This window comes from Nymphaea colorata, chromosome 7, assembly GCF_008831285.2.
Source record: "Nymphaea colorata isolate Beijing-Zhang1983 chromosome 7, ASM883128v2, whole genome shotgun sequence".
NCBI classification, from domain to species: domain Eukaryota; kingdom Viridiplantae; phylum Streptophyta; class Magnoliopsida; order Nymphaeales; family Nymphaeaceae; genus Nymphaea; species Nymphaea colorata.
The window spans coordinates 2,397,886-2,516,228 of record NC_045144.1 but is presented as its reverse complement, the minus strand read 5'-3'; the positions used below and the strand labels follow the sequence as shown (position 1 = coordinate 2,516,228).

The 118,343-nt window shown below is 37.7% G+C and overlaps 3 protein-coding genes across 5 annotated transcripts; all 3 read right to left on the bottom strand.

Annotated features, from left to right (window-relative positions):
• Positions 1 to 16,594: 16,594 nt before the first annotated feature.
• LOC116257435 (uncharacterized) lies at positions 16,595 to 64,281 on the bottom strand. 3 transcript variants are annotated; one of them, XM_031634177.2, is made up of 14 exons: positions 63,927 to 64,277; positions 61,876 to 62,116; positions 61,124 to 61,240; positions 60,194 to 60,258; positions 59,116 to 59,221; positions 45,067 to 45,138; positions 41,575 to 41,625; positions 41,214 to 41,343; positions 40,940 to 41,127; positions 40,637 to 40,821; positions 28,479 to 28,606; positions 19,677 to 19,954; positions 18,207 to 18,447; positions 16,595 to 17,664 (listed from the first exon to the last, which is right to left on the bottom strand). In XM_031634177.2, exons 2-14 carry the CDS (start codon positions 62,113 to 62,115, stop codon positions 16,853 to 16,855), a joined length of 2,613 nt encoding a protein of 870 aa, XP_031490037.1. In that variant the 5' UTR covers position 62,116; positions 63,927 to 64,277; the 3' UTR covers positions 16,595 to 16,852. The 3 variants fall into 3 exon arrangements, with proteins under 3 accessions (XP_031490037.1, XP_031490039.1, XP_031490040.1); XM_031634180.2 differs by having other exon boundaries at positions 17,524 to 18,119; positions 63,927 to 64,281; XM_031634179.2 differs by lacking the exon at positions 63,927 to 64,277 and having other exon boundaries at positions 61,124 to 61,236; positions 61,876 to 62,052.
• Positions 64,282 to 75,975: 11,694 nt separating this feature from the next.
• LOC116257745 (pentatricopeptide repeat-containing protein At1g62350) lies at positions 75,976 to 78,224 on the bottom strand. Its single transcript, XM_031634716.2, has 2 exons — positions 77,709 to 78,224; positions 75,976 to 76,392 (listed from the first exon to the last, which is right to left on the bottom strand). Exons 1-2 carry the CDS (start codon positions 77,982 to 77,984, stop codon positions 76,006 to 76,008), a joined length of 663 nt encoding a protein of 220 aa, XP_031490576.1. The 5' UTR covers positions 77,985 to 78,224; the 3' UTR covers positions 75,976 to 76,005.
• Positions 78,225 to 95,910: 17,686 nt separating this feature from the next.
• Positions 95,911 to 105,500, bottom strand: LOC116257259 (inactive TPR repeat-containing thioredoxin TTL3-like). The gene is made up of 7 exons (XM_031633867.2): positions 103,988 to 105,500; positions 103,017 to 103,212; positions 102,029 to 102,201; positions 99,313 to 99,646; positions 98,312 to 98,522; positions 97,158 to 97,264; positions 95,911 to 96,432 (listed from the first exon to the last, which is right to left on the bottom strand). The coding sequence occupies exons 1-7, from the start codon at positions 104,899 to 104,901 to the stop codon at positions 96,277 to 96,279; spliced, it is 2,091 nt and encodes a 696-aa protein (XP_031489727.1). The 5' UTR covers positions 104,902 to 105,500; the 3' UTR covers positions 95,911 to 96,276.
• Between the last annotated feature and the right edge of the window lie 12,843 nt (positions 105,501 to 118,343).

The following is a 118,343-nucleotide window of genomic DNA, read 5'->3' as shown; positions in this document are numbered from 1 at the left end:
GTAAGTTAAAATTAAGAAAAAAAAATTTCTTAAGGGAGAGCGAGAGGCAACCCTAGTGCCTGATGAAAGCCAAAGCCACCCCCTATCAGCGCCTAGAAGGAGTGAGTGTATCTTCATATATATTAGTACTGCATTTTATCCTATAAAACATACATAATTAGCGTCATGGGAATTGAAATTAATAATTGAAAAAGTAACAATGCAATTAATTTTTTTTTATTTCTAAAGTGTAGATAAGTTCAAAATGTAAACCTTAAGTAGTTTCAAATTTGGTCATGAAGCCATTTTTAAATCCAATTTTTAAATTCAAAAAACTTAACTTTGATATAAAAATAATTTTAAATATGGCATGGTATTTTTCTCCAATTAAAGTTACATAGTAACTGAATGTGCTCTAAGTATTATATCCTAATTTGACAATAAAAAATTTTTCAAAACTTTCATTTGTTTTTTATGAACGACATTAAGTTTTTGACCAAATAGAAAAATATATGTGCTTTTTAGTTAAATGTACAATTATACTAAACCAAATTTGTAATTTACAGATAACTTTAAATTCCAAAATTTTATGACTAGGTTTGGAAGAAGTCGTAGATTAAAAATAAGAGTGTTTTTTTAGATGTTCAAAAATTCTTAATAACATGATGCAAAATTACCATCCAATGTGATTTTTTAGTACAAATATTAAAAAGTTGAGTATGTTAATCACTACTTTTTCTTATTAAATTCTAATTAGGATCAAAGTTGTTCTAAATGGCTCATGTTTGGGTTCAAAGCTGACCCATGGACTAAAGTCGTAAAAGGCGACAAGGCAAGGCGAGACATTAAGCCGCTCGTAAGGCGAGGCAAGGTATTGATTGAAGAGTAAACTTGCTGGACAAATTTGTGAATTATATAATATTTTATAAAAATAATGACAAAATTAAAACAAATAACTTAAATACTAAGCATATCAATAAAGAATAATACACAACATATACAGACTACAGTAATTTGTAAAACCAAACATATGCAAGGTTTGCCTACTTAATTGGCGTATGGTTCGACCTGTCCTAATGTGAGCAGTGTAAAAAATGTTTCCTTAGTTGGTGCATAACACGACCTCTCCTACTAATGAAATATATGAACAAAGAAAATTGATTGTGCACTACTAACATTCACAAATAAATAATAACCAAAACTACAAAAAACAAGGTTAAGATGATAATATCAATCAAGAGAACAAGTAAATAACAAGTATTGGTGAACAATAATATAAGCATATTGAAATATGTATATGTACAAAAATTACAAAAAGTAATATAAGTTTTGCAATTACCAAACGATTTTTAACAAAGTTCAAATGTCTTTTGAGAACTATTGTTCAATTATATCTTCATCATTATCATCTTTTTTAATGGAGGACAACTGATCTTCATTTAAATAATCCATATATTAGATAGGTTCATCTTTTTCTTTAGTTTCTTTATCATCAAACTCTCATGTTTTCAATCTTCTAGAATTGCTTTACTTTTACACAAATAACAAAAATATAACATTTCGTAAAGAAGGGCAGTTTTTTTTTAAAACCTTACAAATATATAGCACACCTTTGTCAACACTTTTTTCTTTAAGAAGTTATTTTTTTTTACGCTTTTTTATAGACCTTGATATATCTTCAAAAGGATGAACATTAATGTCTTTTATGTCGAAAGAAGAATGCAGCCGAGAATCATTTAACAAAAGTGGTAATGCAAAATCTTCTTGTTTGACAACTCCTGCATCATCTTAGTCAATAGTATCAACACACAAATGGATCTTGAGCACTTTTTTTCTCATCATTTCTCTTTTATTTAACTTTATATTATACATGATAAAAACCAAATAGTTAAATTTTTACTTATCAAGGCAATTTCTTCTTATTGTGTGTACCTTTCAATAATTGTATAAACTAATCATCTAACAATTATAAAAAACATTTGAATGGCAACCCAATAAATGATTTGAAAGTTCCAATTATTTACCAGAGAGAATGCGCTCCAATTATTTCACATCATGATGTACTAAATGTAAGATTAAGAATTCTTACCGCAAAATTTTTTAGTTATTTTGTATCATCACAAAATGTATTTCACAGTCAACTAACAAATGTAAATAAAAAGAATAGTTTAATGACCTGATTTGATCCAATCATAACTTTATCATATTTATCAAAACAATGAAGAAAAAGTGTATCAATATGATTTCTTTCTTGTTTCAATTGCCAATGATCCACCAAGCTAGAATATCAAGTTAAACTAGAATATCATATCATTCTTCTACAATAGACACCATCGTTTCCAAATATTACATTAACCATGCCTTTGTTCTTTTATCTTTAAGGTATCATCATCGTAATGAAAGTGTGAGTTCAAATTATACCTTGCAGCATATAGATGATGATGCTTTTGATTATCTCACTTGTTATCAATTATTTTTCAATTTTATATGTATTTTTTCTAATCATTGTCTTCATTATAAACTAATTCTTCTTTTGCCACTTATATCTGATTATACAAAAATCTCATAATTGTTTTTTCATCTGAAACAACAACTCTCAATACCTTCAACAAATGTAATGTGAATTTAATAATACATGAAATTGGCTTCCAAAACCTCTCGTTTTGAGTAACAATACACATTATCTCTTCACTTTTAGGATTTTTAGCATAATGATCACTACCTTGAAATTTTGAAGATAAAAACATATTTTTCAATGCCTTTTTGTTTGTGTGAATACTCTGCATAAGAAGATAAGAAGTAACAAAACGTGTAACAGCAAGTCGTAGAAGTTCATTACCATTTGTACAACATTTGTTTTTTCAATCACTGGTAAGGAACTTCACTTGCTGCTACACATTTTGCTATTTCTTATTCTACTAGGGAGAGTATTCACATAAACAGAATCGCATTGAAGAATATGTTTTCACTAGTAAGAAACTTCTACGACCTGCTATTACACATTTTGCTACTTCTTATCCTATTATGCAGAGTACACATATAAACAAATGAGCATTGAAAAATATGTTTTTATTTACAGAATTTCAAGGTAGTTGTTATTATACTAAAAAACCTAAAGGTAAAGAGGTAATGTGTATTGTTACTCAAGCTGAAATATTTTTTAAGACAATTTCATATATTTTTCACATCATGCTACCTTCAGAGAAAGCATTGAGAGTTGTTGATTCAAATGAAAAATCAATTATGGCATTTATGCATAATTATATGAAGAAAACAGAAGAAGAAATAGCTTACAATATGGACAATGATGTCCTCAAAGATGATGTCCACATTTTCATTATGATAATGATGATGTCCTTAAAGATATAAGAATAAAGGTTGAGTTAATGAAGTGCTTGGAAACTATAGTGTCTACTATAAAAGAATGATGCAATATTCTAATTCAACTTGATTCATATGATAATGAAGTTAGTGAGTTTGGCAAATCATTAGCAATTGAAACAAAAAAAGAGAAAATATCATCATACACTATTTTTTCATTGTTCTGAATTATGAATTTATGATTGGATCAAATGATATAATATAAATTATTCTTTTTACGTACTTTTGTCAATTGAGTGGTGGAATATATTTGGCAATGATACAAAATAATTGAAGAATTTTGCTGTGAGAATTATCAATCTTACATTTATTACATCATGATGTGAAAGTAATTGGAGCTCATTCTCTTTGGTAAATAAATAAAACTTTCAAATCATTTATTGTGTTACCATTCACATGTTTTTTATACTTGTTAAATGATTAACTTATGCAATTGCATGATAGATACATATAAAAAGAAGAAATCACCTTGAGGGGAAAATTTAACTTTTTAGTTTTTGTCATGTATAATATGAAGTTGAATAAAAGAGAAGTGAGAAAGAAAAATGCTTAAGATCCATTGTGTTGATACTATTGATTCATATGATGAATGCATTGTCAAACAAGAAGAGTCTGCTTTACCATCTTTCATTAGATTCTGCTTTATCCTTATTGCACTCATATGCTTATATTATTGTTCACCAATACTTGCTATTTGCTTTTTCTCTTGGTTGATATTATCATCTCAATCTTGTTATTCATAGTTTTGGTTATTCATTTTTGAATGTTAGTAGTGTGCACCAATTATGCAAGCATTTTTATATTGCTAACACTGTGATAGGTCGAGCCATATGCCAATTATGTAGGCAAACATTGTATCTATTTGGATTTACACGATTTACATGTGTTGTGTATTGTTCCTTATTGATATGGTTATTATTTTAGTTATTTTTTTCAAACATGTCATCATTTTATAAATATTATATAATTCAAAAAATTGTTTATAAAGCTTACACTTCAATTAGCACCTTGTCTTGCCTCACCTCACTAGAGGATGAACATCTTGCCTTGCCTTATCACATTTGACAACTTTGTGTTAATCTCCTGCTCATCCAAAAGTGAAAGCTTTATTTTATTGTTTAAAAACCGGAAGGCACTAGCCAATTGCCTTTAGGAAATGAAAAAAATAAAAAATTTATAATTGAAAACTTTTCGTAAGTATAAAAATTTATTATTTTTAAACAACTAAACAAAATAATATGCAAAAAACCATACATGGATGTATATTCATATTTATACCAAACATAATTTCACTAAGACATAACCTAAAATGAGCCAGAAATGATACCAAACTTTCATAGGGCCACTAATGTGACACCCCACTTTAAAAATTTAGTCCTATAACTAAGATTGTGAAGAATCTTGGGAGATTTATAAAGTTGGTTGTTAAGTGATTACTTGTACTGATTCTTAACATTTTTTGGTTGGAACCAAAACTGCTAGGGAACGGGGTAGGATCCATCAGATCAAGAGCCCGAGCCCATTATGAAAGTGAGAAATAGTGATATCATAAGTACACTGGGACCTAAGGTCTCACATGCACGAACACATGTGAATTAAGGGGGGTGGATTGTAGCACCTTGCTTTCAAAGTTTAGTTTTATATCTAAGATTGTGAAAAATCTTGTGGGACTTATAAATGAAATTAATTATTAAGTAATTGGTTGTCATGGTTCCTAATGTTTTTTAGGCTAGAAGGAAAACTGCTAGGGGATGGGTTCAGATCTATCGAATCAGGAGCTTCTGCATGGTGTAGGAGTGAGTTGGGTCATTGCACGAACACATGTACATTAAGGAATGTGTATTATTACAACATACTTTCGAAGTTTAGTTTTGTATCTAAGATTGTGAAAAATGTTTGGACGGATAAAGGGAGTTGTTAAGTGATTGGTTGTCTAGTTCCTAGCATTTTTTGGAGCTAAAATTGAAAGTACTAAGGGGCTGGTTAGGACTCGTCAAACTAGAAGTCTAAGCTTAGTGTGGGAATGGGCTGAGTTGTTACAACTAACAATACATATATGATTCCTACATCTAATAAAATGCCTTATTAGGTAATTTATACTCTAAACAAGTATCAAAATAAAAACCAAAATAAGTAAAAAAGTGAAGGTGGTGCCACTTGGTCCAAGGGAACTCGATCTTGGGTCTTCACTTGCAAAGTTAATGCAAGGGGAGACCTAGCCCCTTTCCTACTTAAGCATGAGACACACACAACAAAGAAAGCAATTTAGCTATTTCTAGAATATACAATATGAAGAATCTAGTATAGAGTTTAAAGGTATGAAAAATTACAAAATACTACCAAGATTTGTGGGATTTACAAAATATTATGCTCAATTTTTGAAGAATAAAAATACATTGCTTAGTTAGCAAATTAGTTCACAAATAATCATTTTGGACAGAAAACGTTAATGGCCTATATAGCGAAGTAAATGGCTTTGACCTATAACATAAAATAAAAAAATTTCATCCTCCAATTTTGAAATTAACTGACATGTTTTTTCTTTGTTTTTTTGTCCACGCGGTGCTTGTCTCTTTGAATCTAGTTTTTCAGAACTATCTTTCTTACTCCTTGAATTGGCTCTGCAAAACATCACATTTGCTTTCTCGAAAATACACTATACAGCAAGAAATAATTTTCAAAAGTTTGAAATCCATCCTAGTTCATCAAACAGAGGAAGGAAAAAGGGACATTGCTAAAAACTTCAGAATTCGTCGTCCCACCCCGAGGTGTGAGACAAGAATCCAATGGTGAAAAATTTGCCCATTAGAGAGACAGTGCATCAAACGACACCACTATCAGCTCCTCCCACACCTCTCCGCTAGTGGCTGCTCCTCTAGCAGCACAAGCCTATCATTGTCATGAAGTGTTCACTTTTAACTATGGCTATTCCTCTCCTCTCTTTTTCATATTTTTTCCTACATAAAAAATTGAATTTCAGAATAACAAAGTGTTAAAGAAAATATGAAGAAGAAGAAAAGGAAAGGAAGGGAAAAAATAGAGAAAGAAGAAGAAGGAAAAACCAAGGAAGGAGGGGAGAAAAATGGGGAAAAACTAAATGATGGGGAATGAAGAATAAGGAGAAAGAAGCAAAAAAGAAATGTAGAAGGATGAAGAGGAGGAGGAAGAGAAAGAAAAATGACCTTTCAACCAACCCATGGTGAATGGCCTTCCGGAAAACCCACTTGCATTTGCACGACTAACATACCAACTGCACCATTGTCTTCTCTACCCCACTAGAAACTCACATGCTCTATGATTGGGTCTTCTCCTCTAACCTAAAGTAATGGTTGCTGCCTATGTTTCCTTGCTCTGACATGTCCTTGTGGCCGAATAGGCCACAAAGATGAAGGGTATGATAAAACGCTCAAATCATTGAGCAAAGAGTGAAAAATTCACTTTTCAAATCAAAAAATGTGATGAAACAACAATGGTGATTCTGTCACCACAATTTTCGGAACTCAAAACATATTTGTCAACACTAGAACATTGGTTGAAAAGAATAATTAAAGGAATCAACTGAAAAAACGAACATCAATAGAGACAAAGAGAGAGAAAAAGACAAAATTAAGAAAACGAGCGATCACATGATGTTTATGTGGTTTATTGAAAGCACCCTACAATTTTCAAGAAATTTCAAAAAAACTCAAAATACTTTTAAAACAACTACATTGTTGCCACATGAATTTTTATAAAAGTAAAAAAGGATATTACATTCGAACATTTCCAAATTCTCTCCATGCAGATCCATGAAGCAGTAGGTCTTGATTTTGGAAAAGCTCGTCCACTCAAAACATACATGGTCTTATTTCAATAAATGACATTCTCTTCTCAATTCAAGTAATTCTAGATTCATGATCCTGTAATTTACATGCCAGAAACTTGATTCTAGGGGAGCAAACTATACTTGGAGTTCCATTGACCCCACCTCCTCAAGCCATGTGAATCCCACTGAAACTTCAATATGCCTTCTTGGCTTCTCACTGCATGATGCTGACCCTACTCACCTACCAGCCTCATGCCCATCAACAAGATCCTATTACAAAGCCACTCTTTCTTGACTTTCTAAATGTTATTGTCATCAATAGTATAAGCATCAATCACATATGCCCTTTTACCTCTAGGAGAATGAGTGTTGTCAATGCCAGCAGACCCTGTCCCTCTATCTTTCGTGTGGAGGAGGACGATGAAGTAACCACTTCGTGGGAACTTTGTCATCAACAAATATACATACTATATTTTTGAAGTCTTAATGGGGCCAATGATTTGTTGCATTGTTTCCTTTTATGCTTCGATTTACTCCATCAATGATTTGGAATTGAATTACTCAGTGAAGAAGGTTTTAGTTTTTTTGTCTTTTGGGGGATCAATCGCTTGCTATGTCATTGATGTGGAGCACTTATGCATTTTGATTGTGGAGCAAAGATCAGTTGCTATGTTGTTTGTCTATGTACCACCAACACCATATTATTGTTCCTTTTCCTCACAGCAAATGCAGCAACATGATGACAATAATTCCACCCTTATGACATTATAGGTGGAAGCAATGGAGGCACTTTTGGAGGTGGTAGATTGTAGTCTCAGCTGCCTTTCCAATGACTAAGAGAACACCCACTTTAAGAACCAATTGAAGTTTCCCCTATTTTTGAAGTAGGAGTTCCTTGAACTTTTGTTTACCTACTACTTTTTTGTTCACCCTCTTTCTTTGTGTAACAAGATTTTACTATAACCAAAGTTAGTTCATCTATAAACACAAATTTATGGTCTTTGATACAAGAAAAAGAACGGGTGAGATAGAGAGGGAATATTTTATTCAACATTTCAAAGCTGAACCATATGTTGGATAAGAGTTCAAAACAGGGTGACAAGATTAAAACCAAATGTGATGAAGTAAAAATCAATCCAAATCCCTGTCAAACCAACAACAAGCTAACCAACATAGAGAAGATATCTAAGTGTTAAGTTTGTAAGGTTCCCCCTTCAATATAAGACCTAAACATCAAATATTATATCCATCCCAAGCCCACCGACATTCAATGAGTCTCCTCTGAATTATTTTTTCCCAGTCTATTGCCTAAACGTAGCCTAGGCAGCTTGACTAGCATTGGCCCTACGTTCTACCCCCTTGCTAGCATCCCAAGACCAACCCTAGACCCATAGAGCCATTGTCTCTAGTCATGGTGGCCTAAATGTTGCGAAGGCTCCGAACTCTTTAACTCATGTTATGGACCATGGTCACCCTTGGTGCTGCACGAGAGGTGGAGGTGAAGCCACTCCTTTCAACCCACCCCCAGGGTCCAAGGCTGCTTATTCCAACTTGAGTGTCGTATATGCCACCGTTTGCAGTTTAGAGGAGTAGAAACTACGGGAATCCAACTGGGAATACACCATCTTTGCAAAGCTGGTCACCCTTGGCATTCATTTTATCATGCTTACGTTGCCAACCCATGGCCCCAACCACGTCTTCCCCTGAGGGCATGCCCACACACAGATTTCCTTGGCCCACATGATGGGCATCTGCTCAACGCACGACCAACCAAGGCTAAATTAAGTCCAACCACTAGTCAATCTACGAACCCCAGAGCTCCTAAGCACTACAAACCATATCAAGGGCATTTAAACCCTTGGGACCCACCTAGTTTGTCCAACATTCAGCTGCCAAACCCCAACTCTCCTCAAGTCCAACTATTGCAACTTTTGGCCTATGCTAAGAGTATCTTCTTTCTTCTCCTTATTTTAAATTTCCTACCTCTCCTGTTTAGTTTGGATGCCATGAATCATTCACATGCATGTTCTTTCATACCTATCCTCTAGACTGTGTTGGGTATTATTTGATCCAAGTTTGACTAGATAGACATTTGTAATCTCCCATATGAGTGGGGTTATCCAACCATTGGATCATTGGGAGTACGAGGTCTAAGCACTAACGTTATGTTAAGGAGAGGAAAGCCCACATGACAATGATAAAAGAAAACTTTTTGGCATAAAGCTATGAGAGATCTCTAAACTTAACATATTCCTGATCTATAACACACTTATAGAGGTGAGAGACACAAATAATAGAAAGAACATGATTCAATATTAAAAAATTAACCATGAAATGAGATCACCACCACTCAGCTGGCTCCTAAAAGCATAGATGATATGGCAACATAATTGTTCAAGATAGAAATTGATTTCAAAGGATAATCAAATATGGACCGATGCATAAGCTGACCCTAGAAGCATCTCTATATGACATATGTTCATCCCAAACAACATAGCAAAGGTGGAAAAATGAAGTTTTGATTGAAGAAAGTAAATTTAAAAGGGTGTACCTTCCAATCAAATTGCTAGTAATTATACTCCTAATATACTCCTTGGGATTGAATGCCTAATACTAAGATGGAAAAAACCAGTAAAATAAAGACGACTCATATGAACCAAACCTTTGTTAGCTGGAAAGAAAAAGAAACTTGTTTTTGTGAAGAATCCAGCCAACAAGTGACTGGATCTATCTTTCCCGTCAGTTGGATACATAGGCCATTGGCCATGAGATTCTTAAATTATGAGTAAATTAACCAATGGAAATCTGCCCCAATACATGCACATATGACATGAAACATGTAGGAACCAAAAGCAAATATGCCTACCTAACTACAATGCAAAAACCCTAGGTGGGGTGGATGCAAGTCCTATAATCCAAACAAGAAGGATATTTCAGAATTGGTTGAAAAGACTGATGCTCTCCAATCTTGATCAATAGAAAAACCTTCTCTTTACAAATTCAAGGAAGAAATCTTCCATATTTTCAACCTCTAAGGTCCATGGATCGTAGTCAAGGAAAAAAAAAAGAATAGAGAGAAGATGTTTTCCTTCTCTAAGGAATGATGCAAAGGATATTCTTGAAAGACCTGCAAGATCAAGGGTTTTGAGTTTCCTCTCAAGGTGGACATGAGTTGTACAACCACCTAAACATCTATTACAGTGAAAAATCAAGCCCTAGTTCTGCCTCTTAAAATCATAGGTTTTGCTAAAACTATTTTCTATAAGATTTTAAGACATAATCATAAATGGCACATTTGGGATATTGGCTTGACTCCTCAGGATATGGATCCAAGTCTAGGATAGAATTTGGGGACAAAATTGAAGTGTTTTCTGTAAAAAAATGATGATTTTGCCCCTAAAGGCCCTGTTCTCACATATTTTCCTTTGATTTGTCTATTTACTCCATGTTTTTTCTCAAATTCAAATCCAAGCTTCACGAAACCTCCCTCAGTGCAATCATGGCCACTGAGGGGGAAGTTCTATAATAAAAGACATTAAAAACACATGAAAATGTGTTTAAAAATAGTATGTCTCATCTATCATCAAAATCCATTATACTTAGTTGTCATTAGTCCTCAAGAAATACTAAGACTATGCAAAACAAAAAGAAACTAATTAAACAAACTAGAAGCACTGCAAAACCTACTTTACAACATCTTAATTAGCCTAAATCACTTTCTCAAAATCACAATTTAAGCATATTCAACATGTTCTTAAACTATTGGGTTTCTCATTAGTGGACAAGCAAGATCCCATCAAGGATTTTAGAGATGACACTCACAAACATCAATCTCTATAATCTTTTTAGAAAATCATTAGACAATTCATAGATACAAGTCCATTTGATTTTATGCGATTGTATTCATTAATTGTACCAAAAATCTATATATCTATGGCACACAATTTTTTTTATATGTTTTTAAAATTTGCAATAATTTACACTTCATTCTTAGGAAATCAAGTACAATATCATTTTTCTCCTTCAATTTGTGCTTATATAATTCTGCACAGATTTTTAACTTCACATTCTAAATAGAGAATTTTTTCTTTTCAGTAATTCATTTTCACTTTTGGGCACCCTTCACCTTTAAACTAAACATGACTTCAACTTGACTTACGAAGCTTAAATAATACTATAGAGTCTAGACAATATAATATTTCAACTTCAGCTACTACGCTTATAAACAACTGTAGGGTCCACTTCATTCTCTTTCACAATGCTATCGGTCCTGAAAAATTTGTGGTTATGTATAGTCTTATTGTGTTAAACCTCATTCCACTACTCGAGAATACCTAATATATGCTTTGAGCATGAAGCATATGCATCAACACTTTTTTTTTTCACTAAAACACCTTAAGTTGGAAGGTGAGGTGCTCCTATCCACAGGTGTATGCTTCCTTGAATTGATGCCTAGAGTTTACATCTCGTGCATATTTTTTTTTAAAATAAATATAATTAATTTTCCTTTATATTTTCACCATAAAAATAAAAACTCTTTTGCCCCTTGGACCCCAAAACCCTCTTTCTCTCTCATTCACATTGTTGGTGATTCAGTTGTTATGGCTATCTGTTTCTTCTCTATTCTTATCGTCATGATTTGTCTCTCCCCTCACCTCCCTTCTATCTCTCTCTCTCTCTCTCTCTCTCTCAATTAACAATGTTCTATTTTGCCACCAATTTTCCCTATTTTGTCTCTATGTGTTTCATGGCCTGAGTGTCAAAACAAGCTCAACATAAATTTGCAACTGAACATTGAGAATCCCACAGTTGCATGGGCAAGCTTGCTAAAATTAAGGTACATTGATTTGGGGAAGTAGTTGGTTCTTTTGTACGTCATTTTCTTCAAGTACTTATGGATGTCATTTTTAACTTCATAACTAAAGGAAACAAGAGTGGACCCATTTTATTATTTAAGGGCTTGGGTGATAGTATCTATAAGATGCTCACATTAGAGGTATGTAAAGTCTATTAAGTTAAATACCCTTTATTTCATACACTTTTCAGGTTTTTGAGAGTGGAAGACATTTTTTGTCCTATACATATATCATTTTGATCAATTTATACCTTGCTTGTTGTCAGTAACTTAGTAAAAGCAGAACCTTTGGTTGTTTACTTGTGTGGAAATACATTTATTGCAACCATCTTATTGTACACTAGTTTACTGAGGATATGAGGTATAATGATCTTAAGGTCATAATTCTCATGTCCAAAATTGTAGAGATATATTATCATCATACTTCATACTATTGAATAGCCCAAACAGTTGGGTCCATAAGCAAGCAAGCAATTGTTAAAAACTTTCTACAACTAAAAAGGGCTAGGACATTGCAAGGCTTTCATGTAATGCAAGTTTAGACATGTAAGAATACATTCATTATTATTTCACACTTGAATGTGAGATCCAGGCTTATGTGAAGGTTTTTAATGGGTTTAGTTGTATCATCGTTTTCTTGTCCAACAAAACATGACTTGGAAGATGAATGTTAATAGTTTTTTATTTTTCATGTTTTTGTTTATTGGTATACTTGTTATTTCTGCTTTTCTATTTTTTTTCATCCATAATATATACCGTACAATTTTGATCCTATAGCTTATGCTCTCATTTCATGATAGGTTCAATGCCTTGCTTCATCTAATTGCATTTGAAAACGTTGAAAACAATGATATACCACGAGCTCTCTTCTTCACATGTATCTACTCCTTTTTTTTGAGTGTTACAATGCCAAACAAACACATTTATTCATATTTAAGCATATGCTCTCATCCCTTTGAGTTTCACGTAAAGAATCATGTGTTGTGTATTAGTTTTAAAAAATTTCCACACGAGACTTCAAAGTTTTTAAAAACATGTTGAATCCTACACACTCCGTACCAAGTTAAAATTGATCTTTTCATTTAGTGGATTTTTAAGAAAATAAAAATCAGACCATAGTTTTTGAGGAGATTTTGTCTCCTCCCCCATATTTAAAATATTATTGTCATCAGCTATACCCCTATGTTTAGGCCTAACTACATATTATGCATGCTAGAAGCAATAAAGATAAAGAAAAAGATAGACACAACTAGACATATGCACCTTGAAGTCTTGACGAACTCATAACATCTCCATCGTTGCTCCATGATCTGATTGCATGTTGCTACCATAATACCTCGGATTGCATGTTGCTAACGTAAGATCCTCAATTGGTTTGTATAGCTAAAATACACTTGCTCTAAAATAGAGAAAAAGATTGTGCATATCTAAGTTGTTAGTAAGATCCTCAATTTGTTTGTATAACTAGAATACATATGCTCTAAAATAGAGAAAAAGATTGTGCATGTCTAAGTTGTTAACAATAAGAAAATCAACTAAAAGAGTAGTTCCATGTCAAAGATTGTGCATATCTTCACAAGCAAGTGGCATGTCTTCCGAAATACCAATGGCTGGATGACATGTCAATAGAAGTTTTCAACATGGTCATGCCCAGAGTGTAACATCTACTCATACAAAGAAATTCCTACAATTTGGTCTCATCATCATATTTAAAATGAATTCAGTCCCACCATTAGAAATCTTAACTTGCCTACTTGTTTATGGGCGATATAAGGTGGATATGTTCTGATGTACGTACCAGTTCTTAAGTAAAGAAGGAACATGCTAATTTCTTGAAGTGCTTCCCTCATCCAAAACAATGGTGTTCCATTTAAAACCTGATGAAATATTGATCTTAATAAACTTCAGCACGACCTTATGGTCATTCATCCTAATGGACTTGGCCTCCACCCATTTGGACACATAGTCCACCACAACAAAAATATATGCATTTAGGAGAATGTGCAAATTATCCCATAAAATATACTCTCCAGGCATAAGAGAATGTCATAACAAATAGCATGAGGGTTAATAACATCATCTATCCCTTTCCAACAACACTAGTCTTCTAGCACCGAGTGCATGACTTGTAAAATTCATAAGCATTAAATCCAGACTATGGCAACTTCGCACTATCTTAAGATCAAATAAGTGGTCTCACATGCAAGTTGGCAAAAATAACACAAAATGGACATATTTTCTTCCTCTAGAATGTACCATCATCTTGATCTTTGGTTTCTTCCAAATTGTAAAGTAATATCTAGTCTACAAGCTAAGATGATCCTTCTTTGCTTTGCTTTACTGCTCAGATGCTCCCAATCACCAAGTTGTTAATGACATTTACACACTGGGAGCAATCCAAAGACCTATTCATCCAAATAATGTTTGTCGATTTATCCCTCCTCACATGATATCTCAATGGTCAAACTGAACATGTGATCTGCTATAGTGTTTTTTGAATTATAATTGTCTCAAATCTTGATATTAACTCATAATAGCATGATCCAATGAAATGGTTTGGACTTAATGTCCTTTTTACTCACCAAATGCTGCAAAGTAACATGATTTAAGTAAGCTATAACCACACTGCCAAGCAAATATGACCTAAATGCCTTCAAGGCAGGGACCACAATGAGTGGCTCCTTCTTCATGGTGGTGTAGTTTCGTTGAGCATAAAAAAAAAACTTTTACTCACATAGTAGATGACATACATTTATGAATGCCGCATCTCTACTCTAGAATGGCTCTGACAACATGATCAAATGCATTGCAAGCAAGTGCTATGTCCATCGGAAACAAGTCCACGCTCCTTTGAATTAGAGACAGACCACATGCTTATATGTAATTCATGCATTGAGAAGAGATGGAGAGCGAGATGTATGCACAACTCAGTTAGGAGCATTCTACAGTAGACAGCCTAACATAGACGAAGAGACGCCATGCAATAGAGATGATGAAGCAGGAGCTATGTTTGTTAGACACGAGACGGTAACCCAAAATAGATTGAAGCCAACATCATCAACATATTGCCATCTTTTCATGGTTGGGATCTTATATATAAGCATGTGGATGAGTTCTTTGACTTGTGTGATATGGTTGGGATAAATAACTTGGGGAATTATGCACTGAGTCTTAACTATTACTATTCTCTCTAGAGAATAAAGCGGAGCACATGCTCAAATCCTTGTATTCAACAGTTAGGATCACAACATGGAATCGACTACAACAAGAGCTTTTGCAGCAATCTTTTTCCATTGGCAAGACAAATCAATTCAGGTGCACCATCACCAGGTAATTTCATGAATTCAGAGCATATGAAGGAACTTTTGAGGAAGTGACTGCACCACCAAGTTGCCACTTGAAAAGTGCTCCAATTAGAGAGGAATAGGCATCTCATGGCTAGACCCCGACAACGTCTTCATAAGCAATTTTTTTCCTAGCCTAGTTCCCAGTTCGTTTTAGCACCTCCACCAAAGCTACAACATCAGCTACCATTTGGAGAGAAACTTCAATGCTAACCAACCACAGGGGCACTAAAGTATTCAAAATTGATTTGATTTCTCATATTATGGCCTTTAAACTTTGAGTTTTGTCCTCCATAACATGATCTGTAAATGAAGCTGTTTGAAGCTAATGCACAAGGTCCTCAAAAAAGAATCATCAACACCATCTATGTTTGTGATGTTTGAGACAAATTATTCCACCACATTGCCTTCCGTTCTCCAGTTAAAAGGAAAAAGATTCCAGCTTTAGTCGTGAGTGGTTGGTGCTGTTTCTCCAACCCCATTCAACTACGCCTTCAGCCAGCTAACCATCGTGCATCATCATCAAGGGCCTCTATACGATAGCCCATGCTTACTGCATTTTCTCCTAAAATGATCTTTCAATAAAAATCATATAATTCTTCGAGCTTGGTATCATGACCCTCAATTGTTTTGCTCAAACTCTAGGCATTTTACCAATGGCCGGCAAAAAATTTATTAGTTTTATCACTATGATTAACGGGGAAAGCATTGAAGGAAAACTTGGTCAAAGAGTTAGCAGTTGAAACTCCTTTGCCAACCATTCAAATGCTATAAATAAATTTATAGTATCTTTGCAATTTATTCTTAACAGAACCTTGTGAAACTCACGAGCGAGCCAAACCTCAAAAACAAAAGCCAGAGGCTTAAAAGCTTCTAGCCGAACTATTTTACAAACGAAATCGTTACTGTTCAGTAATTCCTATCACAGTCCTTACCCTTACCCACCATCAAAGTTTTCATTTTATTTTAGGCTCATGAAAAAACATAAAGAAAAAGGTTTCCTTTAAGCAAGAGAACAGTACACTTGACCAAAAGTGTACACTTGATCAGATGATCGAAGAAACAAGCTGAGAACAAGCGTGTCTGCCTTCATAAGCAAATCTTAAACTAGTTCACGAGTATGAAGTAAAGGTTCCGTCGGCTTGTGTACAAGCACTTGAAGAAAATTTTAAAGGAAAATACAAAAGCCATCCGTTTCATGTTATCAAGCTCATTCATTCGTACAATAACTAGCTCCCAAATTAACTGTATAAAAGGTATGCTAACATCTACGAAAAGAGTCAATAACTTTCATATACAATAAAAATTAAGAATTAAGACTTCTATTCATAAAATGAATATTTTATATTTCGATTGACTACAAGTAGTTGTGTCTTCCTCGGCTCTCTTTTGCTTTTCTCAAGTGAACGTACCCCTACCTGAAAGAATTCAAAACTGAAAACATACACATGATACAGACGGCTGAACTGCATAACTGCACATGTGCTTTTAGTCTGAATCCGGATCACCATCTACAATATCCGGAAGGCTCTCTGAGTCTGATGACTGCTTCGCAAATTCTTCGCTGTTATATGAAGAAAATCTGTTAAAAAATAGGTCTTCAGAAACAATATCCGAAACTCCAGCTGACACCACAGCTTCTTTTGATGGTGAAGATACTGGCTTTAGCGGCTCCATGCCCTTCGACTCAGCACCTTCAGTTTCACCTGAATTGCCTTCTTTCATATGAACTGGTGGTTGCAGACCATGGCCCTCTAGCTCCTCAACTGCACTCTTATCCGCAGCTGTGGCATTTATAGCCACTTGTGTTTGTGGCACTACAATTAAGCTAGTGTTTCTGGTGTTTTCCTTCAAAATGCCCTCTGCATCCACAACCAAACAGCATTGTGTTTTTTCTACTGTGTTGAGTTTAAACGTTGTAGATTCAGTCTGACAATCAACTTGGACTTCTTCGCTGTTATAAAGGGTGTCAGTGTCATTTTCTTCCATATCTGCCAACCAACCCATACATAACTTGTCATCTGGATAAATATCAGCCGCGTCAATTGGGAGATTCCGCTTATCAGGTTTTTGCATGCTTGGACAGTTCATTCCGGGAAATTTTGATTTTTGTTCTTGGGAAAAGGGAACATGAGATTTCCTATTTTCATTAACTAGCAAATCAAACCTCTGACTAAAGTCACCATTGCCACCAAGAGGAGGTGAAATTAACTGAAGAGAACGTGGATGAATAAGAGAGTCCAAAGCCAGAAGAGCGTGTGCACAGAAATCTGCAATCTGGGTCCCTGCTTCCTGCTTACCTGCAACCATCAAGCTGTCAGTACTGTCTAAGACTTATGTTAAATGAATATGGCAAAACATGCTCCAGCACTTCCATTTAGTTGGCTCACACCAACTGTTAATAAGGAAATCCTGAATAACATGCATTGTTCCCTTCTAATAAATGCAACCAAATGCTGCACGCCTGCACCTTCTCAACTGGTTTGAAAACCACTAAGTTATTTGGAGGTGAACAGGAGTTTAGTTTTGGTTGTCCCATAATGCAAAACCTGTATTCACTTCTCTTGCCACTAGGAAAGTCTTCGCCTGCTTCAACTTCAAAAGAGGGGTATGCACCCCATAGACTGAACTCCACATCTCCAATTTGGAGGCCTTAGACCAAACCCAAACGGCCAGACTGGAGCCCTTGGGTCACTGGTCAGAAGCTGTACTTGTGTACTAAAATTTTCCATAGTATTCTCAAATATTTGAGTCTCTGTGTGAGAAAGAGAGAGGACAAAGTAGATGATTCATCTGATTATCATATATCAAGAAAAAATGGTTGAAGTTGCAAAAGAATAACCTTTACGGAAAAGTGCAAGGCCGTATGACAAATATGGTGGCCTATGAGTGCATGGAGAAAGCAAAGATGCCAACAGTGCTTTAAGTGCAGCAAGCTGAAAATCTGCCCAGCTAAAACTTCTATCTTCCATAATAATGTCAGAATCCACATATGACCAGCCTTCCTCACAAGCTCTGGAAGCCACACGCATCAAGAGAAGATCAACATCTGGCCTCCAGCTCTGGGAACGTAAAGAGCCACCCTTGTATAATCATAGAAAAATGTTGATTTCAGTGAAATCAGTATCAACCTCAAAGAGAAACACTAGTAAACAAGAAAAGAAAAACCCACCTAAGGCTGATGTATATGCAATATCAAGAATTTTCGTCACATTTTCAGATTTACACAGTATGAAATTGTGCCTCCACAAATATGAATGGAGCAAGCAACACAGGCCTTGGCTCTCCACGATTTAAACTAAACAATTTAATTTAGATGGTCGTCACAAGACAATTACCTGTCCTAAGAGGCATGTAGAAATAACAAAAGGTGTAAACATTGTACTCAAAATGAGTATATGAAAGGTAAAACCATCAGGAAACGTGAAATAAGCCAGCTGTTAACTTAAAAAAAAATGTGTATTTACAAAAACATGCGCCAGGAAAAGACAATGGCTCTAGCATTACATGGTAGAGTAATGCACAAAACAAAAGCCCTTTTTTTGCAGTAACCAAAATTATGCATGATTTTAACCACGGTGGATATACTGGAAAACAAGTTTCGAATGGTCACAAAAATCAGACAGCTGAAACTACACACACAGTGAAACTGAAACTTTGACAATCTGTATTGTGAGAAGCACCAAGGTATGGTAGGCAGTACTCATTGCTTAGGCTGAAGGCGTCTAGCTAAGTCACAGGGGTTGCGGGTACGGCACACCAGTTTTGAGAATTATGGGTACAAGGGTACGACAGAGCATATACATAAATATATACATTATATATATAATAATCCACAAAAGTTCTCAAAATTAAAGGAAAGGGAGAGAAAAATTATAGAATCTATGTGGTCCCCTACATGTGTCATCGTACCCGTGTACAGACACGGGTACTTGGCCAAATCATATGTGCCCGTGTGACATAGCTCTTTTGTTGTCATTTACAAAAGGATATTCATTTTATAATTTTTTTTCACCGTCTTACTTTTAAAAATCTCTTTTTATTACAATAAGAGGCTCTAAAATATATGCATATATGATGTAACACGTGTCACTATCTTGTTGAGTCTTTACCATGACGTGGAGCTACTTTAGTAGAAGAATTTGACCCTACATTGAGATAATGCAATTGGACTCGTGCATCCTTTCACTTGCAGCTGAATTTTATGACCAACAGGCATGCTTCGCTCAATCCACGACAAATCTACAACCACTAACAGGTGATCAACGGTTCAAAAACCGCAACCACTTCAAAGTATAAAATATTTGCATACCACCATAAGAAGAGCTTCTATTGCCTGAAGAGCAGATATCAGCACTGAGAAAGGAACATTTGGCTGGTCACTGAAAACTTCAGCTTGCAGTGGATTGGAGTTATCCTCTGGGCCTCCAGAAGCAAGCTTCCTCTTTCGTTTCTTAGTCACATTTGAAGCTTCAGTTACATGTTTTGAAGAAAGCATTGGGAAAGAGATAAACCCACGCCCTTGAATGCCATGATTTAGATCCCTAGATGCGTTATCAATTATATCACTGGCAAAATATAGAGCCATTCCTGGTCAAGCAAAAAAAATTCCAATTCAGTTATTCCAGATCTCTCTTCTGTTAAACATAATTGAGGTTAATACATACAAGGCTACAATCCCCTCGCCAACAAAGGAATTAGAGAATATGAACTGTTTGCATAAAAAAAAAAGTTTCCAAGACTAAAAGAAACTTCCGATACAACTTTCGCATCTGATTCACCAATGAGATCACATAATCTCAAATCATAAGGCTTAATTTCAACAGATTAATTATGAGTAGAATATGAGTCCACATAAGAAAGCATAGCATAATCAAATCCAAGATTAGACAAAAACAGGCTCGCAAGAGAAAATCCATTGTCGAATAAAAGTGGGTGTGGTTGCAAAATGAATGTGCTGGTGCTTGCACCATTTCTCCAAAAGGAATGCAGGCGCAAACACAAACTCTCTCCCTTTTTCTCTCAGACACACACACCCCCAATACAAATGAAGTGAAACTGAGACCATGGTTACAAACTTCAAAATTTTCGAGAAGTTTTCTTCCAGAAGCATTTTTCTTCATATTTTGCATTTCTTAGAAAAATTTCAGGGACTCAAAAAAATATATAACAAATAATAACAAATGAGAGCTAATGAGTTTTCCACGAATTTTGCAACATAATCATCAAAAAAATTCAGCCGTAGTTTTCAAATTCTAAAGAAACAGAAGGAAAATGCACACTGAAGGTACATAATTAAAAAAAAATCTTTTCAAAAAGAACCACAACCTTTTATTTTGACAACATTTTCAAAATATAGTGGTATTTTCCTGTTAATTGTCAGGATAAAAACACATTGTTTTCAAAATAATGCCCTTGTGTGCCACATGGTGCAGGTGCGCGGACACAGGTGCAAAGTGTAGAAACACGAGCACAGAGAAAGAGAATACGAGGAACACGATGTAACATGGAAAAACCCTCAACAAGAGGAAAAAAAACCACGGATGAGGAGGAGTTGGTTGCCCACTAGCCGCCAGACTCTCTCTCTCTTAAGATTTCATTACTTTTAAGGATTAGGGTTACACGACTTAAGTAATGCCCAACAAGGGCTACAAGATGGATCGGGTATGGATCCGGACCCGGTCCCGAGACCCGTCTAACATACTTCAACACTCCCCCTCAAGTTGGGCATACATATCAAACATGCCCAACTTGGATACATTTCTCTCAAACGAAGTAGAGGATAGAGCCATCGTCAGAACATCGGCGGTTTGGTCTTCGGTCTTCATGTAAGGTAGGATTAATTCCTTAGCATCAATCCTTTCACGAATGAAGTGACGGTCAATCTCAACATGCTTTGTTCTGTCGTGTAGAACAGAGTTGTTGGCTAAATTGATTGCAGACTTATTATCATAGTACATCTTCATAGGTCCTTCAATCTTTATTCCAATATCAGTCAGCAATATTTTCAACCATAATAACTCTGACACTCCCATAGCAACGGCTCTATATTCTGCTTCTGCACTAGATCGAGAACATACATCCTGTCTCTTCCTCCTCCATACGACAAGGTTTCCTCCCAAGTAGATACAATACCCTGTAGTAGACCGTCTGGTATCAGCACAACCTGCCCAGTCTGCATCTGAATACCCCTCGATCTCTATAGTCTCTTGTTTCACGTACAAGAGTCCCTTGCCAGGATTTCTCTTCAAGTAACATAATACTCTGTCCACAGTCCAAATGTGCATCAGTAGGAGCATGCATGAATTGACTCAATACATTCACCGCAAAAGTGATATCTGGTCTCGTGAGGGTAAGATAAATCAACTTCCCAACCAGACGTTGATATCTTCCCTTAGCTTCTTCATAAAGGAAGACATTCTTAACGTCAAGTTAGTACATCTTCCACTCCTTCATCACAGCTAGGGACATAACAACTCTAACTGTCTTCATTTTTGCAACGGGAGCAAAGATCTCCAAGTAATCAATCCCATATTTTTGGATAAACCCCTTAGCCACAAGACGAGCTTTGTATCTTTCAACACTTCCATCTGGTTTGTACTTGATAGTATACACCCACTTGGATCCAACCAAGTGAGCCGCCTCAGGAATCTTCACAACTTCCCATGTCATGTTTCTTCTCAAGGCTTCCATTTCTTCTTTCATAGCATCAGCCCACTTGGAATCACTTTGAGCTTCAGCAACAGACCTAGGAATCACAACAAAAAAAAGAGAAGATACAAAACACTTGTAATCCTTGCCAAGTCTGGAATAAGATACAAAATTACTAATCGGGTGTTGAGTACATGACCTGACACCCTTTCTCAGGGCAATGGGAAGATCTTCATTTTTCTTTTCAACCTCATCTTGAGTCTTCGAGGTAGGACTTGGTTCATCCAGAGAAGGAATGGCATTGAGATTGAAAGTAGATCTCGCACCACAAGTCACCTCCTCTGTCCGAGAACCTCGTCTGGAGTAGACCTGTCCAAACAACCGCTGGCCTTCCTTCTCAGTTCCAGGGTCACACCCTTTCTCCCTCTCATGCTCATAATCAACTGTAAGAGGTTCAGCTTTCCTGTAGTCCAAAAAATCTGTAAATTGAATCTCCTGACCCTGAGAATACTCTTCTCCAACCACAGACTTCTCCCCCTGAAGAGGATTCTCACCAAAGTAAGAGGCATGTTCCAAGAAGGTAACATCCCATGTAACATAAACTCGACCAGTGGTGGGATCAAAACATCTGTATCCTTTCTGAGTAGGGGAATACCCAACAAACACACCTTTGATAGACCGGGGATCAAGTTTCTTAACATTGGGACTCTGATTATGAATAAAACACACACAACCAAAAACACGAGGAGGTAGAAGAAACGGTTGACGACTTCCAAGCAGTAACAAATGGGGAGTCCGACCATTCAGCACACGACTGGGCATGCGGTTGATGAGATACGCACTAGTAAGAACTGCATCACCCCAATAGTGTTTGGGAAGATTTCTTTGAAACAGAAGGGCCCTGGTGACATTAAGGAGTTGGCGATTTTTCCTTTCAGCCCCCCATTTTGTGGGGGAGTATAACTACAGGACGTCTCATATACAATCCCCCTTTTTCGAAGAAAATCCTCAACAGACTGACACATATACTCACGGGCATTACCGGACCGGAAGGTTTTAATAGTTCCACCATATTGAGTATGCACAAGGAGAATGAAGGTTTCTATGACATGAGGAACCTCACTGCAATCTTTTAACAAGTACACAAAGGTGGTCCGAGAGAAATCATCAATAAAGGTTATAAAATATTAAAAACCTTGACGGGTAGGAATTCTCGAAGGCCTCCACACATCCGAGTGAACCAAGGAAAAAGCTTCATTAACACAACTAGTTGAAATGGGGTACGAAGCCCTCACATGTTTGGCAAACTGACAAACATCACAAGAAATCAAAGACAAATTCAGAGAGGAACACAAATCTGGAAACAACTGTTTCAAAATCCCAAAAGGTAAATGCCCAAGGCGTTCATGCCAGTACAAGAAGGACTGAAGACAATCTTCTCTTCGCTTTTCTGTCTTGCTGATCGCTGTCATCAGAGCCGTGGCCACACGTATGGGAAGACGATATAGGCCATCAGACGCCAAACCAATCCCAATCCTCTTCCCTGTCACCAAGTCCTGCAAAACACAACGATTGGCAGAAAAAATGAGTTCACAATTCAGCTCTTTAGTAAGTTTACTAACTGACAAAAGATTTAAGGGAAATTGGGGCACATGTAATGCTCCCCGCACATGAAATTTGTCCAACAAGGACAGAGTCCATTCGCCTGCCACAGAGGTAGAGGAACCATCTGCGAGAGATACTCATTCCCTTCCTGAAGATAACTTATACTCATGCAACAACTTAGGGTTACCTGTCATGTGGTGAGTAGCACCACTATCCACAATCCATTCCCCCACAGAAGAGTTACCTGTATCACCAACAACTGCAAGTGCATGATTAGCCTTTGTCTCATCAGATGTCTCGACCTGGTTGACATCGATCCGGCCCAAGTAAGCCCTCAGTTCATGAAGCTGATCAGTAGAAATGGAGACATTTTCTCCACTAGATTTAGGCACCTTAGACACAAGCGTCTTCCTAATAGAAGACCTCCCTTTGTTCCTCTTCTTTTTTGGATGAAGATCCCAACAATAATCCACGGTATGACCAGTCTTCTTGCAGTGAGTGCATCTGCGAAGAGATCTAATATTGCCTCCAGGACCACGACTCACAAGAGCGGATCTCTCATGACAGGGCATGAGATCCCTCTTGCCCTCAGTAGTAACCAGCCTCCTTTGTTCTTCAGTTTCAATACAGGAGTACACATCTTCCATACTGGGCACCTCTTCAGAATTCAGAATCTGGCTTCTAACACATTCAAACTCATCATTCAAACCGGCCAAAACAAGAAACACCCTGTTTTCCCATTCCTTAGCAACATAAAGTGCCTGATCCTGGAGACAATGCCAAGAAATATCAGAATGATAGTCAAGCTCGTCCCACTTGGCTTTCAAAGCTCCATAGTAATCTGCGACAGAAGAGTTCCCTTGTCGAAGTCCATAGACAGTCTTCATTACGTGGTAAGTTCGAATAGCAGTTTTCTTCTGGCCATACATTTGCTCTAAAATCACCCACATGTCTCTTGCAGTCTTCTTCCGAAGAATAAGGGGTTGAAGATCAGCGAAAACAGAGTTGACAATCCAAGTTTTCACTTGATTATCCTCAAGAAACCAAGTGTCCCACATACCCACCTGTCCTTGCCGGTTCAGGGTTCCTGCCATCGATATAGGCAATCCGACCACGGCCAGCAATCCCCATAGTCATAGCGGCCGACCACGTGAAATAGTTCTCCTTTGTGAGACGAAGAGTAATGACCTGAACGGAACATTCTTAGATCTATAAGCCCCGATTTCAGTTTGATTGGTGTTGACGGTCGACGAGGAAGAAGATGCCATAATCTCAGACCAGGCCGACAAAGGGCACGAGCGACGGTAAAACAAGAGAAGCACCAGCGACAACAAAGGGATGAGAGCAGCGTAGACCCAGAGGGCGATGGTGCAGAAGACGACAGCAGGGAGCAGAGCGCGACATCAGGGAGCAGGTCGACGGTGCGGCAGCAAGGGCAGTGACGCCGACGGCGGTGACAGCAGCGTCGTCGGACGACGCAGCAGAAAGGTAACGGCGTCGGCGGAAACGACGACGGTGACAGCAGCGGCGGCGGGTGAAGAAAACTCCACGATCACCAAAAAAGTCTCAATCTCGTGGGCTCTGATACCATGTAGAAACACGAGCACAGAGAAAGAGAATACGAGGAACACGATGTAACGTGGAAAAACCCTCAACAAGAGGAAAAAAAACCACGGATGAGAAGGAGCTGGTTGCCCAATAGCCGCCAGACTCTCTCTCTCTTAAGATTTCATTACTGTTAAGGATTAGGGTTACACGACTTAAGTAATGCCCAACAAGGGCTACAAGATGGATCGGGTATGGATCCGGACCCGAGACCCGTCTAACATACTTCAACACAAAGCATTTTCAAAAACTTGGATGCATGACACGGACACACACACACACACACACACACACACACACACACACATATATATATATATATATATATATATATATATATATATATATATAGATATATAGAGAGAGAGAGAGTAATATAAGATTTGAGCATAGTTACCAATATCATTAATGGGTTTTAAACAGTGGGTTTTTCTTGGGCATTTTTCAGCAAAGCTGAAAAGTCTTGAGTAAAGTTTGGCAATTTATTTAGAAAAGCAAAAAATCCTAAAAAATTACGAAAAAGTAACAAGAATAAAAAACTAACAAGAAAAGATTAAAAATAACTTCATAAAATGATAAAATTGATGTTTTAGTAATGATAAAAATGAAAATAAATAATTTGTCTTAAGCTTTAAACTGTAGCAAAAAATAACATCAAATTAAAGCGAAAAAACCGTGAGAAAACAAGAAAAAACTATCTTGAAGTTTTTTAAATTTGGAAATATGATTTTTTTTTTGTTTCATTGTTTTAGCGTTTTTATCGAATATTTTTTTAAAATAACAGGTTTCTTGTGACTATGATTTTAAGCAAACAAACACATTTATTCATTTTTTATATTCATAAAATACAAATTATTATACAAAAATAGTACCAAAACATACCAAGAATATTACAGAAATGAGTCAGCTGTGTCCCATACCCACACACGTGTCAACATAGGTATGGCACTCTTCCCATAGTGTCCATGTGATAGAGCTGCCCATAGTTGTGACTGAAAAATTCATCCTCTCTTCACATCCAATGAGGAAGTAGTCATCTATCCCAAATTTGAAGGTTTAAAATTTTACTTTTTGAAAACATGTGTCAATCTCCTTCTGCAGAGCACAGGTTGACAATATTTGCTGATGGCTGGTTGCAGGAAGACCTTAAAAGGATTTCTCAATTGAAGGCCAGCCGATCATCTTACTCTGTCTCCATCATCACTTCTTTGATGAAATTCAGCGTTCCATGTTATGCCTCACTTGTTTGATGTAATGTGCAAGAGAAAAGCATCTCAATCAAATATTTATGATAACCTCAACATGAAATATGATAATTCTCTTCCATATGTTCACATCTCAAGTATATGCAGCAGGTGTAGAGTCTCATATTGGGCAACATCGCATCTATATGTTGCCGCAACATGGTTGGACGATATGGTTGAATTAATCCATTGTTGAGGCGAGTTCATTGCATATTTCGGATTGTCAATCTTATCCCTTTTTAGTTTTTGCATTCCTAACTTGGTGGCCCTTGCTTGTTCATCTTTAGATGATGGATAATGTGTCAATACTTCAAATAGACATAGTGTAGTGTTATTTTGCCAGATAAAATAGTTTTTCTGGGACAACAATAAAAAATGTATTCTTCAATACATACTGTATATTTAGGGGTTTCTTGGATATACCAAAAAAGAAGAGCTGGATGTTACAAGTAAGGATAAAACAGGTTAGATGTAGCCATTGACTGCCTAGAAGCAGATCTAGATCTGGATTCCCATAAAAAGAAGCTACTATCAAACTGACAAACTATAGTGCAACAAAAATATAACATCTATGATCCTGGGATGGAATATACAACACATCTCATTTGATTATGGCATACCTTGATCATTTCTTCTTAATTTAGGTATAAATGCTTAGTTAGATGCAACATATCCTTTTTTGACTTCCGTGAAAGAGAATAAGCATTTCTCAATTTGAAAACCCAACAGGAAAGAAAACAGATTCTTTAAGCTTTCAAACTAACAGCAGTTAACCCTCCAAAGGCCACTGTTTTCTAGTTGTCAGCAGCAGCATAGCATATACAAGGAAATTCTGAAAACATTAGATACATTTGTAAATCATTGCAAAATAGGAGCTTTTAATGGACACCCCCAGAACTACGGACATTAAGAAAAATATATATTTAGCTATTTGGGTAGCGATGGGCCCATATGGACACCTAATGCTTAGTACATCGAACATCAACCTTTCATGCTAAAAGGTTAGCATTTGCATACTGTTGAACACGAACACTTCGTGTTCATTTCATTGGATTGGTAGTTAGATCAGCCAAAGATGTTTACTATTTCAGTTCTAAAATCTGAACCATTTAGTATCCAATGGCATCAAGTTTCTTATGCTGAAGATCCAATTTCATAGTTCATTAAGCAATAAGGGTCTCACCCAATTTTCAAATATATATAGTGTTTTTACTTATATTTTTGTGTGCTTTGTGCCACTGCCTCTTAATCTGGGGCATAGTTGTACTATTTCTTGATATCAAAGAAGGCAAAAGTGAGAAACATTACATACCAAAAGCATAAGGTGTAAACTGTCTATGAGGTTAAGCTCGTGAATCTGTCAGTTTGTATCGTGCAATAAACACCCAAATGGAGTCAAAGGAAAGTATCATGTGCACAAGTGTGGGTGGCTACTGATTGAATTTGGTGAATCAGTGTAGCATTCCTCTGCCAGGACTTGTGATGGTTGCATAACATCTGTTGAGAAGAGTTAATAATTAGGAAAGAGGGTTTCAGAATATAATAGAATTATCGCAGTATTGTTTATTTATTTTGTTTATTTGATGGATTTTTTTTGTAAGTTACCTGTGTACCCTAATTCCTTTTATTAAGGAAGGTTTAGGCTCTCTCTCTCTCTCTCTCTCTCTCTCTCTCTCGTTTTCTTCCTCTCCCTCTCTCTAAAATCCAATTCAACAATCAGAGCTCAGAGTCTTGGGAGCTTCTCACAAAATTATGCTGAATTGCTTCCAAGCTCACAAAAGCTGGTCAAGTTCAAGAGAGTCAATGCACGGCAAGCCAGTAAATCCTTCAAAAAAATATGAAAATGCATAACTGTTCATGTTCAGCGTTAAAGCAATCAAACTCGATGCTTGCTCACAATCAGATATGTGTTCCATAAAAATGTTCAGAAAGTTCCTACACTCAAGAAACTGAACTTTCATAATCTACGATACCAACCTCCAGGAATCAAAGTCATGTTAGAGCCTTACCCGCATTCATGGACATAAGTAAAGCTTTTGAAATTTTATAAAGCTTTGCTCTGATGGAAGGTAATGAAAATCTTTGGAAATAGCTCTGCAGAAGTCGCACAATCTTCCCAGTAGCAGGTAGCAACTGACTGCACAAAAACTAATTGTAAGAAAGAATATTTGTACACGTGCAACTGAAAAAAAATATTTTCACATGAACACACGTGTACAAACATGCACAAATTAAGAAAGAAAGTGGCGTCAATCAAAATATAGTCTGACAGAATCAGCATGAACTAGAAATTTGAAGATGAACCACTGAGAAGAACTGGCGTAGGGCATTCACTACAGGCATAGATACACATACACATATGCAACAAAATTCAAAAAATAAATTACATAATTGCCCATCAGGAACAGAGGGAGGTGAGGCTGGTGATGCCTGATGTCCTTTTCTCTAAACTAAGATGCTCGGCCTTGGGAACGACTTCCTCAGCCAGATTACTAACAAACACGCCCAACCGATGTAAAAGCCATTTAGCCTACTAGCCACACAAATTTCAGAAAAGCTAATCAATTAGAAGCCAATGTATTATCATCACGCATCCAAAGCTGACATATTGCCATTTTATTCTTGATCCTAGAAATATTCTTGTTCCGTGAAATTCTCTTACACTTTAGTTCACCTTCCTGCTCTACATTCTTCAAGTTTCCAATGCTCCCAATGGTTGGTCAAGGATACATATCAGTCCATCCTTTTCTTATGCAGTGTATCATTGCAACCAATACTTGTCCAGTTGTCCTGGAACAAGATAAAATAGACCACCATGTCCTGTTTTAATGAAGCTCTTACTAACTCCCCCAGTCCCATATTACCAGGTAATGATTGATTGATTGTAAAGAAACTCAATCACATAAAACCAAGTCCATAAAGATGGACTTGTTTAATCTCACAATAATCACAAGAAAAAACAAATGCACCAAGGCACTAGGAATCCCTCACAAAAACAAGTGCACTGAGGCATGTACACGCACACACACATGCAAAATGTCAATACTACTGAAGGCCAATGCTTGGAAAAGCATAGCCAGAATGAAAGAGAAAGTCCCTTACATACATGAAGAGCTCACTAGGCTAGCTCCAACAGCTCTCAATGGAGCTATTGGAGCTAGCCCATAGCTAGCTCAGTCTAGTCAAAAACCATTCTCGACCAGAAAACAGAGCAGCCGGAAAAAATCACAAGAGAAATATACACACACACACTGTAATGTTTGGTGAGTGGGGCAGGTTGGGCTGGATAAGGGTCCACACCCGCGTGAAGAGGAGGCCTGATGCCGGCTCTCCCTCTTCGTCTCTCTCACTGGTTTGTGCACGACGCAGAGAAGCAGAAGGCGAAAGAAAGTGCAGCGGCTTCGGAGATGAAGGGCAGAGGTAAGCCCTCTCGATCTCTCTCTATCTCTTCTGTTTTCTCCTTTTTCCTCGCCCACTATCGCATCTCTGTCCCTCTCCCTTTCGTTGATCTCTGTCCATCTCCCCCTCTATCCCAAGTTCTCTTTGCTCATTCTCCCCCTCTCTCCCACCAGCTCTCACCCCCTCGTTTGTTTCTCTCGCATTCTCTCTGCTCATCCCCCTCTCTCTTGCACTCTCTTCCTCCTTCGCTACTCTCTCGTCCCTCTGCTTGCACTCTCTCTCTCCCACCAGCCTCTTCTCACTCTCACCGTCTCTCACCCTCAACCAAGCACACTCTCTGCACTCTTCCCCTCACCTGTCTCTTTTTCTCTTGCCTGAACTCTCACCCTTTGTTTTTATCTTCGTCTCTCCATTGCTGTCTCTCCACGCACCCGTGCGTGTGTCTCCCTCAGCTGAACCACCTCCCCCACAACCGGATGCCATCTTCTGATGGCACCCCTATCTCTTGATCTCTTCTTCGCTCATTCTCACTCTATTTGATGCTATTGGGTTGGATTGCAGCTTGAGGATCACGTCCTTCCCCTCATACCAGTGAATAGAAGGCGTTGGAGGCGACAACAACATAAAACCCTAGCCGCTTGGGGATCAGTCGAGCACTTGAGGTGGCTGTCATGGACACTACAGCAGCTAAGACGCTAAAAGAGGAGTGAGTATGGCTAAACAAGCCTAATTCTATTGGATTCTTGCCCTAACAGTGTATATAATATCTTTGTAGCACGATGGGTTAATATTTGAAGCGGTTAGGAAACATGGTAGAGGTTTTGATGTTGTTGAGAATGTCTAGAACCGTTTTAGCGAACTCGTAACGTATGCTACTGTTGAGGTGCATGTTACATTGTTTGTTGGGATAGAGTATGTATGTTGGAAAACATAATTGCTGGATGATGCCTCAACTTAGAAAACAAGTGAGAAACGTATTGGTGATACGTTGAATCGAAGTTTCGGAATTTAATCGTTTGGTCACAACCTCAAAGAGTTGGGAAGAAATCAATTGGAGAGCTTTATGGGCCGATACTAACGGTCGGCACACTCTTGAGGCGATGACCCACGCCTCAAAGATCTTATTTTTTTCTTGTCTAAATTTTAAAGCGAAACAAAACGAATAGAAAACTTCTCGCTTGAATATTTTTGTAGGTACATCAGGCACATCGAGTAGACCTTGAGCGACAAGATTCGAAGCACGAGGCAATTTTTGGTATTTTTGACAACGCGCGACAGGTATCGCGGCATTCCAAGTAAATCCCTGCTTGGGGCCAAATTTAGAGTGTGTGTTTTTTAGGGTCGTTGGATCCTATGATTGTTTTGTGTTGAATGAATGTATGCATGTGATTGAATGATTATAAGATTGGTTGATGGTCTTTGAAATTACTAAGCGATAGCATATGCATGTTAGCAAATATAACTACTTAGGACAGATTAGGCAGGGTATCGAGTCGAGTATCTCCTCGACCTTGATTGTGTATTACTGAGCATCCTAACATGATAATTGCATAGGATAGCTACAAGCCAATCACAGATCGATATTACTCTTTGTGGTTTGGCTAAGTTTTTGTATGATGTGTTTGTTATGTTTGATTGATGTGAATGCTATAATATTTTTGTATGCAGTGTCATGGGCAGTGCTGCAATTGGATGAATTTGAAGGGTAGATGTACCCGTAAAATTATGATGGCTAGCCTTTGTGTGTAGCCCTTGTATGGAGGTGTCTTGAAGTATGAATGCACTTGTGAAGTGAACCCACCTCATATGCTAGTCGGTTATTTTGTGAATGTGTTCTCATAATGATAAGTTAAGAATAAATGATGGGAGGCCAGTGGGTTATGACAATATGTTTGGGATATGTCCCGCTCTCACCACTGGCCTCGCCTACTCGGAGCGCAGGCTATGCAAGACCCCAGGATATCGTTGACTGATGTGCTTGGAGCATTGGGTGCCCACCTTCCCAACCTAGATGTCCAAGGGAAGGCTGAGCAACTCTCCTTGGAATTCACAGATCCATAAATGATTGCTCTACCGCTGCAGCATGAACGGATCTGTATCGTTTCGGGCCACCACGGGGGTTGTCTCTCGACTGTAGGTCGCCCGTGGTGTGCACGCGTTTGTGTTTGCACTCACTAGAGCTGTAAATTTACTAAAGCAAATGTAAATGAAATGATTATAAATGGAACAAATATGAATGAAGTGAATATGCATAAAGTGAATATGATTATTAAGTGTACTAATTGTGATCATTGAGTGGTCCCTACATATTGTGATATATGTGAGGGGCTATCATGACAAATTATGTGACTGCAAGCTCCTATTATGATAGTATTTATGGTTCCATATATGTTATATTCCAAATTTGAGCCCTCACTTTAGATGATTAAGGATTTATATAGTTTGTTGTCATACTGCGAAGGCTAAGTCTTATGTTGTTTACTTTTTTAGGTTTTAGCGGAGCCGGGGCAACAGGTAGATCAAATGGCTCCGCTCACATCCTGTTGGGGAGATTTTGGGTCTATTGTAATGTCAGCGTGTCATGATTTGAGTCTCATTGATGCCTTGTTTTTGTTAGACATCTATGTTGTTGTTTTGGCCTTTGGGGCATTTCTGTCATATGGGTTATTGAGAAATATTAAGTGACCTTGTATAAACTGAATTTACTACATAATGAAATGTTTGCTCCATTGTTTTTTGATATGCATAACTCCTTTTGAATTGTTGTGTCGTCGCACCTCAACGTTTTATGTTTTTAACAAAAAAAATTGGGTTTGAAAAGAGAAAGAGGTTGGGGTGACACACACACACACACACACACATATATATATATTTGCATATCTATTTGAGAGGACGTTTTCTTAGGTTGAGCTATTAGATCTGGGTCCCCAGATATTTTGTTCTTTTATTATTCCATGTGTAAACACGGGCTGTTAGTTCTGCATTTTATCCTGCATTGTTTAGTCATGTAAAACATATGTTATACTTTATGTGAATTAGGGTGTGACTATAGTTCTTGAGGCTGCCATACTGCTGTTGAAAAAACTCCTCTGGTGGTCATCTCTTTCTCTTCATGTTCAACAATTTTGGACATCCGAAAATAACATGGTATGAGAGCTAGGTTGGATTCAGGGACTACCTGTTGCTAAAAGGACAGACTTTGTGATAGAAATCTAGTATGAGAATTCACCATGTTCTGCACTGTGCTGAAAACAGAGAGTAAGGAAGAGGAAAGCACACAGTAGGTGGGTGGCAGAACTTAGGGCACGCCTACTGCCCCTAAACTTATATTAAAAATAACGAATCACACTAATGACTAAAACATAATAACACAAGAAGAAGCTAGAATATACGCCATTAATAAGTGATGGGTTAAAAAGGCATGTGTTTTGGATCTGACCCAGATCCAAACACATCTATTTTAACACTCTCCCTCAAGTTGTACATGGATTTTCAGCATGTACAACTTGTTCTTCAATAACCAGAATTCTCGCTTATCAGTCCTTTTGCGAATAAATCTGTTGTTTGATCTTCCATGTTCACATGATAGGGTTCTACCTCCTTTAGTTCAACCTTCTGATGAACAAAATGCTTATCAATTTCAATATGTTTCATTTTGCTTTGTTGAATAGGATTAAAGGCAGTATTTATTGCACTTTGGCTGTCACATAGGAGTACAAACTGTGTTATAGCTTCTCCTAAATCACTCAATAGATGTCTAATCCAAGTTACTTCTGCTGTCCCTGCTGCCATTGACCTATAATCTGCCTCTGTACTTGACCATGCAACTCCCTTTTGCTTCCTACTACTTCATAATACTAAATCATTTCCAACAAAAACGCAATAACCAGATATAGATTGTCTCCCATCTGGATCTCCAACCCAATCTGCATCTGTATAAGGAGTTGATGGCCTTGATCAAAACATTAGCTCTTCTAATAGACAAGTCCATCACCTATGGTTTCTTTTAAATAATGTAAATATGCTTCACAACCTCAATGTGACCCTCTCTTGGAGCATGCATAAACTGAGAGACTTCATTGACAGTACAAACAATATCAGGTCTAGTGAAAGTTAAATGCTGCAACATGCCTACCATACTTCGCTATCATGTAGGTTTGATACAAAGCTTTCCATCTTCACAACTCAACCTCATCCAATATGCTCAGGGTGTTAACCGGTTTACAATTTGACATTCTCGTTTTCTCTAAGAGGTCCAGAGTGTACTTTTGTTTCACATGAGTCAATGTCTACCCCTTGTCTATCAACTTCCACACAGAGCAAATACCTCAAGTTTCCTAGATCCTTCATTTTGAAAGTATTCATTAAGAACTGCTTAACTTAAAGCACATGGTCTTCAGAACTCCCAGTGACCATGATATCATCCATATATATATAAGAAGAATAGTAATAACATTTGCCTCTTGAAAAACGAAAAGAGAATAATCTAGAGAGCACCTTCTAAAACCGTAATTCTAAACTTGTAAGGAGAAACTCCCAAACCAAGAACGGGATGCCTGTTTTAACCCATAGAATGACTTTCTCAGGTTGCATACCCAGGCACTAGGATCTTTTCCAACATTTCCATGTAACTAAGTTTCCATCCCCAATCAACTGCCAAATATATGATCACACGAAGAGCAGCCATCTTCACCACTTGGTTGAAAGTTTCATCATAGTCTTCACCATATTGTTGTGTGAATCTGCGAGCCACAAGACGAGCCTAATATCTATCAATACAGCAGTTAGGTTTATACTTTATTTATAAACCCACTTAGAACCAACAACATTCTTCCCTTCTAGGCGTGGAACTACTTCCCAAGTGCCACATTCATGAAGGGTTCCTATTTCATCATTCAGCGCATCAATCCAATAGTGGGATTGAGCAGCTTGATTGAAGCAAGTGGGCTCACTCTGCTTTGTGAGTTGAGACATGAATAGCTGGAAGTCAAGAGAGAACACATCATAACTCACCCACCGTTGAATAGGTTGTTTGACTTGTGCTGATCTCTGAGTAGAATCACTAGTTATAGTCTATTTACCTGTCTTGCATCCCTGCCCCTCCTAGTGTATACCTGTCCAAAAAAGTGTTCTATTTGGTGTAATGGTGTATTTGATCAATAGTCACCTTCATCCATGTTATCATTCAAGTCATCACGAGTCTTATGACATTCTTCTCCGATATCAACAAAAAAAATATCAGCACTCATCCATGGGTGATACAACAGTGTTCTCCAGAAGACAACTACTCGGATGCACTCATTTCAAAATTATTCTCATCAAAAACATTTCTTGAAGTCTTGATGCACTTGGCAACCGATCATAGCATTTGTATCCTTCAGTCCTTCTATAATCATCAACATATCCCACAAACTTACATTGTGTGGCCTTATCCTAAAATTTGTTCTTCAATGATGAATCAATATGCACATAATTAACACAACCAAAAACATGCAGTTCATCATAAGATGAATGGTGTCTGAATAAAGCATAATAAGGATTTTATGGTCTAAAATTGACATAGGCAAAAGATTTATAGCATGAACTGATGTATGAAAGCCTCTGTCCAAAGACTCAAAGATACCTGGCTTAGTGTTTAAAAACTTGCCGAGTCAACTCATTGACTCGGTTTGACTCGGCCCTCCATTGGGTCAACCCACTAAGGGAACTCAGTTTTTATTACAACTCAGCCTAATTCAGCAGTGTCATCCTCACTCGGCCGAAACTCGGTTGGCTCGGCCAAAACTCGTTTGACTCGATGTAGTCCAATAATAAATTTTGTATTTTGTAATTAACAAGGTCATTTGTCTATTAATTACTTAATTGCATAATTTTTTACATGAATCTTCGAACATATTGAAATATAAGAATTTAGAAATTATTGTTCATTTATCAAATTTACATATTACAAATGACAAGGTAAAACTAATTAGGCTTAACTTTTTGTACAATGTATTTATTTCAAGTTTTAGGATATTGGACTCTTTACTTTTGGATTTTTAGTTTTTTATAATATTAACATACATGTCGAATTTGTTAACCATTATAGTTGTAAATGTTGAATATATTGATCTTAGTGTTTGATTTTTTATTTTGATAGACTTGTTTTTCATTGATATATTGTGCCACAGTTTTTTTCTTTTTGAAATGTGCAATTATAGATCTTGTCATCAATTTTTTGTTCTATCAAAAGAGATAAAATAACTTAGTTATTACTTAATGATATGAATTATACATGTGTTCAAATCATTTTACAACTTTTTTATGTTTAAATGACAAATTATATATTATTTTAATTTAAAAAAAAAATAGTCAAGAAAACCCAGCCTAAGTCACCAAGTTGACCCGCGGGGTAACAAGTCCAGAATGAACGAGTCAAGCCTCGAGTCACTGGTTTTTAAAACATTGACATGGCTATCATGTAACATGCTCATAGCACTCCCTAAAATATGTTTATGCTTCCTCTCTACAACCCCATGTTGTCATGGAGTATACGGGACATCTCTACTTACCCCATTATCCCGAAGAAAGGAAATAAAGTCATTTGAAAAGAACTCTCTACCACCATCACATTTCAAGTGCATAATATTACAAGAAAATTTGGTCTTCACCATAAAATAGAAAGCTTGAAAAAGCTGGAACACCTCATGCTTATGATGCTTCATGAAATATATCTAGGTGTATCGAGAATAAGAATCAATGAAAACAACATAGCACCGACACTTAGTTAAAGAGGAAATGGGACAATTTGGCCCAGGTATGAATGGTTCATAGAGATGCGAGAACCCTTGTTAGAACTAGAAGTTGCACAGACAGAAGAGTTTATCAAAGTATATAAAGACCATTGGAAGAAATATGGATGTTTAATTATGTCAAATGGACGGACAGACACCAGATGTAGAACACTTATTAACTTCTTCGCCCATTGCCCCATGATGCGTCTGACCAAGTTAAAGATGCAAACTTGCATTTCAAGATATTAAGAGATGTTATCAAGGAAGTACGTGAAAAAAATGTGGTTCAATTATAACAAACAATGCATCAAATTATATGAAGGCAGGGAAGATGCTAGTGGATGAACCAGAGTTACCACATTTGTTTTGGACCCCTTGTGCAGCTCATTGTTTAGAACTGATGTTAGAAGATATTGGAGAAGTTTCACAGCTCAAACATATATTTTTTAAGGCAAAACAGTTAGTTGTTTTTATATATGCACATGGCCAAGTATTGCATGTGATAAAGTTTGCAACACAAAAAGACCTTTATAGGCTAGTTGTGACCAAGTCTGTAACAAGATTTTTTACTGTGAAAAGCTTGTACAGCTGCAAAAAGGGTTTAAGAATCATGTTTATGTTGAAAGAATGGTCAGAAAACAATTTATCCAAATCTATCGCTAGAACAAAGTCTAAGCGATGTGTTCAAAAATACTTTTTGACTGGCATCACTAATGTTTTTAGAGTTATGCATCCATTAGTTGAAGTACCTCGCATGGTTGACAGTGATGAAAAGTCATCAATGAGTTATATATACGAAGCAATGAATCATGTGAAATAACAAATAAAGGCAAGTTAGTTTATGCATTGTAAGGTTCTTCTTCAGTTACTAGTTATTACTCTACAAGCTATTATTTTTTAATACTGTAATAGGTGAATTTGAAGAAAGATGAGTCTTTATATCAGCCTATATGAGAAACTATTGACAAAAGATGGTAGGCTCGATTGCATCAACCTCTACATTCAGTTGGGTTATACTTAAACTCATCAATCTTCTATAACTATGCTGATATTGAGTACAATTACGAAAACAATCTAGGACTATTAAAGTGCATTTCTTGTCTAGTTAACACTTAACAGTCCATTAAAGCAGAGTAACGTATGTAACCAAATAGTTGCATATCGTAAAGCAGAATGACTATTTGGGATGGACATGGCAATTCAGAAGACCAAAGCACTTTTGACAAGTAAGTTCTGACTTATGAATCATGATATAAATTTATGATACATTTTGGTTATTTAACACAAAATAATATTGGATTTATGCCATTAGTTGATTGGTGGATCTCTTACGGCTCTGGATGTCATGAACTACAATGTTTTGTTGTTCGAGCGTTGGGCCACATGCAGTGCTTCTAGTTGTGAATGTAATTGGAGTACTTTTGAATGGGTATAAAAGTTTTGTTGTTTTTACATCATTCGAGTGTTAGGCCTTACTATCATGTATTTACGATTTTACGTTGTTAATTTCTTATGCAGTTCCATACAAAGAAGCGAAATAGGTTGTAACACAAAAGTTGAATGACTTAATGTATGTGGCTTATAAACAGCAGTTAAGGGATCGACATCAAGAAATGAAAAGGAGTAGAACAGAATTGATCTCATTGTCTTGTGAGAAGTTGATAAAAATGATGAATGGCCAAGTGATGATGATAATGTTTATGATGACGATCCTTCTCTCACATGGGATCTTGTTGAGAAGGCAACTGGTGCTTCTCAAGACCATATGATGGTCCATCAAGACGTTTAGACAAACATAAAAGTCAAAAAAATGCAGCCAAAGTCAAAGGAAAGCAAAAAATTGATTGAAATTCAAGAAGAAGAAGAAAAAAAAATTGAGAACACATATGAAGATGTTAATATATCATTAAATTTAGATGATGATTCAAATGATGATGGAAATGCATCTTATTCATCCTCTAATCACTATAATTTTTAGCAATTATTGTATTGATTTTCAATGAACTAAACATTATATTTTGGCATCTGAATATTGATCATTGTTTGTTATCTTATTAATATTCTTATAATACTACTATCTGTTCAATTAATCATATTTGTTATTTACCTTGTTAGATTTCACACTGTTTGGAATCTCTAGAGAAGTAGTTCCAAACACTGAGGACCAAATATTCAATCTTTAACATATATTGTTCCTGATTCGGAAGAGCAAGACGATATTCCAAACATTGTTCCCGACATAGAAGAACAAAACCAGCTATGGAATATTGTTCCTAAGTCAGAAAAACAAGACGATTTGTCTTTAGTTATAGTCCCAGACTCTGAGGAAGAAGACAATTATCAGCTACCAAGGAAGTTTCTAAAGCCACAAGAAGATATAAATTTCAATTTCAAGTAGAAGAGTCTAGCGAAACAATCAAAGCCTTCTTGAGGATTTACATTCTTTCTTATAGAGATTAGATTTAGTTTATTTTTTTGTTTCTTGTATTAGAGTACATTTAATGAGTAATATTAAACTTCTTCTATTGATTTTACATATATAAAGTCAACAATTTATATTTTATTGTTTAAGTTGATTATTACATTACTACTCTCCACATTTCAAATATTAGCAATAGTTAATCAAAATAAATTGACATATTAACATAACTAAAAAAATAAAAATAAATACATATTTGGTCGCCTTTGGCCTAGGCGCTAGGGAGTGGAGCTGCCTGCAGGGACAGACATCCCACCCCATCTTCCATGCATCCAAGCCGAAGGCCTATCACAGAAACGAGGAGGCAATCAGCACTCTACCGGTTGCACACCCTCCCAATGATGGAGAACCATATCCCTTCAAAGTGATCAATTAAAGAAGGCTGAGGAAGGAGGGTTGATTAGAGACATAATGGTTAATTGAGTGGGTGGAGAGGCAGACATCATCTCTAGTTGGGAGTTAGCAGCGAACATTCAGAAATGGTTTCCTTGGTTCTCACCTTGAGGACAATGGATCTTGAGGAGAGGGAGTTGATGCAGTAAGACGAATGGGAGAGGAGCAGAAACAGCCTATTTTTCTTAATTTTTCTTCTTTCTTTTGTCGTTGTCGTCCTCTTAGTTGGATACGGGTCTGGTGGGGATTGAGACAACCCACATACCTATAGTTGCTCTAAAAGCTGCACTCAGGGTTGAGAAACCCTAACGAATATCATAATAACACTTTAGCCAAGTCAGCCGGAGGGTTATATCCCCCCTCGAAGTGGGAGACTTCTGACTCATCCTATTATTGTGCCCTAATTACTTGGGAATTTGAGTCTAACGTGCTGCGCAGGTTCTCCATAGCATCAGGGTGCAACGCCATTTTGGGATGCCCATGTGACAGGTAGAAACATGCAAAGGATGATCTACTCTTAGAAGCAGACTAATATAAATGCAGAAAATCAGATACAAAATGCTGCTCACATGGTTTTTGTTTGTCATAAATATCAGTTATATTCTCAAAATATCTATAAGATAATATAACAAAAAAAGATAAAATGAAAATAGTGTGCATTTAATAATTATTTCCATTCTTGTTGAGGTTTTTGTAAGAAAATCTCTAGAAAACTCACATTTTTTATTTATTATTTGTTATATTTTCTAATTTTTTGAATCCTCAAAAATTTCCCTAGATTTTATTGAGAAAAACAAACTTCATGACTGATGCCTGAGACAGGCCTCGTAGATGAACATCTGAAAACACCGCAATTCACTTCTAAAGTAGTCCAAAGTATTGGTGTGTAGGCAGCAAAGTCCATTGAAGGCCTAGCTGAGGGATTTAGTGACGGATGAAACTTGTTTTACACCTTTAAGAGGCTGCAGCATAGGAATTACTAGTGACTGAAGAAAACTTGAAGTATGCAAATATCAACAGATATTTCTGTTGAATGCCAAAATGACAGGTCCTAGTGAATTCTCAAAATTACAATTCATCTGTTTTTGCAAATACATGATTAGCAACAGAAAAGGTGCCTTACCTGCGAACACCCGTGATGATGGCATCCAACAAATCCAAGCCACTTAGGTGTAGCATAGGAAGATCAGAGAAAAGAAACTCTAGTTGAGTAATGGCCATAACAGGTGTTGAAGCATAACAATCATTACCATCCAGTGAGAGCATTCTTTCCACAAGTGCTAGTAGAGATTGCACAGGGACAGAAACCTAAGAGCACATGTCAAACTAAATTAATATGGCCTTCATTTACAGGAAGCATATAAACATTAGATGGTATGGCTTGTAAGTGAAGCATAAAGATCAGACAGCAAAAAAGTGGCTCTACCTGGACATGGTAAGGGCTGGTAAGCATTGTGATGCAACATTGTATCAATCTGCAAGCACAAGGAATATGCAATTTCTCAAACTTCTGTTTTGCTTGTCGACCACCATCTTCCAAAGAACCACCCAATGGAGGTGGGGGTTCCTTTCCTCGTTCAACCAATAGATTGATAATATTCATGCCTTTATTTTCTGTGCAAAATGCAAATGCAACATTGTTTACTATGTTAACACTAGGCTTCATTGACACACTTGAGACAAAAATTTGCATTGATTACCATCTTCAAAGCCTTCAAAAACATAGTTCAGGTGTATATTGATTGATATCAAAGCTTTTGTTATCATCTGGGACCAGCTAACTGCATCACCTTTAGCCCTTGGAAGGAAAGCCAGTAACTGGGCAAACATCTAAAAATGCGAAAAAAGAATACTAATATATAAGCACAACTGCCCAAAAAAACAGCAAAGAAATACAAAATAAAAAAAATGTCATTGCAGAATAGGGGACTAGACTACAGATGATAAAATAAATCAACTAGCCAAGGTAAACCATCCCAAGGCCATCAACATCATCTGTACAGATACATTTTATTGAATTTGTGGAGTAGATGAAAGCAGTGTAGTTTCTATGATTCATACCTTAGATACAGCTGAACTTCTAGACAGCATAGTTGCAAGAACAGTCTCAGCCTGAGAAACTAGATCCCATTAGTTTCAGATAACATCACATCAGTACTAGTAGCAGCATGAAGTAGCGCAGTGTATTGTAAAACAAATTGAAGTCCAGCTGTAACTTGGATGAAGAAGACGCACAGAAAAGGTAACTAAAGTCTTCTATCTATGTTCTTGATCTTACTTTACAGTACATGCAAACTGAAAAAACATTCAGTTTGTTACTTTGTTTTACTAGTGATTTTTTTTAAGGAAAATCGTATAAAACAAAAAGCTCTTTGGAAATGATCGGGCATAATAAGTTAAAAAGTTAATAGTAAAAAGATCAAATTTTGCAAGAGATAATCAATTCAAATATGGACTGATTGTGAACTATTTTTTAACATTTTCAATTATTACTCTACAAGGTTGAAAAGCAGGATGAGCTCTTTGCTTTCCATCAGGCTATGAAGTTACGTAACTAGGTAGAGGCAATGAATAAAGAAATGAAAGCATTGCATGGATGTCTGGCATGGGAGATTGTTCCCGAGCACAATGAAAGAAACATTTAAGTTCTGAATGGTTTTACAAAATAAAGTATAAACTCATAAAAGCACTGAGGGACAAAAAATGAAACTTGTGGCACAAGGTTTTTCACTAAAGAATACAGGCATTAGTGAGTTCCAACTTTCTTCAGCCTACCTTATCAGGGGATAAATTGGTTGTCTCAGAACCCTGCAGATGAGGTGCTTGGGCAATGTTGATGGGCCCTCTCATGGCCAGTGAGACCTTTCATGATGATGAGGCTCTTCTTCTGAAGCCACCTCAAAGCAAAGAGAGAAGGAGAGATGGCAATTTTCTTTTACTCTCGTTTTGCTAGTCTTGTAACAGAAGAAAATTAACTCCCAAACTTCTTCATGCTCAACCAAAAGTTCTCTCTGTCTCTCTGTTTCATGTGAAGAATTTTCATGCCCTTGCTCATGTTCATGGGTATGAAGTACAAGAAGGGTTGTTTTATTCTGTTTCCATCTCACGAGGTAGGAGGAATTGGAGAAAATTTCCATTGTTGTTTCGTAGAACGTTCCTTATGCCTAAGAAGCAATGTGACCCCTTCTCTTTATATGGGTTTCAGTACAGGTGGTAACCAGAATAAGGATACAAACGTTTTTCTTTGAGCTCCATTTTTGTTGATTTCAACAAATTTATAGGAAAAATCCAAATTACTCAAAGGGATCATTCTATAGATTTGATGAAAAACAGCAGCACCTAAAATTTATTCTGAGCTGATATGTAGAAATAATCCAATTGCTAATTTTACTCAGTGAAGACTATGCCATTTGAGCTAGTGAACCCCATGTCAACCACTTAAAAGCTTCTCTTCCTGCGACTGACTCAATAATCTGGGCAGACAGTTGTTAACTCAAAATTTTCAATGTATAAAGTAGTTTGTGAGTTTATGTCAGGGAAGACCCAGATCCCAAGTTTCACTTAAATATGTGGTGTGCTTGTCAATTAGTTGGAAAACTTTCTGCATGATTAGTTTAAGTTGAGTACAGAAACTACAAAGGTTGACAAGTCAGATTTGAGAACCCAGTTTCTGAGTAAGCCGCCTAGTATCAAATTATGATGAAGGAAAGACCAGAGAGGGTGAAATATACAAGAAATTAGCATTAGTTGCAAAATTGCAATTCATCCTAATTTAATAACAATGCTTTGCATGCTGCAAAATCTGCTCCCTAGAGGACATAAGTAATCAAATTCATCTGCTCACTTGTCAGTTTCCTGCTATATGAAGTTTACATTCTTGACATTGTGTACCTCAGGCTACTAGTAGTATATTTGATACTGCTGATGTTTAGTTCCTTTGCCTGTGTTTGTGCCTTTGTGATAGTCTTGTTCTGTTCGCTTTCTTCCTTTTTCTTTTTTATTCTTCTTTTGATATTGGATGCCCTCTAATGAATGGCCTTCAAACCTCAAAATCACAATTAGAAGGGGATTTAAAATCAATCACAGTCACAGGAATACTGGGCAATGAGCAGTTTAGGATTATTATTAATGTGTACAAGGCACTGCATGCATGTTCAACAATTTTTAACCTAACTAGTTTTACTCTTGATTGTTAACAAGCAAACTTGTGTTATAATTAGGGTTTACTAGTGGTAGGATTATACAAGAAAAATCCTGGATATATGTCATCCAAATATGATAAAAAACATGCATAATGTCCCCTAAGCAATCAAACATTGATCACATGATACACACCCTATATAAAAGCTTTTTGGATGGCCAACGTCTGGAAACAATTATCCAAGGTTTTTATACCATGGACAATTGCATCCAGTTATCAAACTTGCTCTTGTTGAGAGAGCTACGAGAATCTGTCTCAAGAACACAACTGTTTATTAATCAAAGTGCCACGAATGTTTCCTCCAATCTGATTTCTTACAGCAGCACAAAACACAATGAGAAAGAAACAACATTTCATCAGAAAGAAGATTGAGACTAAGGAAATTGAACCTCACTATGCTTGAGAGTATAAAGTGTCTAACCAATCCACAGTACTAATACAATATAACTTTTTAGTATTTCTAGTGTTGATAGACATCTATGCTCCAGCAGCTGAGGGGGAGTGTTGAGAAAACGTGCTGGGGTGAGGTTTTCTGTATTTTGGAACTTTATTATTAGGTAGTTCTTTGAATTTTTAATTATTTTACTAGACTCTTTATGTAAGGGGTTAGACATAACCCTAATTATATCTTTTAATGTAGTTGAGGAGGGGTAGCCGAAAGCTATGACTTCTTTTTCTCTCTTTCTCTCCTCTCTAGCCTCTCTCGCTTATTTCCTGTCCCATCTTCTTCGTTCTTGCTCGTTTTAACGTTAAGAACAACATCAAGAACATGTTGTCCATGGTTCAAGACCATGTACAACTTAAGGGAGGATGGTGGAACATACTGAATTCGGTATGTTGGCATTGGATTTACTCCAGATTGTACCTGGCATATACAGGACATGTATGTGTGCCTACAAAAGCATCACAATTTTCACTTCCTGCTCGCTTCCTAGTTGTTTCTTAATTTGCATTTTCTTTGCTTCTTAATTTGTTTGGTTCATTTCATGATTCACATCCAACTAGCTTCATGCTCGGCTTCTAATATTGGTCAGCCATTTTTCTTTTAGTACGTTCCTTGCTTCCCACTTCCAAAGATTTTTTAAGGTGTCTTGCTTCTTATTCGCTTCTGTAGTTGCAAGTTTGATCAAAACCCATTGATAATCCTTTTACCTAAAATCATGGAAAGTAAAAGTATAAACCAAAGGTTCTACAAAACCAAGATTTTATGAAAAAGTATAAAGAATTCATTAAGTTTACATAATGATTTGACACTTCCTATCTGGCATTAGAAATTGATATTCCAGCTTTTCCCTGATTAAGTGTTTCACTAAAACCATAATCAACACCATAAATGAGAGAAAATAGCTTACATTATCATAATGACGATGGAAGGATGACGGGAACAAATTCATCAGGTTACAAAGAAGACCAACAGCTGATTCCTGCATGATGTTAATTGTTCATATTAGTACCATAGTATCTCATGCCAACCGCTTGTGGGGGAGAGAGTGCGAGAGAGTGGTTCTTAATGCATTCTATTACCTGTAATGGTATAAGACCAACAATGTAAATAAGGACCCGAAATTTCTTTCCTAAAATTACACCACAACATCCAAAGCAAAAAAATAGGATGGTTATGAGCTGAACTTATAGAGCAAGATGGATTTGATGTCAAGCTTACTAAGTTAGCAGCTTTCATGGCATTCAAGAAATATGAGATAAGAAAGATACAAAGAGATATACTTGAAATTGCACATGTGATTCATGTTGCAAATCAGTTCCAACAATCCCCTAATTTTGTCCCTATGGGCAGTGATGAGAAACATTATATATATTAAAGCACGTCATAAATATCCTCATCCTCCTCTTTATGGATGATTGCTTATATTGATGCTGATTGTAGTGAGGACCCTAGTAATAATCACTTCATAAATTTTTGTGTTTTCTTAGGTAATTCTCCAATTTCATGGGGATGCAAGAAGTAAAACAAGGTTGTTTTATCTAGTCATAGGAGCTAGTTCAACCAGCTAAGCCCCTTCTTCTTATAGCCTCCTTGTCTACAAATAAGGGACTATTGTTAGTCTGAGATGCGGTTTCTGTCTTATGTTTTTATCCTATGTAGTAAAAAGATCAGTTTATTTCAAGAATGTGCAATATCTGGACTATTTCTTCAAGATTGTGTGAGTGCCAAAGGTGTCTGTTTTAGCTCTGATTTACAGATCATAGTGTAAGAATCTTCACTAAATCATGTCTCTCCAGCTGAAAATAAGATAGATTGAGAAGAGAGGATAGAAAGCAAGACGATGGAAGAAGAGATGCAGTCAGCCAATGCAGCCCTGCAATCCTTAATCTCTATTAAAAACATTAACCTAATTAGGTTACAACAGATTTGTACAAAAATATATAAAATATTACAAGAATGCCACCGCTTAGTATTCTTAGGCGTGTGGATATAAAAGAGAAGTAGATCGGGTCTGAACAGACCCGATCCCCATACACACAAGTCTGTTGTGTGTGGACGACTAATATTTATATAACTTCAAAAAGACCAGTTGGGCCCTGGTCTTGTGGTGGTACTAGTTGACGGTACTCTACAACGTCTTAGGTTCAAAAACTGGTATATTTAAGTTATATAAAATATTACAAGAATGTCACCGCTTAGTATTCTTAGGCGTGTGGATATAAAAGAGAAGTGGATCGGGTCTGAACAGACCCGATCCCTATACGCACAAACTTAACAGCCCTCGTCAAGTTGTGCATGAGATTTGATCATGCACAACTTGTTCTTCAATTCCCAAAAGTGCTGCCCTGTGAGTCCTTTGGTAAAGAGATTAGCTATCTGTTCACTGGTGGATATATAAGCAAGCAAGATCTCGGCTTGTTCAACCTTCTAACGGATGAAGTGTTGATCAATCTCTATGTGCTTGGTACGATTATGTAGGATGGGGTTGAAGGCAATTTTTATCGCACTTTGATTGTCACAAAGTAATGAAGACTGAACAATAGGAAGATTGAGCTCTCCAAGCAAATGTCGTAACCATGACGCTTCAGCTGTCCCTGCAGCCATTGCTCTATACTCTGCCTCAGTGCTAGATCGCGCAACTGCACGCTGTTTCTTACTACTCTAACAAATGAGATTAGAATCAAGAAAAAGACAGAAACCTGAAACTGATCGTCGGTCATCGGGATCCCCTGCCCAGTCTGCATCAATATAGGTATATATGTTATGTCCAAGTGAAGCATTGAGACATTTTGTGTAGACTAGTCCATCTCCAAGAGTAGCTTTGAGGTACTGTAAGATCCGCTTTGCGGCATCCATATGTCCTTCTGTGGGTGCATGCATAAACTGAAAGATCTGATTTACAGCATATACTATGTCTGGGCGAGTAAAAGTGAGGTATTGTAACATACCAACAATGCTGCGATAGAATGTAGGATTGGAATATGCAGCAGTTCCATCAGAGGCAATCAATTTAGTGTTTAGAACACTAGGAGTAGTTATAGGTTTGCAATTAATCATACTTGCCCTGTCCAAAACATCAAGGGTATACTTGTGCTGCGTAAGAGTCAATCTATCATTCGTCCTGTCAAGTTCAACACCCAAGAAGTACCGTAATTCGCCGAGATCTTTCATCTTAAATTCTTGCTTCAACATATCTTTAACATAAGAAATATGTGAAGAAGAATTCCCACTTATGACAATGTCATCAACATATATAAGTAACCAAGTAATAGCTTCTCCGGTATGGTAGATAAATAGAGAGTGATCGAGAGAGCTTCGGAGAAAACCAACTTGTTGTATATGATGAGAAAATCGATCGAACCATGACCTAGAAGCTTGCTTCAACCCATATAGAGACGTGTGTAATTAACAAACCCATTTTTGAGGATCATGGGTACTATAGCCGGGAGGTTGCTCCATATATACCTCTTCCTTTAGAATTTCATGGAGGAAGGCATTTTTGACATCTAACTGATAAAGAAGCCATCCATATGAGACTGCAAGAGAAATAATTACACGTATTGTTCCCATCTTGATGACCGGACTGAATGTCTCATCATAATCTTCCCCGTATTGCTGAGTGAAGCCTCGCACCACAAGGCGAGCTTTGTATCGATCAATGCTACCATCTGGCTTATATTTCAGTTTGTACACTTATTTGGATCCTACAACATTCTTATCATCTGGACGAGGGACAATCTGCCATGTCTGACACTCATGCAAGGCTGCCATTTCCTCATTCATAGCTTCAACCCAACATTTTTCCTTACTCGCACGTTGATAACATTTTGGTTCCACCTTTTTGCTGACTTCTGTCATAAACAGCTGAAAATCCAAAGAAAAATTGTTATAGCTCACCCATCTGTCAATAAGATGTCGTACGCGTTGTGATTGGCGTGGAACTGCAGTAGGGACTGATTGCCTAGAGTATACCAGGCCTGAGAACCGATTATCTATAGGTGGATCATTGGGTTGAGAAGATGAAGGCAGGCTATCCAAGGAAGTAGTGTTGTCTAAGGAACTACTTACAAGTGTCTTAGGCTCATTTACAGCTTGCTCCTTTCGCTCAGGCAACATTTCCGCCCCTTGTCTTAAGATTTCAGCATGTAACCAAGTATCATACACCTCATTTTTGTCATTGAGTGTCACAGAAGTAGCCTTTGGATCCTGTAACCTGCAATCATCAAAAACAACATGCCGTGAAACATGTACACGCCCAGTTTTAGGATTGTAACACCTATAACCTTTGTAGTTTTCTGCATACCCTATAAATCTGCACAAAACAGCACGATCTTGAAATTTGTTTCTTAAAGAAACATCAATATGCACATAGCACACACATTCAAAAACACGCAATTCCTCATAACATGGTTGTTCCTGATGTAATAGAAAAAATGGTGACTTTCCACCAAGCAAAGCCAATGGTAGTCGGTTTATAACATGAATAGCCGTATGAAAGGCCTCAGTCCACAATGTCATAGGTAAGTCTGTGTCATGCATCATGCTGAGCGCGCTTTCAACAATATGCCTATGTTTCCTTTCAGCAATTCCGTTTTGCTGAGGTGTATGCGGGCATGAGATTTGTCTAGTGATCCCATGATCTAGTAAGTACTGAGTAAATTCGTTAGAAATAAATTCACCACCACCATCACATTAAAAATGCACAATATTACTAGAGTATTTATTCCGAACCAAGGCATGAAATTGAGTGAACAAGCGAAAAACTTCTGATTTGTGTTTCATGAAATGGATCCAAGTATATCGGGAATATGAATCAATAAAAATGACATAGTATCTACTCCCAGAAGAAGAAGGAATTGGAGCAGGCCCCCAAACATTGGAATATATGGTGTCAAAAACCTTTGAAGCTCTTTTATTGATTGATTGAAAAGGAAGGACATGGCTCTTACAGAAATGACAACTCGAGCACATGCTGGACTCACTAATTAAACTCAGACTGGGCTTATCTAAGAGCCCGTTTGCAACAAGACTTCGAACAAAAGACAGACTACAATGAGCTAACCGACCATGCCAAATGGACGGCTTATTATACTCAGCAACATTGACTTCACTATGACTTGGAAAACATGAATCTGAAGAGTGAGGTTTTGACAACTTTGGAGCTTCTTCAAGAACATACATATCTCCTTTGCGAGTGCCCTCAGCGAATGTCTTCTTGGTTCGAGCATCCTTGACATAAACAGAAGATGGTGTGAATTCAACAGAGTAATGAGTGTCATCAATAAGTTTGGACACTGAGATAATATTTTTCTTGACACTAGGAACAACAAGGACATTCTTTAATGGAATGGAAGAAGAGCCCATAGATATTTGTGCATTTCCAATGTGCGATATTGTGTGATGGGAACCATCTCCCGTGACAACTGAGCCTTGATCTAAATAAGGGAAAACACCAGAGAGATTACTTGTGTCACCAGTAACATGGGCTGCTACTCCAGAGTCCACATACCACTCTCCTTGCTCATTTTGTTTCAAGTGGAGTTTAGATAAAGCTGCCATTAGAAGCTGCTACACGTCTGCTGAAACATTTGATGTCGGATTTGAGCCAGATGATGATGAAGTTGGCCCTGCTGCTGCCTTGTTCTCATGCCTGATCTGATTATTTTTGTTCTGAGAATTGTGCCAACATTCTGATTTTACATGTCCCCTCTTGTTGCAATAGAAGCAAGTCGGAACCCTTCTAGGCATAGTATTCATGCCCTACGGTGTTGGGAGAATACCTCTTCTCATTCTTGCCTGAGAAGTCTAAGGATGAGTGCGATTCCCTTGCAGTGCATGTGTTCCTGTGATCAGTACATTGTGGCTGTTGGAAGGAATCAAACTCTGTCGCTGAACACGACTAGCTTCATGCTGAAAAAGTTTGGCCTTCAGATCTTCAAAAGATGGGAGGACAGGGTGCAAAATATGTCAAAATCTGTTCCCAGTCCACTTAAAGCTTGTTGCACATTGTCCTTGTCGCTGACGGGATGTCCACTGGCAGCAAGCTGATCACTTACACTTTTTATTTCATTCAAATATTCCAAGACTGTACGCGTCCCACGCTTAATGTCCTGAAATTGCCTTCTTAATTGCAGAAAACGTGCTTCCGATACTTGAGAATACGTAGTGGCAAGGGTAGACCACAACTCCAGGGCTGTTAAATCATCATCAATGTCTCCTAATACCTCCTCTGACAAAGTAGAAGTAATGTAGGCAACAAGGGACTGGTCGTGAGCCAGCCAAACTTCGTACTCAGGATTGTTTTTAGTGAGAGTTTCATATTCAAATCTAATCTCATTCCCAAGAGGAGCCCCAGCAGCTTGATCTCCCACAACGGTCTTCTTCACTTCACGGTCAATGTATTTTGGAGGTGCTGGAGTAGTGCCATCGATATGTCCATAGAGTCTATGACTTTTAATGAATGGGACAATTTGACATTTCCAAGTCAAATAGTTACTATGATTTAGTTTTTGAGAGATAAGTTGGGAGAGAAAGCTGGAAGATAAAAGGGAAGGAGCCGGCTGATCCATGACTGAAAAGCGGGGCAAGAAATACGAAGAGGGATAATGAAAAAGGGATGATTAGGGCAGACGACTTGGGGCAGAATTTAGGGCAGTGGTAGAAATTAGGGCAAATCACGTCAAAAAGGAAGATTTAGGGCAGAAACTGAATTTAGGTTTAATCACGCCAGAAAAAGGGGATTTAGGGCAGATTAGGGCAAATCATATCATATTGAAAACACTCACCGGAGGACGCTGCAACCTGGCTCTGATACCATGTAAGAATCTTCACTAAATCATGTCTCTCCGGCTGAAAATAAGATAGATTGAGAAGAGAGGATAGAAAGCAAGACGATGGAGGAAGAAATGCAGTCGGCCAATGCAGCCCTGCAATCCTTAATCTCTATTAAAAACATTAACCTAATTAGGTTACAACAGATTTGTACAAAAATATATAAAATATTACAAGAATGCCACCGCTTAGTATTCTTAGGCGTGTGGATATAAAAGAGAAGTGGATCGGGTCTGAACAGACCTGATCCCCATACGCACAAACTTCACACATAGAGACATAATGAATATGAAGGCCAAGTTTGTTACTGGTAGTTAAGCAAGCAAAGGATCAAGTAGAAACTTTCTACAAGAAGAGTGACTTGGGAAAAAGAGAATAAGCCAATGAACTCTAAACTCTAAACTTTGGAATCAAGAAGTTCCTTATGTTGGACTTCCTTTATTTGTTCTCCAAGTAATGGACAAATCCAAAAAGTAATTCATGCAAAGTCGTTCTATTGCAGTTGATGGTTGGAAATTGGTTACACATTCTGAAATAGTAATATCTCGCTGTCAAGATACATGGCTATTCACAAGGACCACCATAGTGAAGCAATAGATCATGGCATGCTCATCGTAGGAAAAAAACCATCCATGATGATTTGCTTAAAGGCAAAGCATGCCCTAGGAATGGCATGGCTCAAGGAAGGAGCATGTCAAGACAGAACACCTTGACTGATTTGTTACTATATATATATATATAGTATATATATATATATAATATATATATATATATATATATATATATATCTGTGTGAGTATGTAAGTGGCTGTGTCCACACACCCAAGTTCTCTGAAAATGCTCTTCATTAATGTCTGCACTTGCACTCGTGTGATGTACTAAATATGTATAGATTAAGTTAAGAAACTCTTCAAAAATGTTATTGCACCTAAGTTGGCATGACCTAGGTATCGGTGTGGTTGCTGCTCACGTGCGGCTTGGGTGTGGCAACTGACAACTTGCTTTCTCTCTTACTGAATCACTTATAGAAACACTACTTGTTAATTGGCAATTTTGTTGTTTGTGGACAATTTTTTATTTATAATACATAATTGCTGCATCCATATGGAACATACCCATGTTTTTTGGAAAATACTGCACCCAGACCCTTGTGACATAAGTATAAAATTATAGATCCTATTATTAACAAGTGCATGTCATTTTTGCTAGTATGCTTTCTTTTCAGGTGTTTGGAAAAAGTAGCATTGCTAGAATATGTGTTTCATGAAAATTTAGTGATGTACTGCTCTCATAATTATATTCACAGAAGACTGAAGAAATTCCAGATGCAAGTGATTGAACCGCAATGTCAAGTACAACCTTTTTGTTGGTTTCACATTTCTATGTCACCTAATATATGTGAATAACTTATTGCAAATTTACAAGGCATTGACCAAATATAAGAAAACTTACTGCAGTTATGGGAATGTCAAAGATCTTTGTTTCCTCGTCTTTATGAAGCCCTAGATACCTACCTTCGGGGTATATTGACATGGATTGTTTGTGAAGGATATTACAATATCTTTTTAAGTTTTAACTCATTCAAAATGATGGTTATATGGTCTTTATGGGTTTCAACAATTAGTTTTCCCATGTCTGTGTAGCTGACCAACTTGGACCAATTCAGAGATAAGAATCATTTTCAAGTAGTTTTCAATTCACTTGCAATTTTGACCATACAAGTGTGTGTGGACCAGTTCAAGTTTGCATTTCTAATTTACTTCACATTTTTTTTAAAAAATTTGACAATGCAGACATGGTCAATGAAATTGTTAAAGATACAAAAGGGGTTTTCTGAAATATTAGGAAGTTAGGGAGGATTTCTTTAAATGTTTTGTTATTTTTATTGGACTTCTTTTGTAATTTCAATAACCCTAATCTCTTAATAGAGATTAGGGTCACGTAATGAAGCAATCTTTTCCGCATCTCTCTCTCTCTCTCGCAACATGGTATCAGAGCAGGAGTTGGCGTCGACGGCAGGGTGCGTTTTCCGGTGACCTTCTCCGGCAACCACATTCTCCGGCGACCATCTTTCTGGCGAACAGCCAAGTGAGTTGCTTCTTTTTTTTATCGTCCTCTCTCTTGTCATCGCTACTCTTTATTCCCTCTTATCACCCAATAAGGAGACGGTGAGGGAATAGGGGTTGGGCGTGCCGTGTGGAGGAGAGGACCTGATCACGCCTATGTGGAATGCGTGATCAGATCCTCATATTGGTCGTATGAAGCAGACTGTTGTGGGTGTAGCGTGACTTCTGATGCTGTGGTTTGTGGTGTTCGTGGATGCTACTTCAACGGTGATTGGAACTTCATGTTCATCGTGTGAATCAAAGTGTTGCGGATGCTTTGTGAAGTCTATATGCTGCCTATAAACTCAGTTTTGATATGATCAGAATTTTTCTATAGATCGTGGATACAAATTCAGTACAGTAAGGCTGCGTGAGGACTGCTGCTGATCCTTAGTACAAGATTTTTTTTTATTTCATGGATTCCTTTGACACGTGGACAGGAAGTTTTTATGAGAACCAGCTGCTGTTATAAGTCGTTATAAGTCGCAGCAATCTTCAGTCGTTGGGAGTTCATTCTTTTTTTTTCAGTCATCGGCTGAAACAGACCTCTAAGTGGCTGAAACAGATCTGTAAGTGACAGTGATTTCCTAGCCCTCTTTCTTTAAACTTGTGCGTCAATCTGGTCTTCTTTATTTACTATGGCTGAAAACAGTAAATCTGAAGGGTCTACTGACTACAAGATGGTTGGGAATTCCTTCTCTTATGGAACCACGATTAAACTTAATGGCTCAAATTATGAAATATGGTCTAGGGTATTCATAATGTCGGTGGCTGGTCATAGGAATAAATATATTCTTGAGGAGGATGAACCTATTGAGAAAAAAGGGATATATGTTGCGTGGGATGAAGATAATTATATTATTATGTCTTGGATTATGAATAGTGTGGAGTCTCAGATAGCCCCAGCTATTGCATATTATACCAAGGCCAAGGATATGTGGTCCTTCTTGAAAAAGACATACTCGCATGCCACTAATGTAATCAAAATCCTACAACTAGAAGAGGAGTTATGCAACATTCGACAAGGGGATTAGGACCTATCTCAATATTTTGCTACATTGACTGCTGCATATGAACGGTTAAAGGCTCTTCGTCCACCTTGCCAACATTGTTATGCATCACACGTTGAGACTAGTATGGTAGCGAAGTTCCTATCTGGCCTATCTTCAGAATACTCTGTAGCAAAGTCTCAAATTCTAACAAGCAGTGAACTTCCAGATTTAGCAGACACGTATAATCGACTGAGTCGCTTTGCAGCCACTCTTTCTCAGACTACGCATGACACACCAGTCTTTGCACTTGTGATATCGAGAGGACGGGGCCCTAGTTCTTTTGGAGGCACTAGGGGACGTGGTACAGGCCGTGGTGCAGGACGTGGCAGATTTCAGTGCTCTTATTGTGGCAAAATTGGTCATCTAGAGGATCGTTGTTGGGACAAACATCCTCACCTCAGGTCTAATTTTTCCTCCGGACGTGGTGGAGGTAGAATAGCCACAAGCAAAGGGCCTTCCTCATCCCAAGCAACTCATTCAAAGGCAACAATATCTATGGTTGAGTCTTCTACCGATCCTTCTATATCTATGTCATATTCTCTTAACTTAAGTAAAGATGAATATGATCGTGTTCTTGCTCAGAGGTCCGCCACTACATCTACCAATGCTACTGTTATAGATTCAGCATTCTCTGTTGGTGCTCCTACTGCTGATCAAGGTATGACATGGATGATAGACTCGGGCGCTTCTAGACATTGTTGTAATCAACCACAGAATTTTTCATCATTTGTCAGATTTTCTACACCACAGCATGTTAGGCTGGCTGATGGCAAGTTGTCCCCTGTTTTAGGCAGCGGTGATATTTACCTTCCACATTTAGGCACTATTACACATGTGTTGTATGCTCCTCAGTTTCTGTTAATTTGTTATTTGTGAAGCAACTAGCTATCGACTTACAATGTAAAGTCATTTTTGAACCTGACTCTTGTTCTTTTCAGGACTTACCAACTGGGAAGATGATTGGTCGCGGCCATGAACGTGAGGGCCTTTATTTTCTGTCGATCCCAGTTGATGTTGCTGCATCTTCAGTCCCTTCCAAGCCTTCTCCCTTCCAATGGCATCTCAGACTGGGTCATCCGTCAGTACCAAAACTTCGTCGCATGTTTCTAGATATTCCTGCATCAGAGTCTTTCTTATGTAATGCATGTCAGTTGGGCAAGCATACACGGAGCAGCTTTCCTTCGAGTCAGAGTCCATCGAGTCATAGTCCTTTTGATCTCATTCATGTGGATGTATGGGGTCCGAGTCGGGTTCCTTTTCGGTCATGTTTTCGATATTATCTTGTTGTAGTTGATGATTTTACTAGAGTCAGTTGGGTTTTCTTGTTAAGGGAAAGATCTGAAGTCATATGTATTCTTCAAAAATTTATCAAGGAAATAAAAACTCAATTTGGACTCACTGTCAAAAATATTCGCACTGATAATGCTCTTGAATTCAAGTCTTCCATTCTACTTCAATTTTATGCCGACCATGGAATTCGACCTCAATATACTTGTCCACATACGTTCCAACAGAATGGTGTAGCCGAACGCAAACATCGGCAACTCCTAAACGTAGCTCGTACCCTCATGTTACATTCTCACATGCCTGCCTATTTTTGGGGTGATGCTATTCTTACTGCGTGTTACCTCATTAATAGATTACCCTCTTCCTCCATTCAAGACCGTATTCCAATTCAAATTCTATATCCAGGGCGTTCATTATTTCATTTACCTCCCAAAGTTTTTGGATGCACTTGCTTTGCACACATCCTAGGCCCAAACGATAGTAAACTTGCTGCCCAAGCCATCAAGTGTGTCTTTATTGGCTATTCAGCCAATCAAAAGGGATACAAATGCTTTGGTCCCTTGACTAAGAAAGACATTATCAGTGCAGATGTTACCTTTTTTGAGTCTCGTCCTTATTTCCCTCCGTCAAGTCCCTCTTCGTCTGAGATGCATGCACCTATACCTCTTCCTATTCCACCAGTGTCACTTGAGTCATTTCCATCATCTCAACCTAGGTCACATGAACGTTTTCTTGAGCCTCCGTTGGTTTACACTCGTCGTCTAGGTCCCTCTCTCAACCGTCCACCAGCATCGTCTCAAGAGGTAAACTCCACTGATAAGACTGACTCTGGTTTAAGTGATGACCATTCTGCAACAGATCTCCCTATTACTATTCGCAAGGGCAAGCGACAGTGCACCTTACATCCTATATCTAATTTTGTCTCTACTGCTCATCTGAGTACAAGTTTAGTACAGTTTGATCAAGCTCTATCTAGTCATGTTATCCCGTCCTCGCACCATCACGCCTTGTTAGATCCGCGTTGGCGACAAGCTATGCAAGAGGAAATGGATGCTCTTCTTTCTCGGGAGACTTGGGATTTGGTAGACCCCCCAACACACTGTGATGTGGTTGGATCACGATGGGTATTCACCATCAAGTATCATTCTGATGGTTCAGTTGAAAGGTTCAAGGCCCGACTTGTCACAAAAGGGTATACTCAGACTTATGGTGTTGACTTTTTCGCCTGTGGCCCGGTTGGGCACTATTCGACTGATTATATCTCTTGCTGTCCAACGAGAGTGGCCTCTTTTTCAATTGGATGTAAAAAATGCCTTTCTGTATGGAGACCTTTCTGAAATCGTCTATATGCAGCAACCACCTGGTTTTGAGCGACAGGGGGAGTGTTCCAAGGTATGCAAATTAAAGAAGGCTATTTATGGACTTAAACAGAGTCCCCGTGCATGGTTCCAGAAACTTACTGAAGTGTTATCTAAGTGTGTATTTCACCGATCCCAACTTGATCACTCATTGTTTATCAAGCGAGGCTCAGCAGGACTTGTGATATTGATTGTCTACGTGGATGATATTGTTCTTACAGGAAAAAATGATCAAGAGATAGCTCAAACAAAGGAGTTTTTACAGCAACACTTTGTTACAAAAGACCTTGGACAACTTCGTTATTTTCTTGGTATTGAGGTGGCTCGTAGTAATAAATGAGTTGTAGTGTCTCAAAGGAAATATGTTCTTGATCTTCTACAGGAAACGGGACTATTGGGGGCTAAACCTGCCACACTTCCCATGAATCCTCGCATTCATATACATGATGATGACTCAGAGCCGTTTGACTCTAGATCTTACAGATCTCTGATAGGGAAACAATTATATTTGACTGTCACTCGTGCCGGCATTAGCTTTGCTGTGAATAAGTTGAGCCAATTCATGGAAAAACCCCGAAAAGTTCACTGGGATGCGGCTCTAATGATTGTAAGATACTTGAAATCAGCCCCGGAAAAAAGGCTATGGTTCAAAAAAGGAGAATGTGTTGACATCGAGGCGTATAGTGATGTTGATTATGTTGGATCTGTAGATGACAGGAAGTCTACTACCGGTTTTTGTGTCTTTGTGGGCGGTAATCTTATTTCCTGAAGGAGCAAGAAGCAGAATGTTGTGGCTCGTTCTAGTGCTGAGTCGGAATATAGGGCTATGGCTCAAACTGCGGCTGAAATGTCGTGTTAGATCACTACTTTTAGAGTTGGGTGTTTCAAAGAATCTCCCAATGAAGATGTATTGTGACAACAAGGCTGCTACATATATCGCTAACAATCTTGTCTTCCATGAGAGGACTAAACACATTGAAGTGGATTGCCACTATATTCGGGACTTAGTTCAAGGAGGAATTATTAGTTTTATTCATGTCTCCTCAGAAGATCAGGCAGCAGATATTCTCACTAAAGCTCTTCCCATAGGCGATTTCCTGAGATGTTGTAACAAGCTGAGCATGATTGATATATATGCTCCAGCTTGAGGGGGAGTGTTAAAGATACAAAAGGGGTTTTCTGAAATATTAGGAAGTTAGGGAGGATTTCTTTAAATGTTTTGTTATTTTTATTGGACTTCTTTTGTAATTTCAATAACCCTAATCTCTTAATAGAGATAAGGGTCACGTAATGAAGCAATCTTTTCCACCTCTCTCTCTCTCTCTCTCTCTCTCTCTCTCTCTCTCTCTCTCTCTCTCGCAACAGTAATTTATTTCATCAGAATTCACCATTAGATAATTCACTTACACCACAGAATAGGCATTAGACAAATGCAAAATTTCTGTATTTTTATTATATTTTTCATCAAAAAAGCATGATCATAAAAGTTTATTCTTCACAAATGAACCATGTCAAACACATCTAAGTATCTGATTTGGGACACAAGCATTAGAAGTTCAGAAATCACAACCCTTGATATAAAATGAGGGACTGCTTAAGGAAATACGTTTTATACATCAACTATTAGTTATGAGACCTCCAATACTGAAGAAAAAATTATTCAATAGAGGCATTCAAAAATTTTACATACTGAACTGAAACGAATATTTTCGACTTAGCAGGGAGAGACCGAATCACTTTGAATATTTGTCACTAATATTGCTCCCAGGATTGTATTCTCAAGGTTTTTGTCATTTATTAATCTGAAAATTTGTTTCTCTTGGGAAATAACAGGAATTTTAAAAAATATATCTATGTGAAAATATTTCTGAAAATTATAAGGTATGAATTTTCTACTCATTTTGTTACAAAAACATTGATAGAAATATATGATACTTATTAAAATGTTACCAACAAACAAAAAATAATGTGAATATATAAAAAAATCAAAATAATATTGTGGAAGTATCTGCAATATTTTTGTGATACTTTGACCACGCGATATTTTAAAAATATTGTGATAAATGCCTTTTTTTTTTTGCGTAAACCTTTTTGGCAAGATTATCGATGTTTTGAAAATATCAACAATACTCATGTCATGACAACAAGTTTAACAAAATATTTATTAGATACAATCTCTAACTAGATATTAAGAACACCAGTTCAACCAATAATATCATACTAGAGTGCCTAAGTTAACAATGTCATTGGGAAAATAGCATAAATATAGATTAAACAAACATGAAGCCAAAAAAAAAGGACATCTGGACACAGTTCAACTGACCAACATGTCATCTGCAGCATCTTCTGTTAACAGTTCCAGAGCAGAAGGAATAAGTTTGTTTGAAAGAGAAACTCCCTCTTTTCTATAGGTTGGAAAGCAGTATAGCCTATTGCCACAAACCCAGAAAGGAAATAAATATCAGTAACAACTATCCAATTTACTAGAAAAGGAAAATGGGGAAAAAAAAAGAAACAATACAAAGACATGCTCCAGATGATCGTACCAGTTTTACTAAAAGCAGAAAAAATTTAAGGTAGATAAGAAAGCAAAGATTGCATTTGAGTATTAATCAACTAATCAAGTTTAAGCATTACATCAGAAAAAAGTTATTTAGCTGACAAGAAGAAACAACTGTAGGAAATATGTTATGACTTGTGCAAGTAAATTTGACTACTTATAAATGCATGAACACTTGTGGTCGTGGATATCCACACCAATAAACGCATATGTCCATACTTGTGTATAATTTACACAGATATACAATATAATTGTGTGTGCACATAATAGAATGACCATCAAAAGCTGTCAGTGAACCCTAGCAGCAACCTTTCTAGATTTCTAAATAGCTAGATCATGTGCTTGGTAAAATTATTCTATGCTTGCTTCACTAAGTACCAAGATAAAGTTCCTTTTGCTTTCAGCTATTTTTAGAAAATGTACCATAAATACAAAATCAAGGAAATTCAAGTCTAGTATCACTGCTTTGCCTCAAGCTACTATTCTTTACCACCGTTAATCAATCTTTTGAGCCCAAGAAAATTTTCACTATCATTAGCTCTCTTGTTTTAGGTCAAGTTAATACAGTTTTGGATAGAGTATTTAAGTTAGTGCCTTGCTGGAACAAAAGACCCGGTTGTTTGCCTGCCACTTCCCTTTGAACTCAAGATTCATATTCCGTCTAAAGGCAAAGAGCTGATTGGCCAAACAAATACAGATCATCTGTACAGATGTGCAAGCATTGGAAAAAGAAGAGATTGAAGCATACATGAAAAATAAAGAATCACAACAAAGATTACCAACTACTGTAAAAGTTCATGGAAGCAAACACAATAAAACACAAAATTCAAAACATAAGAACCTCATAAAGAGATCAGATAACGCTGCACAACAGGATATTTTAATAAAATGAGAATCTGAAGGCATCTGCACAGAAAGATGAAACATATTATTAGAAAAAAACTTTATGAAATAACAGGCAGAAGAAGAAACTGTTAGCCCAAAGAAACATATTCATAAGAAACACAATTCCTCAATGTTATATCTCATTAATGGCTACATATGAAAAATGAGGTGGCACAACAGTTTCTGCATGGCCACGACGGCACGACCCACAAATCTTAAAGCATTGTGGGCTTTTTTAGGGTCTTTACCTACTATGTATTCATCATTATTGATTAATTGCTCGACCTCTAATGGAGTTGTTGAAGAACAACCCATCCCAATGGAAGCTTACAGGCTTACAGCTGAAAAAGCATTCAGACTTCCCAAAACAGCCATGAAACAGCTCCTGTTCTCCAACATTCTTTGGTTATTTTTCATTGGTCAATGGTGCTGACACTAACAAAATGTTAGAAGCTATATGATCCCGAATATGAACAGTATGTTATTAAGTTCTTTGAGTATATATAACCAATCTGAACAATGGCCAAGACAGTTTCTGGTCAGCCCAACTAGGTGCTAGTTGGCACTGGCTGCTAATCTATCGACCAGACCTAGGGTCAAGGACTAGCCAATGTCTATCATTTGTTGGAATTGTCTATTAGACATGACTCCATATCTGATAGCTCTCTCTCTCTCTCGGCTTTCAGTTGTTTATCATTGTATCACAAAAAATATGAACATGCTTTGAGAATACAAGTGATGTTCAGCTTCTGCATACTGAATCAACAAACTTGCCTGTTCAGTGTTCCTACATATCTCTTGAAGATGAGAACATATATAAGCAGGGAAAATAAGAAAAAGGGGATTAGACAAGAAAATTATCAATAACAAAGTTCAAAGTTGTGACCTTGAGTAGTTCCAGAAGCTTGTCAAACCAAGAAGAATAAGACATCAAAAACAGCGCCCTGCTACATTCTTGGCAAGTTACTCCCAGCAAGCTAACACTAACCCAACACTTATCTGGCTATGAGACAAAAATCAAGAAATAAAAGTAAAGAAATCATGATAATGAAAGCCTCAAATAGAAAGAATAAAGATATTAATATTAAAAGATCCTCTTATCCATTGCAGTGCATAAAAATGTTGTCGCTGCATGAACACCATTGAACCACTACAGCAAGAATCTCAAACAAATGGAAACCAATGGCGAGGCGTTATTTCTTTCCTAGGAGTAGGGACACCATGATACAAAAGAAGTTTCCATAAAAACATTAAGACCTATAGAAACTTCACTGGAAACCAATTTTTATCTCAAGTCATTCATCTGGAAAACAAATGGAAACCAATGGTGAGGCGTTATTTCTTTCCTAGGAGTAGGGACACCATGATACAAAAGAAGTTTCCATAAAAACATTAAGACCTATAGAAACTTCACTGGAAACCAATTTTTATCTCAAGTCATTCATCTGGAAAAACAAATGGAAACCAATGGCGAGGCGTTATTTCTTTCCTAGGAGTAGGGACACCATGATACAAAAGAAGTTTCCATAAAAACATTAAGACCTATAGAAACTTCACTGGAAACCAATTTTTATCTCAAGTCATTCATCTGGAAATCAAAATGGACAGGTAGAAAAAAAACAACGAAGTATTAGATACCAGTTCGCTTGAAGAGAGCAAGAGTAAGCGCTCGATCCATAAACTGACAGCAGCTCGCCAATCATTCTGAAGCTTCTCATCCAGTGAACCAGCATAATGTTCAGAAAGCAGGCGATGTGATTTAATTGTAGTTATGAGCAATGGTAGCTTCAAAGGGTCAAAGGACGATGTATTTGCTTCAGGGAGATGGTCAGCAATTAATGACCGCAATAGCTGTGGTTTCAACTTGGGATATTGCATACTGCACAAAAACCGTCTAGAAGTATGAGAGACAGAGAGTGATGAAGGAGCAATTCTTAATGAAAAAGGGCCTACATCACAACTGTTAGAAATTTAGGACAAGAAGAGAAACACGTAGTAAAATGTAAAGAACGAAAACTCATAAAGAACTTATTGTAGCACATATTTTTATAGCTGACCTCAGGTGCTTTTTATGTTGGGAAAACAATTCACAATGTGTTCATCATTGATGGTGTTAAATACTTCTTGTACGATAATATATTGAAGAACATAAATTACGTGTAACAATATCAAGCCTGTAACAGCATATACAGTTGATAACATATGTTTCTTGTAACAACATACATGCGCTAAAGAAATTAGTATATCTTGTCTCAATAAATATTGCCTATGACATTGTGTGTATGTGTATGTAGAATAACATAAATATTCACTCCCCTTAAAAGCATAGACACAAATGTCGTTCTCAGGTTTTAATAGAAATGTTTTTCCAGGGTATATTTTGGAAAAGTTATTTTTGACAGGAAAATTTCAGAAAATATTTGAAAAGTGAAAAATTATAAGAACTAGGTAAAAATAAAACAAATGAGAATTGAGAAACTAATAAGAAATTAAAAAAGTAGATAAGATGACAAAAATAATATCTAAAAGTAGACAGAATAATAAAAATAATATCTGAATGATGATAAGAATGATAATAAATAATCTAACTTAATTTAAAGGCAAACCTAATGATGTCACTAACGTTAAAAAAGAGAAAAGAGAAAGATTTATTAATAATTTTTATTGATATGAGCAAATTTGTAAATTGTTTCTGTACCTTAAAATTTCCATTTGAAAGCGGCTGTTTGAGAAATTTACTATAAAAGTTGAGGGTCGTTTTGTTGACTTACCAAAGGTTGAGGTGGCTTTTTATAGATTTCTCATTTAAAAACAAAATTGTGGTATCCAGCAGATGCCGGAAAGAAATCTCGGATATCGGGGCGCATCCAGCATGTCAGGAGCGGAGTATGGATGCCGGTGCGGATGCAGGTGCCAGACCGTCACATCTCAAAAAAATTAGGTGTGGCAGTGCAGCGAGGATATTTTCTATTATTATTATTAATTTATTATAATATATATATAACAAAATTGTCTATAAACAGCAAAATTATCAAATAACAAGTTCAAAATTGCATATAACATACTTGCATTGTATACGAGCATATCAAAACAACATATATAGTATATTACATATAATAATTTAAGTATATAACATACTAAAAGTCTAACACGGAGGGGGGAAATGATAGAATCACAGAAGCAGAAATTAATTGAAAATTTGAAATCAAAACTTCAAAAGAAGAACACGGAGCACGGCTGGTCGGCTGCATAATGCATATATACAAAAGCTTATATTATACATTATAAGTTTACAACGTGGCAAATGACAATATATCACTATATCAGTTGCAAAATATATATACACGGCTGACAATACATATTTGTTAGTTGAACTTTGAAACTTTTACAGTAGATTCAAGAACGAGCATCTAAAATAAAAATATAAAAGCTAATAAGCCAAATGTATAAAGCAGTAATAGCAATTGCAGTCAGTGCTCAGCAGTGTATACCACGGTCCACAGAACTACAGAAGCACAGAACATGGGAACCCTATACTGTATAGGCATATAGGCTGTATAACATGATGGCACGATGAAGGGGCAGACACGAAAGCATAAAATAGCAGTAAAATCGACTTAACAGAGATGCAATGAAAGATGAACACAAAAGGGGCAGAAAGAAAACAAACAGATGGAGCGATTCCTCACGCTGGAATGGGTTTGGGTGCAAAATACAGCGCCTCTTGTCACTCTAAAAGATAGCGATGGTGGACTAGAGTCTCAGCGCAGCAAGCCAGTACTGCCTCTCGTCGTTGGATGGTGGTTACTGACAAAGACCCAACGCCTCTCGTCGCCAGAAAAGGCTTGAAGACTGCCGCCGCTTGTGGAAGACAGCCCGCCGGTCTCCGGGAAACAGTGCAAATCGCCGGAAGGGGGAGCACGGCAGGGGCACGGGCGAACGACTGTAAGAGGTCATTAGTCGGCCTGAGCTCACGGGCCCGCCCCCGCTTTCTTCATCTTAACAAAAAACAATGAAAACAATGAAGAAAACAGTCAAAAGCCCTAACCCCCTTTCCGTTCACATTTTAACAAGTTTTAAAAAAAAATACAAACCCAAACAAACCGAAAATGAAACGCATTTGGACCCTATGTGAGCTGACCGCACCCGACGCCGATCAGGTGCGCGTCAAAATTGGACGAACACAGCTTACTGCGGTTAGGACGCTTCTTTTCAACTGACCGCACCCGGACTCGTGCCGACTGTACGTGTCTGTCGATGGGTGTTTAGAGAAGATTTATGAACGCTCCTATGCATGTTTGTTTGGGTGAACGACCCATCCTTTCCAAATGCTATGCACTTCCAATTAGCTTCATTTATCGACTGAATCAATATCATGGATGCAGACGAACCTAAATTATCTTTCTACGGACTAATCATGATTTTGGTTGGCTTCATTTCTTATGGTCAGGGTGAAACCAGAAATTTTTCATGAGTCGAGCTAAATTAAAGTTTTTAAATTTTGACTACAGTCGAAATATCATTTTTCAAATTTTTTATATAGAACAATTGAAATTTTTTATTATTTATATGTAAATTTAGAAAAAAAAAATTGAGGTGGAGCCAGCCACTCAAGTCTTTCTCTGACTATTCTTAAAACGATACGCAAATTTATGTATACATAATTAAAAAAGTGGTTTTTTGTTAGTCTTAGTTCTACTTATCTTGGTAGTAGTTCCAAAACCACCAAGATAGGCTCTTCTTTTGTCGATTATTGAGTTTTTATTTTCTAGAGTTTGTAGTTTAACTGATAGGTGTCCATTTAACTGTAGCCAATATCTTAGCTATATCTTTTACTATTTATATCTTAAATCTATAAGATGTCGTTTGGCATTAGTAATAATTTGTTACTTTTTAGTGAAACTACACCAAAACTTGAGTAGATTCACATAGTGTTCTATGAATATACCCCAAATTTTAGAGCAGCATCATTAGACATTAACAATCTATTATAAGTGCCAAACAGCCCCTAAAAGAACAATAAGATCAAGGAAGGATGAGAAAGCAAGACAATGCTGGTTTGGCTTGTGATCTTTATGATTCTGTAAAAGAGAAACCCAGATGATAAGAACTACATCAGTCCATATTTGTACTTCCTGAGCTTTTCTCTTTCTTTTTCATCCCTCCAATTATTGATGGATTTCATCTCCACAAGTTATTTCCTTTAAGTTTCATTTAAAACTAATTTTCTCACCATTTTTTGTTTTGAAATTGAAGGACATACCAATTGTTTTATAGAGCAAGTAGAGAACAAGTAGGGAGAAATTCAGTGTGGGCAGTTATATAAGCCTTTAAATTGAGTAATGAAACGATAGGGAAGGTTTTGGCGACAACACCTGGAGATATCAGAAGTGAGAATGCTGACGTGACTAACGGGAACTCATGTGAGACAATGGGGGATAAGCTTCATCATCGAGAGGAAAATAGCATGGATCGCCATCTAAGGCCCCTAAATAATTGCTCAGTGAAAAAGGTGGTTGGGGTGCAAAGACCGCCAAGAGGTTTGCCTAGACCCAATGAAAGAGTGCACAATAGCTCATTCATCGAGCACTCTTGTGCCTCTCTGACTTGGAATATTTACAAGGTAACATTTGAGACCACTAGGTTTGTCGCTTTCGATTGCCCGTTGTTCTTTTTTGTATGGTAGTGCTTTCGGCGATCTTTATATGCGCAATGTTTTCCTTTCCTTTATTTGTTACAACAGGCTTTAAGTTGATGAGTTGATCACCTCACCTTTGAATTGTTGTAGTCTCATTTTCCAAGCAAACAAATTTGACATGGTATCAATATGTCTAGCTTAATTGTGATCCCTGGTCAACTTGAGTTCCTAGATTGAGTTCATACTCATAGATTTCTAATACTGGGTTCTAGATTCATGGATATGGAGGACCATAACATTTACACACACATTTAGATTCAAATTTGGATTTGCTGAGATATGGATGCAAGACCACAGGTCACATCCAAAAGTGATTAACAATAAGATAGTCAAAACCCAAAGAAAAAACTTTTGGGTTCATTGACTAGTTTGATCCAATGTTGTAAAAGACATATCATAAAGTGTATCAGACTGACCAACTTGTATGTTATGTTGTACCATAGTATATTGTGAACATATGACAAGAATGTTTTATAATTCATAAAAGATAAGAAAAATAAAAATAGATAGAGAAATTTTCATAAAAATAGAATCATGAAAATATGTTCTATTAAAAAATTCATTATTCATCAATCATAAGCCATGATATGTCAATAACACATTATGAAAATAAATTGAAGTCTTTATATCACACCAAAACATATAGATATAATTTATAATTTGTTCAATGCTAGAGGATATGTTGAAAATATGCTTTTGATCAATATCATGATTGTCACCAATCAATATGAAGAAACACAAAAGCCTCTTTTTGCCAAACACAAATGAGCTTCCCACAAGCAGATCTCCCTTCAAACTACCGATTTCTCCCTCAAGTTGATGATTTTTTGGCAATTTCTCTCTAAAATCAGCAAAATTTCTCCCTCCCAAAGCTCTTAAAAATGTTGAAAATGAAGGGATGAGAGACAGTTCTAAAAAAAAGGTTGACCAAAAGGGGCATTGGACCCCTTTTCTAAAACTGCACATTATTGTACAATAAAATCGTATGATACGGCTGATACACCTACGATAAAATGTGTATCGAACGTGTAGCAAATAGGTTTCCCTACTTGTATGAAATGTATCATACTACACACCTCTGTATCCTATGATACAAATAACATTGGTTTGATCCATTGATATTCCTACTAGTTTAAGGTCCTTCAAATATATTCTTGGGTCATATACCGTATAAGTTATGGTTGCTTCAAGTTAAGTCTTGGACTTGCCATACAAATGATCTTACATTGTTTCAGATTTTTTGGCATATAGCTTTATCTTTTTTGTATGTAGAGACACCATCTAGCTTTATCTTTATCATATGTAGAGACACCATCAAGATAGATATGGCTGTCCACGTAGAGCCATATTTGGTCTTCTTTATTGTTGACAATTTGCTGAAGTAGTTTGATTAGATTATAGTGTCAATTATCAATGTATATACTAAGTTGCAATGTGTTTTCTGGGGTGGTTTTATTTCCTATTGAATCCTAAAAGCATTATCCTATTACAAGAAAATGACTTGTCTTTTAATCATATACAAAAATATCATGTTATTGATGAGAAAAATGATAAGTGTGCTTTTTGGAACATGTTTCCCTGTGCTGATGGAAGTGACGAGTCCCAAAATTGTTGTCTCCATTCAATCGTTCACTACAATGTACACATTTAGCTCTTAGTGTGTTTTTATATTTAACCAACTTAAAATCTGCCCACACATCTCAAGTCCTTTTCAGGGGGAGGATGAGGTGAACCTCAATTCAGTAGAATCAGTATCATTACTTTCATATGCATGCGCATTGGATCCTATACCAATAGAAAACAAAAAACATTGATATTAAATAAATTAATACAAATAGATGGAGAGAGAGAGAAAGAAATGAACAAAAACATGCATGTTCATATTTATGTACCAACTAAACAACTATGGACTTACTAATGAATAATTAAAAAGGGCATGAATGACACACTTAAATGCCAATGAAAAGCTTCCAAATCAACACTCCAACCAGCATGAGAATTTAAATGAAAAAAAATGAATCACACTTATTATCACAATAGAGTTTTATAGCATCTTTAAGGAAGCACCTATACCTTTTAAAAGGCTCTTCAACCGTACAATCTCCAAGCAACTCAAGTGGTGACCAGCACTTTGTATTCAGCTTCCCAAGTGGAAGGAAGTCCAGATTGAAACTGAGATGGTTCCATCATCAAAATCAAGACTAATTCGAAAACTAGAACATAAAAGATAATGTAGAAAAAAAAACCAGAATGGTTGTGGTATGGTCCTTTGCCTTTAATACAGAAAGGGAGTTTTGGTAGGGCATCATGGCAAGCAGGGACTACAGAGGGCAGGCCGGCATGGTATCAACAAAACAAAGTGGGGATCAAGATGCATGAATCATACATGTGGTGGGCCTCCGATAGGGTGTTTCCACAAAAACGTATGAACTAAGAAGAGGTGAGTTGTTGACACCTTTCAAGTAGAGATAGTCCACTAGACTGTCGGGCCGCTAGACAAAGAGAGACATAAAGAGAAAGAGAGAGTGAAGAAGAGGAGCCATTGGCTTCTTTGAGAGAGAGAGACTGTGGCTGTGTGGGTTATGCATCAAAGTGAAAGGTTTTCCTTGTCAAACTCCAAAGTTCAAACGATATGAATTTTTTTTAGTAGAAACCCTCTTATGGACCCCAACACCCAGCAGTCTGCATGCCCAACTTGGCCTGGCTGCTATGTGTGCTTATGCTTGGCCAGATGCTTTGGGGCCCGATTGCCATGAGGGCAGCCCAAGCACGACTCGTTTCCTAGGCCCAGCCCATTGCTTTGAGGCCCGGTTGCCATGAGGGCAACCCACTTCCGACCAGTTGCCCAGTCTTAGTTTTAAGTAAACTCTACCTCCAAGAGAACAATGGGTGGACTCATGTTCCACTATAATGACATGAAGCATCACATCAGTATGCGTTTGGTGTAAAGCCCAAGGTTCACTTGCTCGATGATAACTATCAATCTTATTGCTTGAAAGGACAGTCAACAGAGGCAAGGGGAGGTGGGAATCTTTCTTGTTGTGTATTGATTCACAGTTTGTAGCCACAAGTCCAATGTAAGCAATTCATAGTTTGTCAATTAGACACCTCATAATCATTTGACCTCAAGGCAAAACGATGAATCTCCACATTGCTTAGGGTTAAAGATGAGAAGTCCAATGTAAGCAATTCATAGTCTCAATTAGACACCTCACAGTCATTTGACCTCAAGGCAAAACGATGAATCTCCACATTGCTTAGGGTTAAAGATGAGACCAGAGCAAGCATACAGGTGATGGTTGGAATGGTTTTAGATATAAATTCAATTTGCATATCATTTTCAAATCCCATTTCACTTATAAAATCAATTATTTCAATATAATACACTGTGAAACCATGCAGATATGCTTTATACCTGATTTTACAAATAGTGAGACTTGGTCTAACTAGGACTTAATATGATTACAAAATTGGAATGCTTGGATCAAAATCAATTAATTGAATTTGAAATTAGCTTCTTGTGTCTAGGTCCACGTCCCAATCATAAACCAATAGAGACTGGATTTTGAGTTTATTTGATCTAGTTGTACATGCACCATTCTAAGCTTAGGTTTTCACATTGCATGGATCAATGATGAATTGAATGTGAACAAATTCAATTTGATCTCTCCTCTTCCACACTTTCTCTTTCTGAAAATTTAATTAGAATTTTAGAACTTACATTGTTCCAAGTTTAGGAGACATTTACTTCCTTAGATTTTGAGCAACATTTAATTCATAGAATTTAAAATATAAAGTCTAGTTCTTGGTTTGATTACCGCAAATAAATGTGCTAAGAATTGTCAGACCTCGTATTGACAATGGATCGCATCAGTATAGATGATGAAATTTAATTATATGTTGTGCATGTAAGATTGCAAAATTTTACATGTATACATGTGCAGACTAGTATGTACAATTGCCCACACTAGCAAGACAAAACATTCCTTTATTTATACATTGGTGCCTCATTGTTTTTTTTACTTATTTATATATAGAGCACTTTTTTAAAGTTGGCAATGTTACTACCCCTTAGCCATAATTTTTTTGGCTCCACAATTGCCATAATCTCAATTTGAATGGCTCCAATCTCAGCCATTGTGTTACTCCGTTGGGATGTACTCACTCAATAACATGGCTAGTCTCTCTGGTTTTGGAACATTATGCTCTGTCATATTTCCTTTCTTGTTTTGATGGATTTATCTCCACAGAAGTTGCCTTGGATCTAGATCAAAGGGGTGAAGCAATGTATGTCACGTATACATATACTTGGTAAAAGGAAGTACATGATTCAAATAAAATGTGATTTTTCCTAAGACACATCTAAATATGTTTAGAATCACAAATCACACTCAACTAAATAAGTTCTCACAAATTGCCAAATAACAACCCAACTAGCAATCAAACTGGTGGAACCACTCAAACACAAAGAAATTAGGCAACTTACTCATTTCACTTTGAGGCCCTACTCACTCAAGTTTCACTCAAATTAATCATTTTGTCTCACAAAACAACTCCTAAATTGCCTCTTCTTCCTACGCCTGAAATTCTATGGAATTTCCTTTTGATGAGCAGGGACAGAAAGCTCCTAAGCTCACAAAAAAATATAAATAAAACGCTAGACAGGTTAAAGAAAAATAAGATTCCAAAAAATTTGCAGAAATTGTCTACAGAGAAATAAAAAACATGAGAATAGGGTTAAAAGGCCAAAGCTTCATAATTCTATTTTATGAAGAACAGAAATGGGGAACCCCTAAAATATGTCAAAATTCACTAAGGATTTCAAAATTTCTAAAACTTAAGAACTAATTCTAAACAGATCAATGAAACTATGTACAAAAAATCAGATCCAAACTTTAACTTTTATCCAGAGACAAAGGAAAAGTGAAACAAAGACAATTTTTTTTTTTTTTAATATGTCTTAAATCTTGGATAAAAAATACTCCATTTGCAAAAATCCCTAATCAAAATTTGGTATTTTCTAATTCTGTAAAAATCAAAGATTCCAAAGAATAAAAAATCAAAGTTTTCTAGCTTGTTTCTTATTTAAGTTGGACTTTTGAAATAAAGCAAAATTTAATCCAAATATGCTTGCAAGCAATTTTAAACAGGAAGCACACAAGCATATGTCACATAAATTGAATAGATCAACTAAACTATTAAGCATTCATTTAGATCAAAATCACAAACTAAGGTTGATGTGTTCTTCTCCAATTGCTTCATGATCAATAAAAGTCAATTTTCTATGGGTTCAAAATGGTCCCTTTCCCTATTTCGATATTTCCCTTGCACAATAATATCTTTGATAACCCTTGTGCTTATGGTTTCTTGAGTAAGGCATTTCATCATGATCTAGGAGTTCAAGAAGTGCACCACAGAAGGCACTCAAGTAGCATGTGGCCAATCCCAAAAAGGTAAGGTTATTCCCCTCAGCCTACCAAGGACAACCCAGAGGTCAGAGTAGTTGGCAGTGATCAAGAGCAACACAGAACAGAATTAGCTGCATCATAGTAGGAAGCAATATCAGAAAAACCTGGTCTTTCATTGCCAGAGCTGTCTTAATTTGCCCAGGTTAAGAAGGAAAATCAACCATCTACATTAGTTAACAATCCCATCAAACAGGTTATTATCTGTACAGAAGACGATCCCAAGGTTTTATAGGTTGGTATCAGCCTTCGTCCTCTAGAAAAAGAATGACTTGTTAGTTTGGATCTATGAAGGCATGGTCAAGCTTGATCTTAAACTAGTGAAGCAAATGGTCACTCTTAAGTCATCATTGCAAGCCTGTCAAGTACAAGTTTAGAAAGATAGATCCTAGATAGATTGCAAAGTCAATGAAGGCATTGAAGATCTATTAAAGAGCTGGATTTATCCATACTATCGACCACGTTGAGTGGCTCGCCAACATAGTGGTCATGTCGAAAGAAAAATGGCAAGGTGCATATATGCATAGATTCCATAGGTCTCCATAATGCAATTTCCAACGACGATTAACCCTTCCTAAATATTGATTGCCTAGTGGGTGACACAATGGGTCATGTCATGTTTTCCTTTATTGATGGATACTTAGGTTGACCTCAGTCACAATTCCATAGCGGACATTCTACTATACTATTATGCCTTTTGTGTTTAAAAAATACCAGTATAATTTAGCAAAAGTCTATGGCAACCATATTCCACGATCAAATGCATAAATTTATGAATACATTTGTTGATAATATCATGGTCAAATCGAAGATAAAAGAGTATTACATTGATTTTCTTTCTAAGGTGTTCAAACATTTTTTTTCTTTATAGCTTCATCTCAACTTGTAAAGATGCATCTTTGGCTTATAATTTTGGTAAATTACTGCTTCCCTTCTAACCTATCGATGCACAGTATCATCTACTCCAAGAAGGTGTCCAGTTTAAATGAAGGTCATAATACCAACAATCACTTGAGAGAATCAAGAAATATCATTTGAATCCTTCAGTTTTAGAAATACCAATTTTGGGCAAATCACTACTTCTACACATCTATATCAATAAATCAGTTTTTGGAGGTTTTCTCACTCAATATGAGGAGGCTTGAAAAAGCCGAACATATCATTTATTATGTTAGTAAAAACCTTTTTCCGGTCTGAGAGAAAGCATTAATTTTATGACAGAAGATTTCTTAGCCTTCATATGAATGTGTCAAAAACTTAGGCACTATCTTTTGTTTTGTGAAGGCAGGTTTGTTTTTAAACTTAATCCCCTCATATACATTTTGGGGCAACCCTTTGTCAACAGTCACATTGCCAAGTGGTAGGTACTTTTGACGCAATATAATTTAGAATATGTTTTAAAAAAAAGTCTATCAAAGGACAAACAATGACCGATGAATTGACGGTTTGTTCATTAATAGAAGAAATCAAAGTGGATGATGACTTTGAAGATAAGCATGTTGTCTGAGTCAAACCAAAATCTGTATGGAATCTCCTTTTAGACAGCTTCAAACTACGATAGGTACGGATATCAGAATCCTTTTGATCGAGATGATCCCTTATTCCCTTCAGTTGAGTTATTTTTGTACCCATAATAGGACAGAATACAAGGGTTTAATGTAAGGACGTGAGACACTAGAAAATTTTTAGGTAAAAAGAGTCCATATCTTTAGAGATTCTCTTCTAGTAATAAACCAAGTTCGCCCAAAATGGTAGATGAAAAATCCAAACTCATCGTTGACATAATCTTGTCAAAAGCTTCAAGGAATTCAAAATCTTCCTATACATAGGGCATACAATGGGTGAGAAAAGCGTGTGCTAGGGTTTGGTGCGTTTGGACAGGATTGTCATAGAAGATGGAGACGCTGGCCACTGGGCTGTCACAGTGGTACGCCACTTTTGGTGGCGTACCAGTACCGGTACATTACATTAGTACGGCAGTACCTGTACGGTGGTACGGCATGGTACGTTTGGATCTGGTTTCAGATTGAAACTAGATCTAAACTGTATTATAACTAAACTAAAGTTTTTTGTTTTTTGTTTTTTTTTTACTTGTAGCCTCTTTTTGTTGGCATTTTCATGATCCGAAACCAGATCCAAATTATATTATAACTAAAATATATTTTTTTTGTTTTTTTTGACTTGAAACCTCTTTTTGTTGACATTTTCATGATCTGAAACCAGATCCAAACGATATTATAACTAAAATAAAGTTTTTTTTACTTGTAACCTCTTTTTGTTGGCATTTTCATTGAAGCTTTTTATCAAAATGAAAATGAACATTTTTGTTGTGACTAAGATTTATGAAAACGTCGTACCAATAGCCGTATCAGTAGCCGTACCCCCGTACCCATACTCTCCGACGGGGAACGTGTCAATGCGCTGGTGAGGGAGACCTGGGAAGGGTGAAGAGTAGGCGAATGCTCCCGGGATGAAGGAGTTCCATTCGATGCGGGAGGTGGAAGAGAATAAAGAACATGGCCCCCGCCAGAAGCAGTTGATGTTTGGGACGCAGAATCGCGAGACCACTAGCTACTGGCCAAAGAATGCAACGGACTTGGGCGTTGGTAGTGGATGCTCAAACTTGAGGAAGACATTCCACCACTGGAATGGAAGGCAGTCAATGGTAAGAGGCGCATTTACATTTCCAAAGATGCATACGGGAAAGTCACTCAATCCTTTCATTTCTGATTATGGATCTTGCATTTTAGATATCGGGCATTGGATTTTGGATCTTAGTTTTTAAACATGGGATCATGGATTTTGGATCACAAACCTCAGATTTTCAGGTTCTAGATCTTGGATTTTAGATTTTGAATATTAGATTTTGGATCTTGGACTTCGGATTTTGGATTAGGTTTCATCTAATGAGTCTTGAATAATAAATTTCAGATCATGATATTGGATTTAGAGTCTTGAATCCTAGATTATGGATTTTCGATATCAGATTTTAGGTTTCAAAATTTGGATTTCGGATGTTGGATGTTGGATTTTGGATTTAAGAGATCTCAAGCATTAGATTATGGATTTTTATCTCAGGTTTTGGATCTCAAATCTTAGATCTTGGATATTAGATTTCACTCTCAAACCTTAGATTTTGGATCATGAATTTCCATAACATGATACGATCTATTTCAAATTTAGAACAAGACTCCTTCATATCCTAATCTCAATTTTTAGATTCGGATTCAAATCTCCCTACTAGGTTAATCTCCTATACCCTGGTCCTAGTAGAGACCGGACTCAAAGTTTACTTGACCTAGTTTTGCATATGTCATTTTAGATCTAGGATTCTGATTTGCATTGATCTATGATGATCTAGACATGAATATACGTCAAGTTTAATTTTTTCTTATTCATCAATCCACTTCTAAAATGTAATTAAATTTTAAAACATGCATGATTCCAAAATTAAGGTATGTTTGCTTTTTTATGTTTTAGATAACATTTTAGACTTAAGAAATAGAACATTTTGGTCTAGTCCTTATCCCTATTTAAGGTATTAAGGACGGTCATACCTCGTTGACAGGTTAGGTCCCGTCTCTGGAAATCCTGCACAAAAAAATAGAGGTGAGTACTGCATGTAAGATTTGATAACAAAACTTTACATGTAAACAAGTTGCCAACCAAACAAACAAATCAAGTTTTTAAAACTCATTAAAAAATTTATAAAACCCAATTTGTAGAAAATTGGGTTAGATGAATGGTCCATCCAAACACCCTCTAAAGGTTTACCTTTTTGTTAACCTTCTCATGAAATTCTGAATACCATGCGATTTTATTAGCATCCATTTTTCTCCTGTACCCTGCCTAAAAATTCATTTATTTAAGCTGGAGGAAGAATTTCATGTGTAAGAAGAGTTATTTTTCAAGTAATTCTATCCCTTCCAGGCGGTCAATTTATTTCTGGCAGAGCTGCTCTGGTGAATTTATTGTCAATTTATTTATTGTCAATTTATTTGGATGTTAGTTTTAGCTCATTCTTTTCAAGGGCAACCTTTTTTTATAAAGCAATTAAGCAAGCAATCGCAATCTTTTCATTCCTTGGGTATTAAACAGTGAGGAAAAAGACAGGTATAATACGACAAAGTTTTATATCTCGAGAATAAAACGGGAAAAGTTCCTAATTTTTTTAAAAAATTTAAACATTTAATACATCTTAAAAATTATAAAAAATGAAAAATTAATAAAAAAACATCAAAAAACGGAAACAAAGGAAAAAAAACGTATAATACGAATATTATACGACAGAGGTATTTTTGACATATAATACGTGTTTTTTTTTAAAGAAACGGCGTTTTTGGTGACAGTACGTACTATACTAACGCAGAGCTTCACACTTCTGCGCTGTATCCTTGCAGTCTGCTGTCAACCTTTATATCAGGCTCACTAACCTTGACGGATAAACTTCTTAAACAGAAAGCTTCCACAAAGGGCAAAAGTGAAAAAAGAAGAACAAGTTTCTCATGAAAGTAAACATAAACCTTAAGGTGGCAGGCAATAGCATCAGCAGGAATATAAGAAGGAGATTTCTCGTCAGCGATCACCCCAAAAGAGAAAAATCCATTAATTGTCAGTTAAACCATCTGGCGGATCATATATAAACATACCAGGGAAAAGCTCCAAGAAATCTTCTTTTACTTTTTCCCTTAATTCAGGATACGGTACAAGGCCTTTCAGGATTACACGGTAAGGCAACGACAAGGGTGGTTCAGGGGATTCTTTCATCTCACTGTAAAATACCATTGCTTGAGAAGGTAGATTGTTGTCCAACAAGCACCTTATTATGTCACCATAGGTATGCTGATCAAAATGGACCTTCTCCCTCTTGGAATCTTCCCAAACTTGCATTAGCTTTTCAGCCTGCTTATTTTGCGCCAACATCATAAGCATGTCTCTGTAAAAGAACATGTCTGGCTTGTACCATATCTCCTTGCGTACCAATTCATAAACCTGCTATCAATATGTCAGCATCATTAGCTTAAAGTACACAGACATGCATACACACAAGCCTACGTGTGATGCACATAGACAAAGTTCTACTGGGGAATGGGATTGGGGTTGAAACCAAGAATTCTCACCCTTCATGAGAAGATCAAACACTTTTGAGACTATAGAACATAGGATGCACGACAGACAGACAGGATAGACAGTGTGGATTTATGTTAATCTGAATACGGATGGTTATCGCATGTTTCTGACAGCTTTTACAGAGAAAAAAATGCATGAGTTACTTTGAAAGAAGACTCTTTTAGATCTACTGGAAAAGAACATCCACAGAAAAAGCCTCTATTGGGAAAACAGAAGGTGGATTTCTTCTTGGAAGGGGGAGCTTCCTTGTTTGACCAAAGAGAAGGTACATTTCTTCTCATGTGACCGCGTAGGTCTGTTTTAAGCAGCTATGTGAACTATGACTTGTGACAAAAGAGCAAATCTATGGCCACTGAGAAACTTCCTCTATAGTTTTAGAAGTGCTTTTCAAAGGCAGATAACATTGAAAGCTCATAGAACCTCATTCCAGCACCCAATGTTGTAAAAAGCAGAATCGTAACCCTTAATTTCCCAATTACTTATATTTAAATGTATACCAATTCATATATACACATGAGCAAAACTCAACCAACGATTTCAATATCAATCATTCACATTCCATCTCATTGTTAAATTGCACTCACAACCTCAACATCTAGCTTGAATCAATTTAAGGTCAGCTTGTTATATAAACCGAACAGTTCATGAGGCAAGCCTGAACAAGCAGTTTTCACTACTAAATGACTCGGGCTCGGCTAGTGATGAACTGAGCCTGAAAATACCTTGTTCATTTCTCCAAGCCTTATTCTAAGATTTGTTCCTAGAACTGAGCAGACCTTAGAAACATCATCATTTTAAACTTTCTCGTATGATTGCTTCCTTGATTTCAAGCACCATATTCCTCAATCTCAAGATCACATCGTATTAAAAGAAACAGATTCAACCAAATGGGATTTCCTTCATTTGGTGTATTAGCATAAAGAAAATATTTTAGACCATCAACAGGGACCGGGGATAAGAATCAAGAGACCGGGCACATACGACAATAATCAAGAAATTAGCTAAATGTTGGAAAGCCCACTACGGGAACGAGGAAATAACTGAATGGCAAACAAAGTACCGATTGCTGAAGCCACTAAGGGAAAAAAAGTAAAACAAAAAATTGAAGTATGACAAATAGCAGAGAAGGGGTGACAAGATGGAAGAAGAAAAAGGTTGAAGGGGGAAGAAGGACGAACCATGAGGCAGAGGGAGACGTTGTCTTGTCTTTGGAACTCGGCTAGCACAGCCAGGAGGTCGGATTTGAGGAGGCGAGAGACGCGGGATTTGATGAAGGACTGAAGGCGCTCGGGAGGGGAGTTCTGCAGACGCTTCATTTCCTGGACAACCATCAGCCCTTCTTTTCCCATCTCCTTCCTCTTCCCCCTCCATATGGACAAGCTCGGGCTCGAGGACGGGTAGGAGGAGGAGAACGCGCGCTGGACGCCGAACCTCAGGAAACGCCTCATTCCCATCTCCTCTATCTCTTTACCGTGCCGCTAATGCCAATACGAGACTCCAAAAAGAAAAAAGACGCTCTGCTCGTTCAGAACTGTGTGGAGGTTCGCTGGCTTTTCTCCGGCAATCGCCGCCTTTTATCCTCTTCCTCCTTTTTCGCTCCCTCCCTCTGCGCCACGAAGCAGGAAGGATTACCAGACTTCTCTAGCGGGCGCTGAGGGATGGGAGGAAGCCCAAACACGAGCTCCCTCCCGCTATTCGAGTATTTAAGGCCCATATAACTCGACTCTACTCAAGCTACATATAACTCGATTCGACTCGACTCGAGCTTTACGACGTGACTTCAAGCTCGACTTGCTTAAGAGAGGAGTAGCTCAACCTCAAAGCTCGACTCGGTTAAGCTTTGCGTTATTTAATATATATTTTATGTTTAAACTTTTAATATTTTTACTTAAGCCAGTTTAGTGTTTGAAATTATAAAAATAAGTATTAATGTTAAATGAATCTAATCGAGTTTAATTGAATCAGAGTTCATCTAACTCGAACTTGACTCAATTAAACTCGATTGGATTCATTTAACATTAAGTTCGAGTCGAACCTGAATTGGCTTGACTCGTTGAACATTTCTACACACGAGAGCTGAGCCTGAGTTGGCTCGACTCCTTGAACATGTCTAGACACGAGCCGAGTCGAGCTGGAGTAGGCCAGCTCGAGCTCGACTCTCCTCAGAAAACTCGAGCTTGGATTCGATTCAAACTTGAGTCGAGCTCGATAGGCCAAGCTCGAGGTTGACTCGATGATGTAACGTCGAGCTCGAATTCAACTTGTTTAACTCGTTTATGTTAAGCATGTGTCGTTTTTTTTTAACTTGTTAGCTAGTTTACTTGCTACTCATTTAACTATTTTTTCATTATTAGTCAACATTCATTATTTAGTCGAGCCGAGTTTAAACAAGTCTGAGTTATTACAACTCTAGCTTCGACTCATTTAACATTTCAAGCACACATTTGAAATCCGAATCCTCATTTATAAATGAATCGAGTTTGTGCAGTTCAAGTCGAGCTCAAGTTGGCTCAACTCGTTGGTGCAGCCCAACTGCGGAGTGTATGTTGGATCTTGAGTACTGGGTCCAGTAATGATGGGTTACACCTCGATCCATCTTTCAATGGACAATCTCCCGTTTACATGCAGGTGAAATACATGCACGGTGAAAACAGATGCGAACGTGGGCATGACCAACACGGGCGGCAGGAAAGGTTATGGTCTACAAGGAAGCCATGGTGGGGATCGTAGGCTTGAAAGAGTTCGATCGGGGTGGAGAAGAATGGAAGTGAAAGTAAGGTGGAAAATTGGGAACGGCCAGACGGCTAAATTCTGGTTAGATAAGTGGGGAGGATGATATCCTGGTTGAATTTGAAGTGAGGAGGACTCTAGCAGAGTTTGGCAGGGCTTAGGCATAAGCATGGCTGCGCCAAAAGGAGGTATGTTGTTGATGTACCAGAGGGTATGGGGGATGTGTGGATCTTTTCAAAGGCGACTCTATTAGAGGAGAATAACAAGCTTATTTTGTTGGGATTTCTCCCCTTCATGCATACACAAAACCAAACGTATATGCCCTAAACAAAACAGGATCATGCTCATGCTAAATCATTGAATTAAACAAAACCTTAAACTTAAAGCGGAAGCGTACCTGAATCCATCTGAAGAACTGGACGGTAGATCGCGGTAGGATCTTTCAGGGTCTTTGCGGCGCGCTTGAGGTCTCTCTCAGATGGAGAAGAGGAAAACCCTAGAAACCAATGTTTCAGGCAACCATTGCACGACCCCAGGGACCACTACCATTTTATAATGAGGACAATTACGAATTCTGCCCATCAAAGAGTTCGTAATTGCGTACTGGTATCTATACGTTTCAAAATTACCTCATACCATCTAAAATGACGTAATATCCCAAAATGCAATCACTTAAGTGGATATTTACGTTAAGACAGCCATAATGTTTGAAATTCCTCATAGACATATGTCGGCCCACCAAATGATCTTACAATCTCCCACTTGGGCCAAATATGTCTTTATACATTCAGACATTACACAAACCTTAGGAGCTCATAATTGCTATCTTATTAAACGTCATTTTCACCAATCTCATCCATGACCATATCAACACAGAACCAAAGCGGCTTTCACTATAATAAAATTAGCTAAACCTTCAATGATCACAAATGTTAACATAATCAATGACATAGATCTGATATGGATGTATAGAATGAGAATTACATGCAATGTGATTACAACATGTCTATTCTCAACTGGTCCACCTTTAAAACCTTATGGAGATCAAAACCTAAATACAGAATGAAACCAAAGAACTTTAAACTTTATTCTGCAGAAAACTGAATACGTGTCCATACATTAGAGCAAACAAAATACAAACTCCCACTAAACCAGCACATCATCCAAGGATAACACCCCCATATGAACAACATGTTCGTGAAAGACCTTATGTGTTAAACCCTTGGTAAGCGGATCCGTAATCATAGAGTTTGTCCCAATATGCTCTAAAGACACCTGACCATTCTGTATCCTCTCTTTAACAACCAAAAAACTTAATGTCGATGTGCTTCGACTTTGACAAACTGTGGCTATTATAAGAGTACATGACTGCTGAATTATTGTCACACAACAACCTTAGTGGTCTTTTTATACCATACATAATGCGCAGTCTCGTGACAAAATTCTGCAATCACAAAACCTGATTGAATGCCATTATCTTGGCACCCAGCAAAGTCAGAATCTGAATACCCAATGATCTCCCACTGGTCTGACTTCCTGTATGTGAGCATAAAACCTTTTGTTCTTTGTAAGTACCTCAATACCTTTTTGGTTGCTTCCCAATGATCCATACCAGGATCACTTAAGTATCTGCCTAACATTCCAATGATAAATGCAATATCCAAACGAGTACAAACCTGAACATACATAAGGCTTCCCACAACAGACAAATAGAGAATCCTTTCCATTTTCTTAGATTCGATTTTACTTTTAGGGCACTGTTTAAGACTAAACTTGTCTCCTTTAGCAACTGGAGTCTTTCATGGGGTGCAATCCTTCATGTCATATCGCTGAAGTACCTTATCAATGTAGGTCTTTTGTGATAATCCAAGAATACCCCGAGAACGATATCGAAATATTTGGATCCCCAATACAAAAGATGCACAACTAAGATCATTCATGTCAAACTTTGTTGACAAAAAATCTTAGTTTCATGCAATATGCCCACATCATTACTTGCCAGGAATATATTATCGACATATAAAACCAGAAAGATAAATTTGCCCCACTGAAGTTTTGGTATACTCATTCATTAACCATATTAGTTTCAAAGCCAAATGAAACTATAACTTGATGAAATTTGTAATACCACTGACAAGAATCTTGCTTTAGCCCATAGATGGATTTCTTGAGTTTGCAGACCATTTTCTTTGCATCACCTGAAGCAAAGTTTTCTGGTTGCACCATATATATCGTTTCGTCAATGTCTCCATTTAGAAACACCGTCTTAACATCCATATGATGCAGCTCTAAGTCAAAATGAGCTACAAGTACCATTATAGTTCTGAAAGAGTCTTTCGACAAAACTGGAGAAAAAGTCTCTGTATAATCAATGCCTTCCTTTTGAGTAAAGCCCTTAGCGACAAGACGTACCTTATACCTTTCGATGTTACCTAATGAATCCCTCTTGGTTTTAATTATCCATTTACAACCAATGGGTTTCACACCTTCAGGGAAGGGAACAACTTCCCATACGTCATTGTCCATCATGGACTTCATTTCCTCATTCATGACATCTATCCACTTAAGAATTTTAGAACTCTTTATTGCTTGCTGGAGGTTGACAGGATCATCCTCTATTAAGCCCATATCAACATCATGTTCTTGGAGGTAGACAAAATCATTTGAAATTGTATTTCTCCTCTCTCTAGTGGATCTCTTCAGTGGCACCTCTGTTTGATTTTCTTGAGGTTGTTGAGTTTGTTCTCCAGTAGGGAGATCGACATCATTGCCTTCATCTGAATAGAGTAGACTCAGGTCCATCTTCAAAGGCAATGTTTCTAACCTGATCACCTTCCCAAACTCAATATCCTCAAAGAAATGAGCATTTTCTTTTCAAAGAAAGACTTACTGAATGGATTATAAAACTTATAACCCCTTAATGTTTGTTCATTTTCCCTTTATACAATCAGTGCAAACATTAAAGTTTGCAAAATCAAGGAACTCAAGAATTCCTTTTGACATAAGCCTTTATATTCTCTTTTCAGAGATATGTCATAAGCGCCAATGCCATAACATAGCTGAATTCTCTTTGGCTAATTTTCTTTTAGTACTACTAAACGTAACATGCAAGGTTTCATTATATGAAGCAACCGTATCAAGCAAATAAAGGTTATCGCTACAAGACAAAGAACCAGTGGAATTCAAATTTGAATGCAGAAACTACTTAAATTTATTTCCTCCAAATGAACAATAATAACCAAATTTATCCAGTGAGAAAATAGAAACCAAATTTCGTCTAAAAGACGGTACCACATAAGTTTCTGTCAAATTCAAACAACAACCAGTCTTTAAGAATAACCGAAAATCTGCTACGGCTTCAACCTTCGCCTTCTTGCTGTCGCCCACATAGATGAATCTTTTAGCATCAATTGGCGTTTGACAATTTAGGCTGTCTTGCATAGAGACACTTATGTGAGTAGTAGTACCTGAATCTACCCACCAAGTGTTTCTGGGTAGTGAAATTAAATTAACCTCAGAACAAACCAAAGTGAGAAATGTACCATTCATTTCACACCATGCGTGATACTCAGTACAATCCTCCTTCATATGACCTTTACCTTAGAAAAAAAGAAGCCTGATAGGCATTCATTATGCTTCTTTTGTTTCATAACGGATGATTGGTCAACTGCAACTTCCTTAACAGTCTTTCTTTTCTTACTTATAAAAATCGAATAATTTAAATCATGAATAGTACTCAAAATTTGCAAATATCATATAAGCAGAACTCACTATACAAAGAACAAGCCAAAGTGTGCTCACAATCAATATATGTACAAAGATGAAACAACAAATATAAATGAATTTAGATACAATGGCCCAAAACCCATCACAAGGTACCGGTGCAACGTTAATATCCAATCTTTGGATTGAAATACTAACTGCAAGTGGTATTCTTGGTCAACAATGAATATAGATAATTAACCTTGTCAAACAACGAGCCTATCTTTGGATTAACTCGCTATTCACATGGAAACCTGAAAAATTATCACATATTCATTGCCCTGTATACTTAAACCTAACCAAGCAACAATCCTCCTTTGGGTTGATCATTGCCCGCATGGATCAAGTATACTATCATCTAATGTTCAAAACAGGCAAATTTGTACAACAGAGGTCACTTTGGCGACATAAAATACAAACTTAGTCATTTCAAACAACAGACATGGCCAAAGATTAAATTCATAATCCAAATATTCATCTAAAGTACACCCACAAATTTAAAACATGCAAAACATGATACATGAATTAAATTTTACATATAAAATTTGTCATTCATTGAATCTAAAACCAAATGATTCAATGATGTGACACATACAAAATTGCCTTACATGAATCCAAAACTTGATGCATAAACCAAATTACATACAAATTTTCCCTACATTAAATCCAAAACCAAATAATTCAATGATATGGGCCCAAAAGAGACCAAAATTTTATAAACCGATACCATAATCGTGCTTAAGAGGGTCAAGAACCACTGAATCGGCCTCAAAATGGCCAGTATCGGTCTTAAACCACAACTAAAGCACCCACATAGCCCTAAACAGGACTGAACCGGTCCAAAAATTGGACGAACCGTTCAAAATTAGACCGTATCGGTTCAAAAAACCCACTGAACCGGTTAATAAATGGCTAAAAACGGTTCCAGAACTCAATGAACCGGTCTGAAAAGCCCTGAATCGGTCTAAATATCAAGTGAACCGGTCTGAAAATGCTCGAATCGGTTCAAAAATCAACTTAATCGGTTCTGAAATGCCAGAATCGGTTCCAAAACTAAATGAACCGGTTCTGAAATGGTCCGAGTCGGATCTGGAAGGTCCGAACCGGTCAAAAACAAACTGAATCGGTTTGAAACCGAACAAACCGGTTCGACTCTTTTGAGAACCGGTTTGACAAGGATGAACCGTTTCTCAAAACTTAAACCACATGGATACGGGTCGGGTCCTGCCGACCTGATCCGAAAACTTTCAACGCAGGCGCGCGGGCGGGCGGCAATTTTTTTTTTTTTAAATAAACTGATGGATCCGAATCGGGTCTATCAAGACCCGACCCGATGCGACCCACTCGCTCGACCGCTCGGGCGTCGTCTCCACCGCTCGCCTGCCGAACGACAGGCGGGCGGTGGTCATCCACTGGCTGGCCACCCAACTTCGTGGGTGGCCGCCGGCGGGTGCTACCAAGACGGCTGGCCGGCCGCCGCGATGGCCGGCCGTCGCCCGCCGCGATGGCCGGCCGTCGCCCGCCGAAAACTGGCCGGAATCGGCCGGTTTTCTCTCCTGATTTTCGCCTCCTTTCTCTTTCTGGTTTTTGTGTGTGGGCGGCTGCAGCGGCGACGAGAAAGCCACCGGCAGGTCGCCGGAGACCATGGGTGGGCGCCGGAGGGTCGCACGGCCCCGTCCGGCGACAGGTAAGTCTTCGGTCGTGGCCCTTCGACCGATGTCGCCCTCCCTACCGTCGCCCTTTCCCTTCCTCTTTTTTTTTTTCAATGGCTGAGACAGACGAAAAGGGGTTCACCAGCAGGCCACCCAACAGCGTGGGTGGCCACTGGTGGGTCGCGCCAGGACGGCTGGAAGCCATCCGTCGCCTTCCGGCGATAGTCGCCCGCCTAAAACCAGCCGTCCCTTATGCCATACCCTCTGCATCCTCAGGCGGCTGCAGCGGAAGCCCGACGGCTTCCATTGCTTCCCACGCCAAAATTTTTTTTTTTGAAACTCGCAGCCAACAACAGGGAAGAACCGAACGAGAAGACTCACAAAAAAAAATTATCCAAAAGATCAACGATTCAACAATGAGCATAGGCTCTGATACCAATTGTTGGGATTTCTCCCCTTCATGCATACGCAAAACCAAACGTATATGTCGTAAACAAAACAGGATCATGCTCATGCTAAATCATTGAATTAAACAAAACCTTAAACTTAAAGCGGAAGCGTACCTGAATCCATCTGAAGAACTGGACGGTAGATCGCGGTAGGATCTTCCAGGGTCTTTGCGGCGCGCTTGAGGTCTCTCTTAGATGGGGAAGAGGAAAACCCTAGAAACCAATGTTTCAGGCAACCATTGTACGATCCCATGGACCACTACAATTTTATAATGAGGACAATTACGAATTCCGCCCATCAAAGAGTCCGTAATTGCGTACTGGTATCTATACATTTCAAAATTACCTCATACCATCTAAAATGACGTAATATCCCAAAATGCAATCACTTAAGCGGATATTTACGTTAAGACAACCATAATGTCTGAAATTCCTCATAAACATATGTCGGCCCACCAAATGATCTTACATATTTTGGTCAGATGCTTTTAATAAGTCTATTTCGGTTAAATAGGTGCATGAGGTGATTAGGATTATTAATGCAATAGAATCTTGGAGACAGGGGCTATGGACAGGCCTAGCCCCTCCTCGGGCTAGTTGGTTTCTTTATCTGGTCTGTGAGGATAGGTTGCCAACTTTGGACATCTTTCAGTAGCGAGGAATTCAGCTAACAAATTATTGTAATTTATGAAAACAAAAGGTTGAATCTAGTAATCATCTAGTGATTCACTATAGTGAAGTGAAAAGCCTAGAGCTGGATAATGGGTCGGTTTGGGAGAAGAGGGACACCATGGGAGCTTGTTAAAACTTAGTTTTAGTTTGGCAGAAAGAAGACTTTTGTATTAAATGGGTGTCCAAATGTTGGGCAATCTCAGTTCATATGTTGTGTTGGCATCTTTGATGGGTGAAAAATGCCATTAGGCATGATAACTGGGAAAAAGGATGGTCAAAGGCGTTTGAGTTTATGATCTAGCAATGGTGTAAGAAAACATACCGGGCAATGAAGTGAGATTATTGGGAAAGGGAGGCTCGGAAAATATGGCTTGATTTGAATGTAATATGTGTTAGGGCAAAGAGGAGGATAGTGAGTAGTCGCTAGTTTGCAACCTTACACTCCTGATGATAGGTGGTCGATGGGTGTGTTGTTATAGAGATCGTGGGACAACATATATGGAATTGGAATGTTAGAGAATTAGTTGAACTTCATGATAAGGCTGAGTTTAGCATGCTGAGAAGATGCCTTCAAGAACATGTAGCCAAAAGAGGTATGGTGTCAGTGACGTCTAATAATAGAGGATAGGAGGCCAGACTAAAAGGGTGCATTGCTGGAAGATGAAGGTGGCCAGCTAGATGGACGGAGTTGGAGTCCTTTGACGGGCATGCATGCAGATCTCAAAGTTGAACATCTCTATGCAAATAAGAAAAATGATTAAGCAAAGTTTGAAAACAGTGGATAAATATGAGGTAGGATAAGGGTTTGTAGTGTAGAGGTAGATGCTCTAGTGTTGGGACTCTTACTAGTTTTAGGAGTCATTGTTCTGGTCTTTAGGGAGCTTTACGATACGATGTTGTGCATCTAACTTTGCATTTCTCTAGTATAGTAAATGTTTTTTTTTGTTGTTTTTCATTCTTTTTTGTAAATAACCATTCAATTGCAATAAAGGTAGGAAGACACTCTCCCAGTAAGTTTTTATTGGAACATGGAGAAAATAAGTTTTTTTTTTTATTTTTTTTTTAAGTTGATAGAGAGTGGTAGCATTTTGATTTGTGATTTTTCCAAATTTCATCTCTATTGTAGCATCATTTCTCTGAAAAGGGTGCATATTTTACAGTGCATGTGTACTTGTCAAACATAGGGCATTTGAATGTCGTTAGTCATCATGTGCCATATGATGTTGCGTCCTTCAAGAGTCTTTTTTTTTTCCTAGAGAAAATATGGCCCATAAAATCCCTTGGTATTCGATATTATGTTCCCACTAAAGCACTGGGTGCCCAGGGGAATTGGCCTATAATGGAGTAAAGCATAGATGGGGCAATCATTAAGGCATTCTTTAATATGAGCATATTACTGTACCAGATAAAAAGAAAACAAGACAGCAGGGAATAAAAACTAGTAGTGCCTCTTCAACATTGTTGTAGGTGCACCTGAAGCGTTGCTTCTAGAGATACACGTGCATTATGTGCCTAGGGAAGCACAAATTGGTTGCGTCATAGCACAGTCACCGGTGGAATTTCATGTTTTCTAGGAGGGCCCATAAGGTTCTCCTTTTCTCTCTAAGGTAGCTATTTTGATTGCACATTCGATTGGAAAGGGAAAGTTTTCTATAGAAAGTTTTGCTGGAAGAAGGTGAAAGGGGGAAATTTCATCCTATACTAAAATCAAGAGTGTTTGGGAACTAGAAAAGAATAAATTAAGATTTTTTTGTACATTTGACGAGTGAGTAAGTGGAAGAAGAGAAAATTACTTATGCTTTTGGATATAACAAATTGTTCGAATGTTATGAAGGTGCTTGGAGAATTTAAAATGTCAGTTTATTCTATTTGATGCAAATTAAAATCTGTTGGTTAAAATGACAATGAAAACAATAAGGAGCTCGAGAAGAAAGGAGGCTAGACATAAAGTGGGAAAAGGAGATCAATCCAGCTTTATATTATCCACAAGGTTATTCAGCAACCACCATATTGTTAATTGTTGAATGCCTAAGATTGATGATATTGTTGGAGCTTGGAGGGTGTATTGAATGACCGTCAAATAAAGATTTTGCCATGAACAACCTATGAAACAATAACACACGAAGAAAAGGGCATATACAAAGAGGGTTGAGGAGCTGATAAGAAGTCTAACCTTCTTTTTGTACTAGTGAAACAGGAAAAACTAAGTGATCTCTCATCCGCCTAAAAGTTGCTGTGTGAAATGCCTTTGATAGTTGTTCCCTCTTTATGTAATTAGGTTGAACGACTTTGATGGGATAAACTTCATTGCTAGCTGAATGAAGCATGCCTCAATGAGTAAGTGAAATTTACCAAGATGAAAAGTTGGTCCTTTTGGTTTTGGCTTTTTACCCAAGTAACTTTCACCCAAAATCACCAATTTTGGGATGAAAATTTTAACTACATTTGATGGCGTGGAAAAAGCCGTGCCATTTCTCCTCCTCTACAGTATTCTCCTATTTTACCAAATGAACCCTAAAGGAGATTAAATAAGGATCTCCCTCGAATAAAAACAATATGGAGATGGGTTCCTCGAGACAATCTCTTTTTTGGTGGTTCCCACATGTGAGACGTGAGAAAGGCCATTATATTTGAAGGACAAGTATGTGCTTCCACATGTTTTGCATACATGTGCATCTCCCATCTGAAGTTTGAGCATGCCCCTTCTTTTTCAAATTGCTGAAAGGCAAATTTGCTGTCCGGATGAGTCTATAGGTTGCATATTAGTTGAAAAAACAACTCTACCCACCCTTCCTCCAAACTGCCATTGCTACCCATATGTTTCCTCTCCCCATGATACTTAGGTTTCCCATCTATTGTTTCGAGCGAGTCAAGAGAGCATATCACTATGCACATATGAGTGAATGCAACATTTTCATCAAAACCAGTAAAGGTAGAGTTTGTCCTTCAATAAGTAACCTAGTGATATTTTCCTTTTATCTGCTTGTACATAGTATTGATTTTATAGGACGCATCCTATATACGTGGTGACAAGGAGAGCAAGTGAGACATCCTCAATCACCCAAGGAGAAGAATAATGCACCAAAACTAGTGAAGAAGATAGAAGATGTGGACATTATTGATGAGTACCATGATGATAGACCACGAAATTGTTGCAAACGGCACTATGCCTCTTTGAGTGGTATCTTCTATATCTAGATGCAATGGACAAGTCGTCTACTAAGGCACATGTGAAGGAATTGCAGCCTACTACTTGTGATGACACCCAAGGTGTCAGGGTAATACATGATAATCACACCAAAAATCTTCTTCAAAAGTAGCTAGTGAAACATAGTTCTTCCACAAAGGTTGTTGATGATTCTTATAAGCAATCAGGGAGGAAAATTAGTTGTTGTCATATGCAATTTGCACCCACCCACACGATCTGATCAAGTGAAAAAAATGCTGCTTGCAGTAGCTTACAAATCACTGTTTGTCAAACTATGAATGTGCGTGTGATAGATGACAAACTTCTTCCGCAAATCACATGGATGAGGCTGAGGTGCAACCAGAGGTGCAAAGTTGTTGCAATATGCCGAATAAGGCATGGACTAGAGTAGAGGCCTTTCCCTTTCATAGATTTTGGCAACCTGCTAGTCAACGAGCATTTGTTATATGCTATTGACATTGTGATGCAGCTCCATGGACAGAAGTCCTCATTGTAGTCTATGGCCTACAAGGCTTCATTGGCCATGCAAGAGACCCAACTAAATGAGGCTAAAAAAAGTGCTCTTCATTGGAACTAGATAGCAAGCCTCAAGTAGAGGAACTACTACCAGTGACAGGAAACAAAGGGTTGCCATTTGGAAAAACTAATGCCATAAATTTTTTTTACCTTAAATTGGGCAAAGAGAATTCGGAGCATGTGTTTTTGGGATGGCAATAAAGAAGGAAAAAATAATCCAGAGTGAAGGAAAAGAATAAATGAAATAAGAAGAAGAAAGCAGTGAAGCATGCTGTGCATGTGGACAATAAGGAAGATAAGTATGAGGTAGATGAAGAAAACTAATAAGATAAGGAAGAGGAGGAGATGGAGTTGGAGGAATGAAGTCAGTGAAATTATGTTGTGAGAGAGAAAAGGAGGAAGAGCGATGGCATCAGTAGGAATACTCATAGACAACGATAGGTGGTGATCAACCTGGTGAGGTATGAAATTGTCAACAATTTCTTCGTAGTAGCATGCCTGTAATTTCTTGATTTAGATGTTTATCAATTCTTGTAGATGTTTGTTGTATACTATCTCTTGAGTGCCACTTTTTTTATGACTTTGGCTTGTTGTCCATGTATTTGTTGCTTTTTTCAGATGTTAGTTATTTGTACTAAAAGTTCTGTCCTTTATTATGGTAACTTTCACTTTTTTTTTAAATGTTTCACTTTCTTTATCATTGTACGGTTTAGATGTTTGTCACTTGTTTTAGAGGCTTGCAACATTATATTTGCCACTTTCTTAAGGATTATGTGTGTTAGATATTTGTCTTTTTTTATGATTATCGCTTGTTGTAGATGTGATTTGTTGCTTGTTCTAGATGTCAGTTGCTTGCGTTAGAGTTTTGTATTGTATTGTTGGCCGCTGCTCTTATTTAGATGTTTTGCTTTCTTTAGGATTGTCTCTTTTAGATATTTGCCACTGGTCACTTCTTTTACATGTTTGTCACTTGTTTTAAATAATTGTCGTTTGTCTCACATATCAGTTTCCAGTTAAGAAGCTCATGTCACCGTATTATCGCTTATATATAGAACATACATGTTTCTTCATGCTGCTTAATTGATGTTATGTTTTTTTTCTGGCATAGAGTGCAAAGAGCAAATAAGGATTAGTGCTTGTTTATTGACTCACGTAGTTGGCACATGATTCACGAGTAGTATTCAGTCCTATTGGAATTACAAAATGAGCATTTGATGGCCATGCATTTTGTAGCATTGTGGGAAAGCATCATAATAATATGGATAGGCACATGCGCCACTTGCTATCAAAATACTAGAATTTGTATACCAATCTTATCCAGTCTGAAGAATTTGAATGGATGATTATGTTGCAAGATATTTTCCATATCATTGTATTGAGTTGCCATTAAGAACCAGTAATTGGTAGCATGCAGTATGACGAATAATTAGAGCAATGTTATGAAGGATGATACACCTGATTCCATGAATGTTGGGTTACTAAGTAATGAATTTGAGTTATACCTTCACAAAATAACCTTAGGGATAAATACCAATAGGAAGCTGCAAACATTCATCTTATCCTTATTTGGCAGTGGCTATTCAATGATTTTCTAAAAGGAAGATATATGTTCAGTTCATGTAATTCCTTGAAGACCTTAATAAAGTAGATGATATGCATAGGTGATGCTGTCTTGCTTGTGGCCTCACTAGCCAACCTACCCATGGGCAAAGAAGCTCAATCAAACTAGCCAAGAAGACTGTTCCACAACAAGCCAAGGTGATCCTGTACTTGGGAAAATAAGTAGGCAAGAAGCTCACCATATGAAAAATTGGGGTTATCTACCATGCACCCCATTATTCAATTAAATAAATGATAAATGCCACAAATAGTGGTAACTAAATTTCAAAAAATTTAAGACTACTAATAAACTAGTGGAAATTTAGTTATGGTTGAATGGTAGAGGTGTTTCACTGGGTTGAGATGCTATGTGTCAAGTAGTGATTGGAGTAAGGAGTAACTACTAGTTAGGAAGGAAAAGAAGGGAGGAGGTGGGGGGGGGGGGTGGGGAGGAGGGAGGAGAAGAAAGAAACAAGACCATGAAGTGGAGCAGAAAGCCTAAGTAACTGGGAGGCCTTTCACCCCACTTTAGACTGTTAGTGGGAAACAATTGGCACCATTGAGATAAGAATGCCACTCCATCTCTTGTTGCCTGTGAGCTACAAGAAACTATCCTCTATCTATAACTCTTTAAACCAATGAATGGATTTTGATTCTTCTCGAGATTGCATGATAGATGGGCAAAATGATTTCCCTTTTTAAGCATATATTATGAAAGAAAATTCTGAAAATAGACAAAAATTGAGATCATTGAGAGAGAGAGAGAGAGAGGGAGCAAGGTTGTCTAGAATTACCAACATGGATCTGATTTCTGTTTCGATGGCATGAATGATGTAGCAGCTGATCCAAATCTCATGTTGCTGTTGCAAAAAATTGTTATTTTGGATCTACACTTAGATAATGATTGTTAGTAATCTTAAATTAGGAAAAAAAATTAGCTTTTTTTTGCTAGATTATGATAATTAATTGTGAAATTCGGAGAAGCAAATCATCTTTAAATCAGTGGACTCGATTATGCCTTTTTGGAAACCTCGACTTCTTCCCTATCTAATAGAAAAAAACATTGAGCCATAGATATTTGCTAAACCTTTAGGATGCCTGAAAACAATCACTGAATGTCTTACCATAACCATCGAGGAAGAAAGAAAGTGTCATTATTGCTATGGAAGAAGCACATAGGGTCATGATAATGGACAATAACTTCCAGTTCCCGTTTAATTACCCAAGCATATGTTTTCACTCCAAAAAGAGGATTATCAGACACAAAGTCAAGCATCATAAAGAGTTAGAGTGAAATCATTATTTGATTTTCACGGATACAATTTGTGGGCTGAGAAAATGCAGCTATAGGTCTTTGACTTTCAACAACCACCGAGATATGGTTTCTTAGTTCAATACCCCATAGGTTTGGCATTAGACATGATCTAGTGCCTTAAACTTTGCTTTGAGACCAACAATAAAGCAAGATTTTCTAAAAAGCATGGACCCTGGAAACGTAAAGCAATTTATAACTATAACATAGGTAAGTATTTCATGAGAAACCTAAAAAATCAATGGACCGCTTTCTATGTTTGAGGATGACCATGCACAAGTGAAGATAACATAAATTACCTGTCTTTGTTGCAGAAAACAAATAGCATGAATGATAGGTTACTTATGGTACTTTGGATAGGCCATCTAGCCACAATTTTACTTGTCCTTAAATTTGGTGATTGAGATGATTGTAGTTGATTTGTGCTTTGCATCTCATTAATATCTTCGTGATTGAAATATCATAACTGAAAATTTCCTCATCCAATGACTAAATGCCAGTTGGCATAATTAAAATTGATAAAGTGCATCTGCACGTGCATGAAATGAAGAAGAAAAGCTCATAGCATGCATAAAACGATAAGCTAAAATCAACAAGTCTCATGAGCCAGGGATGTCTCTATCAGCAAATTAAAAAAGGTGGCTATTGCAGCAACTAATTAGTTAACTACATGCTAGACAAAGGCTTCATCTACCCTTATAATGTCTCCAGTTTTTGATATGTGAATAGATTGGGTGCGATTGAAATCTAATTTGGCAAGTTCTACATAGGTATAATTGTTCAAAAGTGGCATCTTGTAAATCAAATAAACTTTTAGGTAGCATGTGTTATTCACTTGCATATGATTTACCATATCTATATTCTTTAACATATTTAATGTACTTCTAAAAAAAAAAACAAAAAAATGAGAGTTCATGTTGTGGAGTGAACGGCAAGGATAACATCAGGAGTACTCTAGGCAGCCTTGCAAATTTAAAAAACTGAGCTGAACTGGCCATGACTCATGTTGACTGCTATTCCACTGATTGTAAAGGACAAATAAAGTAAATAAAATGCATAGAAAAAAATAACACTTTTCATGTTTGACCTTTCCCAGGCTATATTGAATTTAGATCCTTATGAACAATGCATTATGTGTCAACTTGTGATTATTTACACCATTGAAATCATTGGATTTTCTAATAGCTAAGGTTTGACGAGTAAAAGGTTGCAGAGTTCAAATCCAGTTCATTGCTCACAAAAATAAGGCTTGCATACTTTAAGAATGAACATACTATTTAATGTCCTTTGCATACTAAAAGCAAAAAGGCATTTTTGATTTCAAAATGAGATGGGAAAGGTAGATGATAAACAAGTCTATTTGATTAGGCTTTAGCTACAACATCCATTGATCGACAAAAGAAAATCATATGTGAGAAAGAGTGATTGCCGTGGGTTGTGAATGGGGTGTACCTAGGATGCACAGTGGTGGATGACCCACACTTATGTTGCACAACTACAAATGAGAGCTTCCAATTAGCAGGTCACTAAGTAAGCATTGCATCCATCACCAGACTCTTAGACAAGTATTGGGAAATCATCTACCGTTGAGTCAAATATGCAGTCGATGAGATCCTCTTCATCAGCAATCAAGCTCTTGATTTGCTGAACCTTCCTACCGACACTATGTGGATAGAGCTCTATACCTCTTCGGGAGTCATATCTCCTATCCTGAGAAATTGATATTGTCCCACAATCACTAGCTCAGAACACAACAGAAATTGCCAAAAGTTGGAAATAGCTGCTGACGATGTGGAGGCACCATCTCTCCTCATGGTTATTACTAAGAATTTCAACTAGAAGAAGAAAAGCCTGGTGAAAATGGAGGTGCTAGTGACAATGCAAGAGGAACGAGGAGTGATGAACACAACATGATGCACACGAGATAGAGTTTCGATAGGAGTAATGGAGTTGAGAAGAGGCAGATTGGTAGTACTGGCATCCTTTATGTCGAGAGGTGACCACTACCGAAAAAAGAAATGGCAGATAAGAAAGAGGGAGAGGAGAGAGTATGGGGTTGGCTACTGATTAGGGATTAGTAGGGGGTTTCTCAGTGGATAAAACTGTGAACAAAGAGAGAGAGAGAGAGAGAGAGAGAGAGAGAGAGAGAGAGAGAGAGAGAGAGAGAGCAATAGTTTGTCAAATAATAAATTGGATAATGTAGGAATAGGCTACGAATTGTTACTGGGGCCATTCCTACATTGCTCATTTGCTGTTATGATGCCATGCATCGATGATAGCTATGAACCACCTTTCTTCAATGCAAGCAATCTCCTTAATAGAACTTTGCAAGAGTCCACCCATCCTCTCATACAAATCATCATTAAGGTGCTGAACTAAAATATTGTCCACCCATTTGTTGAATCAAAATTTCACTCTATCCCCCTTGCTAGCTTTCCAAACAATTCTAGATTCAATATGACTCCACCCCCATCCCAAGCTCCTCTAACTCCAAACCCCCCTTCCAAGGCTTTTTAAGAGTCCATAGACTCTTAGTTAGGCCAATGTGACTCATATGGAACCACATTGCCAACAAGCTATTATTTATGTCACTTTTAAATACTGTAAATAAATACTGTAAAGAAATGGTTTGGTTTGACAACAACCACATGGAACCACATTGCCAACAAGTCCATAATTTATGTCACTTTTAAATACTGTAAATAAATCTCTAGTCTACCTTCCAGCTTTGGTGGATAATGTGGTCATAGCAAAATACAGAGCAATGTTTCTTGTAGCAGGTCATAAATGTTGTTTTGTTTATCATCAAGCATGCTTATGAGATATTCTATGATTTCGGTACCGTTTAAGGAAAATTTTACCAAAATGTCATCATGCTGTCTTGTTGGAACATCAACATAAATATGGAAAATCTTTACCTACCACCATAAACGACAACAATGTAAGATGAATTTAGAAGAAACTAAACTGAAGGTTTTTTTTTTTTTCATTTTCAATGGCAAGCCTTCCAATTGAACAATTTTTGTATAAGGAGGGACCATCCTTTACTTGTATAATCAATGGCAAGCCTTCCAATTGAACAATTTTTGTATAAGGAGGGACCATCCTTTACTTGTATAAACTCATCCTTGACATGATCGAGTATTCATGCAATTTGAGAAATGATGGACCGTGGGGGTAAAGGCATTTAAGGAGTTGATCAAAATATAGTGAAATTCAAAAAATCGTTTTGTAAAAATAAGAAAAGACATCTCTACCCATGTCAACACTTGAACATTATACTTGGGTCGAATATTGACTATGCTTTCATGATTGTCAATTAATCCATCATGTTGTCAAACCAAACCATTTCTGCTGAATCAAAAGAAGTGAAATTTGATTCATGATTTGATTTGAATATCATTGACAACATCCAACAGGGCATTTGTGTTTTTTATTCATATCCAAACAACTTCTGAAAAGGTTTCATAAAAAAGCTGAAAAAAATTGCAAACTGGACAACTGTCATTGTATCTATGTACATGTGTATATAACTTCAAATTTCAAAGGGCTACAAGTTGATCAGAAACACAACCAATACACAAAATGCTTTTTATACATACATCTGATGCTATTTGTAACTGGCCCCAGTTGCATGCTTTGGTGTCATCGTACATGATCCATATGTGACATCCATGGACCCCATAAGACAAAAAGAAGAAATTTTCATGCTTGGCAGGCCTATCAGTCAAAACTATGTGTTCCGTCCTTGTTATGTGGCAAGTTGTTTTAAACTGTTTTCTTCTCTTACTATGCCCGTAATCCACATGTCAAATCAAATGTTTGTTGATGAGGCCTGTGCTTCCTTCATCTGGTGCTAAAATATTTCACAGTGCTCTCTAGGAGAGTTTGGTTGTTTCCAATGATGTCCTTGACTTTGTTTCCATGCTTATATATCTTGAACACTGGTAGTGAGCCGACACATTCAGTCATAGCTAGCGAAGGGCTTTCCTCTATGTCCACCTATAACAACAAGAAGGTAGGTTAGAAGGTGTGTGCGTGCCCACACACACACACACAACACACACACACGCACACACACACACACACACACACACACACACACACACACACACACACACACACAGAGAGAGAGAGAGAGAGAGAGAGAGATTAGATTCTTGATGATCAGTTCATGAGATTATAAAAAATAACAACCTTATGAATTTATTCTTTTTGCAAGTGATTGACAAATATTTACAAACATGAATGTGGAAGCTTTTTTTTAAAAAAAAAAAAATTTCTAGCAAAATTGCCTTTCCCAAACACACAAAAAATGCTAGTTTAGCTAGTCCTCAATCTAACTTAAACTTTGTCATTGGATTATATTAGAGAATGTCAGTGGTTTCAGTTATAATCTGGTATTTTACTTGAATCTGGATTCAAGTAGTTGGATTTAGTAAAACAATGCAAAATCAAGATAGTATATACAGTTTGTTCCTAACAAATACTAGATGTCCGACTTTCATAGACATCCAAATCTGATTACATTTAAGGCCCAAATTTTGGTCTTTTGTTGTCTATGTTTGAGTCAAGTATGATTGGAAACTAAACTCAGCAATCTGCAATATCCAAATGATCATATACAGTATTGGTAGCCATCTCTGATTCAAACGTCTCCGATTCAAATATGGTTCATTGGCGTCCCTAAACCAAGAAGAAAAGAAACAGTGCCAACGACAACAAACCTTGAGAAAATGAATTGATGGATATTTCTTAGAGAGCTGTACGGCAAACGGCATGATCTGGTTGCATGGCTCACTTGATTTTGTGCAAAAGAGTACCACACACATATCTACAAAACAAGGATGATAGAAAAGAAAAATTTAGTTCTCATCATAAGGAAAACGTTTTATGATGTCAAAGAACCCAAAGGGAACCAACCATGGAACCTCAGAAAACACCAGGCTTAAATGATTTATTCAAATTTATCAGCAAATCAAATGCAGGGTGATTCAAGCTGCTTAACTAAAACAACCAAGCTTTTATTAGGAACCACAAATAAAGGTTCACTTTCCTTCTAGTATTTATTCAAATATGAAACCTGATGGCCTTTTTCTGCAAAATTGCTCGTATTTCCATATATATATATATATATATATGCATGTGTGTGTGTGTGCAACTCTTAGTTCATTACACTTGCATTTGTCAAAGATAAGATCTAGGCCTGAGATTGGCCAGTGTTCTAAGGACCAAAGAAGATTTGCTACCATATTCAATGTAGTTTGATGAAGAGATTGGTACTTGTTTCAACCATGAGACGATGAGGATATGAATTACTACTGGATGACCTGATCGTCTCTAGTTTGGGGAATGAGTTGATTAGCAGGAATGGTCAAAGGCCAGATCGTTTTATTCAATGACTCAACAATTCATGCCTTAATTTTAGAACAGTTCATATACAATCATAAAGTAACTCAAATTTCAAAAATGTGCATCAGGATATCCCTCTTTCTCTCTCTCACATTTGAATAAGAATAATCTCCAATTCCCTAGTTTTTGGAAAAAACTAATAGTTAGTTATAAATTTTCTATATTTTCATTATAATTATTTTTTTCAAATGATCTTTTCTTGCCCTTTTTGCTGACAAAACCTCAAGAAAAATAACAAAAAAAAAAAGCATCCAGTACTGAAATTTTATGCAATAATGATGATCTTATGTGGAAAACTTTGTATCGTATCTGAATCTGATTTTTAAATTCACATCTGAATCTGAATTTTAAACCGAATTTAAATGACATTACGTTATGTTAAGAACCAACTTTTAAAGTGTATGGACATCGGATGTAGGACATTTATTTAAAGCTAAATCTGACCCAAGATCGACGGGGTTATACATACCAGGGGATCTCACAAACTGCTTGAATAGGTCCATGCTTGTAATAGAAGGGAGATCCATGTCCTGCGCGCTGTCATCTCTAAGGTCCTTCCCTTCTAATTGCCTCTTGAGCTGCAGCCGGGCGTTGGCCAACTTTTGCAGCATCTCGGCGTCGTCCGGCATCCGCTGCAGCAAGGCTTCGTAGTCTTGAATTGCAACCTCCCAACGTCCCAACTGTGTTTCCATACATCGAGAACATTAATTCCATTTCTAGCATGATATCTCATCTAGATTGAACAAATCTTCTTGCTTTTTATGTAACCCAAATCTTCTAAGCAAAGCTAAAGCTGGTTACGTGCACATCCCAGTGAGTGCATAACGACTAAAATGCCTCCATTAAAGGACTTTTAAAACGATGAAATGAGAATTACAAAAATATTAAAATGAAAAAAATATATTCACCTTAAAAAATAAAATATAAAATACCCTTATTTCCCTTCTTTCTTTGTTGTGTGCATATTTGTATGTGCACACACACTATGTGAGATGGATTCTACAAGACTCTGAGCAGTGTCAACAATCTAAAAGAAGATGCTAAAACACTTGTCAGAAATCTAATTCTAAAAGAAGATGGGTGACGATTCCTTTTTGGATTTGGTTCGACATTCAAACTGAATCCAGACCGTTTTATAACTAGGAGATATCCTTTTTTTTTTTTTTTTTATTTCTCCAAGGGAAATAACTGGGACCTACTTTTGAAAACTGAAATCGGATCCCACTAGCCTAAGATCCAAAATTTATGCAATCATGTCAGATTTTTATTTGGACTTCAGTTGGATATCAGACTCAGATTCAAATTCAGCTATGTGATTGGGCATTAAATTTGACCCCGGTAAGTAATTGGATTGGAATCTCTTCACCATATCTGACTAAAAATATACAAGACATGTTTATTTATGTAGCTGGTGTAAGGCTTTAGGCAAATTAACCATTGTTGCAAATCAAGGGCAAGAAAGCAAGTTACCTTGGCACTGCAGTCTGCCCTTCTAAGGCGTGCTTTGCAATAGTTAGGGCGTAGTTTGAGAGAGGCATTGCAGTCCTCAATGGCCTTTTCCCATTGCCCCAGCTTGTACTTGCAGGCGGCTCTGTTGCACAAGAGGGTGGCGTTCATGGGCTCATGCTCCAGCCCTTCGCTGTAAGCGGCACAAGCCTCGCCGAACTTCGACGCCTTGAACAGCTCGTTCCCATCTGACCGAGCCGCAGCCACGGCTCGAGCCCTCTCTAGTACTGAGCCCACTTCCTTGTTGCTTGGGTCCAGGTTAGCAGCGTGCTGTGCTACTGAAACCGCAGTCTCGAACCTAATTCACATTAACCGAAATTGCAATGGCCATATCAGGGACCAGATGAACTTCAACCTGTACATCAGCAAGTGGGTGTGTGGCATGTGTCCATATATATGTGCTACTTTTACCGTTTTAAAGACAAATTATATTTGATACCGTTTCTTTTTGCTTACCCGCTAGAAAAGTATTCTCAATTAGAGAGAGATAGAGAGCGTGTGTGTGTGTTTATGTATACCTTCAATGCTGATTCTTTTACGTTTTTGCTTTGTGTATATATTTATAACTATAGATACCGTAATTGACTGAAAATGTGCTCCCTAAGCAATGACAATTATATATATATATAAGAATTCTATATTGCTATGTGGCATAAGTTGCTGGTTAAAACTTAAAAGTTCAATCACTAAAGAGAGAGAGAGAGAGAGCCACTCCTATTTATCTTAAAAGGAGACCAAAATCTGTCTTGCGACAAGGGACAAGGTGTAATAATCAAACACGCCCCAAGTTAGACATATAGAAGACGTGCTAGTCATACTAAAATGTATCAAGGATGATGCAGTGGCACTAGTGCAGTCAAGCATCTTGGGGCACTAATTCAATAACTTTGATGGTTTTAAAGGCACATATATATATAAACAATCAAACAAATCTAATTATTAAGATAAAAAATTACAAAATTCAAACAGAAATAATTATATGTTCAGGATACTGGCAAAGGTAAGTCGACAACTTATCCATCCTCCGTGTTCTACACGGGAAATTTTACTCGTTGTCCATTTCACTGATTGTCATTCAGAATCGTATTCATTACCTTTGCTATATTTTTTTCCAATTCAGTATTCATGAAACTTAAATGCGCAAATAAAATTGGATTCAACGCTCTTCCATCGAATGAAAAATGGATCAGATCCACCCTTTTCATTGATTACATTCTAAACATATTTCTTGATTTTAGTGAAATGGGCCAATTACAAGAAAAATGATATTTTTTGTGGGTTGACATATTTTAAGGGGGTTGATGCAATCAAAGGGATGGTACAGCAGGTTAAGGGGCGGAAACAGTACGCTGGATTACAATTAAAGATTGACGTTCATGAAAAATCAACTTGAGTTATTTTAATCATTGATTTATTCTTTTCATCTTTATTGGCAGTTGCTAATTAGGTTACAGTTGAGATTCTTCTTGATTGTGTACCAAGAAACGTCATGGTTGATGCATGATCGAAATGTTTTTTTTTATCGTTGACTTCAATTGCTGTGCACCTTTTGGAATTGACAAATAATGCAATTTGGCCAAATGATTCATTTTAAGGAAAAAATTGTTCTTGAAATTAAAAAAGAGAGGGAGTTAAGCATTTTTTTTTAACAATTGGAAGCCACTTTTGGTAGAAACGTGGTCCGTAATAAAAATATCTATAGAGTTCTACTTATGCATCATATTTTCGTCTTTCTTTTGAAGCTTTTATCATTGGATTTGAGAGAAAAGTTATCTGCTTATGAAAAATGGTTGAAAAGTATTGATATATCATATATAGTCATTAATTGATACCAAATAAAAGCGGATTTAGGTGCTGCCCAGCTACAGGTGCACGATCTAGGGTTTCTTAAAATTTCTTTTTAATGGACCATATTTAAATAAGTTAGAAAAAAAACGATCGTGAGGGTTGGATGACTAGATAAATCTAATACGGGACATATATGTTAGAGACTGATCATGATGTGCCATAGAAGAGATGAATGCAGCTGTAATAACCAAATCTTGAAATACCTTCTAGAAAAATGATTGAAGAAATATGTTAATTTTTTGAAAATTAGCTTGACGGTGACCTATATATATATATATATATATATATATATATCAATTTTTTTTGCTGTTACTACTTACCTTGAAATGCTTATTCTTTGTAGTTAGCGTCCGTGCGTGTGTGTGTGTGTATTATGCTTAGAAGGTGAATGCTCATGAAATAATATAATAATCAAAGGAATGCCCAGTCAAGAGTAGATAGAAGGAATACTTGGGTCACAGTGTTTCGGTTTGTAAGATATAGAATATTATAAATGCAAGTGTGGCATTAAACTTTTACTGTTAATTACGACGTGTTAGAAGTTAATGTTTGAAGAAAAAGCTTCAGATGACGATTTTCAACAAACACACTATTCTCAAATCATATGTTCCATCATCATATATTCCATCGCATTCAAGAAGAGAGTTAAGATATAGATCTACCTCATGGCATGTAAGAACGCTTAGAACTTTAACTGAATTGCATAATTTTTTGTATTTTCATTCATTCTTTATAAGAACGACATCTGTTATTAACTTAGTCAGAAAAAGTTACGTTCCATATGAAGACTCAGTATTAAAATAATATTTAATTTTAATGTAACGAGTCTTACCTGCCGGAGGCCATGTCTACCTGTGCCCTGACCAGAAGGAAGTAGGCATTGCTTGCGGCCCCAAATAGCTTCGTGGTCGCCTCGACCTCAAACTGAGGGCCACTGCTCAGCACATTGTCTGCCTCCTCATGCCTTTGCAGCCTCATTAGTGCCTCTGCTTCTGATGCAAACAACTGCATGTAAATCAAGACGACAACAAACGCTGTAAATTCTAAACAGAACACGGACTACAACAATTACTTAATTATAAACATGTAATACCAACAACAATAATTAAGAAACCTAACATCCTCCTCTTTCATGGAAAACCATCCGTTTATCAATTGCATTTGGGTCTTCACTAACAAAGCTGATTCAATGATTTGAAATAAATCAAGTGTAGTAATCAGTAATACTATTTTCGGACGTCATTTAGTTAACTACGTTTACCATGCATGGGTGAAAATGTCTACACCGACTCGTCCAGCAATGCGTGCAGCCGAAATGTCGGCGATAATTTGCACCAACATTTTGTTCGCCGACATCCGGAGAAAACGTTGGTAAAAGTTTCACCGACGTTTGCTCCACCTTTACCGATGTTTTTCAGCAATATTAATTTTTTGCATGATTCAATTGTCACAAAATGGTAATGTGCTTAATCTGTATCTATACCACCAACCTAATCATTCCAACAGCAATGGAAAACCAGCTTTAATTTTAGAATTATCGGCAAATCTTTACTATGTTTTTTAGAACTAGTCAGAAAGTTAGGTGCGTTTTTTGGACTCTGTGAAGGGCAAAATGGTACTTAACTGGGCCGATAAAGAATTGAAAGAACGTAGGTCAGCAAATATGAAAGGTCGCCGTATTGATTTTGACAAACCTCACAAATGTATTTTCTAAAAAAATATATATATTTAGAATAACATAAATGATGTCACGGTCGTGGGTAAACAATGACAGAATGGAAGGGAGAGGAAGAAGAAGAACAAAGAAATTAAATACTCACGTATGGAGCAGCATCAGCACCAGCAGAAATGGCCGACGCAGCTTCGGTCAGCAAGGTGTGGTAGTCTCTCAGCTTCCTCGCGTCGGTGCACCTTGCTAGGCGTGCCTGCACCGCTTGTGCTTGATGTTTCTCTGCTTCTTTTGATTCGGCACCTGCTTGTGCGTGGTGGCTTAGCGACTTATCCATTATGCCAAGCCTGCAAATGCCGATGAGATGAGAGGGTGTTTGATAGCTTAGAATTTTAGATAAAGAGGATCCTTTCTTTGTGGGACTCACGGTATAAACAAACATTAGATTTTACTACTACGTGAAAAAGGGGATTTGAGATCGTCAATTTATTGCTTGAAGTTGGTTTAGAGAAGGATCTTACTTCAAATATATGGATATGAGATTCCCAACAATCTCAAATCACCTGGATCGGACCTCATATCTGAGGCTATCAAAACGCCTCCTTGGTTAAAATAAGAGCTATAAAGAATTTAGATCCTAATTAGGCTTTTACTTGACATTTAAATATAACTCTCCAACCATTAGCCAATTTCTGACCCTTAGCGGGGTTAGGGAAAGACTTCAGCTTGCTTTCATTCGAGCAGTGGGATTTCTTAGTGTTCAACCAAACCATGAGCCAAGCGTTGATTGTGGCTCAGTTATTGCATGCGATAAATTCAGTTGCACTGCAATGGCACAACATGGTGAAATGTGAAATGACCAAAATACCCTAGACAGAGAGCTCTTACGAAGACAAAAGATGAAAAATAAAATCTCTAAAATGTCCCCACTTCTCTTTGGTGTATGCATATATATGCGTACACTTGGGTGGTGCATGCAATTAGGTCTACCATATGGCGCAAGCTGACAAAACCAAACCCGAACTAACAGCATCTCAAATCTGATTATGGGATTGTAAATTAGTTTTTTGTGTTTAATTTGCTCGAAAGAAATTCGTCTGCGATCGGTTCCAATCACGATACCTGAAATAAAGGGTGGCTAAGCGAAGGTGGGCTCTGGCATATGTAGGCTCGAGCCTAATGGCTTCCTTGCATTCCGAAACCGCATCAAGCAATCGGCCCAACCCAGTAAGCGCAGCACTCTTGTTGCTGTGGTAGGAAGCGCGATTCGGATCGAGAAAGATGGCCTGATCATAATAGGCCAACGCTTGAGCAAACCTGCCATTCTTGTACTCCTCATTCCCTGCTTCCTTCAGTTCCTCAGGGTTAAGCCTCTTGGACAAGGCCTTGCTCAGCATTGCGCCACCTTTACCAGTACCATCTGCAGTAGTCTTGGGATCCTCATGATCGTTGCTACTGTTATTGTTTTTGTTCGTGTTTCTGGTCGCTACGATATTGCCATAACCATATTTCTTCTGTAGATCGGAGGAGACGGCTTCTGCTGCTGCAGCAGCGGCGGCATAGGCGACGGGGTTGGCCTTAGGCGGAGTCTGTGCTCTCTGATCTTTGTTGGTGCTGGTTGCAACGTAACGGTGCTTGTCCGGGGCACTGTAGGTGGGCGTGGTTGCTTGCCTAATGTTGCCAAGGTGGCCGAGAACCATGACTTTGCTGGACGCTCTCACCAACGTGCTGCATCCATGGCAGGCCTGTTCATTGGCCGCACGCTTCACCTGGACTATTGCATTGGATTGAGAGCTGGGAGACATGGCACCACCACCTTGTGTAAGGAAGGAGGCTTCATCCGAACCCATTTTTCTACGTCTGCTGCCGCCATTTCCGCTTCCTCTGCCTCTTGCCCCGATGCTGCTGCCGGCCAGCGAGTCACGCTTCCTCCAGAACCGGCGCTTTCCGAAGACTTTGCTGAAGATGCTGCACCCGTGCCGGCTCTTCTCCGCCCGCTCGAAGGCCGGCGATGTTCTCGTCTCCGTGACGTTCATTTTGTCCTCTCCCCTCCAACACGGTATAATGATCACGTGCAGAAGAAAGTGGTGAAAATTAATTGAAAGGTTGGTATATATGGGTCTCTTACAGAAGCTCTAGGAAGCATATCATTCGATTCAGAAGATCCTACAGTAGGGGAGATCAACAAAGAGAGATATATAGAACAGATGGAAAAGATGATCAATCAACGACCAACTTATACAGGACTCAGAAAATTTCTATCAAGACTTCGATGGTGGTATCTCTAGAATCTCTAGATGGGCACACATATGTCACAGGGAGCGCAGGCAACAACGAAGCGGTAGAATCAAATGAGAACTAAAGTAACAGAGAAAAATGTTGATCTCTTGAAGCAGACGACATACAATGAGGAGCTGAGGACACAAAGCGCAGGAGGGGAGTTTTACTCTTTTCTTCGAATTTGGAAGAAGAACAGCACCAACCCCACCCCCTGCAGTGCCTTCAATCAGACCCTCTGCATTCCACGATCCCCAGAATAAGACGGAAAAAGAAGGAAAGGAAAGAAAATACTTTCGTGTACAAAGGCAACGCCTCTCTCTCTCTCTCTGTTTGTGTGGCGTTGGCTTGGGAATGGGTAGAAGTGGTCAAAGTTAAGAAGTGGGGTGGGTGGACAGTTGTGGCTGATTTAGATGCTGGCGTTTGTACAGCTATGGGATGAGAAAGGATGACGGGGAAGGAAAGGATGTCAAGAAAAGAAGGCCCGCTGAGTTTAAGGTGGGCACGTAAAATTAGAGCCACCCACTTATTGGGTTGGCAGCTAAACAAATCCAGTTTGCCGACTTTGATGCCTCAACGCTTCTCCCTCTCCTCTCTTTAGTATGCGCATGCAAGCACACGAACAAAGTGAGACCTCCCACCAAAAAAAGCTCATCACTAAAACGTGTTTGGGTGGTGTAATATAAGGCACTAATTGTCTCTTCACATCTCGTTACATGTATAACAGACGAATAATAAATGGACTCATGCTATGAATAGGAAAGTTTAATGATTAAGAGGATTGGTGAATTGAATCGGAATTGGAATCGTTTGTGAATCGGATTGACTAAGATATGTATTCTAATTTAAAAAATCAAGTGAAATAAAAGTTTAAAAAATAATAGAAAAGTTCAAGTGACATCGAAACAAGTGATCAAGTAATGTTCAATTAATGAATTTATTTCTCTTCCAATCAAATTACTGACAACCTTGAGAAGAAATTCCAAGAAACATGAGGATAAAATGACTGAAGCAAATATTTTCTAGATTGCATAATCTCATGTTATTAGGCACACGATTGTAGCAAGGCAAACTGCTCGTTTTAGTGATGACTTTATGATAAAAAAATACCATGAATGAACATGCATATCACAAAGAAAGTAAAGGATGTGTGAATCTCCGAGAAGAAAGGGAAAGTAAACTAAAAACTTTAAAGACTTTAACGAGCAAGAGAGGTTGAGATTGGGGGAGCATCCAAGCAAGGAACCCAAGTCAAAGGTTAGGGTCCTTAGGAACCCAAGACTGGATGTGATGGCTCAAGGCAGACCTAGGGATTGCTGGTGTGTCTCATGTTATGGTTAACTACTTCCAACATAATTCCTATTGCTTCAGATGCAGTTGCGAGAAACTACCTCATCGGTTCGTCACTTGCAGATACGTGTTGCTGTCTTGGAGAGAATATGTTTCGCTGTTTACAATTCTGGTGGTTAGGAGCTGTTGTGCCCGTCGTTATTCTAAAGGGATCATACAAACAGCCGGCGGATTCGGTTGTCCCAAGGTCTGTTCAGATTATAGCCAACACCTTCTCATGGAGTAGATGCTGCATGGGGCACCGTGCTTTCCATGATGTCCTCGAGTGAAGGGGGCACGGGTGGTTGCTGACTCACCTTCTCGCTCGCGACTCACCTCTTGCTCGCCCCTTCTCCACCAAAGAAAGTTGCATACTAAAGAAGGAAAATATATCTTGGTAATTTGTTAAAAAAATGTTTTCTATAGTCTTTTTTACTTTTTTTTTTTCATTTTTATTTTTGTCTTTACATTTTTTTTTTCTTCAAGTTAGTTTAGTTATGAACCAGGAGCATGAAAATTTGTATAAGACATATAACCAGGTCTACTTCTCCACACGCACCTCAGACTTTTTGTGCCTATAATTAGTGGACCCCAGTTAGATGCTGCATGGTCCTCTCATCCACGGCCATCTCCTCATGATTACTGTTCCTCTAGACTATGGTTCTTCACTCGATTTAAGCTTGTTTGCAAGATTACAAGGAGATTGCCACCATTATCTCTCTTCTATGTTAAGGAAGATATGCAGCTGCTTAATCAAGAAAGTTTCCTTATGTCATAGTTTCCTTATGCATCAAAATTATGTTGTCTTGTTTATTACAAGAATCTTGCGTGATTCTCTTGACTAATATTGGCCTGGTCGTAGTCTATAAAAGTGAGTGTTCATGTTCTCTCAAATTGTATCAGAGAATGAATAAAGTGAGCGCTCATTTTCTTGTGGATGTAGGCACCAAAATGCCGAACCACGTAAATGCTTAAGTTCCTTTTTTATTCCATGTTTTTAACATGGTATTAGAGTCAGGTTGTTAAAGGAGGCCTTTCCACTGTATGCTGAAAGATCTGAAAGATTCTGTCTGCTGATTCTAAAGAACTCTGGCCGCCGGAGGTGACGCCACCAAGCGGTGATTATTCCAGCTAGCATCGGCCAGCAAGCGGCCATTATTCGAGAGTGAGATATCGTCAGATCGTGTTCAGCACCATCGATCCCTCCGGGTTTTTTCTGTGGTTGGACAGAAGTCCAAAATTGTATTCGAAAAAAAAAAAAAACTTGGTCCCTCATATTGACCAAGCACATATCGCCTGTTCGAGGTTTTGTTGTCATGTGCTAGAAGCCGGCATTTTAAAAGTGCCGCAGCTGCTCTAACGATGGGCACAAGAAAATGCCCGGGCCGGCCAGGCCAGGTAAAACCCGACCCGATAGCCCGGCTCCCGGCCCGGGCCCGACCCGGCCTATGCCCTAATCAGACGCGGGACCCGGGCCCGACCTATGCCCTAATCAGACGATGACTCTGCCCCTTTTTAAAATGAACATCAACAATCGGCTACAAGGGCGGACGGTACTAGAAGAGCGGTGGTGGTGGAGGCGGCAGCGGCAAATAGGAGTGGTGCAAACCTGATGATCAGTGTCCCGATATGGCGTCTTAAGCAAGCATTTTGATGTTCAGGAGGATTCTACTGGATTGAAGCGTTTTAAACATCATCATAGTGGAGTGGGGGAGGATTCGTGTTGAGGAGGAGGAGGAGGAGGAGGATGAAGAGGATGAGGGTTTGAGGTGGTGGAGGAGGAGGATGAAGAGGACGGGGGACTGGAGGAGGAGGGTTTGAGGAGGTGGAGGATGAGGGTTTGAGGTGGTGGAGGAGGAGGAGGATGGGGGACGGGAGGAGGAGGAGGAGGAGGAGGATGAAGAGGAAAAGGGTTTGAGGAGGTGGTAGAGGAGGATGAGGGTTTAAAAGCGAAGGACTTAACGGGTCGGATCGGGCCGGGCCCGGGCATTTTCAATGACCTAGGTTGTGTTTTGTAATTTTTGTCGAAGGGTGGTCGGTCAGCCATGGAATTCAAGAAATTTATAATAATAAAATGCATATTATTAATCTAATTTGTAAGTCATCACTAATTTGTAATTTTTATTATCATTCCAGCTGCTGTTTTTTGTCAGTAACAAGCCCCAATTTGTTAGAGGTTATGCACTTAAAAGAGATGGCTAATTAGTTCAATCACTAAAACGAAACCTAAAGTGACTGGAACTAACATGGAACAAGTACCAAAAAATGGAGACGGCCAACTTCATCGTTGCCAGTTTCAGCGATGGGATCTTCAGCACGGCAATTTTGGCTATCGCAAGTTCTCAAGAGCGATGGAAAACTAGGTACTAGAGATGGTTTTTACCATCTAATATTGATTCAGGAGCTCAGTTGACTTAAGCTCGGTCAGCTTGATTCGACTTGATCCATATATTGCTCGGTCGACTCAAGCTTGACTTGATAAACTGAGTCCTGGATCAAGCTCCACTCATTTAACCTTCTTTATCAGCTCTCGGCCATTTGACTTGATCTTTTTCCTCAGTTTTAAGTTTTAAAATTAAAAAGACAAAAAAAAAAGAAAAACCTAGATTAAACGAGCGTACTCGAGCTTAATCAAGTTGAGTTCATCTACCTCAAACTTTATTCGTGTATAAGCTCCAGTTTTCAGTTATGCTGGAGTTCGGCTTGTTTGCCAAGCCAGTTCACATAGAACTCGAGCGGGCTCGACTCTTTGTACAGCTCTATGGTCCACCGACCACATGTTTCGGATGCAAGAGGGATGCCAAACTTAGAAGTAAGTTATAGACACCACACCACCCAATAATTGGTTTATTGTGCTTGGAAATTCTCAATGACTGCCATGTTAAGTGGTTTTTTTTTTCCTTATAAATAGGATTCTAATCTTCTGTTCATTAGACTTATGGGAGTGAGTTGACTAAAAAAGTGGGTAGAATCCTAAATGGTGTAGGAAAAGGGGAGTTTTGAGGAGAAAGATCAGGAATATGAGAAGATTGACACTCAGGACAGAGAGCAGATACAGTTCAGGAGACTTAAGTCCAGGAAAATTAAAGTTGGGGATAGAGTTGAGAGTAGAGAATGAGGTAAAGGTGATTATCTGTTGCATGATTTAGGTTTGTGAGATTGCTTTTGTCGTACATATACTAATGTGATTGGCAATTATTTTATCATGTACAATGGTCATATTTCCTTATAAATAAGATTCTAATTGTCTATTGATTATAACATATGGGGAAGAGTTGCCAAAGAAACTAGGTAGAATCCTAATTGGTGCAAGAAAAGGGAGATCGGGAGAAAGAGAAGGAATATTAGAAGATTGAAGCTCATGATAGAGTTGTAAGTAGAGGAGAGCGCATAGTTCAGAGAGATTTAATTAAGTTGAGGAAAATGGTATAATTGAGACTAGATCCGGTCACTAGGAGAATTTTCCTCCATTACTGGTCGTGGTAGATAGATACAACTCATATTAGGAAAAGTAATTATTGTCAATATTTAATTTTTTTATTTACTAACTAGCATTTAGGATTTTTCCAACATTTTATTTTTTTTGGCAACAAATGGCATAAACCTCTCTCACGTGTGTCCTTTTCTAATGGGTCTTGTTTTACTTTATGTTTTTGTTCATCTTATGTAATATAAGTATTTCATGTGAGGAAGGATTGACATAATTACATTTATCTTATCACATAAGGTCCAATTGTAGGTCGTGTTCTAAAGCAGAATTTAGATCACGACAGTTATCATTACAAAAAAGGATGGATTCACCGAAGTGTGGAAAAATGGATGTCGGTGAAAGATACTTTCAAGAGAAACATAAGTAATCTATGTGTGGGTCGCACCAAGTACTCTGGGGCCTACCACTGCACTTTGTTTTTAGAGGAAAAATGTTGGGTACACTCAGTTTGAGTATTCCTTCTGTTGACCGAAAACCTTATTGGGTTCAAATGACTCATGTGCATCCACACACTCAATTTCTACATCTGTTTTTTCAAATCCATGTGTACTGAAAGTTGTTTTCCAAATAAATAAAGGAGCTCAAACTTATATGGATTTATATTGAAATTTGATAGCAGAAATTTCATGTTTCTTCCAATTTAAACGCAATTGTTTGTTTAAAAAGCAAAATCATTTGTGATCGTCTTTGTGGTTTTTTTTTTTCTGCTAATTTAAATGTTTGAATAAAAGGAATCTCATCTTCCTATCCTTAACAATTGGAAGAAAGCTAGTTGGGAGGATGCAAGAATTCTTATCATAGAATTCTTTTGTTCTATTGTCACCAAAATATAAATATTTCGTTTGAAAAAAATGACCTTATTTTTAACTTCTAAATTTTGCCCTTCAAAATACTAGTAGGATGTTGGTGATGGACATTGGTGGCTGCAGTTAGATGATAAACTAGTAGGTTATTGGCCAAGCACCCTTTTCCCTAGACTCTCACATGGTGCATCCATGCAAGGGCGGAGCCAAGGTAGGGCTTGCATGGGCCCTGACCCCACTTAAAAAAAAAAAAAGAAAAAATTTACATGTAAATTTTAAAAAATTTCACTTATTATATATAAAAATTTTAAAAAATGATATTTTGGCTCTAGTTAAAATTTAGAAACTTTAATTCGACCAGCTCATGAAAAATTTTTGTCTCCCCCTATTTATAGGGACTCTGGTTCTTGAGTTCTTCGTGTCTTCATCTCTTGCTCCCATTTTTGTTTGATGAAATCATTACAAGCATGTGAGAGTTTCATTTTTTTAGGGTTTCTAAAAGTGTTTCCCTTTTCTGATATGATCGTTGATTTTGGTGGCTAGGGTGGTTTTTGAAAACTTGTTAAAGGGGAACATTGGTTGGTAATTGCACGGTTTCAAGGCCAGCGGTTTGGATTTGGTATGGAGTAGCAACATGTCTAGATTGAAGAAAGCAGTGGCGAGGTTGCAGTTGGCCCAATCATCATTAAATTTGCGTGAGTGTGACGGATTGGTTGCACCTTCTGCAGTCATCAAATTGTGTGCGATTCCTGCTGACAATCTTGCCTGTGCTGTTTGTTACACTGAACTAAAAGAAAATCTATTGTTTTTCTCACAAATGCGTTGTCTCCAAAATGTCTTTTAGAAATACATCTCCTGACATTTGAATGGGCCTCGAACGGCGTAAACATTCTTGATAAAGCCATGACTTGGACGATGATACTATTCTGCCATTTGCTGTGCAGACAAAAAATGTACTTAGCTGTTATTAATACTTTTATAACAAAAATTATGAAGCATTTAATCCCTTTTAAGTATTGGAAATGGTAGAAAAACATTATTTTCTTTAGTTTAAACAACATACTTATTGGGGCACCTATTTCATTCAACAGTTATAAGTTCAACAATGATCAATAAATCCAACATCCACTGATTTCATTTAACATTAGTTAAATTCTACCAACAATAACGAAAATATAACTATGAGATAAAAGGTAGAGAGAGAGAGAGAGAGAGAGAGAGCCCAGCGATGAGAAGGGTAGGTGGAACTGAGCGATAAGTGGGATGGGCGCACATAAGGCGAGCGCCTCAAGTGACCTTGGTAACGTTTTCGTTGGTTGTGTGCTTAGATCTCGCAGGTTATAGCGGTGACGCGAGCCACTATAGATTTTGCAGTGGCAAAGACTACCGTTATAGGTCTACAGCGGTGACATTTTAATAAGCTGGAACTGACGGCGGATATAATGACCGGTATATATCTATACCGGTTTCGCTTAGCACTGGTATAGATATGTACCGGTTACTATGATCACTGGTATAAGTTTCATATCATCATTTTAATTTTTTTTTTAAGTAGAAAGATGAACTGTCCACACTGGACCTGTTCGTGTGGATGGCTCACAGCTCCGAGCATGTTTGACATGAGTGAAATGTATAGATACTCGGGCTGTTCGTGTGGACGATTCACAGCTCCGAGCACGTTTGACATAGATGAACCGGATTGGATCTTGAACTGAATCCAATCATGGGGCTTAGTCCAGTTAAAAATGAAAGTGGTGTTGAGGACAGTTTCGGTCTCGCAGAAGCAGTCTCTGTCCGGTGTTCAACTTCTTTCTCTCCATGGAGATTGTTTGTCATCCTCCGATCTCTCTAGCGGAAATCAGCTGGAGGTTGGTCGGAGAATGATCTTCTTGGAGCAGAGACTCCACCCTAAAGACTTGAGGCATTGGACGCCGTAAATCACCGCCTCTGCGTCGTCGACCACGAAGGAGAAGGATGTCACTCTCGAACGGCAGGGCGATGCTTCCGCTTCAAGCGACAAGAAGGAGTAGCTGCATTTCGTCGGTATTGGCGGCAACGGCCTGTCGGCCATCACGATCCTTGCGCTGCGGTAGGCAAGAGACTATCACTCTTTCCCTCACTCTCGCTCTCTTTCTGCATTAGCTGCTTCCATTTTGTTTGAACGCTATCTGAGAAGGAACTTTCATAAAACACAGTCCTAACACTTAATCATGAACAAAATGCAATAAGTGCGTAATATGCATGCTACAACAGGATAGCTCTATAATCTACCCTAGAGCTGCAGGATTTACCCACAATAGATCGATTAGCAAGTGTTGGACATGTCCAACACATGCCACCAGTCAATAGGTTTTGGGTGAACCTTGCTGATTTCTAAGAAAACCTCAAAACTATTGCAACCTATCACTAAAAATTCAATTACATGCAACTAAAAGTCACCTAAGTTACACTAATATGCACATACGCACAGAAAACAAAGGCCGTAAATGCATGTAACTACAATAAATCTACTCCAGTATGGTGCCGATTGCAGCCAACACCTTACTCCTAGCTGCGAACAATGAAATCCCTAAATCTAGCGATCCATTTACTAGTTAGTTAACAAGATGAAACTAAAACTTACCTAATCTACATTAATGCACACTAACACTCAATTGATCAATGCTAAAAACAACTGAAACTAAAGGAAAATAAATACCAAAAATGAAATCTTAACTAAAATGTACAAGTATCCCCCAAAAAAACACACCTTACACATGCAATTTTGGACTGCAACAGTAGGAAATTGCATGAAAATAACTAAGAGCCAAACTTGAGCTGCTGGAAAACATGGCCAGCGACCACAGCCACACTATAGCCAATGCAGCTCAAAACTCATTCATCTTCCCGGCCAAAATCATTCTACTAATTATGATCATATTTTATATTATAACAGAAAAAATTGACCATATGCCTGTCTACTTGTAAATGCGAGATATAAATATAATCCAACTGGGACTAAACAAGTAATACAACAGAAAATCATGACACGATGTTAATTCTAAATATGAAGAGCTATATAAAACACATTTCTAACATGTCACAACACAGATTTAGACTCATCCGACCCTAATTACCTAAGAATACTTAACGCATCGTAGTACATTATATATATGCATGAACGCGATTGCATGTGAATTACGCATGGATCAAAATGCAGTGCACAGCCTACTGACGCATGACATGAATGTCCTTCACTATTGACGTGTAACGGCACGCCTGAATTGCATTGGATAGCACTATACTCTCCTAATGAAGATGCACATCATACATGACATGCTAAATAGGAGATGTGCACGATGGACTAACTAACTGGCACGCTGTAATTAAATATTATGATACTACATAGGATATTTTGTATAGGACGTGCAGCTGGGATAATCGGGTCACAGTGGTTGCCATGTCAGTATGCCATGCATGTGACCTAGTGGGGGGCCACTATGGTTCCTATCTAAATCAAATGAAATGAACATGAAATGCAACGTACACTTGACAAAAGTGAAAAGTAAATACGCATTTGTCCTAACTAAAAGTAATCTTAAAATGCAACTCGTAATATCAAATTGGAATCATTTACCAGAAAATAGGAAAATTTCCTACAACGATTGGATTTGATTCTTGACTATTTCAGGCGAACTGAAGGTTAACGAAAATTCTTGACTATTCCTGTAAAATGATTCGTTTAGAAAAGAGGCTTGAAGGTTTTTCCATTTCTTTACCATGGGCTAAGTTGAAATTTGAAGAAGTAATGGATCACTTTCAACTCAACGGATCACTCCACTTTTTATGGTCCAAAGAAATAGTACCATGGAAACCAAAGGATGGCAATACCGGTTCGTCGGTACGTCCCGGTACGTTTGGATCTGGGTTCGTGTCAGAACCAGATCCAAAGCATACCAAAGTCCAGTTAAAAACGAAAATGAAAATCGCGAGTCTTCCTTACAGACTTTGGAACAACGGTGGCCTTCCTTGCAGTGAACGGTGTCCTTCCTTGCAGCACCTTGGGCAGCGGCGGAGCACGGCGACCGGCGACGGACGGCGAACGGTGGCTGGCAACGGTGGCTGGCAACGGACAGCGACTGAACGGCAAAACGGAAGGCGGCGGGAGGGGTTTAGGGTTCTGTCTCTTGAATCTTGATGCCCAATATTGTGATTTTGTCTTTTCATTGGTTGCACTGTTGCTTTGTGATGGAATTTGGGCAGTTTTGTTCATGATTGGAAGGATTTTAGGGGCTTTTAAGCCACTGATCAACTCTCCTTTCATAGGGGTTCGCCGTCGGTCGCCGGTTTTCATTATTTTAGGGGTTCATTATTGTTTTTGTTTTCGTGAAAGAACATTGCCACTCAAGCTGCATCCTCAGTTTTCAGATGCATTGTATGCAGCCTTCACAGGAAATCACAAAAACAGACCGTCGGTCATTTTAAATTATCTGTATTTTCGTTGTACATACTTTGAAGTACAAATGAGATATTGAGATACATGCATTCCAATCTGCACACACTTACATTACTGAATCAAGCAATTGGCACATTATATTAGTGAATGCGGTAATCACTAATCTGTCAAGTGAATACTTACAACAGGGACACCCCAGATCACTTTTCATATGTTGAGGAACAAACACCTAATATTCTGTTTATATCCGTATTCTAATTACGTTTACAACAGGAAAAGAACATTGTATGTTTGATGAGATTATCTATGATCTATGGAAGGAACATTTGATGTTTTTTGTTTTTTTCTATGACTTATGAAATTATTCTCTATGGATTCATGGATTATGACATGTGAGAAGATTTTTTTTGTTTTTTTTTTTATCTTAGGTATTATAAATTAATAATATTATAATAGTCATTGTATCCATACAAAGATTTACAAAAATGCCGTAGTACCAGTACCCGTACCCCGTACCCATTACCATTGTGAGATAGCAGCCTACAGGCCACTCCTGATTGTAGCAGAGCACGAGTTGGGCACGACACTGTTCATGGAGTTTAGCCGACTCAAGCTGGCTTCGAATTTCATTGTTAAAACTCAACTTGAATTCAACTGGTTTATAAAGGAGTCGATCTCGAGTTCAATGTTAAACGAGTCGAAATATATATTATAAATAATTTTCTAAAAGAATTTTAAGTAGTTAATTTAGCACCGACTAAACTTCGTGAAACAGGAACCACTGCTCTCGTGATTTGCAGAACGCTCTAGAACCGACCTACAATTGGGCTTTATTTTATAAGACAAACCTCACAGCGGATACTTATATTATATGGGAAGAACAAAATAATTAAGAAAACTTTTAAGTAAAACCAGACTCGTTATAAAACGACACACATGATAGGTTTTTATCACATTTGGCAAGAAGATCTCGTCCCCCATTTTTTTGCCAAAAAAAATTACTAAAATGTTGAAAAAATCATAAATGCTAGCTAACAAATAGGAAAACTAATATTGCTAAATACAAGAATTATATGTCCTAATCTGAGTTGTATCTATCCACCGCCACAAGTGATGAGGAAAATCCTCCTACTGACCGGAAATAATGGTGGGATTTCCCAAAATGAGAACTATATGATGGAAATGTACATTTTAACTAAATACCATGCAAACTGAACCACTGAACCAAATCAAGGAAGTATCCTGGTCCACGTTTGGCATCCTGCCGGGTAAATGGTTAACCACTGAACCAAATTAAGGAAGTATCCCAATAGCCTATAGGAAAACAAATGGTGCATGCTGGGTTGCGGTTAAGGTCAAGGGAGCTCAAGATTCATACAACGGAAAATCCTTTCTGCCACCAATCAATATCACACTTCCTTGAGACAGAGATGTTAGCTTGGACGCTACCCTATTTTGACTTCAATGGTTGCCCCACTATAACCATTGGTGCTAACAACAGGAAATGGAGATTTTGGCTTAGCTCTCTAATTGAAAGTAGAGGAGACGACAGGTTTGCTCCTCAGATATTGGCTAGCAAATACTGTTTTTTGGCACTGTTGGATTAATAAAAATCTTGGAGGACTCCTTCAGCAGGATTGACGCGGAACTAAATACCATGCAACATTTATGAAATAATGCCCACCTAAATGTATGAGTTGATATTGCATGTCCAGATTGTGTGTGCTGTAAATAATGCACAATGGGTATGAACAGACAAATAACGTCGTCCAAATATATATATATATATATATATATATATATATATAAAACCCTAACAGTCAACGACTGCTAATACCAATACAAGACTCCTAAGTTACTGACTCAGACATGGCTTAAAAATCAAAATCCACAATAAGTCAAGAAGATACTTAACTATCTCTATGTTTGGGAGAAAGTGCGCTGACATGCGCGGTAGCGATAGTCTCTTCTCCGTCGAGCCTTATTTTATTTCTTAGCCAATACTAGAAGAAAACGTTCCATCTCTGACGCGAATTTAGTGCTACAGAACAGTATCTCTGCCTCGAGATTTACTTCACAGAAAAACCCACCGATCGGACCGCCAGTGCCTCTTTCCACGGTGGTAAGTTCGAACGTTAAATAGTGCCATAAAACGATCTGCACTGACGCTACTCTTAACGCAAAAAATATTCGGTACTGGCGCTAGCCTATTGAAGATCACAGTCAGCTTCTTGTGATATAGTTGAAGCCAATAGCAATTCTTTAGTAGCGCTAGCGTCATTGATTTGTTTTTTCACTGACACTTTCCTTTTTGCCAGTAGTTTTTTTTTTTTTTTTTAATTTCTCCCTAGCCTGCCATCGAATACATCCAACACAACACCACCTTTATTTCTTGTATCTAATGGATATTCTGAAGTGTGGATGATGCGATTATGTGTATATGCATGTGTTTACAGATGTATGACATTTTTTAAAAATTTGTGTGACCCATGCTGAACCAGACTTGGTATTTCTGAAATTTGATATATGACATTAGATCATGCACATCAGCATCACAATAATGGGTACACAAACACTAACTTGTCATTACAAGGTCGTGTCATTACAAGATTATATATGTTCAAGATTCCTTCTATCCAACTTCATGGATTTAGTGGCTTTCATGTTTATGGGTCAAGTTTTATCCTTTGAAAGTGGCTTAGCTAGAAGGGAGAAAGTGGTTGCACAAACATAGATGAAATTTTATATTTTTATTATCATAATTAATAGTGGTATCTGGTCGGACCGATGACTGATGGAAGGTCAATCAATGGAAGGTCAATCATTGGTTTGATTCTTATGGGTGTCAACTCCGTACTTAAGCAGACACAAATCTAAAACCTAGAGGCAATGAGAAGGGGGAGCCTTTGCTTCTCATTCATCATTGGAATTAAAGAACATACGATAGTACCATGCTCAAGTACTCGAAGTTTGCAGCTGAATTGAGTCAGCTCCACAAAAGTCCCATCCATGGTGTAGTTGCTGGAGCGAGTCTACTGGACCTTGTTTGTATCTCACTTCTTTATTTTGTATACAGTGAGGTCCAAGTTTAGCATATGAAAGTACCACTTTAATATGGTGGATTCCTACAAGTGCTTGTCACAT

Coding starts and splice junctions, on each gene's coding strand:
- LOC116257435 (XM_031634177.2), bottom strand. CDS start 62,115: ATGCAATATCCCAAGTTGAAACCACAGCTATTGCGGTCATTAATTGCT. Junction 41,626..45,066: donor TCCATCGTCATTATGATAAT/GTAAGCTATTTT, acceptor CTAGTTTCTCAG/GCTGAGACTGTTCTTGCAAC. Junction 40,822..40,939: donor CCAGCCCTTACCATGTCCAG/GTAGAGCCACTT, acceptor ATGTGCTCTTAG/GTTTCTGTCCCTGTGCAATC.
- LOC116257745 (XM_031634716.2), bottom strand. CDS start 77,984: ATGGGAATGAGGCGTTTCCTGAGGTTCGGCGTCCAGCGCGCGTTCTCC. Junction 76,393..77,708: donor ACGTCTCCCTCTGCCTCATG/GTTCGTCCTTCT, acceptor TATTGATAGCAG/GTTTATGAATTGGTACGCAA.
- LOC116257259 (XM_031633867.2), bottom strand. CDS start 104,901: ATGAACGTCACGGAGACGAGAACATCGCCGGCCTTCGAGCGGGCGGAG. Junction 102,202..103,016: donor GTGCTGATGCTGCTCCATAC/GTGAGTATTTAA, acceptor ATTTACATGCAG/TTGTTTGCATCAGAAGCAGA. Junction 96,433..97,157: donor CATCAATTCATTTTCTCAAG/GTTTGTTGTCGT, acceptor TTGTTGTTATAG/GTGGACATAGAGGAAAGCCC.